Source organism: Carettochelys insculpta, chromosome 24, assembly GCF_033958435.1.
Source record: "Carettochelys insculpta isolate YL-2023 chromosome 24, ASM3395843v1, whole genome shotgun sequence".
Taxonomy (NCBI): Eukaryota; Metazoa; Chordata; order Testudines; family Carettochelyidae; genus Carettochelys; species Carettochelys insculpta.
The window spans coordinates 5428544-5567592 of NC_134160.1; the positions used below are offsets into that span (position 1 = coordinate 5428544).

General features: G+C 59.3%; 2 protein-coding genes across 10 annotated transcripts; both read right to left on the reverse strand.

Annotated features, from left to right (window-relative positions):
• Window positions 1–3345: 3345 nt before the first annotated feature.
• On the reverse strand, window positions 3346–96650 carry COL16A1 (collagen type XVI alpha 1 chain). 9 transcript variants are annotated; one of them, XM_074976115.1, is made up of 72 exons: window positions 96291–96636; window positions 91138–91259; window positions 84887–84961; window positions 84629–84746; window positions 74950–75073; window positions 73616–73891; window positions 72911–72991; window positions 71546–71671; window positions 61372–61425; window positions 60532–60567; window positions 58128–58163; window positions 56491–56517; window positions 56174–56236; window positions 55755–55796; window positions 55594–55638; window positions 54752–54787; window positions 54110–54172; window positions 52296–52340; window positions 52106–52201; window positions 51817–51855; window positions 50455–50499; window positions 49671–49706; window positions 48996–49112; window positions 47887–47922; window positions 46797–46832; window positions 46485–46613; window positions 45860–45904; window positions 45410–45445; window positions 44876–44929; window positions 44639–44770; window positions 44242–44277; window positions 43627–43734; window positions 42877–42999; window positions 42733–42786; window positions 42615–42656; window positions 42058–42093; window positions 40809–40862; window positions 37993–38052; window positions 36622–36675; window positions 32593–32619; window positions 32067–32132; window positions 31812–31865; window positions 31648–31701; window positions 29838–29891; window positions 29551–29595; window positions 29051–29167; window positions 28428–28463; window positions 27998–28084; window positions 27308–27352; window positions 26654–26698; window positions 24396–24449; window positions 23887–23940; window positions 20401–20454; window positions 20083–20127; window positions 19498–19551; window positions 19047–19082; window positions 17890–17952; window positions 16580–16651; window positions 15395–15448; window positions 15055–15099; window positions 14522–14566; window positions 13297–13350; window positions 12777–12830; window positions 12176–12226; window positions 11506–11595; window positions 10912–10947; window positions 9450–9494; window positions 9139–9327; window positions 8640–8706; window positions 6619–6795; window positions 6244–6321; window positions 3346–4866 (listed from the first exon to the last, which is right to left on the reverse strand). In XM_074976115.1, the coding sequence occupies exons 2-72, from the start codon at window positions 91220–91222 to the stop codon at window positions 4664–4666; spliced, it is 4950 nt and encodes a 1649-aa protein (XP_074832216.1). In that variant the 5' UTR covers window positions 91223–91259; window positions 96291–96636; the 3' UTR covers window positions 3346–4663. The 9 variants fall into 9 exon arrangements, with proteins under 9 accessions (XP_074832216.1, XP_074832218.1, XP_074832219.1 ...); XM_074976117.1 differs by lacking the exon at window positions 61372–61425; XM_074976118.1 differs by lacking the exon at window positions 31812–31865.
• On the reverse strand, window positions 61454–67782 carry LOC142001386 (uncharacterized). The gene is made up of 3 exons (XM_074976537.1): window positions 67668–67782; window positions 66937–67446; window positions 61454–61491 (listed from the first exon to the last, which is right to left on the reverse strand). The coding sequence occupies exons 1-3, from the start codon at window positions 67759–67761 to the stop codon at window positions 61454–61456; spliced, it is 642 nt and encodes a 213-aa protein (XP_074832638.1). The 5' UTR covers window positions 67762–67782.
• Window positions 96651–139049: the final 42399 nt, after the last annotated feature.

Here is a 139049-nt window from a genome sequence, read left to right on the forward strand (position 1 = left end):
ACTAACAAATGACACCAGGGATCAGCTGTAACCATGCATGCTCTGTAGGGTAATCATATTTCTGTGCAGAGTATGGGACACCTGGTGAAATTACTTGCATCAAGCAAACACAACGACAATCAAAACCATGCAGTACGAACATTCAGATTAATGTCCAGTTGACTGAGCCTCTGTTAAAAAACAATATTGAGCAGCTGGAGTCTTTTTGTTTATCTTCATGTGGTTCAGATGTGCATGGGGAGAGGTGACCCACACAAACACACACTCCCACGTGCCTCTCTCACACAGGGCTGGGGTAACTGACTGACCTGACTCAGCCCTCCCTGCCCAGTGCTCGCCACTGTCTACTCCAGGGGTGGCCAACCCACAGCTCTCTGAGCCTTTCGGTGCGGCTCCTCAGAGCCGTGTGCCGGGGGTGCCGTACCTGCTCGGCGCATGCACCTCACCGCTTGGCGGGAGACGCACGGGGTGGCTCCAGTGGTGGCCGGCCTTTATGGAGACCAGCCGGAGCTGGGGGATCCTGACTCTGGGAAAGGGGCAGGGCATTTGTTTATAGTGGGGGCGGGGGGAGCCTGGAAACCAGCCCCTGGGAGCTGCACTGATTGCGCTGGGGGTGGGGGCAGTGTGAAAAGTCCTCCACGTTGGCGCCTGGCCCAGAGAGGCCTATGGCCTTAAGAGCTGGACACTCCGCACCGTGAACAGGGGCAGGGCAGGCTGGAAGCCTCCCTGGGGGTCCCACTGGGCTGTGGCTAAAGCCTGCATCTGACACCCCAACCCCCTCCTGCCTGCCATGTTCCTGCCCTAGGTCACCTCCCAAACCCTTAGGTCATAACCCAAGCTCTCTGCACCCCTCCCCCCAGGCCAAAATCCTCTCCTGCACCCAGAACCGCCCCCCCCAACCCTGCACCCCAGTCCCCTGCCCCAGGTCACCACCCCTCCTTCACCCAAACTCCCCCTCAGACCCCAGCCCCTCTCCTGCACTGCACTTCCCTCCCTTCTGCACCCAGCCTCCACCCCAGCCCCTGCACCCCTCCACAGAAAAGGGCGTTTGCCAAACCCTGGGAGTTCCCCCACACAGAATTATCGCCCACCCCTGAGCTGGGGGTGGATCGTGCTTGTGAGGAGACTCCCTAGACAACACTTTACCTTCGTGTCGGCAATCGTATAGCGTGGGAGGGACTGTGGCAAATCTCTACTGAGCGAGAATAAATGCAGGCCCAGTTCAAACTCTAATGCTAAATCGATAGGCTTAATGGAGGAGGCAGGGCTGGTTTGCTTTCTAGAATGGGTTGCCTGGTCCAAAGGCATAAAAAGGGATCGTAGGTCAGGCCAGGTTTTTGCAGTGCAGCAGAAGTGTCCCGCATCTCATGGCACCGCTTTTTGGTACCAGCTGCGAGGGGGCTCAGAGTTAGTGTTCGGTGGAGCAAGTTGAGCTTTCTATAAGGGACGGCTTGCATGAACATCCCTCCCTTCGGAGCAATACTTCTACCGACCTGTCCATCCAGCCAGCCCCATCCACCCCTTCTATCCATCCATCTATCCAGCACCATCCACTCTATCCATCCAGCCAGCCAGCCAGCCAGCCAGCCAGCCCCATCCACCCCATCCGTCCATCCATCCAGCACCATCCACTCTATCCATCCAGCCAGCCAGCCCCATCCACCCCTATCTGTCCATCCATCCAGCACCATCCATCCCTTCTATCTACCCATCCAGCCAGCCCCATCCACCCCTTCTATCCATCCAGCCAGCCAGCCCCATCCACTCTATCCATCCATCCATCCAGCCCCATCCACTCTATCCATCCATCCATCCAGCCCCATCCACTCTATCCATCCATCCAGCCAGCCCCATTCACCCCTTCTATCCATCCATCCAGCCAGCCCCATCCACCCCTTCTATCCATCCAGCCAGACAGCCCCATCCACTCTATCCATCCATCCAGCCCCATCCATCCCTTCTATCTATCCATCCATCCAGCACCAACCACTCTATCCAGCCAGCCAGCCAGCCAGCCCCATCCACCCCTTCTGTCTGTCTATCCAGCTAGCCCATCCACCCTTTGTATCTATCTAATCGAGTGCACAGCAACCGTTATCACCTCGTGGCACACCGTACTCATTAGAATTTCACAGCACACCCAATATATATAACCCCGTCCCTTCCCCTTTTCCAGAACCACCCGCCCTGTTCTGCTCTCACTCAAAGCTGGCGACTCACCAGAGCTGCCGCCGCCGCCATGTGCTTCTCACCAAGCCGTGGGGCGTGCGCGCAGACAGCACTCCCAGCTCCGAGGCACAGGAAACGTCGCTCCATGGCACGCCGGTTGCAGAGCACTGAGCTAATCTATGGCTGTGCTTAGACCGGGGTTGCTACTTTGGGCTACAAATGGATCCCGCAATAACAACGCCACGGCTTTTCCCCGTGCTAGAAACAGCAGCCCTACTCCGAGTGCAGTACTGTGGTTCTGTTACCCTTCCGCATGAGAAGGGTCACAGACCCTTCGAAATAGGCCCTTATTTCCAACTTTGGTGCTGTTTGGAGGACATCAAGCTGGAAATAAAGTATCTCAAAATAATTTATGCAATCTGCATTGCGTGAATTGCATAGATTATTCCAAGTTATCACTGCCAGTCTGAACACAGCCCATCCCTCCACCCATCCATCCCTGTGCACTCTTGTCCTTTGTATCTATTGAGCTGGAGGTGAAACAAGCTCAATGGTTACCTAGAAAGGCTGGTCTCACAGGATCTCTGGTACCACAGAACTAAGATGCATCAGCTGGCTCCCCAAGAGAGGTCAGCCTTGTGGTTAAGGCACTTGACTAGCACTCACAAGGTCTAGGTTGAATTTCTGACTCCACCAGGGCTTCTCTGCATCTGCTTGGTCAGGTCACAGTCTCTCTGTGCTTCCAACCCACGTCATAAGAGAAGGATAAGTGAATTCATTATGAAGCACGCAAATCTATGGCCATAAGGGCCTGTAAGCATCTGGCACTCATCTGATGAAGCGGGTCTTTGCCCATGAAAGCTTAGGCTCCAAAATATGTTAGTCTATAAGGTGCCACAGGACTTCTTGTTTCTGGTATTCAAAAGATTTTCAGACGTTTCATAGACATCAGATCGTCCGCTGAGAATACAAATGATGATGGATCTCCCAGCTGTGAGCTCCATCCACTTTTAGTGCCTCCTCTGCCATCCTAGCGAGGGGCTAGTTTTATCTATGCTGAGGGGAGGACATAGTAAAGAATTTCAGCTGTTATAGTCTCAAAGATGATGTCCAAAAATGCTCAAGATATATATAATTTTTTTTCCTTAAAAAACGCAGACAAAGCTTGGGCAGGAATGTTTTATTATCTGTTTGTTCACCAGATTCAACCTGCTTCAAAGAGGAAACAACTCTTCCTCTTGCGTACAGCCTGAAAAGTGGTAATGGACGATGCAGACGTAGTTTAATGTTTGGAAATGGCTCTGACACTTGGCACGCCCGTCCTGGCGTTTGAGTTAGACACTTGTTTTCCCACCAAACGAAAACGCTGGGCTTTGAGTTCAAGGCCAGCAGGACTGTAAAGTGCTCTGCTTTCTGGCTAAGGGAAGATGTAAGGGGCTGCTGCAGATCTTATAAAGTGTCTTGTTGATCCAACTTGATTGGTCTTATTTTTCCCCATAATGACTCTGTGCGGAGTCATTTGTACAACTTTCCCATGCAAGAGAAGCATTGGTACTGTGCATCTGATGAAGTCTTTCACCACGAAAGCTCATGCTCCAATAGATCTGTTAGCCTATAAGATGCCACAGGACTTCTCGTTGTTTTTGGGGATACAGACTAACCCAGCTACCCTTCTGATAATTGGTAACTTTGGACAAGAAGAGGGGAGACAGCATGTGTTCCCTGTAAGCTGAGCGCTAGGGCAGCCACCCAGCTGATTAGCAGAGCCCCCACAGCCAGCTGTGCGTGTTTCTACTGGTGGTGCACATCCACACATGCCTTGGTACCCATAAAATTTATTCCACACAGAGATGGAAACATTAGAGGGAACATGGCTGACAGCACGTGTGACGCTGACATGTTACAAATGAAAGGAGCAGCAGCGCGTGCAGTGAGACACAAATGAAAGGACCGGGGCAGGCAGAGGAAGAGTTGGCTCAAGCATGTCTATGGGGCTATGTCATTTCACACATGATATGGAGTCGTGCCTGAAGTTTCCACCACATAACAGCTGAGTCTGCTCCAAGGTGTGACTGATGGCAAAGTACCGAACAGCTAATAATTAATTCAAAAGGCAGACGGAGTGAGAGAAGACACAGAGGTGCAGAGCTGGTCAGGGTGATGCGCACCAAAGGCACCGTCATGAAATGTATTTTGGCTGATCGCAGCTGGCAGTGTCCAGTTCCCTTTGCAAATGCAGGAAGAGACACACACACACACACACTCTTGCGCGCGCGCACGCACACGCACGCACACGCACACACACACTCGCGCGCGCGCACGCGCACGCACACGCACACGCACACGCACACACGCTGTCACAAAAGACGGAACTCCACTGGAAACCGAAAGGAAAAAATATTAACAGCAATACAAAAAATTCACGACCAGTTGCAAGGCCCGAGCGTTGGTCATTCCCAATGGAGTCCGTTCTGAAAACGCCCTACAGGTCTGCTCAGCCTAGAGGTCCTTTCATGTTTTTGGGCTGATACATGGGATCTTCCATGGGCATCATGCCGAAGCAGTCGGAAGGGTTACAATGTCCAGTCTTGCCCGGCTGCCCTGTAGCTCCTGGTGGTCCAGGCACGCCGGGGATGCCTTGCTGTCCCACAGGCCCAGGTGGACCCAGCTTGCCATAACCGGGCGGCCCCTGGGGTCCTGAAGAGGAGGAACAAGAGGAAGGGAAAAGAGGAGCTAAGAAGGCTGATTTTGCAAAGCCAAACCCAGATGCTTGGCTGGCTGGCTCTTGCTCTGTGCTCAGGGTCTGGGGGTCAGCAACCCCACAGGGGTGCCAAGAGCAGCATGTGAACTGATTTTCAATGGCACACGAGGCGGGAGCTCAGCCCTGCCCTGCCTCTCCCATGCAGCCGGGGACTTGCTCAAAGCCAGGCTGCCTGTGGAGTAATGAAAGACCAGCTAACGCTGCCAACCACCACCCAACCGGTAAAGCTCTGCACCTTCATTCATTTATGAATGAAGCCGTTGTCAGGAGGACTATTAGTGACTTGAAAAAGTATCACTGGCCCTTGGACGATCCATAGGAGGTCAAAAGGTCAAATTTCAGCATGCTGCCTCAGAAAGTTCACTAACCCCCAGTCTAACAGGTTGGCAGGTCAGACTGGCAGTGAGCTTGTGGGGACGGTGGGTTTTGCCTTCCTCTGCAGCACGGGAGTGCAGGTCACTGGCCTTCACACTCAATCATTTCCCTGACATTGTAGCGGCCTCAGGCACTGGACACTCGGCCCCTCCCATTCTCAGCCTGTGGCACATAACAGATGTGGGTTGCGACAGGTTGGACTAGGGGATCTGGTGATCCCTTCCTGACTGAAACTCCACGATGTAGTTGTGATGAAATGGGGTGAGGATTTTATTTCCTGGTGGTGCCTCAGTTTTCTTGGGCACAGCATCAGTGCATAGTGGTGAGGGAAGTTTCAGCGTGAGGACTTCTCACAGGTAGGTAATGGCCCTCCCTGCACTTTGTAACCTGGGCAACCAGGTGACATCTTTCTTCCCCAGGAAACAGGACAGAGGAAGGATGAGGGGCCTGGCTGGTGTGAATTGGAACTGGGCTGTGGAGTGGGGCAGTCTGGGCTGGCTAGAGAGGGAGGAAGGGGGCCAGGGCCTGGCTCAGGGACCCCTCTGGGCCCCTCTCCCCAGGATGGATGGTACTGACGGCTCCTGGTTCCTGTGCTGACAAGTCTGTTCTACGCTGTGTCCCTGTTGACCAATAACCCGTCTGCTCTCCCTGCCGAATGAGAGTCATCCCTGCCTGCAGATGGGGCGCAGGGCCTGGGAAGCCCCCACTCCATGACAGTGGTTAAATCCGGCCCACCCCAGTTCAGAGGGTTTGGATGGAAAAGCTTCTGTTAGAGAATCTCCCTCTGTCGTTGGGGAAGCTGAAGCAGGAGGTGATTTCTCCCTGAAGCTCTATGTGGCTACTACACCCCTCACCCCCAGCCCCCGACCTTCAGCCCTGCAGCAACAAGCTAATGAGCTGAACCCCATTGTGTTACGTGCAAGGTGAAGGGCTCTTACCGGGTGCCCCCGGTGGGCCGGTTTCTCCCATGAGGCCAATGCCGTGCTCTCCCTTCTCTCCCTTGGCGCCCGGCTCCCCTGGAACGTGAGAAAGCTGTGAGACTCCAGCCGCAGAGAGGGAGGAAAGGACAATTGCACAGGGCTGAGCATGAAAGCGAGCATGTGCCAGGCCAGCTGCTAGGCCTAACCACACGCCTTGGCTGACAGGAGCCCCCTGAGGCCAGCGGCTTGGGGGTAACCTGAATCTGCTTTGCCATCATGCCTGTTGCCACCAGGCCATTAAAAATCTCTCACCCGTGGAGGCTGCTGCCAGAAGGCAGCACAGATGTCAGGGACTGGGGAAGCCAATGGTGGGATTCCAGGAGAACAACTTACCTCTCATTCCTGGCACACCTTGCTGCCCTTCTCTGCCGATCTGCCCGGGTAACCCTGGGGATCCAGGAGCCCCTGGCCGCCCCGGCAATCCGTCTTTACCAGGGGGACCTGGCCGTCCGGGGGAGGCAGCCATCTCCACTGGGAACTGCATCCTGGAGGCGTAGTACACCATCCTCTCTGCGGGGGCAGACAAAGGGAGATAGACAGGAGTTATCAACCCCAAACTCTGCCTTTGGGGGTGTCGCATCCTCTCAACTATTGGGCCTGGGATACAGTCAGGCCAGAGGGCTACTGGAGAGTAGCTGAAGGGAACTATAGAAGACACAGATTAAATAGGTCCCTGTCAGAGGTGGAAAAAATACCCCAAAAGTTACTTGAGTAAATGTGCAGCTGCTGGCAGGGGATGGGACACGACGTGCTTAAGTACAACTTAGTGGTGTCCCTCCAGAAAACTACTTGAGTAAAAGTAAACACACGTGTCACATCTAGATTGTACTTAAGAATCCAGAAGTTAAAGCAGGTGCATTTTTACTCAAGTAACTTTTTGGATCCTTTCCCACCTCTGGTCCCTGTTGCCAGGGTAAACTAACAGAGACTAACCCAGAACTAGAAGGAACTTGCTGGAATCAATCAGGGCAATCAAGCCAATTAAAGCAGCTGGAGTCAATTCAGATGTTTCCAGAGTCAAGTGAATCAGATTAATCAGAACAAAGTGGAGTCAAAGTGGAGACTGATTCAAAGGGGTTCCTATTCTGTTGGCTCAGTGGGTGAAAGGAGATGAGGAGCAGAGGGGCTGTGGAGGATCTGGGAGGCGCAAACACAAGCAGATGCCAGGAAGAAGAACCGGCGGTTAAGGAAGTTGCTGGGGGGGTCTGTGTGGAAGTGGCCCCAGGAATCGTAGCTGTCACACAGTGGTTATTGGAGACAATGGCAGGCAGCTGCTTTCATGAGGTCTGTGGGCTGGAGCCCAAACAAGAGGTTGGGTTGTGGTGGAGTGGGGGATACCTGTGTGCATGTGAGTCGCTCACAGAGGGTGTGAGTCTCCTGCTGAGGGTAACCTTGACGACCAGGTAACACCTTTGTACTGGAGACAAAGGAGGAGGTGGAGCCTGAGGAGTCTGAATTGGAACTGGGAGTTGGAAGCAGTTAGTCTGGGCTGAGAGAGAGCAAGACCAAGGAGGGGGCAAGACCCCGGCTTTGGGGGCCCCTTGGGGCCTCCTCTCCCCAGCATGGATTTGACCGGCTGTCTCTGCCTGCTGTGCTGACCCCTCTGTACGACGCTGTGTCCTGTTGGCTAATAAACCCGCTGTTCTCCTGCTGAGTGAGAGTCACTCCTGCCTGCAGATGGGGTGCAGAGCTTGGGGGACCCCGAACCCCATCACGTGGATCTTGGTCCCCGCCACCCACTTCCCATTTCAGCACAGGAACAGGACTGGTTGTGGGTAAAGGGGTTTGTCCTGCCCTGTATTACTTGGAGGAGGCCACAAAGACTATGGAATTTGGGTCCCCTACTTTCCCCTTGCTGGCCAATCATGACAGCAGCTCACCAAACAGCGAGCTGGTGCCCTAGAGGAAGTGCCAAAACTGAAGCCTGCAGTGAGCTTCTAAGGCACGGAGGAGCGTGGGACGCCCCCAGGCTGAGGTGGAGCTGTGTCACAGGGCTCATCTGAAAACCCTTCAGGGTCTTGAAGCGAACGGGAGACGGCAGCTCAGGAAGTGACAGCTGGCTCAAGGAAGGCAGCAGATCATTGGCGGGAAGTGGGACCCTGGGCCATGCCCCCAAGGGCTCTGGGCAGGAATGCTCATCCAGAGCCTCAGCTCCTAACTCGGCATGCTGTACCCACGGGCATGCTAAGCTGATCTCCATGGGAAGGAGGAAGGGCCACGGGGACCCCGCTGGGATTTGAACACAGGTGTCCAGAGTCGGCCACGTCTCTTTCAGCCAGACTGCACCAAGGACTAAGCCGCTGGCGGCAGCTCCACCCAGCCCCTCAGCCCGCCGCTCCCTGCGCACCGCTCACCGTCAAACATCTTGCTCAGCTCTTGCCGGATGAACCGCTTGATTTCATCGTAATTCACCAAGTCTCCCTAGAGAGAGGGGAAGGGAAAAACCACAAAGCAAAGCTCAGCCTGGGACAAGGCACCAGGGTGACCTGCCTCCCCCAGGACCCCACAGGGAGTCAGTAGCAGAGCTAGGAATGGAACACAAGAGTCCAGACATGCAGGGCCAGAGTGTGGATCCTCGTTCAGGCTGTTTTATTCTGTGGCTTCCCTCCCCCACCAGGGCTGCCTCCATTTCCTTCCATCCGGGGCAGAATAAATTTTGTTCTGTGCACCAAAGCATGGGTGGATGTGCACCACCCATAGAGACACATGGTGCCAGCTGTGGGTAGTGCTGGGCGCTCTGCTAATCAGCTGGATGGCACCTGAATCTCACCAGGGAGACTGCCCAAGTGCTCAGCTTACAGGGAATCCTGCCCCTGCCCCAACAGCAGGCACTTACCCCTTCTCCCTCCTTACCATGGTGCCTGGGAGTCCTGGAGTCCCGGGGCTGCCAGCAGGTCCTGGGGAACCTGGCTGGCCTCTCTCCCCTGGAGGGCCTCGTGGTCCCACGGGGCCCATGGTGCCACTTTTCCCTGGCCCTCCAGGCATGCCAGCTCTGCCTCTCTCTCCAGGGTTCCCTCTCTCCCCTGGAGTGCCAGGTTCACCCTGGAACACAGGAAGAAGCCAGACACACTCAGAGGCAGAAATCTCTTCCTTTTCCCACCCAGACAGCAGACGGGCGTCTCCCAGCAGCACAGCATCAAGAAGCAAAGCCAACCTGTTCTTACCTTCTGGCCAGCTGGCCCCGAGGGTCCCGGCTTCCCCAGCGGGCCCTAGGAGGAAGCAGAAGGGAGCAGTGATCACCAGAAGAAGTGACAATCTGCTTTGAAATGGCATCTAGACCTAGGGCCGGTTGCCCCTGCCCATCTTGGTGTGAACGGGATTTGCCGGACAGGCAGCTGTGGCTGGGGAGGGCTGTCCTGGGCTCTGAGGATCAGGAAGCTTAAAGTGAAACAAAAAAGAGGTGTCTGAAGAGCTGCAGCCGATCTGGCCCAGCCACTTGTGTTGGGGACTTTGCCTCCCCTTGGGCAGCTGGAGGCCACACCTGCGTCCAAGACAGCAGGGCCAGAAGCGATCATTTCTGACCTCCAGGGCCTGAGTAGCACAAGCCAGAGACTCACCCCCACTGCCCTTCCACAGTCACTCCAGCGTCCCTGTCTTGTGCTTTTACTCATGATCTGTTTGCAGCTCCCTCCTCCTCTCACGCCCAAGAGCCTGAAGCTGCTGACTGAGGCCCTGACTGGATCCCAGCCTCCTTAGACCAGCCCTGCCTGGGGGCGGGAAGCAGAGCTGCAGAACAGGGAGGTTGGCTGTGGCCAACACCTGGTAGACTAGGAACCATTATGCTTGCTGGGATGTTGACTTTTATCTTCCACGGACCGGCCTCTAGCTCCTATCTGAAGAGTCAGGCACGCTAAGGCCCTGCCTCTCCACATCACTGGTACAGGTTGCACCTCCCTGGACTGACACCCTCAGGACCTCAGTGGTCCTGAACAAGGCATTTGGCTGGACCAGGAGAGGTTAACGCCCTCAATCCCTGGCTGCCCCACACTGGCCCTCCAGCTGTGGATCCCCAGTCCTCTGGCTCCAGCCCCAGCGCTCCAGCCCTGCTCTTGCTGTCCCCAGGGGACTTCCAGGTGGTTACTCTCCTGTCCCGACTCTCTGGTCCAGGAGCATCCCTGGTCCTGCCAGAGGAGGGATGTTGCTGGACTAGAGTGCCAGTTTTAGGAGGAGCAACCTGACCACCCTTCCCAAGATGCTGTGGGGTGACACCAGGGAATTGTCACTTCCTCCACTCTGATGGCAAAGCAGGAAGTCCCGCCTTCCAGGAATCCTGGGAGGGGACACTGTCCTTACAAGAGGGTGGGTCTTGGTCCCCACCACCCACTTCCCACTGCTCCGTGAGAGTGGGCAGTGCAGGAACCTTTGCGGCGAGGGGTTCAGCTCTACATCACCAAAGTGTGCCAGGTTGGTGCAGCTGAGGGAAAGCCAGGCCCCAGCATTGGCCCCTAGGCTGTAGTTATTTATCCTCAGCTGGGCATCTATGGCGTGTCAGCCTCAGTGGGCTGCCGATGCTCAGTGATGTGCTGGGAGAAGTGGGGGAGGCAGCAGGGAATACAGTGGGGACCTGCGGAACTCACTGCTGCAGGACCGAGAGCGCATGAGGGGAAGAGCCACCCATCACAATACCTCTTTCCCAGCTGCTCCGTCCGCACCCATCTCGCCCTGCAAAATCAAAGCAGGAAGTGTGAAATAGCCCTGAGCCCTCCTTGCTCCATCACACGCAACCCCCACGCTCCCAAGGAAAGGGACCTGGAACCCAAACCCGCCAGGGATGCAGTGGCTGAGAACGCGTCTTGGGCCCAGGCCCCGTCAGCACTCTGCGAGGGCTGGCACTGTGCACCACGAGTAAAGGATTCACCATGCATGACGGGGAGGTCCCCAGGGCAGCTCCGGCAGAGCCTCCACCAGGAGGGCTCATGGTCCATGTGCTGTTGTACGGATGGAGGGATAGTGCCAAATCCACACTGCACCCAGCACGCACAGGCCAGGCAGAACGGGCTAAACCTGGTGGAGTGGCTACCAGCTTGCCACAACTGGCAAATCTGGCGCCGGCTAGAGGAACTCGGCCACCTCTGAGCAGGGCAGTGCCCACCAGGCAGGTCCAACAGGGGCTTATTGTCCAGTGTCTAAGCCCCTCTGCACCTCCCCCCAATACTGTGTGCTCCAGGCTCCAGCATCTCTCTTTTGTGTGTGCCAGCTGCACTGCCATGCAGTACTCACGGGTGGTCCAGGGTGGCCCGGTGGCCCAGGCTGTCCAGGCATCCCTGCGAGACCTCTGTCCCCCGGAGAGCCCCTCTCGCCCTTCAGTCCCTGGAGAACGGGGGAAAGGAGAGACAGCCAGTTTCAGCATTCAAGAGCAAGAACAAAGCCACCAGCAGAGGGTTAAAGCGCCCAGGTGTGGACCCAGACACTTGAACTTGCGCTCGTGGTAAGACTGGGAGCTCGACTGTTGATCTGAGCACCCAAATGGATGCCCTAATTGGAAACACTATCCCCTCGCCCGTCCCCGGAGCCAGCCCAGGCTGGAGAATTGGATCCTGCATCGGATCCCAGCCCGCCTTCCAAGTCCCACTGGCCACGCTGGCTCCTGCACGTGGCCCTGGCTCGGCCTGGCACAGCTTGGCGTGTCGCCTTCTGCCCAGTGCTGCTTGGCAAAAGCCAGCTCAGCTGGTGCTGCAAGGCTGGGCGTGCACGGCCTCTGCCTGGGTGATGCCGGCCGAACAAGGCTAGTCACAAGAGCCAGGCAAGACCCCATGTGGGGGGGGGTGTCACGTGTCCCGTCTGACCTGCGCTGGACCCCACTTTGGGTAGTATGGGGCTGTCTGACACTAAACATGCCCCTTGGGATCTGTGCCAGCAGAGGCGCCCCTGGGGTTGGGGCAGTGCTTACCATTCCTGTGAGTCCGGCTGGGCCTGGCTGGCCGGGGCTTCCTGGAGGACCCTAACGAGCGAGAAGAAATTGGGACATTTTAATACAGGAGCAACCTGGATGCAGCGGCTGTAGCCAGCCCCAGGAAAAGGCCGATTAGGTCCTGCCCGCTCAGGCAGTGCTACCATGGCCGAGCACAAGGCAGACTGTGGACTGCCCACGAAACCCATCACAGGACAGAGTAAAAGAGCCGTGGCCAGACTAGCCCAAGCATCCTCCCGGCCCTCACCAGCCTTCTGGGCACTCTGCCCTGTCGGCCAGTGTTGCTTGCTTGCCCAGGGCAAGTCAGTTTATGTAGGGGCAAGCAAAATACCAGCCCCTACAGTGCCTCCTGCTGGGTGAGGCTGGGGCTGCAGTGGCTGAGAGCTTCCCCCAAGCAAGCCCTTGAAGTGCAGGCTGCTGGAATTGGCACTGGGGAGGGCTCCCCTCCAGTGCCTCCTGCTGGGGGAGGCTGGTGCTGGCACGAGCTCCTGTCTCTGGGGTCCCCCCCATCGGTGTTGGCTTAAACTGCACTGTTAGGCCATTGTTGCCTCTTCTCAACAAAAGCAAAAGTTCAACTTACTACATGGCCTGGAGGCCCCTGTCGGCCTTGGGGTCCCATCGGACCAGGATCCCCCTGCAAAAGATGGCAATAATGCACCAAGCGAGCTCGGTGGTAGCCACTCCCAGTTGCTCTGTGTGCAAGAGCATGAGAAGTGCTGGTGGGGCGCAAGGCCCCTTCCCTGAGAGCCTGGCGGGGGGTTGCACTGCTGGAGTTCCGTGCTCCAGGCCAGACCGTCAGCTGCTGTGACCCAGCGCCTTTGCCCACAGACAGCCCGGCTCTGTGGTGATGGCTGCCGAGAGAGGCTCCCAGGATGAGCCTCCGTTGCAGCTAAACGCCCGTGACCGGCTCACGTCAGCGCACTTGGACTACGGGCCGTTGAACTGGGCTAGGGCTGGTGCCTGAGCCCTGGGGCCCTGCGAGGGAAAGGGGCTTGCGACCAGCGGACAGAACCAGAAGCCGGGCTGGGCCTCACATACAGGTTGGCTGGTGCCGCATTGTGCTTTGAACACCCACGGCCGTCGGTGCTGGACTGACTCACCTCTGCCCCCGGCCGGCCCGCACTTCCGGGAGGCCCAGGTTTGCCACAGTCACCCTAGAAGGAAGAATGCACAACCAGGAGCATCAGGCAGATGGAGAGGTTGGGATTGGTGGGGGTGTGTGTGTCTGGGCTGCAGGGGATTGTTAGCCCAGATCCAGTCCCTCGGCCAGCCCCGCTGGCATCCTGCCCCTCTCAGTGCTGGGGAAGGCAATAGCTCCTGTTACATGTGCCAGCCTCATGGCCAACAACCATCACGTCCTCAGCTTGTGCTGCTGCCAACAAGCTAGCTCCCCAGCTGCTGACATCAAGAGACCTGTGCCAGCTTATTCCAGCTGGGGGTGAGGCCCTCTGGGGGCACTAAAGATCAGAAAATTATCCAGCTCACTATTTTTTCCCCTTCTTGGTGGAGGCAGAGCTCAGAGGTTTGAGCATTGGCCTGCTAAACCCAGGGTTGTGAGCTCAATCCTTGAGGGGGCCATTTAGGGATTGGGGCAAATAGATGTCAGGGATGGTGCTTGGTCCTGCTGAGAGGGCAGGGAACTGGACGTGATGACCTCCTGAGGCCCCTTCCAGCTCCAGCAGATGTGTATCTCCAATTATAAAAATCCCAGCCAGGAAGCACCCAGCTTCTCCTGCCATCTGGCCACACAGCCCAGCAATGAAAACGGGGGCAATGGCCCGGCTGGGCCCACTGGGGGATCCCCCACTGGGGCCGTGCATCACAGCCCAGTCGTGGTCCAGCTACAAGGCGGGCAAGTGACACTCCATCCCTGACAGCCGCCTGGCTCCTGCACTGGGAGGGGGCTTGCGTGGATGAATGCTGAGTGCTGCTGGAGGCTGTACCTGCTTCTCTGTCCCAGGAGGGGGTGGGGAGACTTCTGGGGTGTACTAGCGTCGAACAAGGCTCCCGGAGAATGATGAGCCAAACGGCCCAGGCAGCAAACACACTGCACGACCCTCCCACAGCTCCTCAAGTACCCCCTGCGGCAGCCCTGGGCAGGGGGACAAGCCCTCTGGTGCCACACAGGTGACATTCGCCCCAGTGGCACCCCTGCAAGGGGGGGAAGTCGGCCCTGCTGCACTCCACGAAAGCCGGCAACTGGCTCCACCGGGGCCAGAACGTCCCCTAAGGGCTTAGACAGGCGCCAGCTGTCTCCAATCCCAAAGTGGAGGGGTCCCCCGCAGCGGCGGCTCGACGGATCCCGGAGGCAGCAAACCCACTTACCTTCTGGCCTGGGAGACCTGGGTGGCCTGGTTTCCCCTTGAAGCCCTGGCAGGGAGAAGGAGTGAAGAATTATCTCTAGCTTCCAGCGAGCAGGGTCTTCCCGGCAGGCTCTGGGCGCTCCCCAGGCCACGCTTGGGCACCCCCCACACCAGAGGCCACGGCCAAGGCGCTCGCCTGGTCGTAACTGGGGATTCCCTGGAAGGGGACAAGGGCAGGCAGAGCTCCAGGTCCTGACCACTGACCTCGAGCTGCCGGCTGAGATGGCAACACTTTCACCAGCTCTGCAGTCCAGCACATTCCCCCCCAGACCCCGCTCGCAAGCCCTGGCTCCCTCCTCAGCAGCAGGGGTGCTGCCTGCTGGGGGGAATTCGAGGAAAGTCCAGCTACCGGTTAAGCTCCCACCATCTGAATCTTTATCGGGACTCCGGCAGGCCCGTTGCCTGGGGAGTCAGCTGCACGAGAGGGGCTGGGGGTCAGGGTGAGAGTCTGGGAGGGGGACCAGAGGACTGTTCAGGAATCCAGGCACCACTTACCGGAAGCCCCATCATTCCCGGGGGCCCCGCAGGACCCGAGTCACCCTATGGAAAGAGGCAAAGCACACAGAATTAGGGGGGTGACGGCAAGAGGCTTCCAGTCCGGTTAGCATCCTCCTGGGAGAGAAGCCAGATCCCCGCTTTCTGAGGAGCAGGAGAGCCTCTTCCTCGGCTCCCCCTCCCAGATGGCCAACCACTCAGGGCAAAGGCCAAGTTCACCCTGTTCGGGATTCTGTCCCAGCCCCGGACCAGGCAGAGCAGCCGGTCAGTGAGTCCTTGGGGCCCAGTTCTGAGCAGAACTGTGAGAACAGAGGTAGGAAACCCCGTCCTGTTTTCTTACCCGCATCCCCGGCTTCCCGTCCTTGCCGTCCAGGCCTTCCAAGCCGGGTGGGCCCTGTGACACCCCAGAAAGCAAGACCAAGAATGAGAGAGGGTGTCGGAGGCCTGTGCAGTCACACCAGCCTGCTCACGGCCCTGACTGGCTGAGCTCAGCCATGGCACGCTCATACTAAGACAATGACGCTCTAAGGGAACACCAGAGCTCCAGGCAGATGTATCCCTCACCTGCCATCTGGACTGTAACCCTGGAGCACCTGAGTCACAACTGTTCATCTGTAACAGTGTCCAGACATCAACCAGTAGCTGCTCCACCCACCATGCCCACCGGGGCAGGGATGGAACACATGCCCATCTGAGCTCTAACCGGGCTGTCCTTGCAGGAGGTAATGGAGAACTTCTGCCTTAGTGCTTATATCCAGGGAGGAGAGGTTGGCACAGCCAGATCTGGAGCAGGCTGGACATCCCAGCCAGCAACGGGCAGCAGGACAGGAGTGCATTACAACAGCAAGTGCGGGTGCAGGGTGGCCAGTAAACAAGGGACCCATTGGGTGGATAGACATGATCCACCCCCATCCCAGTACTTATCTCCCTGGTTCCAACCAAGGCCAATCCGTCCTCGGAGTCTCAGATTTTAAGGCTAGAAGAGACCATTACGCCCATCGAATCTGATCGCCTGCACTGCCCGAGCTGAGAATCTCCCCGCCCCCACCCCTGGCCTTACATCCAACCCACCAGCTCCTGCCTGGGCGAGACCATAGCCCTGTGTTGGAAGAACAGGCTCCGTTTCAGAACCAGACCCGAGATTCTGGTCCCAGGCGTCTGGGTTCAACAGAAAGCTGCTGGGGCCTCCCCCCGTCTGTGCCCCAGGACAGGGTGCGGGACAGCTGTGCAATGAAACGGGCTGATGAGACCTTCTCCAATGACCGCTCATGACGAGACAGTCATGGAGCAGCACATGGGTGATACCAGCAAGTGCTCAAGAGAGCAGCTGGCAAGAGCCCCGACTCCGGATCCCAGCTCTATCCTGGCTCCGACTGGATAGCTCATGCAGCCCCCAGATTTGCTTTGGGCCTCAGGGGACATGTCCCCCTCCCCGTGCTTTCCCTCTCCCCATGGCGTGGAACCCCCAAGACCTGCTCCCAGCACAGCGCCCCGCCCTCTCCATGCAGCCGGGGGTTGTACTCGCCTGTATGCCAGGAGGCCCTGGGGGCCCCATGGGCCCTGGCATCCCCGTGGGGCCGCGCATCCCTTCACTGCCCTGCAAGAGTCAGAGAGAGAGAGCAATGAACCTGCCACCCTCTGCCACGCAGCGGCACTGGGACAGAGAGCCAAGGAGTGGGCGCCCGCAGCCACGGCTAGAGGCTCCTCAGAGACTCCCCTAGCTCCTGGCTTCTCCATGCACCAGGAGCCAGGTGGGGAAGGAAGCTGAATCTCCTGGGAGCAGCCAGGGCAGGGCCCGTTCACACTAGGAGCGACACCTGCCTCTTGCTAAGGAGCTGGTGCCTGGGTGCCCCAGCCTTGCGCCCGGCATGCTGCTGATGAGCCCAGCCATGTGCCCAGCACACTCCACACCTTGCATTTCCCCTGCAATTCCTCCTTCCTCCTCTCCTGCAGGGGAAGTAGCAGCGCTGCTGGGCAGGTACAGGTAGCTGGGACCTGTCAGCACTCCCAGGACACTCCTGTTCTCTCCCGGCCCTGTTAGCGCCTCACGTAGCTTTAGCCTCTGCAGGGCAGAGCGCCCGGGGGCCCTTTGGCATGAGTTCGTGGCCCAGAACCCACAGGGCCGGCCCCTGTGTCCTCCCAGCACGTGCCTGGCTGTGGCACAGGGCTCGGCTCACACGCCGTTTGTGCCAGGTACCGTCCTAACCTCTTCCGAATCCCCCAGGCCCTGGGGTGGGGGTTGCAACTCAGGAGCTTCTCCCAGAGAGGTCCCCGAGGCTGTGACCTCTGCTGTCGGGATGTCTGCAACCTGGGTGCAAACTGTCTCTGAACAGCTGCTATGCCCCTCTCCTTCCACCTGTCTTCCGCAGAGTGCCAACAGAGCCCCGAGCATGCCCCAGCGCCTCTCCCCCCACCCCAGGCAGCAGGGAGGAGCTGGGGGCTTGCCCGAGCTCACAGAACTGCGGGTGCCTTGTTGAACAGGGGGGATCATTAGGGATGCGCTGGCTGGAGAAGCATCTCTGAGGAGCAGGCCCCTGGATCAGATCCTCTCGGGATAGGCCCAGCCAGACCAGCCCTCCCTGGCCTCCTACCTTCGAAAGCTCCCGCGCTGAGCTAACAAAGTGGGTAAAACTCAGCTGGTTTCACAAGGACACAGACACATGCCGGCCTGAGTGGAGCCAGATCCCAGCACCTCACCAGCCGCAGGCACCTCTTTCCAGGGCTGCCGTGTTCTGAGACCTCCCTGGGCAAGGACCCCTGGCAAGCCCTGGGGGGAGAGAACCCCCCTGCCCCTTGGGATGTCCAGCATGGCAGCTCCCTCCTTGCAGCACTCACCTTCTCTGCTGCAGGGCCTGGTGGCCCGGCCGGTCCGGCCTTCCCCGGGAAACCAGGAGGGCCCTAAAACAAGAAGAGCTTTGCAATCTTTGCGGGGCGAATCAAGTTGCTCGGCATGGGGGTCCGGAATGAGAGGCACCAGGCTGGACGCTGACGCAGGAAGAGCCTCCAGCCCCCGCTGACTATTCCAGCCCCCTCTGGTGCGCTCAGGTGCCCTGGAAGTGTGTTAGCAACAAGCTGAATCTACAGCTCCCCTAGCCCCAGTGGCGGGTGACAAGGGGCTGTTTCAGTCAGGCCCAGACAACGCAACGCGCTTTTTGCAAGCGCAGCCCACTTACAAGAGCCACAGCCACGCTCCGTGGGCACGGCCCCTGCGAACTCTGCATGGCAGCTGCCACGGAACACATCTGCAGCTAGCACAGTGCTGCTCCTAATACGGACGGGGCTAGTGACAACTGAAGTACAAGCCAGAAGAAAACACTTCCGGCCCAGGAGCTTTTCTGCCTATGCTTCTGCCCTGCTTCCTGCCTGTGCCTGTCCTGGCTCCAGCGAGGAGGCTCTGTCCCATAATGAATGTACAGACAAAGCACCTTTCCCCAGCACCCGCCTTAATTCCTGGCTGTAAATCCTCACACCCGGTAGCTCCCCTGATAAGCAGCCAAGGAGGGTTTGGTGCCTCTATTGTCTCATGAAATGCGCCCAGGAAATAACGTCCATATCCCCCTCACCCCCCGGCTCGCCCTGCCTCTGCAAAGCCAGCACCAGTCAGCACACAGTGCTTTCGTACTTCCCCACAATGCTCCACTCTGGCTCCCTGAGCTCATTATGACCTACACGAGCACCTCCGCCCATGTGAGTGGCGAACAGGGTTCCCTCTATTTTTTTTTTCCATCCGTGGGTGGAATAAATTTTGTTATGTACACCAAGGTAGGTGCAGACGTGAACCACCAATAGAAACCCTCGCTCCTGGCTGTGGGTGCTCTGCTAATCAGTTGGGTAGAGCCTGAATCTCTCCTGGGGGGCTGCCCAGGTGCTCAGTTTACAGGGAACACCGGGGACGAGCACACCCCTCCTGAGGCGGCGCTTCTTCTCTGCCAGGTGAAACGTGTCTGAACTGAGCCCCTTGGTGCTGGAAACGACCCTGGGGATGTACTTACGGGTGGCCCTGGGAAGCCTGGCTGCCCCTGAAATCCCTGTGAATGGAAGAAGAGATCAAGTCATTGGTTTAAAGTGCACCCTTGCTCCAGGGGCAGCTGAAGTCAGCGTCCCCTAGCACAGGCGGCTCTTTAGGCCCCGTATGAGACCGTCCAGGGTGGTTCCCTGCAGGAGCTGGGGTCTCCAGGCAGTGTCCACAGCCTCTCCCAGACTCCCTCTTGGAACGGAGCCAGCACCCGCTTCACAGCGGGAGGCCTGAGCACCGGGCAGGCTGTTGGAACAGCAGGCAGGCAGCCAAGCCGCTGCACAGCTGCCTTCCCTACGGCAGAGCCCTGCTGGCACCGGGCAGCCAGGCCACAAAGCAGGGGCAGCCAGGCCACCCTCTCCCTGCCACACTGCCAACAAATCCTCCTCCCGCGAGGGGATGGGGCAAAGAAAGCCAGAGGACCTCACCTGATCGCCCTTCTCCCCCGAGCTGCCCTGGGCGCCGCGCTCTCCTCTTGGACCCTGCCGGGGAGACAGATCAGAAGAGCTGTACAGGCTGAACCTCCCTCATCTGGCAACATCCGTAATCCAGCCAGATTTGAGCGAGCTGGACAACCATCTACCACGGGGGCGGCCAAGTTCCCCAGAGTCCCATAACGTTTGCTACACCCACCAGTCCTGGCGCTCAGTGGTCTGTGCTGTTACTGAGCTGTAATCTACCCCTCGATGCCTTCTAAGAGCCAGCCAGCCGTGGCAGTGCTGGAAAGGTGCCAGACAACATTGACCTCCCGTGGTCCAGCAAATTCTCTCCTTTGGCTCCGGGCAGGTCCCGGGGCTGCTGGATTAGTTTCCGTGCAGCTCCTGGGACACACAGCCAAGGTGGGGCCAAGCCAGCCAGTCATCCAGCGCCTCCCCCTCTGCAATGCACCCAAGAACCCTCTTCCCGCCACACCCGTCAGCCAAGGACAGACCCGACCAGCCAGCGGCACCAGTGGGAGCGGGACTGGGCCCTTCAAAGCAGCTTTAACAGAGAGATCTTAGCTGGGAACTTACTGCAGGCCCCGCAGGGCCTGGGACGCCATCGGAGCCGGGCGGGCCCTGGGGAGACAGCAAGGGAACGAGCATGAGCTGTGGAGGGGAGAGACGCACGACAAGCGAGCCCTGGCTGGCGCTAGGCGCCCGGAGGGTGGCTCGGCACAGTGCTGGCACTGTTGGCGGATGCCAGGGACCCAGGAGGCTGCAGGCCGCTCACCCTCCCCAGGGCCTGACGATGAGCGGGGTTAGATGCCCACACACCCAGGCCCAGCCGCCAGGCTCCTGTCCTAGCGGGAGCCCTGCCCCCCAGGGGTGCGGAGCAGGTGGTGCACTCACCGATTCCCCTTTCTCTCCGGGGGGTCCCACGTAGCCACGCTCTCCTTTGCTGCCCTGGGTGAGAAGCGGGGTGCGGGGGGAGGGAAATGAGCTTTGCCAGCAGCTGCAGGGGCTGGGGAACCCCCTGCGCTCAGCCGGGGCTGGTACCCGTTGGAGGTGGCTGATGGCGGAAGAGGGGAGCTGGTGGCTGCTGTTAATCAGCACCTCTCCCATGTCTCCTCCTTGGCGGGGGCATGAGGAAATCCAGCGACCCCCAGCGACCGTGACCCCAGGCTCACCCTATAGATCAGCACAGCCCTGCCGGATTGTACCCCCGCAGCCCAGCTTGCCCCGGCAGGCTGTGCTCTGCTGTGGCCCTACTCTGCCTGGGCTCCCCACCCTCAGCGGCATGTACCGCCCCGACCCCCTGCTCTCACATCCTTGGCATAACTGGGCCCACGGGGTGGACTCCATGGGTGTCTCGGGGCTGGAGCACCCACAGGGAAAAGTCAATGGGTGCTCAGCACCCGATGGCAGCCAAGCTCCACCTTGGCCTCCCAGCCCTCGGGCGGCCCCACTCACCAACTCTTCCCAAGCACCGCGAACAGCTGATTGGCGGCATTCAGGAAGCTCAGAGCGGGGGGGCGGGGAGAGGCTCACTCAGTGGGGCAGGGGTGGGGAACAGAATGGAGCAGAGGAAGGGGTCAAGCGTCCCCTGGCTAGAGGGGAAGTCGCTGCCTACGATCGGGTCTGTAAACGGACCCTACTGGTGAGCTCGGCTGACCAAAGCGAGGAAACGTTCATCAGATGTTCCAACCCTCCCCGCCACCACGTGGTGACGGGAAAAGGTGGAGAAATGAGCGCGAGGGCCCTGACCCAAACAAGAAGGCCTCCCGAGGGGACCTACTGACTGTGCCAGGGCAAACACCCAGCAGGGCCAGAGACCTAGAGACCCAGATTGGTGTCTGAGCTGGGGTGGGCACACGTCACCTCAGGGGAGGCTCTCATGATGGGCCGTACAAGTCCGACCTCAGAGCAGGGCAAAGGGGGGAAGCTCAGATCGTTCTGGGCTGGATGCTGGAGGGAAGGAGGCAGACAGGACAGGCACCATTCTCGCTGAGAACAGGATACGGACCCTGCCTACGGAGATCCGAGGCCCCTGTGCTGGCTGAGACCCCCTGTGACTGACGCAGCCCCAGGAACCAACCTGTGCTGGGGAGCCTGCGACCCCAAAGCCTCCTGGTGGAGTTGGGAGGGTCCAGGCACCCTTACCTGGGTCACCAGCCCCCCCCTCACTGGAGGCCCCCGGGATATAGGCCAGTGTTTCCTAAACTATGTACCATGCAACACTGGCGTTCCACGGACAACTCGCAGGTGCCACGGCGGCGTAGCACCCAGCAGTGCCCTGCAGCGCAGGGAGATGCCTTGTGGCATTAAAACCCGCTGGGTGTTGGGGGCAGTTGTTGCTGGTTTTGATTTTTTTTATTTTGTCTGACAATTTTTTTTCTTTGAGAACGTTTTCAGAGGTGTTTCGGAAAAAGTATTATCGTTTGGTGTTCCAGGGTCTCCAAAAGTTTAACGCACACTGGTATCGGCGACAAGGCCACATTGGCCTATAGCCAAGGGCCACGCTATGGACTCTGGATACTGGGCCACGCTGCCCCAGGGCTATTACCTCAGCCTGGGGCCTTTGATCCTGGGGTTTGAGACAGACACACAGACTTAGCAGTGGAGTCCACCCCCGTGTGAACCCCCTGTTTTGGGATGGGGAGGCCATACCCTGCCAGGGGGCCCAAAGCAAGGCCCGACGGTTGGAGAGAAGGACAGGCTATTCCAGCAATCCCTTAAGGGAGACACTTTGGGAATTAAAATTGGCTCTTGGAGCAAACGTCACATCTCCTGGGACCCCGGAGCTTCTACACGCCAATCCTGAGAGATGCCCTGACTGGGCTGGGCTAGCGAGGAACCCTGATGGTATCACCCCTGGCACTGGCTGACTCCTGACCCCCTCCTGCGGTGAGAGACTTTGGACTTGCTACAGCAGAAAGGTGTGGCTGGGCCGCTCTGGGGGGAACAGGCCAAGCTCTCTGCACCTGCAGTCAGGTGCGAGTAACCACGTTGCTCAGGGATGCGGGTTATTCACATGGCTGAGTGAGTTCTACCCAAGTAATGCTGTTGTGTACATCAGGGCTGAGTCACCCACGGCCTGCACGTCCCTTTCCTTCCCCACCTGAGTCCTTCCTTCTCTCTCTCTTTCCTCGCCTTGTGCCTGCTGCTGTCTAATCTGAATCTGGCTTTTGCTTTGCACCACCGCAGAAAGCCTGAAGGAGGAACAAGGCAGCTCAAACCAATGCCCTACAGCAGCGGTTCTCTCCCGCTCAGGGGTACTCGGAGGTCTTCCAGCCGTGGGTCCCCAACTCAGCTGGGTCAGTGTTCCTTTACCTGGGGGTGGTCACAGGAGGGATTATGGGGGTCTCAAGTGCAAGGCTGGCATTAAGGGAGGCAGGCAGGGCAAAGGCCGGGGGCTCCATGCCACAGGGGGGCCCAGGAAACTAAGTTACATCCTTCAGCCCCACCACCTGGGGCTTGGGCTTCTGACAAGTGAAAAACAGGCTCAACCATCCCACTGAAATGCAAGTACAATAGTTATATTCCAAGTGATGGTCTGAGGGTTACACAGTAAAACGAGAAAGGCAGCAGCTTGCCAGTAATTGTGCAGTTGAGGTGGGAAGCAAGTGCTTTAAACCTGGGGTATAAAAGACAAGCCCTGGCTTTGGCTACCTCTACACTTACCAGGAATGTCGTCGGCTGCTATGCAATTTTAGCTATGCCAACTGCGTACCTAAAATCGATTTTGCAGCCGTCGACATTGGTCCCCGGCCTCTCTGCAGAATGACGACAGGAGCTGTCCTCCCGCCGATGTTCCTTCAGCCTCGCGGCTCGCAAGGAGTTCCGGGTTCCACATTGATCCCGGAACGTGCCATTTGGCGCCCCAGAAGATCAAACCTAAGTGTTTGATCTTCCGCACATAGCGTAGACCTAGCAAGGCGCCCTGCAGTCTGGAAAGGTTGAGAATGACGGGTTTAAACAAGTGTGTTGCAATGGTAGAAATATTTTGTGTGTCTAAAAGTTGTAGGTACTGGGGGTATTTATAATAAAAAGGGGAACTTTTTTTTTTTTTTTATAAAGGCTGAGACACACTGCCGTATCCAGCCCGATGCTGGGGCGAGCTTGCCAGGGACTGTCACCTGCCTTTAGTTTTCCTGCAGAGTTGCACTTGAGAGTCGACCCGGACATGTAAACTGGATTTTCTATCAGTATTTTTCTCTCTGCACTTGTGTTTTGCTGCAGTATGAAGGCAAGGTTCAGCAGCTGTTTAATGGGGTACTCGCAGGCTCAGGTCTGTGGCTGCTGAGCCCTGAGCCTTGCTTAGCTCTGGTGGGCAGCGACTGGGCTACCTTAACCCCCATGTCCAAAAATATTCCAACTCAGCTCAACAATACTCACAGGCAGGCCAGGGGGGCCCACTGCACCAGGGTATCCGGGCTGACCAGGAGGGCCCTGAAGGCAAGAACATTGGTGAGCGGACATGCCAGGCTCCAGGGTTAAGCAGTCCTGTGCTGATGGCTCCTGGGTGGTCCTGCACCCGGGCCCCACTTTCTGCCAGGCCAGCGTGATGCGCATGCATGCAAACCGCTGGCTAGTGGGTTGGTCTGGCCCACCCCCTGCTGCAGAGGGGCAACTCACCCCTGGACCTGGGTGCCGCCAGCCCAGGCAGGTCCCTCTGGGGCAGAGCTGGGATCGCTGGCCAGACAGCCTGGCAGCAGCGTGCTGAGAACCTGCGGCGCAGGAGCTCCGCTTCCAGCTCTGCCCCTCTGGACTGAGGGGTCGTCTCCTGCTGCTATAGCAACAGGGGGGCTTCTCCAGCAGGAAGCCAGCGTCCTGCTCATCCCTTGCCCCCACAGGCAGCTAAGCCCACGGGTGCTCGGGGACCCAGCACCAGCTCCATCACTCACCAGCTCCCCTTTCGCACCAGTGGGCCCAGGCAGTCCTCGCTCGCCCTGGAGGCCCTGGGGAGAGAAAACAGCCACGGTCGGCTATAAGCACAGCTCTCGCGCTGAGCCGGGGCTTCATCCCCTCCATTGCACCGGAGGCTCGATGGACTGCGGGTGATGTAAAACTCATCCTGCCACCTCGCCGCAGGGCTGGCCTTGCCCCAGCTTGCCCTCTGCGCGGGCGCCTTGGAACACTGTCCCAGGGCAGCCCACGACCTGGCGCCAGCACCCACAGGCCAAGGGGTAGCACCTGCGTGTGAGCAGAGGGCACAGAGGGCCGAGGGCGCCTCAGGAGAACTGGGTGGGAGATGAGGGCCCCCCCCCCACGCCCCTCCAGCTAGATCCCCCACTGGAATGAATCAGCCTAGCGCTGCCGCCTTCAGGAGGGCCCTGGTGGTTTGCAGCGCTGAGGATCTGGCCCAAGCAACGGCAGCGTGCCTGGCAGTGTCGACACACGCTCACGCCCCGGCTGGGAGAGAGGGGCTTACCTGGCCCATCGCCAAAGGAACAGAGAGCAGTGCCTGGCATGCTGCAATTCCTGGATGCTGCCCCTCACCCTGACCCCCCAAATGCTCCTCCTCAACCTGACCTCACAGCGCAGGCCGGCACCAACCAGCCCGCGCGCCAGAAGGCGGATCTGCTTTCTCGAGCGGGAGCTTTAGAGCGTGGGGGATGAATGTGGCACATCCTGCAGTAGGCAGGTCCCTGTGGCTAGCAGGGGGCACTCAACCGGGAAGGCACAGTCCTGCCCCACAGATGGTTCCTCGTGGTGCGTAGCTCATGCGCGGAAGCTACAGCTGCACCCTCCCCGGGACCCCGTCCGCCCCCAAAGACTCCTGGTGGGTTTTCCCCTCCCGCCACATCTCCACAGGAAACATAGGAACGTGCGCACAGGATGGGGCGCGCCAGCCCCAGGGTGCGGGAGAGAACCCCAGGTGAGCATCTCGCAGGGCCTTCCGAGGCATGACTGACAGGTGATGCTCCCCCAGGTGGGCAGGGCTCCGGCAGTAACACTAGCCCCTCCACCCCCGGTGAACCGGGCAGGGATTGGCGTAACAACAAGGCGCGACTAAGATTGGGGTTAGTTTTGGTTACATGGCACCTGCCCGGTGCACAGTGACGCCGATGGCGAGAAGACATCGGTGAGGACGTGAACGCTGCGTAGCCATCACACACACAGACCGTGGTGTTACGGTGACATTAGCGGAAGATGCCAGGTAGGAGATTAGGAAATGAACGACGTGGTGATGATGGGAAACCTGCCACAATTCAGGCGCCAGCTGTCCCGCCGGGCGACTGACACCCAGCAGGGAGTTGGGGGGTTTGTTCTGAGGGCAGGAGTGGGGCTGGGCTGGCAGAGGTCCTGTGTGCTCAGCCAGGAGCGGAGGCAGGAGGAAGAGGAGACGAGAGAGAGAATGAGGAGAAAGGGGATCTGATCTGAGCACAGTGGGGCCCTGGACCATCACATCTGGTGGAGGGCAGGAGGGCAGCAGGCCCCCCACAGCGACTGAGCACACAGCAGACTGCAGGCTCATGCCCTGGCCCATTGCACAGCATCTCTGGGCGGACCAGTCCTGTGCGCCTGTCAGTGCAGCTCTGCTGGAGTGACACCAGGTTTGCAACTCCCAGCCTCAGCAGGGATCAAAGGCCCCATTGTCCCAGATACAGCGGGAGACAGTCCTGGCCCCAAATTGCTCGCAGTCAAAGCGGCCAAAGTGGGGAGAGAAAGGAAGAACTGTGCCCATTTTACAGATGGGGAGCTGAGGCCCAGAGAGATTCCGAGGTCAGCCCGGGGGGCCTGGGGCAGAGACAGGAAATAAACACAGAGCTACTGAGTTCTAAGGCAGCTGCCTTAGCCTCTGGGCCAGATTTACGCCCTCTGAGAAGCTGGCTCCACTGAGTTCAACGGAGTCACTCCTGATTCACTCCATGTAAATGGAAGGAGAATCAGGCCCACCAAGAGGCAGATGAGCTGCAAGGAAAGGAGAGATGGTGCCGAGGGGATAATGACCCCTGGGGCAGGGCAGGGGATAAACCCGCATGGGGCTCTTCCTCCTGGGGCCTGGAGAAGTCTCCGTCCAGCTCAGGGAGTCGGCGTGCGTGGGGCCTGGCCGGGTGATCAGGCCCAGAGCCCAGAAGACAGGAACGGAGAGGGACAAAGACAAACAAGCATCAGCGACAAAGGACCGCACAGAGCACGTGCAGTGCTGGATTCTTACGGGCAATCCGGGTGCGCCAGGCGTTCCAGGAAAACCTGGAGGGCCCTAAGGGAAGAAACAGTGAGATCACACCTTGGCAGTCACAGACAGGAGGTGGACAGGGTGGGCCTGGGGCTGGCAGGGCCGGGGCTCTCGGCAGGGCCGCCAAGGGGCTGGGTTTGTCAGCACACCAGCTGGATTCAGTCTCTTGCTCCGCGTGGTACGTCTCCTCGTCTGGTCTCCGGAACGGCTCTGCGGACTCCCCGGCCTTCACCGTCCATGGCACCTTCCCGAGAACCCTCTCTAGAGAACGCAGCTCTGTCCTCCTCCACCCCTCACCGTGGCCTTTGGGCTGCCCTCAGCCATTCCCAGCCCCCCGCTCTGGCTTGGGGGGAATCCAGGCTCCCTGAATGCAATGGGAACCTGGCCTCTGAGTGTGACCGTGCCAGGATTTCAGCCTGGGATTTTTGGAAGGGCTGCAGAGCAGGAATGAGCTGCCATAGCATCGTGTCCTGTCACCCCAGGGCTTCCCATCCCAGCACTGGCCATGCGCGACAGACAAAGCTCCTGCAGAGGGTGTGTTCAGAGCACAGCTGCCCCATACTGAGTAGGGCAGGCCTGCGCAGCCGCAGGACCCCTGGGCTACAGAGGATGCTCTTTGCAAGGGTTACTTACAGTCGGGCCTGGCAGGCCTGGAGATCCCCTCGACCCTGGAGGGCCCTGCAAAGAGATCAGCACAGGGTTAGATGCTCGAGACAGGAGCCGAGCAGCAGCGCTTCGTGCCCGGCCATTGCTAAGGGCGGTGAGATCTAGAGGTGCCCCATTGGGGTCTGTGTATTACAGCTCCTCCCTGTGCCTGATCCACAGAGACCGAGAGCCTGCGATAGCTGCCAGTGCAGGGGCCTGGCTCATCAGCACCAGCACTAAGGACTCACGCTTGTAGCTCTGGAGCCTCCCCAGGCCAGTCCCCAGGGCTGTCACAAATTCACCTGACGAGCGGTGGGCCGCCCCAGTGATTGCAGTCAGGAGAGAAGGGAACAGCGCGCAGGTCGCAGGAAGACTGAGCGGACCCAGCCCCGGGGGTCCAGGGCAGACCGGTTCAGTGGGCAGGGCTGGCACTGACCACAGGGTTTTTCAGGCCACAATGAGACTTGCCCTGTGCCCCACGCCCTCCCCTGGGGGCCTGCGGCAATGGCCCGGAGGCAGGGATGCTGGCAGAGGGTGGTCATTAGGGGCCATGCTGCAGGGATGGAGCCCTCCATCCATTGCCAGAAATGTCACCCATGAGCTGCAGCTCTCAGGGAGCCAAAGCCAGGGAGCTGGAAACCTGCCATCGGGTGGGAGCTGCCCAAACACAAGACACACCTGCTCCCCCCTCTCTCCGGGTAAGCCTGGGATCCCCGGCAGCCCTGGCCCTCCAGCACAGTCGCGGTCGTTCTCTGCTTGGTCGCCCTGCGGGGGAAGAGGAGACCCCTTTCGGATCAGCGTCCCCGCTTGCCAGGCTGCGGCGCTCAGCACGCCGCCACCCCCTCCTGGCCGTCGCAGGCGGAGAGGGGAGGGTGGAAAGCCCCGTCTGCCCTCCTGGGGTGTAACGCTGCCTTAGAGCCCTCTCTGAGTCACAGAGCAAATGAGGAACGTGGCTGCCCTTTAGCGGGCAGGCGACTCCCCCATGCAGGACTGCGAGGCGTGGGTTCATCTGGTGGGTTCTGGGACACGGGGGAGCAGAGCAGAGTCTTGGCCCCTGGTCCCTTCACCCCTCCCACGACCTCCCCAGAATCCGGGGGGTTCTACTTACCCGGGGCTCCTCCGCTCTCGGGAACTGAGTGAAGCACTGGACGGGGAAGAGACACAGAGGAGTTATCCCTGCGGGGCTTTGCACCACATTCCTGCCTTCCTGGGGGAGGTGCTGTGGTGACCCCACTGGAGGCGTGAAGGGACCCAGCCTCTTCTAACCTCCCATATGGAGACCTTGGCAGGTGTTAGAGATCCCCCATCCAACCAAAAGCCAGACACGTGAGCCTGCATTGTCCTGCCCCTTGTGCTACCACTGCCCGAGCGCCAAGCCATCAGCGCTTGGACGGTGCACCCACAGCGCAATGGTCTTGAAGATGGCACAATGGGCAGTGCAAGGGAGACCCGAACCCAGGGCTTGAAAGGGGCATGAGCCAGGAACTGCACAGGGCCAAGGGAGGGCGAAGGAGTCAGGCTGCAGCCTGGGAACATGGGCCCAGGCATGGCCCTGCAGGCGGAGGTGAAGAACCTGTGGAGACAGGACATGTGGGCGTGCGGCACTGTGTGTGCACTGGGGGGTGGGGAGAGTGTGCACGGGCAGGGGTGTGGTGCGCTCTGGGACATGCTGCAGTGGCTGCCATTGAGAGGCCCCTGCAGGGCAGCAGGAGGCGGTGGCTGGGTACTCACCCGCGCGCAGTTGTCTATGCCAGGGGCACCGGGCATGCCCTGGTCGCCTTTCTCCCCTTTGACAGCGCTGGGCGTGCGGGAGCCAGTCTGCACCTGGGCACAGTCCCCGCAGATGTTCTAGCGAGAGAGGACAGCAGGCGGTCGCACGAGGTGGGATCTGCCCAGCATCCCACTGGCACAGCCCGGCTCAGCCCACTGCCTATGGACTGGGTCAGAATGCGGCCGACGGAGCCCAGCCAGAGATCGGGGCTCCATGGGGCTAGGTACTGCACAGGCCAAGCACTACAACAGCACCGTTCCTTGGAGCTTCTGAGGACATTGCCCACTTGTGCCCAGCCCACGTGACTGCAACAGCCGTCTGTTCTTGGTGGGTGCAGTCCCTGGACCCAACTGGCAGGAGGTGGGACAGTCCGTCAAGGGGCCAAGGGTGGGGTAACCTGCTGCCTAGCCCCGTTGGACAGGAAAGACACCATCCGCGGCCTCTGCTCTAGCGCTTTTACCTTGAGCACCTCGATGTTCCTCTCGGCGACGAGAGCAAGCGGTCCCTGCAAGAGACACACAGAGAGAGAGGGCAGCCCCCTGTCTTTATCACCGCAGGCTCGTCGCGCTCAGGGCGATGGCCAAAGCGGTGAAAAGCACGATGGTTAAGAGGCTATATGCTAATATGTGCTTTGCTCGGGAGGACTTAGACGCTTGGGAAACAGCTCGGCAAGAGCTGATGGCGGAAGAGCGCTAAGCACACACCTGGGGCGGACGGAGACGCGGACACAGCAGCTCCTGTACCTACCACATCTCCTGCCGGCCCAGGCAGTCCTGGCAAACCATTGTGTCCTGGGATGCCCTAAAGCCAAGGAGAGAGCTTGAATATTCGAATCCTGCACCGCCTCCTCCGTGCCTTCTGCCCTCGGTTCTCGCTGCTCTTTCCCCTCTGCCCGGCACTGCTCTGGCAAGGCCTTAGCCCTGCTTCCAAACTCCAGTGCGGGCGGGGGGGCACACTTGGTTCTGCCTTAGAGCCTCTATGAGCTGATAACACGAACACTCAGCTCTTCTGTAGGGCGGGTGTCATTCTCCCTCTTTTACAGAAGGGGAAACCGAGGCACCGCAAAAGGACAGGGCTGTGGCCAAGGTCATGCAGCTGGCCAGCAGCGGGGCTGGGGAGAAAACCTAAATCTCCTAGTTCCCTGCCCAGGACTCTAAGTCCCAGCCAGGCAGGGTGTTGGGAGGAGGAAGAATAGAACCCAGCAGTCCTGTCTCCCAGCCTCTCTCCACTCTAACTACTAGCATAGAACCCAAGAGTCCAGGATCCCAGCTCCCTGTTCTAACCACTAGGCTCCCCACCCCTGCTCCCTAGGCGGGGAATAGAAACCAAGAGTCCCGGCTTCCAGCCTCCCTCCACTCTAACCAGTAGACCCCACTCCCGGTGCTGGTATAGACATCCACCCGCCTCCCTTGCGGGGAACAAAGCCCAAGAGTCCTGGCTCCCAGCCCCCCAACAACTAGACTAGACTGAGGCACACTACGTGCGGTTTTGCGGCACACCAGCGTGCCACAGCACACCAATGGCAGAGCACGGCTCTAACCTCCCTGCTGAGGGGTTAGTTTTTCAGAAGTGACGCATTCCGGCACCAATACAGCCGGGCTTCGTTATTATTAACCCCAGTCCTCACGTGCCCATCGCTGCAGCCTTGCGGCCCTGCTGGGGCAAAGCCCCTCACTATCTGAAACGAGACAGGAAAGCTGCAGGGTGCAGCGAGACTTTAATGGGCCATTTCACCATCAAGAAATCAGTTTTTGTATCGATGGGACTGGTAAGATTGTTTTGTGCTCCCCCCGTGCTGGCTGAGCTGCAGCATTGCACTAAGAGCCTGTTCCCAGAGCTGGGCTCCAGCCCGTAGCACCAAGAAACATTTGGACAGGACGATGGTGCTACGCCAACGGCTGGGATCCCTCGTCGAAGGCGGCGCCGGCCCCAGGGAGAGGGAAAGCGGAAGGCGCGGAGGGAAGAGGGCAGGGCCCCCCTTCGGCTGGAAGGCTGTGAAATACCAGGCGCTGGGTGGTTACACAGACTCAGCTCCCCTCTGAGTTGGGCAGAGGTTACCTTGCACCTGTGCCAGTGACCAGCCGCACGGCCGAGCCCTCCGGCCCAGCCCCCAGGCATTGCTTTGATCCACTGACAACGAAAAGACAGGATGAGCCGCTCTAGCTAGTGGGTGCAAGGCCAGACTGGCTAACGAGCTTTGGTGTGAGCAGGGGAGACGTCAGTGGTCTCTGGCGCCCACAAAGCGGGGATCCTGGAGCGACCAGGGCTTAGCAATAGCCCAGTGGGGCTGGCGGCAGGGCTACAGGACACCTTGCTGGCTGCTCGTGCCTTGCTCAGAGCAGTTGCTGGTGGGGTGAGGAGCTGAAGCCTGAACTTTCATGCCCTGAGCTGAGCTCTCCGAGAGTCAGGGGGCGTGTGGAGATCATGCACACGCTTGTGCAGGCCTGCGCCTGCTGCAGGCAACTGAAGCATCTCCCTCCACCGCCAGGGGAGCAGGATTGGGGCCTCGGCGTGTGTCCTGCAATAGAGAGCCCCCCCCAACTGCCCCCTCACTCACCTGTCTCCCCGGGGCTCCTGGGGGGCCTGGTGGTCCTGGGGCACCTGGCGGACCCTGCAACACCCCAAAGAAAGAGAGGGGCCATTAGGGTGGGGCTGAGTGAGCGGCACGGCAGGTGCAGGGGAGCCAGGCTGCTGCGCAGATGGAGAGGGGAGCGCACACACCTGCGGGCCAGGCTGGGGCTGCCAGGAAGTCCCAATCCACAGTCCTGGGGCTCCCTATGGGTCCAAGAGAAGGGGAGAGCATTTAGCGAAGGCAAAGCAGAGCCCAGGCATCACGGATCCAGCTGCCCAGCCACCGAGGCAGGAAAGCAGCTGGGCAGCAGCACAGGACATGGTGGTGAGAGGTGAGCTGCCCAAGACCATCACCCAGCTGGGGAAGGAGCCCTCATAGCCCGGAACAGGAGGCTTGGGGCTTACCGGCATCCCTGAGTAGTTGGGGTCCACACGGGGGCCAGGCTGGCAGGTGCATTCGCCGGGGTCCCCCTGAAAATACAAGAACAGTGAGCACTGGGGGCTCCCTGGCAAGGGGCCAACAGAGGCCAGGTTGGCGGGTGCTGGGAGCCAGCGGGTGGAGGGGGGCAGAGCGGTGGGTGCTGGGAGCCAGAGGGGGAGGGGCAGCGGGTGCTGGGAGTCCCCTGGCTAGGGCCGGCATGAGGCTGAATTCCAAGCAGCTGGGCTGAGGGCACTGCTGTACAGGGACACCTCCCTCCTTGGTCTCTCCACAGTCGGCACAGTGGGAGGGGACGTCCATCCCCCAAGGGGACCAGTGCTGGGGCAGGATGAACCCCTCGCTCCTGCCTTAGCTGCACGAACCAGGGCCCAGCAGCAAGGGGGGGGGGGGTCGCGGGAGCCAATTGGCTGCAGCCTCTGCCACGGGCTGTCTGCACAGGCTCGGCCGCAAGAGAGCTGTGGGCAAGCAGGGGTGGGGAGGAAAGGAGCTCACCTTCTCGCCCCGGGCTCCCTTCTCACCCTGCAGGGAAAAAGCAAGAGAAATGCGTTAGCATCAAGGGCAAGAGACTGCACTGCCGGTTCCACCTGGGCTCGGAACCGGACCCAGCTAAGAGCTAGGCAAGATCTGCCCCCACCCATTCAGCCTGAACAGCTGTTCACGTCTGCCGTGCTTGTGCCCCTGCAGCACTGTTCACCAACAGTTGTGCAAACAAGTCTGTGTTGGCAACGAAGGGTCCTGCGGCACCTTATGGACTAACAGAGAAGTTTTGCGCATGAGCTTTCGTGAGCACAGACTCACTTCATCAGATGCTGGTCTCGGAAATCTGCAGGGCTGGGTATAAATAAGCCAGAGCAGGGGTGGGGGTAACGAGGTTAGCTCAGTCAGCAAGGGTGAGGCTTACTACCAGCAGTTGATCTGGAGGTGTGAACACCAAGGGAGGGGAAGCTGCTTCTGAATTTAGCCAGCCATTCGCAGTCTTTGTTTAAGCCAGAGCTGAGGGCGTCGAATTTGCAGATGAATTGTAGCTCAGAAATTTCTCTTTGGAGTCTGGTCCTGAAATTTCTTTGCTGTAGGATAGCTACTTGTAAGTCTGCTATTGTGTGGCCTGGGAGATTGAAGTGCTCTCCTATGGGTTTTTGTATATTGCCATTTCTGACGTCTGATTTGTGTGCGTTTATTCTTTTACATCGAGACTGTCCAGTTTGTCCGATGTATATAGCAGAGGGGCATTGCTGGCACATGATGGCATAAATTATATTGGTAGATGTGCAGCTGAATGAACCCACGGTGGTGCGGCTGATCTGGTTAGGTCCTGTAATGGTGTTGCTGGTGTAGATATGTGGGCAGAGCTGGCAACGAGGTTTGTTGCATGGATGGGTCCCTGAGTTAGAGTGACTGTGGTGCGGTGTATAGTTGCTGGTTAGGATAAGTCTGGTTAGGTAAGTCTGTGTTGGTGAGAGTGGCTGGGAAACACCTGCTCTTCGCACAGATACCCACATTCGCAAAGTCATCCGCTATTGGCCTGTCTCCTGCTCCAACACTCCCAGTCCTCCAATCAGAAACAATCACATATGGTGGAGGTGGCCATTCACACACCAGCAAGAGCTCACCATGATCAGCTGCCATGCACCAGGTGACTACTGGGAGGGGCACAAAGGGGGTGCCGGCTCAAGTGGGGGTGGCCTTTACCCATGAGTCCTGCACACTGAGGAGAGCTGCAGCATTCACTTGTGCGTCATGGATGATCGGAGAGCGTCTGAAAGTCTTCTAATGCTCGAGAAGAGCACAGGAGGGTTCAGGCTCAGGCAGAAGGATTGTTATGCAAATTACTGCAAGATCTCTTTCTTGGTGGGGAGTGGCTTACTCAGGCCCCACCTTCTGTGCGCAGAGTTGGGATTCCATTTTGCCACATGAATCCCTTTGACTTTCATCTGCCGTTGTCTGGACAAGTCCCCCACGGTCTGGGAGATCTCGGCAACTCTTTGCAGTCGGTTTTGTATCACGTGCCAGCTTTGCCACATCGCTGGTCACCCTCTTTGCAAATTGTTTATGAATATGCTGAGCAGCACTGGCTGCAGACCAGTGCAGATCCAGGGAAAACTCTTTACTTCTCTCCATTCCTACCTTTCCATATTGACTAACTGGCAATTGAACTGCCTGGCAATGCTTTCAGGATCATCTAACCACCCTTTGCTTACTTTAACGACAAGCCTTTCCTTATCTCCATCACCCTGCCTCTGATTAGAAGCAGAGAGGGAGCCCTGTTAGTCTGTATCCTAACCAAACAAACCAGCAGTCACGTCGCACTTCAAAAGACTAACAAAATGATTTGTTAGGTGATGCGCTCGTCTGACAAAGCAGGTCTTTGACCACAAAAGCTTCTGCTCCAAAATCTCTGAGAGTCTATAAGGTGCCACAGGACTTCTCGTTGTTTTTGAAAATACAGACTAACTCAGCTGCCCCCTGATACGAGGTGATGTGCTTTCGTGGGACATGACTGCTGGTTTGTTCCGTTTTGAAACAAACTTCCCACCCTCTGGGTGCGCTGTTAGCAGCACAGAACGCATCACCTTCCACATTCAAGTTGAGCCTTTGACTTGCCCCCAAACTAGGGGGTGTTGCATGCATCTCCCCTCCACCTGTGGGCAGGAGAAAGGGCTCCATTCATTGCCTAGATTACTCCCACTCGATAGCTCCCCCGGCTGTGAGCAGAAGCCAGAGAGCACAGCCAAGGGAGGGAAATTCCACCATGCCCAAGAGGGCTCAGAGGGAAAGCCTCGAACTCTCTCCTTGCTACTCTCTGGGCTACCAACTTTCTAGGGCTCCTGCCAGCCAAGTATCGTAAACCACTTTGCAGGGGACAGAGATCACACGTCAAGACCTGATTCGAAGCTCACCCACATCATGGATGGAAAGGTTTCCATAGGAGAGTAAACACAGCCCCAGTCCCCCTGCCTCTCATGCCCCTGCATCCCCTCAATGGGTCACTGCTAATGCCGGGCAGCAAGGCCAGAGCAGTCTGCTTGGCTTACTCCTGGTCAGTTTCTCCTCCTGGTTCCGTCACCTTGTGGGGGATCCCAGCACCATGGAGTGGAGCAGGAGTGTGCCAAGTGGGGGGCAGGTTCCCATGGAGGGGGGGTGTGTGTGAAATTTCATAAGTGGGGTGGAGCACGATCAGCTGCTGGGTCTCAGGCTCATCCATCCCATCACAAATGCTGAAATGTGTGACTGGTTTTATGCCTGTGTAGTCACATTCGTGGACTGAGCAATACAGTTTTGACGTTCCACAAACTGATTTCTTACAGGTGCTGAAAGGGTTTTCTTTGTTTTTTTTTTTTTTCATATGAGCATAACTGACATTGCCGTCGGCGTGGATGACGTTAGACAGGCGGGGGCTGTCCCTGCAAAAGCAGGGCCTGATGCAAAAAGTTTGCTCACCCCTGGTGAAGAGGATAAAACAAGAGGGAAATCTCCTGGTTTCACTGAAGTGATGAATGTTTCTCTTACCATCCAAAGGTTACTTTTCTCCCCCTTCTTAACTCTAGATTTGGCGGGGGGGTGTCACATGAAAATAAATTGATGGCGTCTCTTTCCCAACCCCCCCGGCAAGGACAGAGCAGATGGCAGTGAAATCCAGAGACGCATGGCAAAGGGCTGAGCTTTCCTAGGGACTCCCCCTTTATAACTTCCCCAGGGTGCCAAAGGCTGGTTCTCTAGCTCAATCTTCTGTCTAGCTGAGGTCTTCTTCTGGCCCCCAGCACTGCAGTCTCTCAGTGCCTCACTCTCTTCCCCCTGCCAGCAGCCCCAGGAGGGAGAGAACGCCGTTCTCCCATGTGCACAGATGGGAAACTGAGGCACAGAGTCTGTACCCGAGCAGGGCTGATCAGTTTTTGGAGAGGAGAGCTGGTCCAGCAGAAAGATGCTGGGGTGGTGGGCCCATCCCTCCCCCCGTCACAAATTCTTCCCGCTTGGCCAATGGAGCCCCTGTGGGCTGCGGGCAAAGTGATGGGTGAGGGTGATGGACCCCAAGGTGATGGAGGTGACATGGAGAGAGAATTACCTCGTTTAACAAGGTATCCGTCCACTTCTCTGTCACCAGGGTCGAATCAGAGGCAGGGAGCCCTCGGGGCGAGGGGAGGAGCTTGCTCCCGCCTCTCCCGACATGGAGGCCGCCTGCATCAAAGCGCAAAACACGGTCAAAGGCCCAGAGCCTGGGCCGGCGTGAATCGGCACATCTGCCTCACGGAGGGCGGAGCCTGGCCCCTTCGCACCGGACCTGGGTCTGACCCATCAATGTCTCTGGCAGCGTCACCGGGCCCGACGTTCCGAGGCGCCACCGTTGCGCCACCTTCTCCCTGGTGCACCGTGACGCCCCGGAAGGTTGGGGGGGGTGAGGCAGGGGGAGCACAGCCCGTCTGCAGGTGTCTGATCTCAGGGGGGACGAACGCCCGGCACAGCCCCATTCTGTTTTCAGAGACTCTCCCGGGGTGAGAACTGCCTCCAGGGAGGCATCTTACGTACCGTCAGCCCGTTGGCTCCTGGCACCCCCGGAAGCCCCTGCTGCCCTTCGCGGCCCTGCGGGGAGAGCAGAAGAGCGGAGGCGTGAGGAAGGCAGATCATCACTCCTGCTTTACAGATGGGGAAACCAAGGCAGCCAGCTCCCTAGCAGGGCCGGGCAGAGCAGAGACCAGAACCCAGGAGTCCCGCTGCCCCATTTGCACTAGCGGATCACGTCCTGGTTAAGGAAAGTCCTGAATACAAAGCACCTAGCGAGGTGCAGAGCTACAGGCATCTAGGCTCTGCAGCCTTGCACTGCGCTCACTCTGCACGTAATTGGGCTGCGGTACAGGTCATCCAGTGACCCAACTGTGGCCCTTTCACCTGGTGAGGCCTCAGAGAGGCCCCAGAGTGACACCAGCCAGCTCGGGCTGGGCCCTGGAGAGCCAGGGGGAACCCCAGCAGCTGTCTGAATCCAGCAGCCCTCCCCCAGCCCTGTTATAATCCCTTCAGCCAGGTCGGGTCTCTGCTGGTCCGGCACTGGAAGGCGAAGGTGGTACAGGTTCCGCCCCCCAACACCAGCACGCTCTGGTCCAGCAGCATCCACAGGCCAGCAGGGCTTCGGACCTTACAGGACCACGGAGCCCCGGGCCCTGAGGCTGTAAGGAGGGGAGCCTGGCAGGGCTTCTTTGCTGGGGCCAATACTCACAGGGTCAGGGCTGGTGCTCGCCTGCAGCCTGGCCAGAGCTGCATCTGGTGCCCAGGGGCTGGAGCCATGACAGGAAGCCTGGCCGAGGCTGGAACTGGCCTCTGCAGGGCTGGGGGAGCAGCTGGCTCCTCCGCAGGGCTGGGGCTCAACTCAGCCTCCACAGGGCTGGCAGCTGGGGACGTGGTCAACAGCCCAGCTGCATCTGGGACTGGGACCAGTGCAAGCCGGGCTGCAGGTGGGGCAGCGGGGACTCACGGTGGGGGGTGTTAGAGGCAGGAGGCCAGTGGGGCATGAAGCTGCCTGCAGGGAGAGGCGGCAGGCTGGGGGAGACCTCCCTTCTTCCAACAAATTCCCTTGTCCGGGACCAGTCAGGCCCCAGGGTGCCGCATGAGGGAGGTGCAACCTGCAGCCTGATCCAGATGCAGGATCGAAGCCCACCCCTGAATTAGGGGCCTGGAGCAGATTCTGACGGGCTGCTCCTGGGCCTCTCCCACCCTCCGCCCGAGCAGGCAGGTGGTGTGTAGGAGCCAGGTGGGGCGAGGCAGGGAGAGGTGCGCAGGGCAGTGACTGCACTGGATTTCACACTGATGTGGGGGAGGTCCCGGCACCCCCAGGATGTGATGGTCACGTCCCTGCCTCCACAGAGCTCATGGGGCCCAGTGTTGGACCAGGAACCGGGTACTTACGGGTGGCCCAGTGATGCTCCTCCCCGGTGGTCCAGGGGCACCCTCAGGCCCTGGGGATCCCTGCCAGAGGAAAACAGAGTCACATCCAGGCCAGCAGCAGGGTGGGGGCAGTGAGCAGGTCCCTGGTCTCTGGATCGATACTAGCAGGAGTGTTCTGACCACGGGACCGAGTGCCTTCCAGTGACTGGGGAGCAACCAGAGACTCCAGGGAGCCATTCCTCCCATCCCTGCTTCCAGCCTGGTCTCACCTAAAGCTCACACCTCTGCTAAGAAACTGACCTCAGAACTGTCTGCTCTAGTCCAGCGCTTCTAGAGTCAGCGCCAGACAGATCTGCCTGTCCAGTGATCATTTCACCAATCGTCTCTCTTGGCGCGGGTAGCAAGAACTGGGTAAGATCTGAATTATTCATTACACTGGGCATAGAATCCTGGGGCTGGAAGGGGCCTCAGGAGGTCACCCAGTCCAGCCCCCTGCGCAAAGCAGGATCAATCCCAACTAAGTCCTCCCAGCCAGGGCTTTGTCAAGCTGGGACTTAAAAAAACCTCCAGGGATGGAGATTCTACCACCTCCCTCACTAACGCATTCCAGTGCTTCACCATGCGCCTGGGGAAATAGTTCTTCCTAATACCCAGCCTACACATCTGCCTCTCTAACTTCAGACCACTTCTCCTCATTCTGCCATCTGTCACCACTGAGAACAGCCTCTCTCCATCCTCTTTAGAGCCCTCCTTCAGGAAGCTGAAGGCTGCTATTAAATCTCCCCTCAGTCTTCTCTTCTGCAAACTAAATAAGCCCAAATCCCTCAGCTTCTCCTCACAGGTCATGTGCTCCAGCCCTCAATCATTTTGGTTGCCCTCCTCTGGACCTTCTCCAATGCATCCACGTCCTTTCTATGCTGGGGGCCTCTGGAACTCGACACAATATTACAGATGTGGCCTCACCAGTGCCCAATAGAGGGGACTCATAAGGATCCTTTGGGACTGGTTAAATAAATAAGATTTTCAGTAATCCTCATCATACTTGACTGGCTTAGCTGGGGGGGAGCCCAAGGCTGGGTTGCATTAAGGCAGTGTGCCGTGAACCACTCACAGGTGTGCCATGGCAGTGAAGCCCACGGATAAATGTTCTGTTATTAAAACCCGATACGATGTTGTCGCTTCATTGCTGCAGCACCTGAGTAAACTACTGGGTTTTGTTTTTCGCTGGCTATGCTGCTGTTCGTTTGGGCATTTCAGGGCTGACAACAATTCTTTTGAAGAAAAGTTTCCCTGGTGTTCTGCATAAAAATGATTCCTGTTTGGCGCTCCGCCGTCTCCGAGAATTGAAGAAACATCGCTCTGGGGGCTGGGGTTTGGCTTTGGGATAACCAGTTATAGAAGCTGTTTTGAAGCTAGTTCGATGGCTCCAAGGATTGGAATAACCACCAGCTTTGGGGACCGTCTGCCCCACTCTTTGCAGTGAATTAGGTAACCCCTGTGCAGCCCCCTGGCACTCTGGTCACAGGGGAATCTGCTCTTACCGCAGGGACAGCTCGGAGCCCTCGTGGGATGGTGGCACAAGCTGATGTGGCTCAAGACCAGAGAGCAAATGTGTTTCTAGGCTGCCAGGGGTCTCCTGCATTGTCCACTGAGCCCCACAGCCCCACAGGAAACTCACTGCAGCAGGAGCACCAGCTCCCAACAGGTGACTCAGCACCTGGTGTGGCCCTACTAGAGAAGCTTCCCACCCACGGTGAGATGGGGTCGTTCCTGCAGCAGAGCGTGGGCTGTAAAAGAGCAGGCTGGCCCGGAGAGCCACCGGCAACAACCCTCCCCGTGAGAAGAGGTGTCGCACAAGAAACCGAGCGCCCGGCTTCGGGGACTGAGCGTGCCATGCACAGAGCTCTGGGGGCCACACGGTGCCAGGAGCTCCCTGGGGGGAAGGTCCCCTCCCCTTAGGAGTTAGATTGTCCCCTTGCTTCTGTGTGACCGCTGCCTGCCCACTTCCAGCCAGAGACCACTGGGAAGCAGCCTCACCCCCTCGCTCTGAGATCACGGTGTTCCCGAGTGTCCCCCCCCCAGTGCCTGCAGCCCCAGGAGAGCGCCAGGCAACAGGCCAGGCACCGCAGGGCAACGAGCGGCCAGGGCAAGGCACGACATCCCAGGTCCCACGCAGGCCCAGTGCTAGCCCAGCAGCGTGGTGCATCAGGGCTGCACCGCCCAGCCTCGGCAGAGCTGCTGGGGGTGGCAAGGCCTTGAGGAGCAGGAGCAGGAGCAGCTGCTGGTCAGACCTGAGGGGCGCTGGCAGAGCTGAGGGGCGGGGCTGCGGATCAGGAGTGAGTGGCATCGATACAGCAGTGGGAGCCCAATGCCCAGCACAGCCAGGGGCTCCTTGGCCTCAGGGCCCGGCGTGTGCCACCCCCCGATGCGTACACAAACTCCCTCGCCAGGCAGCAGAGTTGCTGCAGCCCCAGGGCACCAGGGGCAAATGGCTCTGGAGGTGAACAATAAGGCCTGAACATCCCCAACTCCAGCTGCACTCCAGCAGCCAGCCGGCAGGATCCCTGGCCAAGGCCTGGCTTATCCTGCAACTAAGCCCTGGCCACACCACTGTGCCTGGCTACGCTGCCATCCCCCGGAGTCCCCTGCCCTTCAGCTTCGCCCAGCACCAGTCAGTCGCTGGCTGGGGCCGAGTCACCAGCGGGTGGGGCTGGCTCCACAGGCGGGAGCCCCTGGCCGCAGCCCCAGCGCCCAGCCCAAGAGAGCCCCGGTTCTTTCACTGCCAGACTGTAGTACAAACCCAGGAGCACTGCTCAATGCCAGGCTGTGGTGCTCACCTTGGCCCCCTTCTCTCCCACGGCGCCAACTGGCCCTCGAGGTCCAGGGTGTCCCTGTGGGGCGAGAGACGACAATCAGCCACTTCCTCTGCTTCCCCAGCTGGCACCAAGCTCCAGAGCGCCAGACCCCCTGCTGTCCGACTTGTGGCCTTTGGCTCCCCCTCGTGGCCGGCCCTTGTCACAGGTTAAGGAGTCTACTACTGCTGCCGGCTAAGCCGGCTGCGCAAAGACAACACAGGAAGCTCGGCCGCCAACTCCCCCTGGTGTCTGCTGCGACGGGAGCACCCAAGTGCCTTGTCGCAGGCGCGCCCGGCAGCTGTAGCAGATGGTTCTCGTCTCCGCGGGAGTGGGATGGGAAGCAGCCGCGTTCGCACCTTGCAGAAGGGCCCTCCACCCCCCGCGTGAATGAACCGCTTTCCCCGGCAGAAGTCAGTTGGGGCAGAGGTTGAGTGAAGGGCTTAGAACGTGGCCCAGCAGATGGGCTCCCGGGTCCCCTTCCCCTCTCGACAGGCAGCACGTGTCTGGGCTAGCTAGGCCCCAGCTCAGGGTGTCTCCAGCTACCCAACGTGTCTCCAAGCAAGCACGGCTCGGAGACTGTCGCACAGCGGAACCACCGTGCAGCACAGTGCTGGCTGCCACGGTGCTGGGGGCACTATTGTGCGTCGCACGGAGGGATCCACACCCGCTCTGTGCGGTGCCGTGGGGTGGAGAGTAACAACACCGTGCCACACTTCCACACCGCAGGCGGCTGTTTTCCCATCAGGCGGCGCGGGCCGGTGCGACGCTTGGCAATGCAGGGCTGCGTCCGGCCTGGTGGAGCCTGGCGCAGCATCGGGCCGCGAACCAACGTCGTGCGACGCTGCCCCATCTCTCCGCTCGCTCGTGGCAGGGAGGAGGGTCTCTAACATACGGGTCACACCGCGAAACTGGCCCCTTTTCGGGACGTATAAATGCTCGGCAGCGCCGAAGCGCATCTCGATTATACCGCACGCCAGGCAGGATAGATGGGGCCGCTCCAGAGACGCAAAATGCAGCAAAGCTCTCGCCCTTGGCCATGTTTTTAAGTATCTGCACGACAGGGTTTATGCTGCATGTATCAAATCCTCTTCCAGCCACCCGAGCGGCCCTGGACTCCTCTGCCTTTGGAGGAGGGAGTCTGTTTCCCTGCCCCCCACCCACTGAGGCACTGGCCCAAGTCTGTTTATCTGCCATCAGGACATGGGATGTGGAGGAAGGGAGCCATACTCACTGGAGCCCCCGGCTGGCCTCTCTCTCCAGGCTCACCCTGAAAGACAGGGAGGATTGGTGTCAGCCAGCCGTCCCTCTAAGCAGAGCGCTCGGGCGGCCGCCCAGGAGAGATTCAGAGGGTGCCCGGCTGATTAGCAGAGCGCCCACAGCCAGCTGCCTGTGTTTCTATGGGTGGTGCACATCCACACATGGCTCAGTGCACAGAACAAAAAACTTATCCCACATTCGACACCCCAGAACCGTGTTGTTGACTTCTGAGTATCATGGAGGCTGTTCTGTGCTGGCTCGGTAACGCTACAGACTGGAATAACCCCCAGCCTCGGGGAGCGGCTGCCCTTTTCTCTGCAGGAGGGCAGACCTCGGCTGGCTCCCCGCAATGGAGCTGCAGCTGCCGAGGTTCTCTGGGCCGCAGGAGGTGGAGCGCCATGCTCGCTCAGGGTGAGCTGGAGGCCCGAGGTGCGGGGACTCTGCAGGAGCTGGGGGGGACAGGGCGGGAGGCGGAGACAGGGGCTACCGATGGAGCAGATCCTGAGCTACTGGCTCGGCACTGAGACTCACCTGCGGACCCTGGCTGCTGATCCCGGGGGGGCCTGGCTCGCCCTAGGGAGATGACAGATACCGGACGTTGGAGCAGCCTCATCCTCCAGCAAGCTCCCCCTGCCCTGCCCTTACTCACCTGCAGCCCCTTCAGACCAGGTGGGCCCTGAATCCCAGGGAGTCCAGGGTTACCCTGAAAAACACCCCCCATGGAGCCGTTAGCCCAGGCCGCTCAGCAAGCAGCGGGTGTCTCCGCTCCGTGCGCAGGGCGAGGGGCACTCACGGGTTTCCCTGGCTGGCCAATGCCTGGCAGACCACGGTCCCCTTTGGCTCCAGGTTTTCCTGGGATCCCAACCACGTCCAAGAACTCCCCCTGGAGAGTGGGGCAGGCGTCACAGGCATCTCCCTGCAGGCAGGGCCGGAAAAACGGGGGGCGGGGGGTGTCAATACACAGGGCACAGAGACAGGCGGCGACCCACCACCTCCCCTCGCCCAGGGGCCTCGCACCTGCGACAGTCCCTGCAACGCTAGGGCCCAGGGAAATGGAACTCGCAACCCTGCACTTTAGACAGCGCCGCCTGGGATAGAGGCGCCAACGACAGGGGCAGATCCCGCAGGGCTGCTTGCTGCATGCCGGCGATGGCCCAGGACAGCCACCAGGCGAAGGAGGCGCATGGCTGCAGGGAGCAGCGCCTGGCTGATTGCTCCGCACAGTGGACAGCTTGTGGCGTGAACATGCCCCTTGTACGCAAAGGGCCCGGGCTGGTGGGGGGGGCGCTGCGATAAAGGGGGCAGGGAAGATGGGGAGCGGGTAAGCTGCTCCCCGCGTGGGAGGCTCTCTCCGCTTTGCAGTGCCCCGGCACAGAGAGCTCCCTGAGCAGAGACTCCGGCTCCGCGTAGCAGCGCCAGCTCTCGGGGGGCACAAATGGGGCAGAGGCACAGGGCGTGGGCACGGTCCCCTAGTAGTACGGGCCACGCCTGCCCCTTAGAGACCTGGGCCCTGGCTGCACTGACCCAGGAGGGGAGCGCTCACCTTTTCCCCTTTGGGCCCTGCCGGCCCCCTGACGCCGGGGTCACCCGACAGCCCTGGCAGCCCTGCTGGGCCTGGGGTGCCAGGGTCGCCGGGGTTTCCTGCATCGCCCTGGGAAGGAGAGCAGAAGAGGGGGACGTGACCCAGGGGATCGCATGAATCCCAGCCCCCTATTTCCCACCGGTCGGGCTCTGCCCCACTCTGCCGGGACAGCTGGGCACCAGCAACATCAGAGCAGAGGCTAACAGCCTCCTCCCTGCCACACAGTGCACGGCCAGCTGTGCCATCCATGTGATGAGTTGGGCCACGGCAACAGTGCTCAGCAGCACATTCCCAGCACGCAGGACTAAGCCAGCCCCAGTGACTGACCCCCAAGGTATGGCCTGCTCCGGCCAGCCTATGCCAAAGGACACCCCATGGAAGCAGCTCTGCTGCTCTGAGAGCCCCACACATGCCCCCCCAGACTCTGCTGGCAGAAGGGGGACTTCCACAAGGCAAGCCCAGCTCAGCCCGCTTGGAGCTCGGCCTGCCGGAGGTGTCCCCTCACCGAGCCCAGATCTGCCCTGTAATGCCCCGATCCCATCCCAGCAGCCTGCCCGGCCACCCCCCTCAGCTCACCTTCTGTCCTTTCAGGCCCAGCTCGCCTGGTTTGCCCTGGGGGAACGAAGCACAAGCCAATCAGACCAGGAGGAATGGAGCCGGCTTTCCCCGGACCCCCCACTGCCAGGGCCATGACAGCCCCCACTCAGAGAGGCCCCAGGGGTGCACACCAGGAGGGAGTGGAGGGTGGGAACCTGCCCTTCCCACAGCGCCCAGCCCCACAGCCAACCCATGCGGGCGCTCAGAGGGGCCCCCAACCCCACTGGATTAACCATTTCCTTGCTGGTTCATTCAGCAGCTCCACTGCTCATGCCACGCCACGCCAGGCCTTCCCCTTCCCATCCCTCCTCATCTCTCCAACCTTCACGCCTTCCCCAGCCCACTGCACTCTGTCTGGCCCCATCCCTGGACTCACCGCTCTGCCGGGCACCCCAATCCCGGGTGGGCCTGGCTCACCCTTCTCCCCCGGCACACCAGGCACAGACACCACGACCGGTTCCCCTTCAAGAGCCTCTGGAGGAGGAAGGCACTGGGCACAGGGCTCTCCCTGCCAGCGACAGGCACCAGGGTCAGAGCGGGGCAAGGGCTGGGCCCAGCACCACCAGGTCCCCCACCTCTTCTCCCTCTGGAAGGAGGGTGCCCAGGTGCTCACCTTCTCTCCTTTCAGTCCGGCCGGCCCAGTGTCCCCTCTGTCACCGCGAATTCCCTGCACAGAGACACAACAGTGCAGGTGAGACAGGCTTTGCTCATCCACCCCCCTAAAAGCACACGCCATGGGCCCTTCCCGTCCCACCCCCATGCACATGCCTCTGAGCGTACACAACAGGCCCCTGCACACCCATGCATCTCCACATGTGTACACACGGCAGGCTCGTGCAAACCCACGCGTGTACACACAGCAGGCTCATGCAAACCCACGCCTGTACACACAGGCCAACACGTGACATGCCTTCGATAGGCTCTGGCAACCTCGGGTGTCTCCACTTGCTCTGTGCATGCACACGGCACCTCCCTGTGCCCCGATGCAGGGCTGTGGCCTCTCGCCCGGAGCTGAGTCGCTCCATTCACCCCACATGACGGTCACTGTGCTCATGCGTGTCAGGAGCCTCCACTGCTCTGGCCCGGTGACAATTAATTCCCCCAGGAGCCACCCCCCAGCCCCAGGGCACCCAGCTCCCGTACTCACAGGTTTTCCAGCTGGTCCCGTCTTTCCGATCTCTCCCTAGTGAGCCAAGCAGAGAGCCGGGGGTCAGGCCCAGAGGGCGGGAGTGACAGGGCCTGCAGGGACCCAGCTCTGCCAGTGAGAGCCAGGCTGGGAGGTCCACAGGGGCCATGCGTGCGGGTTTGGTGCATTCTCAGCCTGGCTGAGGGCTGTCCTGAGAAAGCCACAGCCGGGAGGGAGGCGTGGCCTGCAGATATGGCCCAGGGTGCCGCCAGTGGGGCAAAGGGAGCTGGGCAGGGGCCAGGCTCAGGGCCAAGACTCTTGGGAGCATTGAGAGCAAGGAGCCTTGATAGCCCAGCACCGAGAGGCTCTGGTGGGGGCCAGGCAACGCCCTCCAATCTTCCGCCTCCTGGCTGAGGTTTAACCCTTCGCATGCGGAACCCTCAGCCCCCCAGTGGAGCTGCAGGGACTCACCTGCTCCCCCTTGGCTCCGGCTGGCCCAGGGGACCCGGCTTTGCCCTGCAAGAGAAGCAAACAGCCCAACTTGCCCATTCGGCAGAGCTGGGCCAGGCGCGGGGGCCTGTGGGAAAGAATTGGGCCCAGCCACGCCAGGGCAATGGGAGGGGAGAAAAGGGGGACGCGGGTGCCGAGGGGAGACCAGGGAAGGGCAAGAGAGGCTAACACCCCGGAGGGAAGCGGGGCTCAGGCCTAAGGGAGCTGCAGCAGAGCTGGGGCTTTGGGGACTCTGGGGTTGGACGGACACGACCTGAGCACTGGCAGCGAAGGAAGAGAATGAGCTCAGCCCCTGCCCATGGGCCTGGCCAGCCCTCCTCCTGCTCTAGGGCTGTTCCCTCCCTCGGCTCACGCAGGCAGAGCCCTGAGGTGGGAGGGGTCTGAGCCCTCCCTCCCCTCTTCTCCCCTCCCTCGCAACACACCCGGACCTGCATCCTCCTCCGCCCCCCACAGGGTGGGGAGCCAGGTCCCCCGTCCATGTCCCATCAAAGCTGTCCCCCATGCAGCCCCTCTGCCCTCCTTGGCTGCATCCACACAGCCCCAAGCCTGCCCCTCCTCGTGTCCACAGAGCAGGGTGCGTACTCACCGGCAGCCCCGGCAGCCCAATCCCTGGGGCACCCGGCTCCCCTTTGGGCCCCTCCTTCCCCGGCAGCTGGTGGGAGCTCTGCAGCATGGAGGAGAGAGCGACAGGGCTGCACGACACACAGGGGGCACCCTAGGGAAGGAACCAAACAGTACAGGCTCGGACAGGCCTTTGTGAGACATCACAGGGCACTGGCCGCAGGCCAGACTCGGGGCTCCTCTCCCAGACAGCGCCCATCAATGGGCCTGCGATCGGAGGGAAGGGGGATAGGGACGAGAAGAACGGGCGGGAGATTGGAGGCATCCAGGCACTCACCTTCTCTCCTTTTATCCCATTGATGCCGGGGTCTCCCTGCAAGAAACAGACACATGGGGAGTCAGGCGGGATGAAAACCTCAGGCTTGTAGCCTGCAGAGCGCTCCTCAGCCACCGGCCTCAGTGGGCCACTGTGCGAGGGAGGAGAGGACACGACAGCAAAGGGGAGATGGAATGCAATGCAAAGTGTTCAGCTGTGTGCGTCATAGGTCCTATAGCGCTAATAGAGATGGGTGATTCTCCTGTAGCTCACATGGCAGGGAAGCAGGAGGACCTGCCTCAGTCAGTGACAGCAGGGCAGCAGCTGCTAACTTGGCTGTGGTCCTGAAGCTGGTGATGGGCACCTGTGTCCTTCCCCCAGACCAGCATGACTGTGGTCTGAGGTTAGGACGAGGTTGAGGTACCTCAGCAAGGACTGTTACAGAGAACCTGAAGGCTGCCCCCGCCTGGGGAAATTTGCCCAGGTTTGCCACAGTGGCATGGCTGTGCAGGTCTGGTGCAAGAAGGGGGTTGGGGTCAGAATGAGAGCCGTGGTATGGCTGCTGGGGGGGGCACTGGGGTGTGGGGGTACTTACATGGACTGGCAAAATTCTCCAGTACAGACGGTGCCTTAGATTTGGACTCTCCCCTTTGCTGCGAGTAGCGTGGAGAAAGAGCGCCCCCCCACCCACTGTCCTGCTGTGGGGAACCCGGCAGCTCCCCTGCAGCCTTTCCAAGAAGCTCAGGGCCGGGGGTCCAACTGGCAGAGACCCTGGCCGGTGGGGGGATGGGGGAGGGTGTTCGCCTTCCCCTGCAGCATGGAGCAGGTTTAAATTAGCACGACCAGGGAATTCTCTACGACCTGGACCCTGAATCCCTCCGTAACGCCGCCAGAGGGCCTGGGGCTGTTACAGGAGCCAGTGGTGAGGTCCTGCCACCTGCAGTGTGCGGGAGGGTCCTGCTGTGGGGGGCAGCAGCTGCCCTGGGGCTCCCAGCTCAGCCGGACCAGCCAGGCTCTCAGCAATGCCCCAGCGGTTGCCCCCCTTGAAGCAGGTAACGCACCAACAGCAACAGCGCAGCTCGACTCAAGGCAGCAAGCCTGGTGCACTCACCCTGTCGCCTTTGGGCCCAGGCGGCCCTGCCTTGTCCTGGAGGGGGACAAACAAACAGGTGAGGAACAGCAACACCCTGCGGCTGCACCTTGGCCAGGACTCCCAGCTCAGGTCCCCCCTCAGACACTGGGACACACGCACTGTGCTCCACCTGGGGTGGTGTTTCCTGCTCAAGGCCATGTGAACGACCCTCCCAATCAACACCCTCTGCCCCCCGTAATGTCCCACCGGCCCCTGGTGCCCAGTGCTTCTGCTGGCCTCTGCGCTGGAGAGGAGCTGAGGACACAGTGCGGGGGCCAATCACCGGGGTCATGAGCAGGATCAGGAAGGACTCTAGGGGTGGGGAGGGAACCTGGGGTGGGAAGAACTGGGATCCTGCCCCGCCCCCGGGTCTGAATCTGCCTCTGTGGTATCTGCACCAGGCTGGGTCCCACACTAGCAGGGCAGATCCCCTGGGCCCTGCTGACCTGGGGACCAACACGCTGAAAACGGTCAGGCTCGGCTGGGCACTATTCTGCCTCTCACCCAGACCCGCTGCCGGGGAGAGCAAGGAGGGGGCAGGCTGGGCACAAGGCCCACCCGCAGCACTAGGGGCAGGAGGGGGCTGCACGTTCACGGGAGGGAAATGGGGTGCAGGGGCAGGAGGGGGCCGTGCATTAGGCTGTGCTCTAGTTAGGCAGCCAGATGGGGAGGGTAACGGCCCTGCCGCTTAGCGCAGGAGCAAACACGGCCTCCTTCAAACACCCTTCTCCCCACCTCGCCTTTCAACCATCTGCTCCCCGCACAGGAGCCAGATGCCCGGCTCCCCGCGCAGGGTCGAGGGACGCAGAGATCCAGGGATGGACGCCCGGCTCCCCGCGCAGGGTCGAGGGACGCAGAGATCCAGGGATGGACGCCCGGCTCCCCGCGCAGAGTCGAGGGACGCAGAGATCCAGGGATGGACGCCCGGCTCCCCGCGCAGGGTCGAGGGACGCAGAGATCCAGGGATGGACGCCCGGCTCCCCGCGCAGAGTCGAGGGACGCAGACATCCAGGGATGGACGCCCGGCTCCCCGCAGGGTGCGGGGCTGGGTTCCCCTCTCAGGGGCACGGCCGTGCAGTCGTACTCACCGAGAGCCCCGCTTTCCCCGGTGCTCCAGGCTCTCCTTTGGGTCCCGGCTTCCCGGGGAAGCCGATAGCGTTGGTCATCCCCTGGGGGATGGCAGGGCAGACTTCGCATGGATCGCCCTGCGGGAGAGAGGAGACGCTGCGATGTGGCCCCCGCCCTGGGAGCGGCCAGTGCTCCTCTTGGGGAGCCCCGCCTGGATCCATGGGAGCAGGGGTTCTGCCCTGCGAGCCCACAGTGTAACTGACGTAACAAGGGGCCTGGCCCATGCCGCCTTGAGCTTTGGGCCCTGATCCCAGCCTGGGACCAGCACCAGGCGAGTCATTGAGGAGCCCACAATAGCCCTGGGCCAGGCCATGGAAGGGTCCGAGGATGTGGCAGCTTCTGGCCAGAGGCTCGGGCTCTGAGGGGTCTTCTGAGGGCAGCCCCCAGCCTGGATGGGATGGAGACCCCAGGCCAGTCTCAGAGAAGCTGGCTCTGCAGTTCGAAGTCTGTGGTACTGTCTGGATCTACTTCATCTCCTTTCCTCCGGCTTCTCCGCTTCCCCGCGCAGGCAGCAGCAGGGCGGCCCCATCCGGAGACCACACCCTGCTCCTCCACAAGCCCCATGGTGCACTGAAGGGAAGCCACCCGCCAGCCGGACAGAGCACACCCAGTGCCAGGCCCCGAGCAGCACCCACCTTGTCTCCCTTCAGGCCGGGCACCCCTGGCTTGCCCTGCGTGGGAGGAAGATGCTGGTTACATTAGGCCAAGCTGCCGAGCCAGTCTCAAGGCCCAGGCTGCTAATGGACAAGGCAGCAGCCAGACGCCGTCCCTACCCAGATCAGCTCAGCAGAGCTGCGGGGTGAGCGTCACCCCAGACAGCTGTGACTAGCAGGGCTGAGTGGGCAGACTCAGCCAGGCAACGTGGTACAGAGAGCGCAGAAGCCCCCTGAGCCGGTCTGCCAGTGCCTCTTAGTCCTGACCCATAGCCCCTGCTAGCCCAGCCTGGCTCTCCCCACCCAACCCCAGCGAGTTCCCCTCAGTCCTGACCCACAGCCCCTGCTCGCCCAGCCCACCTCTGCCTCTGTTGTTCCAGCTCCAGGCCTCCATCACCCCCTAACACTTCCCTCTTGTAGGGAGGGCCTGAGTCCTCTCCACATGGCCGGGAGCAGAGACCCCCCCAGGGATGCATGAGGACCAGTGACCCCGGCTGGCAGCCAGCTGAGGCCAAGCACTGGCCCTCCCGGGAGAACAGCTAACTTTGAACCCAGCTCTCTGGAGGGTGGGAGCACCACAGCTCCCGCCAGGGGATCACCAGCCACGTGTCTCCTGTGAGGCCTCTGCAGGGAGACAGGCCCTCCCCAGCCCTGCCGCAGGGCTGGGCTCCCAGCCCACTTCTGTTCTCCCCACCCGGCCTGGGCACAAAGCCAGGCCTCCCCCGGCCAGCACCACCCTCCTCCACCGAGAGGAGCTGCTACTCACAGGCTTCCCGGCTGAACCTCCCGGGCCAGGAGATCCGGAGTTACCCTAGGAACAGGCCAGAGAAAAACACACACGCTGAGCCTGAGATGGGTCTGACACCAGCGAGCAGGGCAGAAAGGGGCTCCGTCCCCCAGCCTGGCTGGCAGGAGCGGGGCCATGGTCCGGGGCTCTGCCCAGTAGAGGTGTCCACGTCTGGGAGCCTAGCTTGTCCCCTGCTAGTCCTGCCTGGGGCACCCATCTGCAGCCCTGCCAACGCCCCTCAGCCCTGCCCCAGACTCCTTCCCACCGCCCTGCCAATGCCCCTCAGTCATTTATGGCATAAATGACATGCAGTGGGAGCTCAGCCCATTGCTCCTCCCCTCATGCAGCACAGGAGGGGGTCAGAGGATGGGGCTGGGGCTGGAGCCCTGCCATACAGGCCCCTGCCATGGGGCTGGTGCTGAACCCCCCCCGATTCCCCTCTGCAGCACGGGGCCAGGGCCAGAGCTCCCACCAGCGCCCCTAGCCAGAGCACAGGCACTGGGAGGTTTGTGTTGAAAGGCAAATTATTTTCTCTCTGTTGTTGCTGGTATTTTAATTCGACAACAGGCAGTTTACAAAGGGACGGAGTACGTGTGTTTGGGTAAAGGCATTCGTGGCCCAAGACAGCCGAGAGACCAGGGAAAGACGCCCTCCTGCTCTCTCTCCCCCCGGCACAAATCGGCAGCACCACTCATGAAACTGAACTAATCTGACCTCACTGTTATGCAGCCCGTTATAACTGGGTCTTTTTACAGCCTCATCCCTAAGAATTACGGAGCGAACTGACAGGCGTGCTGCCCAGGGGCTTTACTGAGGTGCAAACGAAGCCGTTGTCACTAGGACTATTAGTGACTTGAAAAAGTAGCACTGGCCCTCGGGCCATACACAGAGGTCAAAGGGCCACTTTTCGGCGCACCGTCTCAGAAAGGCTATTGAGTGCTGTGCCGCGGGGTTGGCAAGAGCGTGATTTTGGGGAAAGGTGGGAGGCAGATCTATTGACCTGGGAATGTGGCTGGTCCTTGGGGATGAGAAGAACCTCTAGCTGGGGATGCTGATTTCCCTACCTACCGCTCCCCGTAAGGAAGGCTGCTGGCGGAGGTGGAGGGGAACTGGAGTGTCGGAGGAAACGGCTTTCATGACTTGTTAGCTGGTGTGGCGAAACAGACATGATCCTTTGACTAGTTGGAGGGACCTTGTACGTGTAGGGCCCCCCTTTGGGGCTGGAACTCGCCCTGAACTGGTACTCTCTGGCACATCCCACTAGAGCACGTCTGTTCACAGTCCATCTCAGAGCCACCCCTACGGGCTGACTGTGTCACTAGATGCAACGGCTGTACTTACCTTTTCTCCTTTTGGTCCTGGGGGGCCACCGGGGTCACCCTGAAATTAATGAGCAAGTTGTCAGCACGCTCCCTCCCAGCCCCGCTGAGCAGCGCACCCACAAGGCACGAGACCACCCGCACAGTGACGGAAAGGCCTGAAATTCCACGCCGGCCACTGTCCGTCAGGCATGCTCAGGCCCCATGGACTCCTCCAGCGGCCAGCAGTGTGAATGGTGGACTTGTATGCCCACGCAGGGAGACGGCTGCAGATGGGGTAGCAAGGAGGAGCAACGGAACCACACTCTCACCTTTTTCCCTGGAAGTCCGATCCCTGGAGGTCCTGGCGACCCTGGGGGGCCTGGTTCTCCAGCCAGCCCCTCAGGTCCAACAAGCCCTGGATCGCCCTAAAACACAGACATGGCTGTGAGCCCGGCCTCTCCAGCCGCACGGCTGCCAACCTCCGCTCCCCTCTCCCCCACTCAGCCTGCAGCCCGGTACCTTCTGTCCCTTCGGTCCAATGACACAGATCTCTCCAGGCCGGCCCTAGCGGGAGAAGGAAAGCAGGGTTAGAACACTGCAAGCTCCCGCGGGACCGTCTGTCTGGGCTGGATTTGTACAGTGCCTTGCACTCTGGTGCTGTGATGGGGACTCCTAGGTGCTCCCATGATACACATCAGCAGTCACAGGAGCACGCGCCCAAAAGTTTTCCCGCAGGCACTGAGCAGTGCACAGCCCCGGCGCAGACCACAGCCTGCAGCTTTCTTTGTCCGGGGCCGCTAGAGAACACGGGCGGATCTATTTTCCTGGGCCCCTGCGGATCCCAGCGAAATGCAGCCAACTGACCCTGAAGGGGAGGAGATGCTGTACGCTCTCCCTTTCCACCGCACGCTCTACCCTGAGGGAGCGCGGACCTCGCTGCCATGGAGAGTAAACGGAGCCCTTCCCTCCACAGGATGGTTGCGACAGCTGCCCCAGACCCTGCTCTTTGGAGGGCCAGCTGCAGCCGCCCCAGCTGTCCTAGGGGCGGGGGTCTCCACACTGAGCACTGCTCAAACCTTGTGGGTGGGGCACAGGGTGGCCTGGGGGATTACCTGGAGGGCCTGGGCCTGGCACCTAGGGTTGTTCCTCCCCAGGCCTGCTGACAGGTGAGGGCAAAGGCGGCAGTGCCGGTCCACTGGTCCCCACGGCTCTGAGGCGGGGCCAGCATCACGGTCTGAGCAGTGCTAAGGGCTGACTGCCACAGGCCCCGCCCCTTCTACCATAGGCCCCGCCCCTCCTTCCCTCGATCCTGCCCCTTCTGCCACAGGCCCCGCCCCTTCTGCCACAGGCCCCGCCCCTTCTGCCACAGGCCCCGCCCCTTCCAGAGGCACAGAGCTGGGTCCTCCTCCCATCTCGCCCCAGGGCCCCGGTGGCTGTCAGTCCTGCTGCCTCCACCTCCCCGCACGGCAGCAGGAAGTACAGCAATCGGTTCCTCCCACCCGCTTGTTCCCCTGCGTGACACGGGAGTGGGGAGCGGAGCGGAAGGGGCTGGGGCTGGCTGGGGAGAAGTGGCGCGACCCAGCTCGGAGATGGGCGGTGAAGAGGAGCAGGCTGCTGCGTCCCTCTGCTCCCTGCAGCTCCCCCCACGTTGGGAAGCACAAGGGGACCCCTGCAGCTGCCCTGCAGCAAACTCCCCTGGGTTGTGCTGCTTGGGGGACACAGGGAAGGGGTGCAAAGGGGCAGGGCCTGGGGCAGAGAGAGGGAGAGTTCCGGCCCCTGTGCCTAAGGCTCCCTGGGCCCCTTGTGGAACACAGCCACCTCTGGGGCAGACCCTGGCCACTGTCTGGCGGCACCCGATGTGGCCATGCGTCGCAGGACGTGAAGACTCCCTGCGGGAACTTAGGGCGGTGGACCACGAGCAGGCAGCCGGGGATTTGTCCACAACGCCGCACCCCAAAACACCTCCAGGGGAGGATCCTGACTGCAGACAGGCCCTCAGGACGGTGGAGGCACCGCTCCTCTGTGGAGCGCACAGCGCCCGCTAGAGCCAGGACTCAGGCTTGTCCAGGGGAGCCGTCTGAGTGGCCGGGTGTGCTTAGCGCACTGCGGCGCGGCTGGGGTGGCAGGTCGTGGCCTGGCCAGCTAAAACAGTGGGCCCTCCACCAGCAGCGCCGCTGTGCCGAGGGAGGGACGCAGCGGAGACGCCGGGAATCCGAGCGTCTCTCCAAGGCTAACAAGGAAGCAGGAAACCACAAGGATATTCCTGGGAAAGCGCCAGCCTGCACTGGATCCCGCAGCCCCAGGGACGAGGAGAGAAATGATGAACAACTTACGTCGCGCCCTGGGATCCCAGGATTCCCCTGGACTCCTCCATCGCCCTTCTCACCTTTCTGCCCCTTTAGAAGCAAGCCGGAAAGCCACCCATCAGGAGCAGGGCTCCCTCCACTTGTTTTCCATCCATGGGCGGAACAAATTTTGTTACACGCAGCAAGGTATGGGCAGATGTGCACCACAAAAGACACACATGCGGGGGGCTGTGGGGGCTCTGCTAATCAGCCGGGCAATGCCCGGCTCTCTCCTGGGCAGCCACCCAAACGCTCAGCTTACAGGGAACACTGCTCCGGGGGAAATACAGTGCCCTTCTGCCCCATCCTCACTCCCGCCTGGCAGATGCCTCTGCCCCACAACTGCCAGGAATGCCTCCAGCCTCGTCTCTCCCCCACTGGAGAAGGCAACCTCCACGCCGCAGCTCACGAAAGCACCCCCAAGGCAGCCAACATCCAACCGGCCAGCCTGGTCCATGCCTCCGGCTGCCCTCTGCCCCAGTTCCGGACCTCATTTCCCGACGCGGCTCTCTCCCATCCTCTGGGGGGCTCTTCCCCTGGCATCTCTCCCAACAGAACTCCCCACAGCGAAGCAGGGAGAACCCCTCACCCGCCTCCCCTGGGCCCGCCACACGGAGTGGGGAGAGTTACCTTCTGCCCATCCACACCGGTTGCTCCTGCTGGGCCCTGCTTGCAATAGAAACAAGGTGGTTAACAGAGCTCTGCCTCTGCCTGGCCACTCACGCCCAGCTCCAGGCAAGAGGCAGTTCGCAGCCGCAAACTCCCTGCCGCGTCCCCTGGCTGCATAGGGAGTTTCACTCCCACCCTCCACAGGCTCTGGCTCCCAAATTTTTCCCCCCCGGAGAGAAACTTGGCCATCGCAGAGTGCAGCAGCTGAGTGGCCACCGGCAGGTGAGGAGCACACACTGAGCCGTGGTGGGGCTGGGAGTCGCAGGGTGGGAAGGGGGATCTCTCCAGCTGCAAAGAGAGGGAGAGGCAGAAGGAACCGGGCATGGGAGCTGTGCCCCTGGCGGAGGTGAAGGAGGCGCCAAGCGATGCAGCTGGTTGCGACGTTCAGGGCAGGTCTGGGGTCAGATCCTGAGCTGAGGCCTGGGGCAGACTGGCTGTTACGCCCTGGCTGCAGGCGGCACTGTGAAGTCTTTAGCCCAGTCCACTCCAGTGCCGCTTCTAGGAGCAGGGCCAGGTCTTTGGCTGGTGTAAACTGGTGTCCCTCCATTGGCGCTTCCCCCATTCACACCCCACTGGGTCTACCACCAGCAAGGCCTCTCAGCCAGGCCAAGGTGGCCCCAGTTGAGCCAGGCTCCCCAACGGGTGGCCAAACTGGGGCGCTGCGTCCCTGGAAGGGGCGAGTGGTGCACGCGGCATTGGGGCACCGTGGGCACCCCCCAGGCAGCACGGCACAGAGAGCCCGACACGGACAGCGCTGATCCTATCGCCAAGACTGGGGGGAGATGCCAGGGGGGTGAACTCACCTGGCTGCCGCGCTCCCCCTTCTCGCCCTTCGGCCCCTCAGCGCACTGGGGAGGGAAAAGGAAGAGGGCGGGTGAGAGGCGGACGGCACACGGCAGCCAGAGGGGCTGGGGTGGCCACGCCACACAGGCGACGCCTCCACCGGGGGCCTGGCAGTGCTCACCTGCAAGGGGGCGTCGGGGGCGCTCCGGATGCAGTCTGCGCCCTGCGGGAGGAAGGGGGATGCTCAGAGGGGCCATCTCGGGAGCAGGGCAGGAGGCCACGACGGGCCCTGCATCACCAGGAAGCCCCTTTGCCATCGGCCAAGCTCCCAGGCTGAGGCACCTGAGGGGTTCGTGGCCTAGGACCAGCCCAGCTGCCGCCACCTTCGTCGGTCAAACAGGTGGTGGGAGGCTGGGGTGTCCCTCCCCGGTGCAGGGACAGGCCCTGATTGCGGGCAGGCCCTTCGGAGGAGTCAGCTGCAGAGCGGCTTCGTGCTGCTCGTGTGCGGGCTAACCAGCGGAGAGACGGGACTGGGGGGCCCTGGAGCGTGGGCTGGGCAGGGCAGGGCACGGGTGGGGCCGCGGCATCGAAATCACTCACGCGCTCGCCTTTCTCCCCCTTCAAACCGGCGGTCCCGGGGAGTCCTCGTTCTCCTTTGCCCCCCTGTGGGAGAGAGCCAGGGGGACCGTGAGAGGCACAGGGAACCAGAGGGCTCCTGCAAGCGCAGGCGGGCCTGGCGCTCCCGGATACGCGCTCTCCACTGCGTGCACAGACACGCAAGCACATGCACAGAGATGCGTGTGGACACCCACTGACACACACAGGTGAGCACTGCCGCAGCTCGTGTGCTCACTACTGACCGTGAGCAGGATGGAGCCGGGCTCCCTCTGTCCTGGGGGAGCGGGGGGGACACTTACCTTGGGGCCAGGGGGGCCGAAAGTCACCTGCACAAGCCAAAATGAGATTGTCAGTGCAACCTAGTTGTGTCTGCACCTGCTCCACCCCTGCAGGAGAGGCAGAGGCAGGGAACAAAGGGTGCGTGGAAGGACAGGAAAGCAGCAGATAAAGGAGATGAAGGAAAGAAGCAAAGCGCCTCCATTTTATCATCATCCCCCGTGTCCTCCCGGAATCTCTCCGGCCAGTTCACAGTGGCCCCGGCTTGGCAGGCCCCCTGAACACAGGCATGGAGAGCTGGGAGCTCTGAGCCCTTTTTCCATCCCGCCCTGTGCTCACGCAGCGGCTAGAGAAACTTTGCAGACATCTGGAAGCCATCGGGGCCACCCCCAGCCAGCCAGCTGTTGCAAGAGCTGCCGGCCAGAGAGAACAGGAGGCGGGTGGGTTCTTTGGGGAGCAGGGGCGGAGCGAGCGGAAGCTCCAGCCACCTGAGCAAGGTGAGCTCCCAGGGGAGCTGTGGGGTACGGGGCAGGCTGGGCTCCAAAGGAAACACACTGCTGGCAGGTTCTGGGGCTGCACCTTCCAAAGCAGAGCTGTGACTCCACAGGGGCTAGAGCCAAACAGGAGGGAGGAGACAGCCCTGCCCCTGCAGAGCCCCAATGACAGCAGATGGGCCAGTACCAGGATCAGTGACCGTCCCAGCCTGGGGCCTCCATTCCACCCATGCTCCTCCCGCAGGCTGGCCTGCAGCACTATGAACCGACCCAGGCCTGCTCCAAGCTCCGGCAAACCTCAGATCGCTGCTGGAGGGTCCCTGCAGGGGACCTTTCCTCCTGCCACAGTGCTAGAGACATAAACCTCGCAGACGAAAACACTAGCGGCCTGGGCCTCGACGGTCCCCGGCGCTGACCCAACCCACCCTGTGCTGAGGGTGAGTGGAGGAGCAGCTCTGAACCAGCTGCGATGCACAGGCTGCTTTTCTCTGCCGCGGAGACTCGGCAAGCTGGGGTGTCCGGTGGAAGGAGGGGCCACGAGGGCTTTGCACACACGCTAATTCTGCTGGGCGCTGGGCATGTGGCCCCAGGGCTGCTGCACTGAGGAGCAGAGCTCAGCTCAGCTTCCCACAGGCTCGGTGCAGCCTAGAGCAGCGCTCTAGTGGGTGTCTGGCCTGTTGGTTCCCAGCAATCAGGGCAGCTCCGCCTGAGCTCCAGCAGATTTTCTGTGGTGCCTGGGGAGTTACAGAGGCACCAGCCAGTGGGGTCACCCTGCCAGCCCCAAGCGCAGCAAAGCAGCACCAGCATTGGCTCTGTGCTGTCTCCACCACCCAGTGCACATGAGATTCCCCCTACCCTTGAGGTCAACTCCCCTCGGGAGAGCTCTTGTGGCTTCCGCAGGGCAGGGCAGCCGCATTGCAAAGGGTGGCTAAGTGACTCCCCCAAGGCCACACGGAGAGTCTGTAGCAGAGCAGGAAACTGACCCAGGGTCTCTGAAGTCCGAGGCTAGTCCCCCACACACTGGGCCAGGCTTCCTCTCTCCCATACAGTAGCATGGATGAAAGCAGGGGAGAAAGAGCCCTCCTTTTGCCACGAGACAGCTGCCCCCCGCACCTGAGCCCAAAGCCTGTCTGAAAGCTCTCATGGGGCTGGTGCTTCTCACTTACGTTTGAGTGTGGGGCTGTCCGGGGGCAGGGCGGGCACTGCAAGAGAAGGAGACAACAACAGCCGTCAGGAAGCAGGGGAAACGAGGCCTTGTCATGACAGGGATTTTTACAAGGCGGGTGTTGGAGCGGGGGCCCTTCTAGCAACTTGGGAAGATGTCCTGCAAATATCGCGGCTCACCTCCCGCCGCCTGTTCTGCCCTTGCAACAATTCACACACGGCGTGTGCCAAGTGAGGGGTCTGCAAAGAGCTAACGATTTGCAGGCTGTGGTGATGCTCGCTGTGGGATGTGTCGTTTCTGAGTATCAGCTCTAGCCCTGATTGCAAAGGTTTGCTGCCGGGAAACACCAACAGGTTTGGCCAATATATTGCGACAGGGCTGGTCACAAGGGTTGATTACAAGGACTTGATGGACAATGGACCCTAGGAGGTGCTAATCCACATCTGATGAGCCTTTCTGGGAACACAAAAAAACCTTCAAGCAGCCCTGGAGCACTTTAAGGACTAACGATTGTACTCATTAGGTAATGACCTTGTGTGGGTAAGACCCACTTTGTTAGATTTTAAGTGGGTCTTGCCCAAGGAAGCTCATTACCTAGTAAATAAAATTGTTCGTCTTTAAGGTGACACAGGTCTGCTTGGATGGTTGGTTGTTTTGAAGCTACAGACTAACCCAGCTCCCCCCGCCCCCCCCCGGGATTTCCTGGCAAAGTTCAGACCAGCCGATGAGCAGAGGGATCCACCTGCAAAGAACCGAGTCCTGCGTTGATGGGGGACTTGCCCACGCGACTGGACACCAGCTCGTTAATGTACTTTTCCACAGCCAGAGTCCTTCAACATGGGAGAAGCTATAAAAGGTCCCGGGAACTCCACCATTTCCTCTCTTCCCTGCCCCAGCCTCTGGGCTATGGACTCACAACAACAGGAGCAGTCTAACCAAGGGACCAACATCCTTCCAAGGGTTTGGAAGCAGCCAGAGACTTGACTTAAACCAGCAGTTCATTCCGCCCCTGCTACCAGACTGAACCCAGCACGTTGCCCAGTCCTGTGCACAGGGAACTTTTTTTATATCCGGTGTTCTATCCTCCCGAACTCTCCAATAACCAGCATTTTAACCAGAAGTCAATTTTAGTTACATTTTCCATAAGAAAAGCGCTGTCAGAGCAAATACAAACAAATACAGCAAATACGGTATAAGCTGACAGCGTACAATCCCACTGTGGCTGGTGAGGTGCTCTGCATACATCTGTGTGTGTTTCTTCATATTGAATCTTGGTTTTCTGTGTGTTCTGCCCTGCAAGGCGTAACTCTCTATTATCCAGAATATCTGAATATCCTTCAACCTCCCAAACCCCAGGGCTGCCGGCTGCGAAAGAGTTTACTGTGTTTGATTCCTATAACAATTCTAACTCTCACCTTCCTTTCTTGTATGAATAAACGCCTGGATTTAAAGGATTAGCAACCATGTGATTTTGGGGTAAGACCTGCAGGATAGACCTGGGAATGTGGCTGGTTCTACGGGAACAAATGACCTTTAAATTGGGGATTCTGATTTCCACACCCCTCAGCCCCAGAAGGAGGGCTACTGGCGGTGATACAGGGGAACTGGCGTGTCCAAGGGAACAGCTTGGATGACCTCTTAGCCAGGGTGGTGAAATGGACATGATCTTTTGATGAGTTTGGGTCTCCTCGTAAACAAGGGGTCCCCCAGTTTGGGCTGTGGCTGCCCAGTTTCTAAGCGATTTGCCCCGAATCAGTGAGCTCAGTGTTACCACCCAGCACCCGCCTGTTTACACCCAGGCACACTCCTCCACCTTGGCAAAGATGTCTAGCTGTCTCACTTCCTGAGCCGCCATCCCCGGCCCTGCCGCTGGAGCTGAGAAGAGGGAGAAATGCTGGAGCAGCCTCTCCGCTTCCCTGGTAAAAGCAACATTGGCAACTCCCCGCTGGCCCCAGGAAAACACAAATGCTCCCTCTGACCTGGAGCTGGGACCCTGCCCCCGGCGGCCGGCCGTGGGGACTCAGGAAACGCAGCACCGCCGAGGAGAACTCGGCCCTTTCTACAACAGCTTCCACCTCCTCTGTCCTCTCCTGGCTGGTGAGGGGCCAGGCACTGCCAGCCCAGGCCTGACCCCAGAACTGTATGTGTGGGTTTGTGGCTGCCCACACGTTCCTTCAGCCAAACCAGTGACAGTGAAATGCTCCCTCGGGACTGGCCAGCTCCTGCCGGGAAGCAGCTGGTTCTGCGCCAGGCAGACAAGGGAACTGGAGGGACCTGGTTCCAGCTCAGAGCCCCCCTTGCTCTCAGAAGGCTGGTTCCAGGCAGGGGCAGGCAGAGGCCAGTGGGTCAGACACGCCCGCCCCTGTGTCCCGCATCCAGCTGGAACCTGAAAAGCCTCGACCTACCTCACTGGCTGGCCGGCCGCGGGGATCTCTGGAGCCCTGCAAGGGAGCAACCCAGAGGGGAAAGAGGCGTGAAAATACGGCTGGCAGCCTGTCGCCCTTCTCCCCAGCGGGGAGCGCTATCGCCAGGCGAAATGCACATCAGTTCTAGTGGCGGTGGCTGTGTGGCTCCTGCGCCCCAAACCCTGCTCCGCAGAGGTGGGTACAGGGCAGGGGAACACCCCGACTTCAGCACCACCCTCAGCGGGCAGGAGAATCCTCGGAGCAGCTGGGCTGCAGACAGAGCCAGGCTGGGGCTCCCAGACACCGGCCCCAGCAGCAGGACGGGCAGGACAAGAAGCTGTGCTGGGCCACCGGGGCAGGGTGCGCCAGGCCCTGGGAGGTCCCTGTCCTTTCGGACGCACTGGCTAGTTCCAGGCAATGCTCAGCGGTTGCTGGCATCCGCCTGGAACGAGGAGGCACCGCTGGGCCACAGTGAGCGCAATAGGTCCGGACACTCTGGCTCTGGTTCACCGGCAGCCTGGGCAGGGAGGGATGAGGCCCTGGGGCAGCAGGACAACAGAGCAAGATGCCTCCTTCCACCGTCCCCCTTCCTTCCAGAGCGCACAGGCCAGCTGAGGACTCCAGTACAAAGAGCCCTTGGGTGCAGGGCCAGGCCCGGATGCAGAGCAGAGCCAGCCAGGGGCTGGCAAGTGCCTGGCAAGCCTTGGCCACCCAGGGGCTGGGTGCGCACGAGAAGAGCCCGTCTCGCGGCTACAGGAAGGGGAGATCAGGCTGCCAGAGGGCGATCGGTCTGCGAGCAGGACCTGCCCAGCCCCTGGCTGGCCCCAGCCACCACCTCACCTTTACTCCAGGCTTGCCCTCTGTGCTGACCTGCCCAGATGCCGTGGCCTCCTCCTGGGGAGAGAGCAAAGCACAGGCTGCATTACAGAGCCTCCTTCCTCCCACACTCGCTGCCTCCCACTGGCGGGAAACCAGCATCAGGCCCCTTTCAAGCCCCCCCAGCTGCTGTGACCCTGTCTGCCTGGCACAAGAGCAAGGCCCCAGCGGTCCTGGCCCAAGCCTGCTGGCTGGGGACAAACCCTGGGCCAAGAGACCAGCCGTGGGGATGGAGGCGCGGAGATGCCGCAAGGGAGATGCCGCGGCCACGTCCGTTCACTGCTGTGGTCCAAAGCCCTGTTTTGACACTGCTGAGCCCTGACCCTGCACTGGCTGCCCCAAACCCCAGTTCCCAGCCACCCCCAGGATCAGGCACTGACAAGGAACTTCCCTGCCCAGGGCTTCCGTGGGCTGATGGGGGGGCAGAGATCCCCAGCCCTGCACGCCAGCCCTCCGGCCTCTGCACTGTAACACCATCGCCCCCAGCCAGTCCAGCTCTCTCCAGCGGCTCTGCAGGAAACAGTCAAGGCCCAGGACACGTTGCTCGGCAGGAAAACCCTCCCCTCATCCCCATTGCGCTCACCCTGGCTCCAACCCCCACTCACCCTGCCACCCCTTATGCTGCTCTGCCAGGGGGAAGCCACACCAGCCCCCCCTCCTCCCCGGGCCCAAGCCCCCTCCCCAAACCCAGCAGCTGCTCGCTGTTCAGGCTGCTGGAGAGCGGCAAAGGTGATGCAGGAGCCGTGGGGGGGAACCGATGCGGCTGCGTTCTGCTCAGCGGGAGTGTGGGCACCCCTGGGCCATGTCAGAGTCCCCTGCCTGCAGAGGAGGACGAATGCAATTGGGACACTTGTGGAGGGGGGGTGGGATTTACTGCTCACAGTTTGTATTTTGGAGCTGTGATGGGGTTCAGGGGTCCCCCTGCACTGCACCCCGTCCGCTGGCAGGAGAGACTCTCACTCAGCAGGTACAACAGCAGGTTTATTAGGCAACAGATGTCCAGTTTCTCACAGAAGCAACAGCATAGCAGCCAGAGACAGTCCTTCCAACCTGTCCTGGGGGGAAGACCCCGAGGGGGGCCCCTCTGGGGTGTAGCTTTCCCCTCCTCAGGCTGGCTGCCTTCCAGCTCTCCCTTCTCCTCGCCTCTAACTGCCGCCCCCGATTCAAAAACCCAGCTCAGCTCCTCCCTGCTCTTTGTTCAGGCAGAGGTGTTACCTGCCAGTTGTAGCCCCAGGGTCATCCTTAGCCACTGGGAGCTGCTGCTTGCCTCAGACATCCAGCCTGACTCACACATGCACCCCCCCCCACTCCATCACATCTCTCCCCCCTTCCAGACCGCACTGAGCGGGGTCACTTAGCCAGTGACCTGGGGAAGTTCGGGGCCCTCCCTGCGTGACAGGGCATCGGCTATGGTGTTGTTGCTCCCCTTGACGTGGACCACCTCCATGTCGTAGTCCTGCAGGAGCAGACTCCACCGCAGGAGCTTGGCGTTGGCCCCTTTCATGTGATGCAGCCAGGTCAGGGGTGAGTGATCGGTGTACACGGTGAAACGCCGTCCAAACAGGTACGGCTGCAGCTTCCCCAGCGCCCACACCATGGCCAGACATTCCTTCTCTATGGCCGCGTAGCTCTGCTCCCGGGGCAGCAGCTTCTTACTCAGGTACACAATGGGGTGTTTCTCCCCTTTGTCAGTCACCTGCATTAGCACCGCCCCCAGCCCCACGTCCGAGGCATCGGTGAACACCAGGAAGGGCTTGTTGAAGTCTGGATTTGCCAGCACTGGGGCCCTGACCAGAGCCTCCTTCAGCGCGCAGAGGGCCTCTTGGCACTGCTCGGTCCAAACCACCTTGTCAGGCTTTCCCTTTTTACACAGCTCCGTGAGGGGGGCTGCGATGGAGCTAAAGTGGGGCACAAACCTCCGGTAGTACCCCGCCATCCCAATGAAGGCCTGGACCTGCTTCTTAGTCTGGGGTGTTGGCCAATCTCTGACAGCCTCCACTTTAGCTGGCTCTGGCTTTAAGCAGCCGCTGCCCACCTTGTGGCCCAGGTAGGTCACCTCAGCCATTCCCACATTGCACTTCCCTGCCTTGATAGTCAGACCAGCCTTCTGGAGTCGGTCCAGCACCTGCTTGACCTGGGACACATGGTCCTCCCACGTCTGGCTGAAGATGCAAATGTCGTCCATGTAAGCCAGGGCAAAGCTCTCCATCCCCTTCAGTAGCTGGTCCACCAGACGCTGGAAGGTAGCGGGTGCCCCCTTGAGGCCGAAGGGCAGGACCAAGAACTCGTAGAGCCCCACAGGAGTGATGAAAGCCGACTTCAGCCGGGCATCTTGGTCTAATGGCACTTGCCAGTACCCCTTGGTGAGGTCTATGGTGGTGAGGTAACGGGCTCCCCCCAGCTTGTCTAAAAGGTCATCAGGCCTGGGCATGGGGTAGGCGTCCGAGACAGTGATGGCGTTAAGCTTGCGATAGTCCACACAAAACCGAACAGACCCATCTTTTTTAGGGACTAACACCACGGGAGAGGCCCAGGGGCTGGACGAGGGTTGGATCACCCCCAGAGCCAGCATGTCTTCAACCTCCCGCTCTATGTCCTGAGCCGTCCTCCCTGTGGCTCTGAATGGCACACACTTGATAGGGGCGTGGGTGCCTGTCTCTATTCGGTGGACAGCCAGGTCAGTGCGTCCGGGTCTGTCCGAGAACAGCTGTTGATGCGAATGCAGCACCTCCTTGATCTCCGTCTGCTGGGCAGGGGTCAGCTGGTCTGAGAGGGGAATAGACTCCAGCAAGGAGCCGGCTCCAGTCCTTGTGAGTAAATCCACCAAGGGATCTTCCCCCTGCCCCTCCCAGTGTCTGCACACGGCCAGCACCAAGTTCTCTCTGTCCCAGTAAGGTTTCATCATGTTCACATGATAGACCCGGTGGCGGTGGGCCCGGTTCGACAGTTCCACCACATAATTCACGTCATTTAGCTGTTTGACGACCTTGAAGGGCCCATCCCAGGCCGCTTGCAGCTTGTTCCGCCGCACAGGTATAAGGACCATCACTTGATCCCCGGTGGCATAGGCTCGGGCCCTGGCGTTACGGTCATACCAGACCTTTTGCTTCCTTTGGGCCATGGAGAGGTTCTCCCTGGCCAGGCCCATGAGCTCGGTGAGTTTTTCCCGGAAGGTCAGTACATACTGTACCACTGACTCCCCTTCAGGGGAGGCCGTCCCCTCCCACTCTTCTCTGAGCAAGTCCAAGGGTCCCCGTACCCTCCTTCCATACAGCAGCTCAAACGGGGAGAACCCCGTGGATTCCTGGGGCACCTCCCTGTATGCAAACAGCAGGTGGGGTAAGTACTTGTCCCAGTCATGGGGGTATTGATTCATGAAGGTTCTCAGCATCTGCTTCAGAGTCCCATTGAACCTCTCCACCAGCCCATTGGTCTGCGGGTGGTAGGCTGTGGCCCAGGTGTGCCGGACCCCACACTTGTCCCACAAGCTTTGCAGTAGGGCCGACATGAAGTTGGACCCCTGATCTGTGAGGACCTCCTTGGGGAACCCCACTCTGCTGAAAATGGACAGCAGTGCATCTGCCACGGTGTCAGCGTCGATAGAGGTCAAGGCCACTGCTTCTGGGTATCGCGTGGCAAAATCTACCACTACCAAAATATATTTCTTCCCCGAACGCGTTGCCTTGCTGAAGGGGCCCACTATGTCTATAGCCACTTTCTGGAAAGGCTCCTCTATGATGGGCAGTGGCCTCAGGGCAGCTTTCCCCTTGTCCCGGCTCTTCCCCACCCTCTGGCAGGGATCGCAGGACAGGCAATACAGACGGACAGCTGCAAAGATCCCTGGCCAGAAAAAGTTCTGTAACAACCTTCTCCTGGTGCGGTGGATCCCCTGGTGTCCTGCGAGCGGGACATCATGAGCTAGGTACAGCAGCCTGCGCCGGTACTTTTGGGGAACCACCAGTTGCCTCTGGACCTTCCATGGCTCCGCTTTGCATCTGGGAGCCCATTCCCAGTACAGGAATCCCTTTTCCCACAGGAATCTCTCCCTGCAGCCCTCCCCCAGCTGTGGAGCTGGGCTGAGACTGGCCAGTTCCCTCAGCTTCTGCAAGGAGGGGTCTCTCTGCTGCTCTGCCTGGAATTCTTCCGCTTGGGCAGGAGCGGAGGCTACTTCCCCATCCCTGCCTGACTCCAGCATCCCTGGCCTGTGAGATCTGGTTTTTGGGAGCCCCCTTTCTCTCAGGGTTGGCCCCTGTGGCTTTGGCTGGGCCTGTACCCCTGAATCTGGGGAGCGCACCCCTCGTTTTCTTTGGCTACGGGTCAGGACCAGGGCACGAGGGCGTTCACCTTGCCAGTTCTCCAGGTCAGCCCCCATCAGTACATCCGCCGGCAAATGGCTGTGCACGCCCACTTCCTTGGGGCCTTCCTTCTTCCCCCATTTCAGGTGCACCCTCGCCATGGGCACCTTGAAAGGGGTCCCATCAATTCCTGTTATCGTCAGGTGGGAATCGGGTATCATGCAGCCCGGTGCCACCACCCCGGGTCGGGCCAGCGTCACGTCAGCGCCTGTGTCCCAGAACCCCGTGACCTTTTTCCCGTCTACCTCGAGGTGTTTGAGACACTTGCTCCACAGAGGTAGCGCTGCCCCCACTCTGTAAACTGGCCTCTGAGCATTTGGTCCCCCTGAGGAGCTGGTCTGTGGGGCGGATTCGGCCCAATCCGAGTGCCCATTGTCAGCACCACCCGCCTTGGCCGCCAGCCCCTCTGACTTCTGGGACCCCACCCAGTTGACTCCATGACCCCCCGGCCTGCTCAACCTGTCTGGGAGCCTGGGGCACTGGGCTGCTCTATGCCCCTTTCGCCCACAGCGGTAACAGCCTGGGTCTGGTTGTGTCCCTCGGGCCGGCTGCTCTGTCCGGGCTCTGTTTGGCTCTCTGGGGGGTGGGTGGCTGGCCCCTCTTTCCTGGGCTTGCCCAAGAGGTGGTCCCCTCTGTCGTACAGTTAGGGACCGGTCTCTCTGAGATTCTCGGTTTCTCCAGGACTCCCTCTCCCTCCGGGACTCCCTCTCTCTCCGAGACTCCCTCTCCTTGTGGGGCTCACTTTCAAACCTGGCCCGGCTGTTGGTGAAGTCATCTGCCAGTTTCCCTGCATCATGTGAGTCCCCCGGCTTCCGGTCCACGAGCCACACCCTCAGGTCAGGTGCGCACATCTCGTAGAATCGCTCCACAACCGCCAGCTCGATCAGGTCCTCTACGGACTGGACTCCCATTCCGAATGCCCACTTCTGGTAGTATTGCTTCAGGCGGGCGGTTGTATCTACGTGGGTTTCCTCTGGCCTCTTCTGCGCCTCCTGGAACTTCTTCTTGTACATCTCCGGAGTCAGCCCGAACTTATGCAGCAGGGCCTGTTTGAACCGTTCATAGTCCCCAGGCTGCAGCCCCACCAGCTGGCTGAGCACCGCTTCGCCCTTCCGGCCCAGCAAGGGGGTGAGGTACCGGAGCCACTCATCTGGGGGAACCTCATGCAACTCACAGGCTCGCTCGAAGGCGGTAAGGAACTCGTCCATGTCCCCTGGGTCCTGACACTGGGCCAGCACACGCGTCTCCAAGTGACTGGCCACCCCGAGCCGTCTGGCCCTCTCCCCGCTTACCGCAGCTGGGGCCTCTTGGCGTCTCGCCTCTGCCATGGTTCGCTCATGCTCCCGCTCTCGCTCTCTCTCCTCCCGCTGTCTCTCTTGTAGCTGGCACTCGTGCTCACGCTCTCTTTCTCGTTCCTGGCGCTCGTGCTCACGCTCTCTTTCCCGTTCCTGGAGCTCACGCTCACGCTCTCTTTCCCGTTCCTGGCGCTCACGCTCTCTTTCTCGTTCCTGTCGCTCATGCTCACGCTCTCTTTCCCGTTCCTGGTGCTCCAGTTCCTTTAATTTCACCTCGAGTTCCAGCCGTCTCAGCTCTGCGGCGGGGGACTCTGCCCGCGATGGACCACCGCTAGCTGAGCGCGACCTGGTGGGCACCGCGTCTGTCGGACGGCGTCGAGCCCCTGCTCCTGTCGGAGAATCCGAAATGCTTCCCGAGGCGGACCGGCCACTTTCTGCCGGGACAGGCTCTGCCCCCCCGGATCGGTCATTCTCTTCCAGCTGTGCAATGAGCTGGGCCTTGGTCGCCTTCCCCACGGTCAGGCCCCTCTCTCTGCACAGCCCCGCTAGCTCTGCCTTCAGGAGTCGGGTATAATCCATCTCCCCGCTATTTCCCAGGGTATCCACTCACCAGCAGCAGCTGCAGGAATGGCTCTGTTCCCCCTCTGACTCTTGTGAGACTCCTTCCTTCTCTGGTGCTCAGTCAGCCACTGCTGGGAGCTCATCCGTGGGTGCAGTGCATCCCACTTCTGACACCAGTGTGATGGGGTTCAGGGGTCCCCCTGCACTGCACCCCGTCCGCTGGCAGGAGTGACTCTCACTCAGCAGGTACAACAGCAGGTTTATTAGGCAACAGATGTCCAGTTTCTCACAGAAGCAACAGCATAGCAGCCAGAGACAGTCCTTCCAACCTGTCCTGGGGGGAAGACCCTGAGGGGGGCCCCTCTGGGGTGTAGCTTTCCCCTCCTCAGGCTGGCTGCCTTCCAGCTCTCCCTTCTCCTCGCCTCTAACTGCCGCCCCCGATTCAAAAACCCAGCTCAGCTCCTCCCTGCTCTTTGTTCAGGCAGAGGTGTTATCTGCCAGTTGTAGCCCCAGGGTCATCCTTAGCCACTGGGAGCTGCTGCTTGCCTCGGACATCCAGCCTGACTCACACATGCACCCCCCCCCACTCCATCACAGGAGCCCCCAAAAGGACACAAGGGGATTGCACAGCTGAGCCACCCTGGGGGTCCCAGAGCTCCCCCAGGCCAGGTCACCCTCTCCCTGAGGCTGGGGGGAATTTGGCTCCATGTCAGGGGACGTTTGTCAGGGTGTTAATTGCTGCAATAAGACCCTGATCAGAAGGTGCCAGTCACCCGCCAGCCAACGCTCCCTCTAAATCTTTTCCAGATATATGCAGCCACACTTCCAGTCTCCCACTGCTGGGACAGCCTGGGACCCCCCAGCCCTCCCAGCCACGCTTCCAGCCTCCCGCTGCTGGGGCAGCCTGGGACCCCGCAGCCTTCCCGGCCACGCTTCCACCTCCCGCTGCTGGGACAGCCTGGGACCCCGCAGCCCTCCCGGCCACGCTTCCAGCCTCCCGCTGCTGGGACAGCCTGGGACCCCGCAGCCCTCCCGGCCATGCTTCCAGCCTCCCGCTGCTGGGACAGCCTGGGACCCCGCAGCCCTCCCAGCCACGCTTCCACCTCCTGCAGCTGGGACAGCCTGGGACCCCGCAGCCCTCCCGGCCACGCTTCCAGCCTCCCGCTGCTGGGACAGCCTGGGACCCCGCAGCCCTCCCGGCCACGCTTCCAGCCTCCCGCTGCTGGGACAGCCTGGGACCCCGCAGCCCACCCAGCCACGCTTCCAGCCTCCCGCTGCTGGGACAGCCTGGGACCCCGCAGCCCTCCCGGCCACGCTTCCACCTCCTGCAGCTGGGACAGCCTGGGACCCCGCAGCCCTCCCGGCCACGCTTCCAGCCTCCCGCAGCTGGGACAGCCTGGGACCCCGCAGCCCTCCCGGCCACGCTTCCAGCCTCCCGCTGCTGGGACAGCCTGGGACCCCTCAGCCCTCCCAGCCAAGCTTCCAGCCTCCCGCTGCTGGGACAGCCTGGGACCCCTCAGCCCCTCCCGGCCACGCTTCCAGCCTCCCGCTGCTGGGACAGCCTGGGACCCCGCAGCCCTCCCAGCCACGCTTCCAGCCTCCCACTGCTGGGACAGCCTGGGACCCCGCAGCCCTCCCGGCCACGCTTCCAGCCTCCCGCTGCTGGGACAGCCTGGGACCCCTCAGCCCCTCCCGGCCACGCTTCCAGCCTCCCGCTGCTGGGACAGCCTGGGACCCCTCAGCCCTCCCAGCCACGCTTCCAGCCTCCCGCTGCTGGGACAGCCTGGGACCCCGCAGCCCTCCCGGCCACGCTTCCAGCCTCCCGCTGCTGGGAGAAGCTGAGATGATGACAGCTCCACTGCCAAGGTCGGATTTCACAATTTGCCCCGGGGCTGCAGCTCCGTACATGGGGCAGGAGGCCAGCCCGGCGAGAGCCAAGGACACACCCTCCACCTTCCCAACACATTTGCTCTCAATGTAAGCACTGTTTTTGCCAGCTGCTCCTACTGAGAAGGAGCGTACGTGGAAAGGCCCCTAATCTGAGCCAGAGCCCAAGGTGGGGCCCAGCCTCCACAAGACATGGGCGTGGCCTGGCTCACCGCAGTAGGGGATGGATGTGAAGGAGATGCCTCCCACGGCCAGGCCACAGAAATTTAGCACCTGCTCTCAGCTCAGCTTCCATCTTCAAGCCAGGATTTAAAAACCTCCAGGGATGGAGATTCCACCACCTCTCTCAGTAACACATCCCAGTGCCTCACCGCCCTCCTGGGGAAAGAGTTTGTCCTAATATCCAACCTACACCTCCCTCTGTAACCTGAGCCCATTGCTCCTTGTTCTGCCATCCCTCACCACTGAACAGCCCCTCTCCGTCCTCTTTGGATCCCCCTTCAGGAAGTTGAAGGCTGCTATCAAGTCGCCCCTCACTCTTCTCTTCTGCAAACTAAATAAGCCCAAATCCTTCAGTGCTCCAGCCCCTGAATCATTCTGGTTGCCTTCAGCTGGCCCCTCTCAAAGCACCTGCACCCCTTCTGTACTGGGGGGCCCAGAACTGGATGCAGTACTCCACATATGGCCTCACCTGTGCCGAGCAGAGGGGAATAACAACTTCTCTAGGTCTGCTGGAAATGCCCCTCCTAATGCTCCCCACTAGCGTTACCCTGATTGGCTACAAGGGCATGCAAGGTGACTAAGGAAGGGGAAAAATAAATGGCTGGGTGCAATCTGAGGCTCCGGTGCGCAGAGCTTTCCAGCAGGGAGCAGAGAGTCACCACCGGTCAGGTTCAGCGGGGCGGGGAGCAGCCAGAGAGTGAGACAAGAGGCAGATCAGGAACGAGAGGGAGGAAAAGGAACAGAGGAACCGGCCCCTTTCTTGGATCCTGGGCAGTTGCCACTGGTGGGTGGTGAGCTCAGCCTCACGCCCTGCTGGGATCGTGGCAGGGCCGGGCCGCACAGTGTCTCAGGGCGGAGTAAGCGGTGGCAGCCAGCAGGGCTGCATTGTTTCACGAGTCTTTTTCTTGGCACCCGCTGAGCAGCTGCGGCTGTACCTGCTTCGTGAGCGCGCTGGCAGCTCTGCTCTGGGGACGAGCAGGAGGGCAGAGAGCGGTGGTGGTGGGGGGGAGGAAATGGACCAGCAGCATGATGGGCTGCAATCGAGTTAAGAGCGTTAGGGCCCTGGGCTGGGCGGAGCGGGAAGGAAGGAGGGAGAGAAAAATCAAGAGATTCAAAGAGAGAAAAAGAAATCAAGGCTCCGTTGCAGGGGGAACTGGCCCTGCCCCTCGTGCAGCCCCAGTCAGCCAACTCTGCTTGCTCCCCACAACCTCTGCCTCCGCCCCACGGCCCCAGCTCCTCCCTGCCTGGGATGCCCTCGTTTCCTGAAGGCACACACAGGACCTGGCCACGCCCCCCAGTAAGAGAAACCAAAGACGCAAGAGTCTTCACTCCTCTCACCTGCTCTGGCTCAACTCTCTCCCGCACGCTTGCAGCGCCCTGAGCCTGGCTTCGCCTGCTTCATGCAGCTAGTTCAACCTGCCCGCACCAGGAGGGGAATAAATCCATCCGGGGTGAAATAAATTTTGCTATGTGCACCGAGGCATGTGCGGATGTGCACCACCCGTAGAAACACAGGCTGCCGGCTGTGAGCGCTCTGCTAATCAGTGGAGCCGCACCTGAACCTCTCCTGGGCAGCCTCCCAAATTCTCAGCTTCCAGGGAACACTTACCTCCCAGCATCCCTTCAGCACCCTGATCCTTCACCTGGTGCCTCTCCAGACTCCTTCCAGTTGGCCAAGTCCAGTGCCCGGAAATTAATGCAATATACCAGAGAGAGAGAGAGAGCCTGGATGCCACTGCCCAGCTCCCCTGCTTTCCAGCTTCCTCCTCGGCCGAGGATCCAGCATTCTGGGCCCCGAGCGATGCCCCGGACTCTCACCTGCGTTTCCTCGAGGCAGAAGCAGCGGGTGTACACCTTGCCCTCTGGCCGTGGGTGGATCTCAATCAGGTCATTGCTTTGTGTGCCCTCTGCCTGCCGCCGGGTCTTGGAGGCTTCAGGAAGGCACTGCTCGAAGGGAAGCACAGGCTGATTACACCCCAGGGCCAGGACAGACCCCCTACCCTCTGCAGCCGGGAGCTGAGGACAGTCACAGCTGCCAAGCCTGCCCGCCGAGCTCTGCCCCGGGAAGAGCGGGGTGCCTGCCAGAGAGCTTGGTGCCCTTCCAGCAGCACAGTCGACTCCGAGAACCTGCCAACTGTGCCCCTCTCCGGACACTGGTGCCAGGGGCAGATCAAACCCATGTTCCACCTCGCCTGGGAGCTAATCTCTGGCCAACAGATGCTTCAAGGAAGAGTAACAGCCCGCCTGTGCTGCATCTTTTCTGGCAGTTCCCCCACTCCATGGGCACATGGAGGGTCGTGGGCCCCGGACGGCCGACTCGGGCCCTGTCCCTGCAGCACAGGGGTTCACAGCCCTGCTGGGTTTCACCCTTGCGGCGACGTCTGATCCTTGACACTCACCAGGGTATTTGTAGCATTTGTAAACGTCTCTGGTGCTGTGACCAGCTCCCCAGTCCGCTCCCAAATACTGCTCTCCCCAGGGGCAGGGATCCCTCAATTTTTTCCCACCCATGTGCAGAATAAATTTATTATGTGCACTGAAGCAAGTGCGGATGTGCACCACCTTTGCATCACATGCTGCCGGCTGTGGGCGTTCCGGCAATCAGGACAGCAGCTGAATGGCTCCTGGGCGGTCACCCACATGCTCAGCTCACAGGGGAACGCAGCCCGGGGATGCCCAGAGCGCAGGCGGAGAACACAGCCTGGTTGCGGGGTGGGGATCCTGTCTATACACCCTGGGGACTGCTCCTCCAACTCTCTCCCTAGCAGCCGGCAGCAGTGGTGGGGAGAAAAGGCGAGGAAGGTGACGCTGTCGCTGCCCCATGGACCAGCTGGGTGGAGCTGTCTGGTGGGCACCCAAGGAGCCAGCTTCAGGAGCAGCCTCAGCAGGTCTAGGGGAGGACGGGCTCGGGCAGCGAGTGCCGGGCCAGGTGTGGGGTCTGTCTGCGTCTTGGCTCCCAGCGGTACAGTGGGGAGAAGCCCCCAGACACAGGGGGGTGGGAAGAGGGAGCCCAGCTAGGGCTGAGCAATGCCCAGACACGGTGCCAGGGGGCCAGCACTGTACATGGACAGACAGCGCTTGGGATCCATGAACCCCGGGGACGGGACGGGGGGAGACAGAGACCCAGTGGCTCCCAGAGCTGCTGGCCAGGACAGGGCGATGCAGAGGGCCAGCGTGACTCACCCCGCCGGCCGAGACCTCGCAGCAGCCTTCGTGCATGGCCATCTCCGGGTCGCAGTAGATGTGGGCCTGCTGGATGTCAAACTGCGGCAGGGGGAGGCAGACAGCCAGAGGCAGAATCAGAACCCCACATGCACCACAACCCTCCAGAGGGGGCAGCCAGGCAGCACAGCCCCCCGGAATGATCGCCAAGGGCCATGAATCTGGCCCTGGGCCCACGCAGAGATCAGGCTCGGGTAGGACAGGCTCCGAGTGCCAATTCTTGGCCAGTACGGCCCAGCCCCCATCCCCGGCAGGGCTCCCGGCACCAGGGAGGGAGGAGCTGGCATTTCCCAGGGCGCCGGCCTGGTGGGGGGCAGCAGAGCAAGGGAGGGGCAGGGCGGCTGACCCCACGTCCTGCCCTCTCTGCAGCCGGCCCCATCTAAAGCTCTGCTTCTCCGGCCAGCTCCTCGAGAGGACCCATTATAACACCCCCCAGGCCATCCGTCCCATCTGGGCCTCCACGCTGCTCCTCACCTGACCGGGGACGCCGCAGCTGAGCAGCATCCGGGTGCAGCTGCACCCGCTTGCCAGGGGCCCGTGACCCAGAACCCCTCCCCTTTCGGCCGCTGGGCCAGGCATCACCCCTGCCTCCCACCCCTGGCTGAAGGAGGCAGCCGCCCCCGCTGGGAGCCAGGAACCGCTGGCAGGCGTGTGGGGGCGGCTCACCGGCACAGGGGCCCCGCGCACAGCGTCCAGGCCGATGAAGACGTTGCCTTCCCTCGTCACGCCCCGCCAGGGCTCCAGCGGCTTGGAGGAGATGTAGCGGCAGTCGATGTGGACGGAGACCCGCCGGCGCTGCACACTCAGGGCCACCTTGTGCCACTTCTGGTCGAAGAGGGAGGAGACGCCCTTCCCGGTGAAGACGCTGCTCACAAACTCCTTGGCCTGGGCCTGGGCCTGGAACTCCAGGCTGCGCTCCTGCCCGTGCACCGCCAGGGAGAGCTGGGCACGAAGGAGACACACGCGCCTCGCTCAGGATGGGCCCGGGGGCTGGGCCAAGCTAACGCCAGCACCTGCGGCCTCCAGGCAGAGCTGGCTCCCAGCCGGAGGGGGGCGTCTGTGGAGAGACCCCACCCTGGCAATGAGGGGTCTGGGCAGCCCTCACGCCCACTGCTCATCCCACCCCTGCTGGAGGCAAGAGGGCAGGGCCATCCCTCCTGTCTGGGACCAGGGGGCACCAGCAGGGCGGCCACACCTTCCAAGGGTCCATCGGAGGCCCCCGGCGCAGCAGGCTGGACGGGGCAGGCGGAGTCTGAACCAACCTCCGTGGGCAAAGTGCCTGGTGGGGTCGGAGAAGGCAGCAACGCAAAGGCCTCCAGCACCCCGCGAGAGCTCTCAGGGTGCCGTCCCCCTTGGTGCTTTCCTATGCTTGTGGCGGGCGGCTCTTCCCCCGGGGGCACGGCCCCTGGGCACACCGCAGCAGGAGCGGGGCTGTGGGGGCTGGTGCAGGGAGGCACAGGTACAGGAGCAGGCCGCTGCAGCACCCCGTATTTTATATGGGATCCTGGAGGTCCCTCTAATTTTTCCATCCACGGCCAGAATAAATGTTATTATGGGCACCAAGGCACACGCGGATGCGCACCACCAATAGAAACACAGGCTGCTGCCTGCGGGTGCCCCGCTGGGCGGCACCTGGCTCCTTGAGGGCCGCCCAAGCACTCAGCTCGCAGGGAACACGGCTCCTGGCTGTTATCTGGTGCTTCACTCCCAGCCCTGCACCCACCATGGGCCTGCCCCCGCCTCCCAGCCCTGTCCAGGTCCCCACTCCCAGAGACAAGGCCCTGACCCCGGCCCCAGCGAGGCGGTGGGGGGCTGGACAGGACCGGACCGGCCCGGCACCGCTCACCTTACCTGCTGGATGCGCTCCAAGTGGTGACCCTAGGCACAAGCAGCTTATGGCACCGCTAAATTCAGGGCACCCCCCGGGCCCCTGAGGAGGTGCGTGTGCCTAACGCCGGCCCCGAGCCGGACAGAGAGGGGAGCAGGCCCGGCAGAGGTACCTGGGGGTAGCCCTGGCGGTCGGTGACCTGGAGAAGGTACCAGTTCTCCTTGCTGCTCTGCTTCTTCAGGAGCACCGTGATCACCAGGGTGAACTCCTCAGGCAAACCGAGGGGGAAGACCCGTCTGGGGGCAGAGAGGAGGCGGGCGTCAGAGAAGGGAGCTCTGCGGAGCTGGGCCCCTGGGACGCACCAGGGTGCTGGCTGCTCCTTTAGCACTGACACAGCACGGAACCGCAGCGGCACACGCGTGCGTGTGCGTGTGCGTGTGCGTGCGCGTGCGCGTGCGCGTGTGCGTGGGGCGCTCTGGCTGTGAGAGGCTAACGGATTGTTTGGGTTTGAGGGTGAGACCCTGACACGGGCATACGCCTGCGTGACGAGGCACGAGGCTCTGTGCAAGTCCTTCCCCCGGTGGTGCTCCCTGGGGTGCTCAGGGTTGCGAAGCAGGTCGCTGGCCCCTGCTCATGCTGAGGGCACCTTGTTGGTACCTGCCAGGGAGCAGCACAAGTACCTCCCTTCCCAGTCCCCGCAGCTCTGCTGTCCCGCTGCAGGCAACCAAGAGGAACCCGCCGCCCAACTCCGCCAGCCTGAACCCACTGGCCACTGCCCGGTTCTCCTTCCCAAAGGAGCCGTGCACCCAGCTCCCTGGTGGTGCCCATCACCCGCCTTAATTCACAGACCCCGTGAACAGAACTGGCACCACTCCGCACACCTCTCGCACGGGGCAAAGTGGACCGTGCGACGCCGGCTGTCAGCACCGTCCTCCTGGGGCAAATGGACATGGGGATCCCAAACTCCAGGGTTCCTGCTGAGACTGGTTCCCGCCCCCGCAGCCTCGGCCTCTCCAGAAGGGAACAGGGCTTGGACTCTCCCCATCTCTCCGTCTTCAAGTGACAGCCCCGCAGGAGTCCCGATGATTTTCTTCCATCCGGGGCAGAATAAATTTCATTATGTGCACCAAGGATGTGCACCTGTCCCAGAGTGGGGGGTCCCCAGGCCCTGACCCCATCCACAGGCAGATGTGACTCTCACTCAGCAGGGAGAACAGACGGGTTATTGGCCAACAGGGACACAGCGTAGAACAGACTCGTCAGCACAGGAACCAGGAGCCCTCAGTATCATCCATCCTGGGAAGAGGGACCCAGAGGAGGTCCCTGAGCTGGGCCCTGGTCCCCTTCCTCCCTCTCCAGCCAGCCCAGACTGCCCCACTCCCCAGCCCAGTTCCAATTCACACCAGGCAGGCCCCTCCTCTCGCCTTTGCCCTGTTTCCAAGGGAAGAAAGGTGGCACCTGGTTGCCCAGGTTACAAAGCGCAGGGAGGGCCTGGCCTACGGGTGAGAAGTCGTCACACCGAAACTCCCCTCACCACTAGGCACTGATGCTGTGCCCAGGGAAACTGAGGCGCTCACCTCAGGTTGCCACAGGACAGTAGGAAACACATGCAACCTAAAGAGAGGAATAAAATCCTCACCCCCCCCCACCCCACTGCATCACAGCACCACCAGCAGAAACACAGGGTGCCCACAATGGGGGGCTGGGCGTGCTGCTAACCTGCTGGGCACCAGCTGAATCCCTCCTGGGCAGCTGCCCATGCGCTTGGCAAACAGGGGACGCTGCAGCCATGCAAGGCCAGCCAGGATGGGATAAAGGTTCCTGTGTATCCTCTCCCCGACTGCAACCCCCTGAACCCTGCAGCCATGGAAGCAGGGCTGGGCCCTCCAAGCCCAGCTCCGTGCAGTGCCCCCACGCCAGCCCCTGCAGTGCGAAGGTTTGTGGCAGGGGGGGACCTCAACTCTCCCGGAGCCAGCAGTTGGACGGCTGCTGTTTCCATCTGTGCTGGCAGACACCCTCTCCCGTCAGCACACAGCAGGCTGGGGCGACGATGCGCAAACAGAAGCGCTCAGACCAAAACAGGAACTCTCCACGCGCCGGGGGAGCAGGGGCTGTTTGTGTCTCCCATGGAGAGACACCAGGGCTCCGGGCTGCACAGAAGGTGCCAGGGCTGAGGAAATAAGGGAGGCCAGCAGAAGGGCTGGCTCACCAGCTTCCCTCCCGGCCTGGGAGAGGGTCGGCCCGCCCGCCGAGCCCGAGCCAGCACTGGCTAATGCGTGCCAAAGCCCCAGAACTCCAATCGTACCCATCCAAAACCACCCAGCCAGCTCACCCGTCCTCCCAGACACCCTGACGCTCACCCCCACACCACACACCCCTAAACACGCCCCCCCCCCGCCAGCCACAGGTGGGGAGAACACCCCAAAAGTGACTTGAGTAAAAGAACAGCTACTTTCACTTCTGAGTGCAATAAAGATGTGCTGTGCATGTACTTTTACTCAAGTAGTTTTTGGGGGGGGGTTTGTACTTAAATACAGCAGTTGTACTTAAGTACACCCCCCGCAACTGCACTTTTACTCAAGTAACTTTTTGGGTACTTTTCCCACCTCTACCTCCAGCACATACACAATCCTCCCCAACACCAAAACACCCTCAGCATCAGCTCCCTCCAACCTTAGGGCACAACCCCCCCCAGAGCCACTAGCCAAATTCTAAAGCCCTTTGTGGCCAGCCCTGCCCCGGCCGGTTAGTAAATGAACTCTCACTCCTTCCTATGGAGTCTTCCCTGCGCACAAGGCCGCTCTCTTCCTACTTCCATGCCCCTGGCCCCAGCAGCAGGAAAAACAACTGCAGAAGGCCCCCAGAAGTTGCCTTTTTTCCCCCCGCAGTCAAGACAATGAAGAGAGCAGAGGCTCCAACTGCCAAATCTCCTCCTCTTTCCCGGAAGCAGCTGCCAACATCTGCTGCTCGGCACCAGAGCCGACAGCGTTCATGTGTGGGACACCCCCCGCCCCCCAGCCGGATTAACTGGAGCGCTGGTCAGCTCCAGGGGCCAGATTGTTCCAGCTGTCGCAGGAACATTGCCCGTCAGTGAGTCACACAATTACAAAGGCGCTCGCCGGGGTGATTCGCGTTGGAAGAGGAAATTGTTTCCATACTGCCAGGAGCTCAGGAGAAGGGAAGGGCCTGGTTTTTATCGAGGGGAAGGCCTAGCAATCTAGATCCCGTTGTGTCAGGCGCTGTACGTACAAATGGGCAGAGCTGGCCCTCAACCCCATGTCACAGGCCGGGAAGTGGGCCACAGAAAGACAGAGGGACTTGCCCAGGTCATAGTGGCTATGCAGAGATAACGTCCATCTCCAGAATCCCCTCTAACACCTTCACCTTGGGGTCCTCCCTCAGAACCCCCCACGGCCCTGCTTCTGCAACTGGCGTCTCAGCGCGGCCCGACATTTCCCCTTTACTCCTCCTCTGACCCCCACCACAAAGATGCAGCCACCTCTGTGGGCAGCTGGGAAAGGCGGATGCTCATCACGCCTCTGGTCTCACTTCCTTCAGGAGAACAGCACCCAGGGCAGAGCAACCCCAGAGCCCCCAACGCACACGCCGTTGGTGCCCAGGTAGGCAAGGCACAGGGAGGCCAGAGAAACCGTGCCCTCAATGCAGCCCATTCTGGGGAGGAGCCCGCCTCATCCAGCCACCACAGGGGCATGTTACAGAAGGGCACAAGGCTTGGCTGCCTGCCTCAGATGCTGCCTTGGGAGAATAAGGCACCTTCTGCCACCCAGTCTTCTGCAGGGGCTGGGTGCAGGGCAGCGAGCCAACCCCCAGACCCCTGCCCCACTCCTGCAGGAGGGGAGAGTACAAAGGTCACTGAGCGCTGGGCATGGAGCCAGCCTGCGGAGAACCCCTTCCTGGGCTGAATTCCTGTCCTAATACTAATCATGGGAGGCCGAGAAATGCACCTCATGGTACTTCTCCTGGCAGGGTCTGGTGTTTATTTATAACCATCAGGAGACCCCCATGCCCCACGCCCACCCAGCTGCACTGCAGGGGCTGGTGAGGGGACACTGGGGAATGAGGAGCAGCGTTCCCTCTAATTGTTCCCACCCATGGGTGGAATAAATGTTGTTGGGTGCACCAAGGCACGTACAGATGTGCACCACCCATGGAGAAACATGCTGCCCACATGGGGCAGCTGTGGATGCTCTGTTAGGTGGCACAGGAATCTCTCCTGGGGAGCTGCCCAAGAGCTCAGCTGACAGGGAACACTGGTGAGGAGGGATAGCCTGGAGCTGACCCATGCGGCACTCCTGGAGGTGCCAACTGTTGCAATGAAAAAAACCAAAGCCAGAGAAGTTGTGGTCACTAAAGAGTTCACAACACCTGACAAGGGGGTGGTGGAGTTAGCCCCACAGTCCCGGCCAGTCCCTTCCGCCCTCTGAAGTTCCCCTGCAGTTTCAGTTTAGGTCACAGGATTCTTCACTGGCTGTTCTGAGCTGCTGCTCTGTTCCACCCCAGAGCAGGCTGCATTCTGACAATGACCGACATGAGTCCTATCTGCATATTACAGCAGGCGCAACAGCCATGCCAGGGGTTGCAGAGAGGAGCCCAGGCAGATGCCAGCCCTGTGCAGACGGTTCCCTTGGCAACCCCTGGTACAAAACCCTGAGGCGAAGGGAGCCGGTTGCTGCTGAAGGAGACAGACAGGCGAACAGGCATCGCTAACCAGCCTGCTCCCGTCCTGGTGGCAGATACAAGCTCCAGGTTGCCTGTCTGCCCTGGCTCCTCCTTGGCTTTCCCCTGCATACCTGGTGCATGACTCAGCCCAGCAAGCGAGCACAGCAGGAGGGGGCTGGCAATGGTGTGTGGAGATCCGGACGAACCCAACACCCCTGGCCCAAACTGGCACTGGCCCAGGCCCAGCCGGCAGCTGGGATCGCGGCGTGAATGGAGAGAGCGGGGAAAACCAACAGGACTGGAAGCAGCCACTGACAGAGGCGATGGGCAGTGCTTTATGAGCCGCTCACCCTCCAGCTGGTCGGGTGGGGGGGGCTCAGCACCTCGGCCCCCCACACAGCTCCCACTGCACCACTGATAGGCCACTAAGGAGCTCATCATCCTGGCGGGGGGAGCCCCAGGGTGCTGGCCGGTTCCTGCTGAAGTTCCCCTGCAGTTTCTTTTCAGGTCACAGGCCAAACCAAGAGAGTCACCTACCCACTTTGCAGGGCTTGGCTTCACTAACACAGCACCATCCCTTTCAGCTTAACTACTGCTCCTCCCTGGGGACAGCCCAGCCCAGCCCAGCCCACCCCTAGATCCTCTCTCTGCAGACAACCCCTCCTCCATCCATTCCAGCAAAGCAACAACGCGTTTAACACCTGCGCAGCAGGGCTGACACCTACTAACAGCCAGAGGAGGTCCAAGCAAAACCTCACCAGCCTACTAAGCAGCTTAGGCCAGGTCCCATCCAGCTCCACATGGCTCTGGAGACAGACTAAGGCCCTGGAACATTTTGACAATGCCACAATATTTGGGGGAGGGCGTCAAATTTTGTTTAAAGGGGAGATTCACGCGACCCCCACCTTTCCTGCCAGCTGTTTCAGAGGCAACAAATCAGCGTCCCCCATGAAACAGGTGGGCAGACATTGCCGAGCAGCACTCCAGGGAAGGAGGGAGCGATGGAACAGACAGGGGAGCGGATTTTAGAGTTGTAAATTCCCAGGGACCACTGTGACCCTCCAGTCAGCTCTCCTGCCCAGCACGGCCCAGAGAATTCCCCTGCAAATCCCTAGAGCCAGCTCACTGCTGGTATGAACAGGGCCAGTGGTGGAAAATGCTCCCTGGCCCTTGGTAAGAACAGAAAAACAAAGGTCCGTCGAGCCCAGTGTCCTGTTTTCTGACAGCGGCCATGCCAGGTGCCCAGAGGGAATGACCATGTAACCCCGGAGGCACTGAGACCCCTGACAGCTCTGCTCCTAGGGCGACGCTGGAAGGAGACAGGTTTGCTGCCGACTCCGCACACGTACCTGGGGGCAGCTTGCAGGGCAGCTTCCGGGTTGCATGCAGCATGGGCAGGCTGGGAGGAAGCAGGCTGCTAAGCCAGGATGGCTATAGCTCCCACCTGGTCAGCTGATGCTGCAGCCCCTCCTCAGTGCTCATGCCTGGCCCTCTCCCAGCTCTGGGCATGTTTCCACAGGCTGCGGGGGAGCTGCTGCCCACAGGCAAGCTGGGCCCAGGCTGCACATGATGGAGGGAGAGGGCCCTGTTGAAAAGAACGGCCTGGCCTGGCCAGTCACTGCTAAGCATTGCAATCCGCCTGGCTAGAGCCTTCCCACGGCGTGCCGAGCCAGGGATACAAGCCCCATGCACACAGCCGTGATTTCACAACCTGGCCAGCGTCCCGGTCAAACTGCGCTGCCCAGTTTACTTTCGAGGATTCAGCCAGTCCTGGCCAGGCTCAGCCTGCAGCGGGTACCCAGCGCACCCTGGCCCGGAGAGCTCCCAGCTCCCCGCCCTGGGCAGTGCCCCACCTGAGCTCTGCCACCCCAGCCCGCTGATCAGCAGGTCCCACGTGGAGAAGGGTCCTATGGCCGGATCACACGCATCACCCCCAGCCCTGGCTCTGTGGTCACAACCTTGCCCTCCCACCCCGCCCCGGCTCTCTGCCGCCGCAGCCCAGAGCCAGGCCTTACAACACCCCGGGTGTACCCACTGCCAGGGCGGCTCCTTAAGAGGTCGGACCCAGGCAGGATCCCTGTAGGTTGGTGACACAGTCTGCCCCCTCTGGGTTGGGCTCAGGGCTCCTGTCCCAAGCGGTGGGTGACGGGAGGAGCTGCGGGAGCCATGGTGCAGGGGGCTCTGTGGTCAGCCCTTGGGGAGGGCAGCCAGAGATGTGCAAAGCCCATCTGACAGGAAGGCCAGCAAGGAACGGATTTGGCCTCCGGGCTGAATGAGGCCCAACTGCTCCAACAAGACACATGGAGACGGGCCTGGCCTGGGCTGAGCAGCAGCATCCCATGGACTGGAGTGATGGGGTCCTCCCAGCGCATCCGGCTGCGCAAGGCTCCCCATGCATGCCCCAAGGAGGAGATTGCCTCTCCCCTCTCAGCCTCACCCTGGTGTTGCAGCAGCTACATAGCTCAAGTTTGCAATCATCACAGAAGCAGAGGCTCCCTGCCCGGAAGGATCTCTCCCCACCAATTTTTTCCACCAGTGTGCAGAATAAATTTTGTAATATGCACGACACTTGAGTGGATGTGCACCACCAGGAGAAACATGCTGCCCCCTGAGGGCGCTCTGCCAACCAGCTGGAAGGCATTTGAATTTCTCCAGGGCTCCTCTTATAGGGAACTTAAGTCCCGTCCCTGCTCTGTGTGTCCTGAAAGAACCCAGGATGTTTTTCATAAGAGCAGAGGTTTCCCTGGAGCTACTGGGGAGAACGTCACCCTTGCTCCCACCCGGGGCTACGCTCCTCCCCAGAGGCAGCTGCAAGATCTGTAACCTGTGAAGTGCCAGGCAATGCTTCTGGGTAGCACCTTGCCATGAGAATGGCTCTGATCGCAGAGTAAGCAGCTCTCTGCTCATTATGGAGGAGGAGGAGGAGGAGGAGGAGGAGGAGGAGGAAGGTTTCTGAGAGGGGCCAGCAAAGGTCCAGGCCCAGTGTCACTTGCTGACAGCCGAGCACAGAGAGTACCTGCTCAGAGCAGCTGCTGCTGAGACAAGGGCTGTGTGGGGTTTAAGGAGCCTGACCTAATGCCACGCCTTGTCACGGACCCCGACCCTGTTTTCTCCTCTGAGTCCTGGGCCTTAGCAAGAGCAGCAGCAAGCGGGGAACCCAGCGAAAAAACCACCGGCAATGCTCTGGAGTCACAGACGCTGCTGTGCATGGGAGCGACACCCTCCCCACAGAACCGTCCTGCAGCGGTGCCAAGGCCCCAGCAGACTTCTCACAATCAGACAACACTGGAACTGGAAGGGACCTCGAGAAGTCACCGAGTCCAGTCCCTGCCCTCACAGCAGGACCAAGCACCATCCGGACCATCCCTGACAGATGTTTATCTAACCCGCTCTTTAACATCTCCAGTGATGGAGATTCCACAACCTCCCCAGGCAATTTATTCCACTGTTTAACCACCCTGAGAGTGGGGAAGTGTTTCCTGATGTCCAGCCTAAACCTCCCTTGCCGTAATTTAAGACCAATTGCATCCTGTTCTTGTGTCTTGTCCATCATCAGAGATTAAGGACAATAATTTTCCTTCCTCCTCCTTGTAAACAGCCTTTTAGGTACTTGAAAGTTGTTACCATGTCCCTTCCCGGTCTTCTCTTTTCCAAACTAAACAAACCCAGTTCGTTCTGTCCTCCCCCATGGGTCATGTTTTCCAGACCTTTCATCATTCTTGCTACAGGATTCTGCAGTAATGGACCCACCACACCAGCTAACACCTTGGCCCTACAATGATACAGCCACGTCCTATATAAATGGCTTAAATGCAAGGGGGTTCCATCTTGTAACCCCCAAATGCACACAGCAGCACGTTGGAGGGGTGACGCTCAGGCCGCAGGGAGAATGCAGCCCTTGGCAATGTCGTGCAGTGACACTCAGCGGCAGGTCCTGAGCCGCTGCCTTGTAGGAGTCACTTTTACAGTGAGGCTGGGACAAAGGAGACCAGAAACACAGACCTGTGGCAGATCGGCACCAAACCCACCTCCTGAGCCCACTGTCATGCAGTGGGAGAGGTCCTCAGGCCCTGCTGGCCGGGGTGACTCTCACTCAGCAGGAGAACAGCGGGTTTGTTAGCCAACAAAGGGACAGTGTCATACAGAGGGGTCAGTACAGTAGAGACAGCCAGTCCAATCCATGCTGGGGAGAGGAGGCCCGACGGGTGCCCCCCGAGCCGGGGCCTTGCGCCCTCCTTTGTGTCTCTCTGCCAGACTCACTGCTTTCCAACTCCCCCTTCCAATTCAAAACCTCAGCAGGAGCCCCCCAACCTGCTGTGAGGCCCACACATTACACACGTATCCCCCACTCCATCACACTCACCTCCCAAGTGGGGCGAGAGGTGTGAAGTCAGGTGACTTCCCTGGACTCTGCCCTCCTGCCCCTGCTCACGCCAGCCAGCAGCGACCTCAAGCATCGCTTCCCACTGGACAGGTGCATCTCTCCCCACTCAGCTAGCCCAGGGAGACCTGGAGCACCCTTCCGCTACCAGCGGCAACTCTGAGCTTCCCGGCCTGGCTCCCTGCCCGCCAGGAGCTGGGCTGTGAGAGGAGGCAAGCCCCCGCCCATCAGCACCAGAAAGAGCTGTGCTGGAGCATTCTGCCCACCAAACAAGTGGAGTCCACAAGACAGCGCCAGCTGGTGTCCAGACCAAGGGGTCACAGCTGCCACGGCCCCCAGCAATGTACTGGCTAATCTTTTCCATCCATGCGTGGAATAAATTTTTTAGCACGCCGAGGCGTGTGGATGGGCACCACCAGGAGAAACACACACCTAACCATGGCACTCTGCAAATCAGCTGGGCCGCATTGGAATCTCGCCTGAGCAGCCACCCATGGACTCAGCTCTCAGGGATCCCGGCACGTGGCCCAGAGAAGCCATCCCTTAGTCCACACTGCACGGCCGCTCACGGCCAGGCTCAGCGGCACAGGGCGGAAGGTTCTGCCTCGTCTCTCCAAGCCAAAGCTGCTGTGGCTATGTCTGTACAGCGCCTAGCGCCAAGAGGCCACATTCCGCCCATCAGTGGATTCCAATCTAGGAGTCTGGCAGCTGAGAGCAAAGAAATCCCCTGTGCTTTCTTGGCGAACCCACGTGGACCCAGTTCCCCCAGGCAGAGCAGCTGGGCACTTACTGCGTGGGCTGGACAAGGGGCGTGCTGCCCAGCCGGAGGATCAGAGGCCCCTTGGGATTGCGGATTTTCTTTATGGACGAGGTCTTCAAAAGCCCAAACCGTTTAATCAGATTAAAACCTGCAGGAGAGAGGGGAGGAGAGGTGAGACCCAGGCTGGAAAGCTCCCTGCCTGCTGCAGGACTTGGGTGGCCCTGCTGAGCAGCAGAGCCACCAGAAAACCCAGGCTGGAAGATGGGGCCCCTTGGCGTGCAAGCTCACCTGTTACATTTACGTGTTTGTCACTGGCCTGCTCCAACATCAGCCCCTCTTGCTGCAACCCTGGACAGCGCTCGCCTGCAAGAGAGACCGACGTCAGCGGCAATGCCCAGGTCGTGGTCAGAACACCACTGAGGTCCAGGGGAACCAGGGGGGCGGAAGGGGTACATGCCCCTTCGCCCTAGAGCATGCTCGCACGGGGACCCATCAGCAAGCACTGAACTCTAGGGCGAGTGCCCCCTGGGCTCACGTCCCAGGAAGGACCAATGAAAATAAATCACACGCCACATAAGGGCGGCTTGGGCTGGGCGTCAGGGTGACCCGGGGTGGGAGGGGTTGGTGGCAGGTTACGAAGCCCCGTCTGCTGCTAGATCACATTGGTACCAAGGGACCCAACACTGTCCCCACCCGGCAGCTGCTGTGTAAAGCCTGTTCGGCAGGTCCCAGTGCAGCTCAGGGCGGACACGCTCCCTTGGTGACAGCCACAACCTACAGGCAGCTAACCCTCCCCTGTCCCAGCAGGGGCCCGAATGCGCAGGTGGAGGTGCACTGGCAGGCCAGTGAAGGGGTGGCTCTGCACCCCACCTGCCTGTGCTGACCCTCTTCCGGAGGCAGCGAATAAAATCTCCAATCTCCAGGGCTGCCCAGCTGGCGCTTGTTGCTGGCGTGCTCTGACTGGGCTCTCCACACCCGCTCACTGGCTCGGATTTTCCCCTCCTCTGCCAGGCGGGGAAGGTGATGAATTTGCTCCAACCTCAGCCGAGCCAGAGGAGACTTCCACACACCCCCCCACGGAAAAAAGAATTACACAATTGCCTTGCAGGCTCCTCCTGCATCTTCCCTGGCCAGCAGGGCCACTTGCCTCTGGGGACTGATCGCGTTTCCCTCCAGGAAGGGGATCGTTTCCCTCTCCCACAAACGATTCCGAGGACCCTGGCCAAAGGGCCACCTTGGGTTTCACGCGGTCTGCCTGCCACGCAGATCCTGGCTCCGCAGGAAATCCTTTTCCCCTGGGGTCCTACTCTCCAAGTTGACACCACGCAGGGACTGCCCACACTGGGGCAGCTGGAGAAAGCCAGGAGCTGTGGGCCTGCAAAGGGCAGATCCCCACTTCCAGGGCTGGTCACTGAGCAGGGAAGGGCCTGGAGAGGGGAGCCCCCCCCGCAAGCTGGAGAATCGCAGAGGGGCTGGCTCAGGGCAGTCAGAGTAACAGACTTTGCAAAGTGCTTTTAAACCAGCTCCTGGAAATCAGGCCCTGGGCTCCATGCTTGGAGGGGTGAGGATTTTATTCCCCTTTGGTGCCCCAGTTTTCCTAGGCACAGCATCGGTGCATAGCGCTGAGGGGAGTTTGTGTGTGGCCACTTCCCACAGGTAGATAATGGGGCTCCAGACTCTTTGTAACCTGGGCAAACAGGTGACACTTTTCTTCGCTGGGAAACAGGACAGAGGAAGGAGGAGGGGCCTGGCTGGTGTGAATTGGAACTGGGCTGTGGAGTGGGGCAGTCTGGGCTGGCTGGAGAGGGAGGAAGGGGGCCAGGGCCCGGCTCAGGGACCTCCTCCGGGCCCCTCTCCCCAGGAGGGATGGTGCTGACAGCGTCTGGCTCCTGTGCTGACAAGTCTGTTCTACTCTGTGTCCCTGTCGACCAATAGCCCGTCTGTTCTCCCTGCCCAGTGAGAATCACGTCTGCCTGTGGGTGGGGTACAGGGCCTGGGGACCCCCACTCTGTGACCCCCTTACCACCGCCCCCCTTCCCCTGATTTCCCTTCCAAGCATATGTCTGTCCCCAACCCCTCACCCCCTTTCTGCTACCTGGCCAAGTCCTCAAGCGGGAGGACAGAGCAGAAGGCAGCTGTGAAATGCGAGTCACCAGCTGTTTACGCCGCCCTAGGCCAAGTCTGGGGAAACACAAGCTCCAAGTCCAGGCGCTCGAATGTGACCCCGGCGTGGCGGCCGGCGGGATCAGAGGCTGGGCGCACGGCCAGACACAGGGCAGCACACGCGGGCGTTCCACCATCCCCAGGGGTCAGCGGTCAGCCCCTGTCGCGCCTGGGGCCAGCGGTGATGCGCTCCCTTGTCTGGGCATCCACTCGGATGGAGAGGTGATCGTCTCTCCCCTCTCTGACGCTCCACCAGCACCAGACCCACGGGGAGGTGCCTGGGGCTGAGCAGAGCTGGGGGCAAGGCAGCTGTAGCGAACCAGGAGCTCTTCCAGAGAAAGGGGAAGTACCCAACTGCTGCCCAGGGCAGCAACCAGGGAGTGCTGCAGGGGAGAGGTGGCAAGAGCCACAGTGCTACAGCTAGCAGAGGGGGAAGGAGAGAGAAATCCAGATTCCCCAAGTCTCGGTTACATGAGGGCCCCTCGGTGCTGGGCAAGAGCAGGCACAGGGGCTCAAAGGCAGCACTCAGCATAGGCAGCCAGGCACACATTTACCAGATGGACATTAGAATTGTGTCCTTCCCAGGCCCTGTAGGGAACCCAGGGGAAGCAGAGTGTATGTCAGAGCCACCCCAAGGCTGCTCTAATGCTCGCTGGGGATTAAGCAGATCCAGGAGTACAGGGAGCAGAAAGGCAGCTCCGATCACTTTTCTACCCAGCTCCTGAAGTACAGGGACAGAGTAACTGTAAACTGGGGCCAGGAGAGACAGGGAAAGGGACCTAGCGATCAAACAGAATCCAGCCAAGACAAACAGATGGCAGAACACTTTGGGAATTAAAACCAAAGGTACGGATATAGATGGGGGGCGCCTGGCTTGGCAGCGGTACTGATGTGAAGGACCCGGCTGTCAGGGCACATCACACCTTGCATGAAAATCTGCTGTTGCAATGTAATTTTCAACAGAGGCAGGGCATGGAAGCGATGGGAGAGGACAGAGCAGCTCTGCTCGGGCGCCAGTTAGGCCTCAGCTGGAGGCTAAGGTATAGAAAGGATGCAGTCTGCAGAGCTGTTGGGAAGGATCCAGAGGTGAGAGAAGGCAGCTCAAAGGGATGGAGCACAAGCCGTACAGGCAAAGGCTGAAGGGGCCGTGTCTGTTTAGTTTGGAAGCAAGATGAAGGGGAACGTGACCCTGGTCTTCTCACGCTCAAAAGGCTGCCCTAGAACGACGGAGAAAAGTCGTTCTCTCTTGCCGCAGAGGCAGGATGAGAGGCGATGGGCTCAAACTACAGCTGAGCAGCTGCAGGTTAAATCTCAGGGAAAGCTGCCGCACTGAGAACAGCAGGACAGTGGAACAGCCGCCTGGGGAGGTCCTTGACGCTCTTTCCCTGTCCCGGATGGTTTAGGCGAGGTGGTCCTTGGCGTCCCTTACCACCCTCTGGCTCTGTGAAAGGGGAGTCCTGGGGAAGAGACACCTGCAGCAAGCAGCCCAAAGCCCAGAGGTGAGGGGCACTGCAGGGCATCCCACGAGCGACATCTCCACCCCGCCACCTCCACGGCTTTCCAATGCCTGGTTCTGCTGGAAGCACGTCCCAGAGCTGCAGCCCACGTCAGGTGCTTTCTGCTAACCAACCCAGGTGGCCCGGCCATAGTCCCATCTGAGCCCGCACAGAGCTCGCTGTGTGACCGGGACGTGGGGAGAAGGCAGCGGAGGAGCGGAGTGCAGGGCAGAAGAAGAGGAAAACTCTGCACGAGCTGACGCTAAACTGGGCTTTGTCTGAAGCCTCAACGGAGAACACTGGCTTTTCTGCTGCCCCCTCAGCTCCTCCAGTGCTGCGGGAGGAAACCCACACACACACAACAGTCATGGCATGGGGGCTCCCCAGGTCCTGCCCCACACCCACAGGCAGATTGGACTCATTCAGGAGGGTTATTAGGCAAGAGGGACACACCATAGACACTGCCCATTACCCCGCTGTCCTGGCCAGAGCAGGTGCCTTGCCATCTCAGCCATGGGCACAGACATCTACTCACTGCCCTGACCCCCGGGGCTCTTGCTTTTCTCCCGGGGGGGGGAGGGGTGCGACAAAGTGGGGCACGTGGGGATTTGATTCCCCGTGTTAGGTTGCGCGTATTTCCTGATGCCCTGGAGTAACGCCAGGTGGGTGCCTCAGTTTCCCTAGGCACAGCGGTGAGGGGAGTTTTGACGTGATGACTTCTCCCAGTTAAGCGATGGCCCTTCGTGGCCATTTGCAACCCAAACAACCAGGTGGCACCTTTCTTCCCTGGGAAAGAGGATGAAGGAGGAGGAGGAGGGGCCTGGCTGGTGTGAACTGGAACTGGGCGGTGGAGTGGGGCAGTCTGGGGTGGCTGGAGAGGGAGGAAGGGGGCCAGGGCCCAGCTCAGGGACCCCCTCTGGGCCCCTCTCCCCAGGATGGATGATACTGACGGCTCCTGGTCCCTGTGCTGACAAGTCTGTTCTACACTGTGTCCCTGTCGACCAATAACCCATCTGCTCTCCCTGCCCAGTGAGCGTCACGTCTGTCTGCAGTGGGGGCAGGGCCTGGGGACCCCCACTCGGAGACAGGTTCCCATCGCACATGCTCTCCCCCTACCTTCTATTTCCCAGCGAGTGTGGGTTGCTCTGGGATCGCCGGGTACCTTTGTTCCTGGGTCCCTGCTATTGAGCAGCGGCAGGTGTCGGGGCCCCTGCGGTTGGCTCCCCTTGGGTGGGGACGTGCAGCAGGGTAGTCTAAGGGGCCTGCCACTGAAAGCGTCTCCCACGCCAGCTGCCTCTCACCAAGCCAGCTCCTGGCCTGCCTGGTCTGAGCTCCCAGCTCATCGGACAATTCTCACCACGTGGCCTTTGGCTAGCACCTGAGTTCTCTCCTGCAAGCCCTGCTTGGCTGGTGTGGGGTGGGGGGGCATTCTTGTGCAAAGCACACACCCTGCTCGGCACTGGTGCAAGCGATTCAGCCACTGCAGCGTGTGGGGGACGGCTCCCTCGTGCGAAGCACACACCCAGCTCAGCACGTGCCCGCTGCAAGCCAGCAGCTGATGGAGAGGCCCAAAGGAGCCTGGCAAGTCCAGGGCTCAGATCCCCGGGGAACAAACGCTCTCCCTGGCCTGGGCTGAGCCCCCTCTCTGCATTAGCCTCCCCATCTGCAAGTGGATGGCATCGGCCCCCAGGCGCGTGCCGAGCAGAATCGGTTAATATCCGCTGAGCGCTCAGCTGAGGTAAGCGCCGGGCTCTTTCCTAGGGTCCCCCACAACATTTCGCCTTTAGATCCCCAACTTGCAGCAAGAGAGAACCCAGCCGAGCCCAGCCAGCGCCCAGTCCTCACGCACAGCCCCAGGAAGCAGCCTGGCTTGGCCTGCGGCCGGCGGAGGACGACCTCATGAGCGTAGGAGCCAAGCTAACGCGTGCTCCTGGGCAAAGGCAGCTGCCGGCGTCCTGTCCAGCTGGCAGGGAGATCCCCACTTAGAGCCTGAGGGGAGGGGAGCGGAGCCAAGCCGGAGCCCCGTTTGTGACCTCCCAGCAGGCTGCACCCCACCCTTGCTGCCTGCACTGATTCAAGCAGTCCCCACCCCAAGGGCGCTCTGGGAAAGGAGGGCCCTGGATGCAGTGGGGGGCTCTGTGCTTCACTGGCGGCAGGCCTGCAGAGCGCGTGCAGTCCGGGGCTCAGCCTGGCAGCCTGCCCACCTCCAGCTCCTCAGGGCACCTGACCTCAGCCGGCAGGGTCCGGGCTAGGACAGCGGGCAGAGCAGTGAGGACAGTGGTGTGAGCCGTACCAAGGAGCGGCGGCTGCCTCCTCTGCCTGTCCACGCTAGCAGGGACACGGGGCTGGCTCAGCAGCTTAGGGGCTGTGCGACTGAGCCAGCCCCACCTCTAGGAACTGGAGGAGAGGGGAATCCATCCCCCTCGGCAGGCACCACACTTCTAGGGCTCAACCCAGTGCCCAGAGCTGCAGAGACCAAAGGCCTGAATCTCCACCACCCTCCGCCGGGGCAGTGCTCCACGCTCCCTTGGCACCGGGGCAAGAGGCAGCGCTGCGCAGGCCAGAGCAAATCCGGCCTGGGGATGGAGTGAAGCTAGCGGGGAAGCCAGGTAACTCGGCTTGGACATGGGTTCTCGCTGTGAACCTGACCGAGCCGCTTCCCATGTTCCATGCCTCAGTTTCCCCACTTGGAACTCGAGCCTTCAAACCCACCTCCCCTCCTGCCAGTGCACCTCCAGCCTGCCCCACCTCACCTGCTAGCCAGGGGCCACCAAGCCACAGCCCCCGCCACTAGCCCAGCCCTGGATCCCACAGCCCGTCCCCCCAGCCCAGCCACAGCTCTGCCAGAGCCCTGCAGCCCCATTCTGAGCACCCTCTTACCTGGTGCGGGTGCCCGGAGCTTCCCTCCTGCACAGGTGCCAAGGAAGCCGGCGAGACAGAGCACGGAGGCCCAAAAGCCCCACATGGTTTCCCGGGCGGGTCAGAGACCTACGCGGCTGCCTCTAGAAGTGGGAGAAACCAGTTGGAAGTCACATGCTCAATGCAGGTGGGCACAACCCCCTCCTTAGCGCCCGGGGGCCTGGCCCAGCTCGGAGCCATTCAGGTCAGAGCAGTGGGCATGGGGCCTCCGGGGCCGTTACACAGCAGATGTCTACACGGTGGCCCAGGGATCTTCATCACTCGCTAGCAATAGAGCCCCACGTTCCCTCGAGAAGGGCCCCAACCAAACCCCAGATCTCTGGGGCGGCCAGATCCAGCCCACCCCATTGGGAAGGGAATGGGCAGAGAGGTGTGTGCCCCAGCACACAGGCCACGATCCTGCTTACACCCTCCCCTCATTGGCAGGCCGACCCTGCCTGTGCCAAGCACACAGATGCATAGGGCACCACAAGATCTGGGGCATCAAGTTACCCCAGATTCCTAGCCAGCTGCACATGGGCTGGTGTGAATTGGAACTGGGCTGTGGAGCGGGGCAGTCGGGGCCGGCTGGAGAGGGAGGAAGGGGACCAGGGCCCGGCTCGGGGACCCCCTCTGGGCCCCACTCCCCCGGCTGGATGGTACTGACGGCTTCTGGTTCCTGTGCTGACAAGTCTGTTCTACACTGTGTCCCAGTTGCCTTGTAACCTGTCTGTTCTCCCAGCCGAGTGAGTCACGTCTGCCTGTGGATCCCACTCTCTGTGCCAAGCACGGGCCCAAGTTTTGTGTAACTTTTGGTGGTGCCCTGAGCAGGTCCAAGCAGAGCTGTCCCCTGCATGGGCTGGGCCAGGACAGGCCCTGCACTTTGGGGAGACCTGGGGTCCCAGTGGCGGAGGTTAGCCACGAGAGGGGGCCCTGGCACTGGCAGCAGCCAGCGAGCCGCCCCAGCCTGCCCCGCACTGCTCTTCCCATCCCACCCACTCCCAGCATCGCTGGGGCAGAAGTGGGAAAGAGGCGGTGCCTAAGGGGGAGCTTGTGGCAGAGGAGGAGGGGGCAGGGTGGGCTGTGGCTGAGTCACTTGCCGCTGCTGGCACAAGGCTCCCCACTAACTTACGAGGCTGGCCGGCACCCCACAGCCCCAAAGCACAGGCCCCAGGGCAGTTGCCCCAGTCTCTCCTAAGCACATCGCAGCTCTGACAATAGAAATCCCAACAGCGGTGGAGCAGGGCCTGCATTGCTGAATACTCATGGAGCCACGTAACCACTCTTACAACCTCCCCCAGCTGCCACTCGCCCAGGGTGCTGCGAATGGCTGCCCAGAGAGCAAGCCAGGCGGCAAATGGATAGCTAGAGAGAGACAGAGGAGTCAGCGGGGATATGGGGAAACCATGAGGCCCTGCGCTCCAACTGGACAAGACCAGCACGGGGTGGAACACATCCGCGGAGTGATCAGCACAACGGCTGCAAACGTCACACCCATACCACAACAGTGGGGAGGTCAGTGTGGTTTGGGGTGGGGCAGGGCAGGGTTCCCTGTAAGTTGAACACTTGGGCAGCCACTCAGGAGAGATTCAGGGGCCGCCCAGCTGATCAGAGCAGCCACAGCTGGCAGCGTGTTTATATTGGTGGTGCACATCTCCTCACGCCTGGGTGCATATAATAAAAATATTCCACACATGGATAGAAAAATTGGCTGGAACGCTGTGGGGTGGGATCAGCTAAATGGGAAGGGAAGAGAAGTAGGGCTGATGGGGGCAGGGGAACGGGCAGGCGTGGTGTGAAGGGAATGGGACGAGACGAAGCGGCCATGAAGAAATCTGCCTTGTTGCAGTACTGCAGGCAAAGCCAGCGTGCAAGAGAGGAGAATTCCGTCCCTTGCTGCTGCAGCTCCTGCACCAAAGCAGCCCGAAGGAGCTTTCCTCATCCACCTGTGTCCTGAACAGGACCTGCCAGAGCCCCGGGGCTGTCCCTTCGCCACCGCTCCCGCAGCAAGATCAGGGAGGGAGAAATTGCAGAAGCTCCTGCTTGGGGAAAGCTTTGGTGAGATGCTTGTGGGAGTCCCTCCATCAGGAAGCCATGTTCCACTTGGCTAAACCCAGCAGGGACAGATTTTGACCAGCTGATCCCAGGGGGAATTTAAGGTTAATTTTCATAGCAAGCCCTCAGTAAGCCCACCTAGTGTTTTTGCATTCCCCCAGCGAAACAGAGCCCAAAAAGCACCCTCTGAACAGATAGGCCCTTGCAGGGGGGCCTCTTGCTGGAGTTTTCTGGGGCCGTTTTTAACACCTCTTTAGAAAGTCTCTTGCTTTGAACACGAGGCCCCAGCGAGGCAAAACACTTGGTTCGAATACGAAACGGATGGGCGGGAAAGGGTTTGTTGTTGCTCAACCCCTCGGAGAAGAAAGGGAGATGCACTTGGGCTGATCGTATTCCGGCAGCAAGCGCAGTAAGAGAGCGCGGCGGAAACCTACCAACAATTTGCAAAATAAAAAAAAAAAAAAGGGGGAGGGGACGGGAGTGGGGGGAGACATCACTGCCAGGCTTTGCCTTAGTCTCCGAGTCATCTCCCAAGCACCTCCCAGCCAGAGTCTCGCCTCTGAAGTCATGTAAGAGTCCCCGCTGCAGCTGCACGTGGAGAATTTCAATCTGCTGGCCCCTGCATTAAACTTCACTGCAGCTGGAATTTTCCCCCCATCCATCACCGTGGCTGATGTGCTGTGAAAACCACCCAGCTTTGCACCCCAGGCAGGCTAGGAGGTGCCAGTAGGCGACAGAGCAATGATAAAACCGGCCGTTAACCTGAAAAAAGACTGTGTGTTAACATCCACCCTGACCCAAATGGCCTTGTGAACACCAGCCCTGACGCTTGAGCAGTAACTCCCTTCTTTCCATACACTAGTCCATCTATATATCCCTACCTCCAATTCCCAGCCCGTGCCTCTGACAAAGCACAAAAGCTTGTGCCTAAATAAACCTGTTAGTCTATAAGCAGGGGAGGCCAACCAGTTGGGGACTAAAAGCCAAAATAGCCGTGGATAGAGTGCAAAGAGCCAGTATTAGATATTTTTATCTATCTGTAAATATATAATACATGGCTCAGTGCCCTCCCCCAGAGCTGGGTACTCTCCACCCCCTCCCCGCTCTTACTCAAGGCCAGCGACTCACAGAAGCCACGGCCATGCGTTTCTCCCCCCGCTTGCTGGGGCACATGCTCAGAGCGGCGGAAAACACTCCTGCCGCACGTATCTGAGGAGGAGCCACATTTAATTGCTCAAAGAGCCACCTGCAGCTCGCGAGCCATGGGCTGGCCAGCCCTGGTCTAGAAGGTGCCATAGGACTCCTCGTTGGTTTAATGGTGGCAGTGAGAAGGAAGGTAAAGAGACAGGTAAGGAAGTCGTCTCTAGCCTCCAAACCCGGCATCAAAGAACTGTCCCCCCATGTCATAACGTCCTTTACTCACTGCAGGCAGGGGTGGGATGGTGGGGCAGCAGTTTGTCACTCTAGTCCCTTGTGCAGCTGCAGCCACTAATCCTCCCCAACACTCCCGGCTCAATTTTAAAAATCTACCTGTTTCCAGAGCTATTTTGTTTGGCAAAACCGGAACATCCGCATCTTCTGAAACAGAGGGGAGCAAACTTTTTACACTGGGCCCCACTTTTTGTCCCGGCGATTAGCAGGGCCCTCTGAACCCGTCGAATGTAATCCAAACTGGTGGAAATTTTGCTTATGTTTCTATGAGAAAAGCCCTTTCAGCACACGTAAGAAAATAAATCAAAGTTTTTACATTCTACGTAAGCGGTACAAACCTGGGAATACACATATAAAAACAAGTGTCAGAGAGGTGGCCGTGTTAGTCTGTGTCTTCAAAAACAAGAAGGCCTGTGGCACCTTATAGACTAACAGATATTTTGGAGCATCAGCTTTTGGGGACAAAGACCCACTTCGTCTACCCTGCCACTCATGCATCTGATGAAGCGGGTCTTTGCCCACGAAAGCTTATGCTCCAAAATACCTATTAGCCTATAAGACGCCACAGAACTTCTTGTTGCTTTTGATACATAAAAACAGTGCCAGAGTTCATCCAATTGTGCTGTGCCCCCTTAGAAAATTTAACACCCCCAAGGGGGTCCACCCACCACTTTGCACACCCCTGTTCCAGCTCCCTTAAGACAGGGTGCACAAAGTGGGGGGACAGAGGAATGAAATTTCATGGGGCGGGGTGCACCACGATCGGCTGCTGGGGTTCATCCATCTCCTTAAAAATTCTGATCTCTGGTACTGTTTTTATGTTCATGTATTCACACTGCTATACCAATTAATGACGTTTTTAACCTTCTACAGACTTAATTTTCTTACACATGCAAAACGTTTTGCATTTTTCCCTTCATATGAATATAACCCACACCCCCATCGGTCTGGAGGACATTCTGCAGGTTAGGGGTGGTTGCGGTGGGGTTTGTTAATTGCAGGGATGACAAAGCAGGGCCAACATAAAAAGTTTGCTCCCCGCTGCCAAAAGCCGCCCCCCCCCAACCCCGCCAGGTTTCATGGAGTATAAACATGGAGACTAAAACTCATTTATTAGGTGCTGAGCTTTCATGACACAGACCCACTTTTGCAGCTCTGGAGAGGTGGGTCTGTCCCAGGAAAGCTCATTGCCTAATAAATGAGTTTGTTAGTCTGTAAGGTGGTACAGGACTGCTGGTTTGCTTTGCTCCAACACAGACCACCACAGCTGCCTCTGTTACTAGGAACATGTAGGTGCACGTTGGGAATTGAGAGCAAAGAGCCTGAACAGTGAGATCTTTGTTCCCAACAACGTTTCCTGTCTCCCTGCTGGAGCGGTGGGATCAGAGTGATTTGAGGGCTTGGACTGATCAGTGTCCAGGCCCAACTGTGTGGACTGGGGATCACAGTCACAGCTGGAGGCTGCAGTAGGTAAGGAAGAAAGCCCCAGTTACACACTGCCCTCTGCCCACCAGGGAAGGAGATCCCTCCCCATACCCCCAAGACGGACTCTCCTGCAGGAGGAGGACTCACACCAGATAAGAAGTCCCAGGGTTTCCAAGCAGCGGTTGCCAGGCCCTATCCCAAGCGAGGGGCTTGTACCAGCTTACCTGCCAAAGCACCCACACGCTTGGGGGCTAATCGCAGTTCAGACGGGGGCCCGGCTTCGAGACCATGTCTGCAACCCGGGGAGCACAGATGGAGCCACGTCCCCCGGCGGGAAAAGCGGTGAAAAGCGTCAGCGGGACACCGCCGAGCCGCTCGACTCCAAGCCCGTCTTCTCAGAGCACCAGTGACATCTCCTGGCCCTGCTGGCGGGGCCCTGGCCTCCTCTGAGCCCTCTCCCCCACTCGTCCTTTCCCTCCCAAGAGCTGACTGCGCGCAGAGAACTTACAGCGCTGCCAGGCCCCGGAGCTGGAAAGACGAGTCATTAAACGTGCTGGAATGTCGGAGCGGCTTAATCAAGCCCAGCTGGGCCAGGCGCAGCGCCCCCAAGGCGGGGGGAAGCCTCGGCCAGCTCTGCGGGGACGCGCTTGGCCTGTCCCCCGGCGGGCGGGAGTGGAACACGCCCCTTCTTCCCATTTGTCCCCGAGAACAGCTCCCCCCACCCCCCCCGAACTCCCTCACACCCACCGCCAGGCGCCCCAGACGCAGTCCTGCCTTCTGGTGTCGAAGGGAAACCCGCAGGCTCCTTGCGGGGGGTGGGGACAAGACACCAGGGCCTTTCGAGATGCAGGGGGGGAGTGATGGTCCGGCCTTCTCGCCCCTTCGCCCCTTGGCCCTCCCCCCGCAATTCCCCCCCAGAAATCAGCACACGAGTCCCTGTTCCACAGAGGGGGAAACTGAGGCAGAGCGAGGGCCGCAGCTCAGATGCAAGATGGCCAAATGGGCAGGGCCCTCGCCGGGGACTCAGAGCGGAGTTAAACCCCTGCGTGGCGACAAACTGGCTGAGACTTGGCCAAGTCGCTTCGTGCGCCTCACTTTCCTGTCCGTACAATGGAGATAAAGGGTCAGCCCTGCCTCCCAGGGGCATATCCAGGACAGAGACATTAAAGACTGTGAGGTCCTCAGTGTCATGGAGCGTGAGGTTCCCCAGGCCCTGTCCCCCATCTGCCGTCAGACGTGACGCTTATTGATCAGAGAGAACAGAAAGGTTATTAGGAGACAGGGACACAGCATAGAAAAGGAACCAGGAGCCGTCAGCACCATCCATCTTGGGGAGATGGGGCCCAGAGGGGGTCCCTGAGCCAGGCTCTGGCCCCTTCTACCTCCCTTTCCAGCCAGCTCAGACTGCCCCACTCCACAGCCCAGTTCCAGTTCACACCAGGCAGGCCCCTCCTCCTTCTTCCCCTGTCCTGTTTCCCAGGAAAGAAAGGTGTCACCTGGCTGCCCAGGTTACAAAGCACAGGGAGGGCCTGGCCTGCATAAGAGGAGTCGTCAGACCGGAACTCCCCTCATCACTGTGCACTGATGCTGTGCCCAGGGAAACTGAGGCGCCCACCTGGTGCTACTGCAGGACAGCAGGAAACACATGCAACCCACCCAGGGGGATGCAATCCTCACACCCCCCACTTGGGGACACACAGATACGACAGCAAAGGGGCAGGGGCTGGATAAGTACAAGCAATCTAGACTGTCAGCAATGACCCGCTCTGTCTCTTTTACATGAGGAACTGTTTCCTTTGGATGTTTGCCCCGCACAGGGCCCTCCCTGCCAGCTTGCAGCCCCCCCGCCAGAATGGCTGCAGCTTGGGATCTGAACGTCACTGTGTCGCTGCCTTCCTTTGGGCACCCAAGCAAAGGAACGTCGCGTTTGCTCCCTTGCAGCCAGCCCATCCGGGGGCAGAGGGACACCTTGCTTGGCTACGAGGACAAGGGGGGGGGGGTGTGAATCCATGTTGCTCATCAGAGCATGGGGTGGCTGTATGGCAGGGGGCTTTTCGCCCCAGTTACCGAGGGGGTAGGGGAGTGAGCCTGTCCAAACTTGGCGTTCACTTTCCCACGCACCGAGGGGGGGCGGGGCAGAGCTGCCGGCTTTCCAGAGTAAACGTACTGTTCTAAAACTCCTGGGGTGCAGCCAGCCCCAAGAAGCCAGCTCAGCCTCAGGAGGGGGGAGAGTGGTTTGATTGCGGCTCCCGCATCAGCAAAAGGACAACCATAGGCAGCCTTTAATGCTGGTGACTTGTGGGGATGGGCAAACACATAAGCCAAGATCACAGCCCGTTTCTCAGGGTTCAGACGCAGTTTGCAGGGCTGAAACGAAGAGGATCTCAGGGCTTTGAGGTCTGAGCTGGGACTGGAACGAACACAGAACCTCCTGCTCCCATTGCCAGGGTAAAACAATGCTTGCCAGTGCATTTCTAATCAGCACAGCTGCATCTGCTGGGCCTGACTCTCAGTCACACTACACCCTCTTCAGGAAACAGCCCCTTGCACATTGCTCTAGATTAGGTTTATTACTGCTGCAGGATCTACATCTGCCCTACATACAGCCCCTGGGGCACGGAGCTGACAGGCAGCTCAGCTGGAGCATCCTGGATTTTTCTCTGCCCCCACCATGCGATGACAGTTCCCTTGAGATCAGCGCAAGAGGTAGAACAGCCTTGAGGCTGCTCTTAATGACACCAGATTCCAAGCAGACCCCCTGCAAAGCCCGATTGTACAAAGATGGGCTGATTCAGCCTTTTCCTGCAGAATTTGGGGCAGCTGCCAACAAGCAGAAAGCAGCGGTGGGGAGAAGGGTAAATACGGCAAAGTACAAGCAACTTGCAAACTGCAGTGGGGTGGCGCTGAGACCAGCAAGGCTAAACCTCCATCTGCCCTCCGGACCAGGTAGATGGCCTCTCAGAGCCCATTGCCATCAGCTGCTTTTGCCATCTGGAGCCAGCCCCCCCGCCCAGGGAGCCTGATGAGTACCCCTGGCTGATGGAGCCAGTTCTCTCTGCCACTCGTCCTCCACCTCCTGCAGGGCTGCCTGCCAGGGATGGAAGAGCCGAGCTTAGCCAGCCCCCGCCATGTTCTACAAGAGCCGCTGAGTCAGGCAAAAAAAAAAACAAACCACAGCCTCCGTCCCACCACAAGGATTCCCATCTGCAGCAAAGGCCACCACTCAGAACTGGCAGGGAGTCATTTTTCCACCACCACCAGCATCAATAGCAGCTCTCACCCCCGGCTGGGCTGAATGGGAAATCAATCTGCCAAGAGGAGGAGGGAGGAGTGGCGGAGGTCCCATCTCAGAGCTAACGCTGCTGTAACAGAGCGGCTAGGTCCTGCTAGGCCTTTTCCATGTGCCAAACAGGCAACGTGCGCCCCAAGTGCCCCTTGGGTGCTCCACGCAGAGTTCACAGGTGTTATAGAGCTGGCGCCCCTGGGCAGCGGAAACCAGTTGAAAGAAATAACCCGATTTGGATCAAAACTTAAAGGGGAAATTCCCAGGCCCGGGAGCTGGGGAACGGGCCCAACGTATAAATCCCGCCGCTCCTTTAAGACATGGGGCTGGGGAGTCCACAGAGTAGCCCACACCACCTGCGTCTGGTCATCTGCAGTTCTTCTGCACCTTCCCATGGTCAGCGGGCACGAACCGGCCATGCTCCATTGGGAATCCAGCCCACGTGACACATCCGATCGGAGCCTTGACAGAGCCGTTCCTCCCTCCTGCAACAGCCAAGAGCCGAAGGGACCGAAACCCCTGTAATTGCCAAGTGCGCGATAATGCACCAGGCTGGCAAAAACAATCCTTCCTGACCCCTGCAGTGATCAGCCCCGAAGCATGAAGGTTCACGACACCTGCAAGGATAAGTAGTCCTACTCTTACCTCTCAAAATCCCGCTGCAGCACTTAACCTTTTGGTCTCCTGTGACGGTGAGTCCTACCAGGCAAAGTTTGGTCTGTGAGGAAGGACAGTCGCAGAAGCACAGAATCATAGGGCTGGAAGGGACCTCAGGAGGTCATCTAGTCCAGCCCCCTGCTTCAAGCAGGATCAACCCCTACTAAGTCTGCTGTGGGATTCTGGAAACCTGTCTTCAGTTCCCTGTGGGACCAGATATATTACAATAAAAAGCCTCAGTTTTCCCTATCAGTGAAATGGGGGTAATACGTCTTCCTTTTCTCCCACCTCTGGTCTATTTGGGTGGTCAGTTTTTTAAGGCAGGGGCTGACTCTCGCCTTGTCTGTACAGCGCCTGATGCAATGGGACCCTGCTCTCTAAGCATGGACAAAATACAAACAATAATTTCCTTGCATTTGTTCTACATCGACCAATAAGTCCAGATGGGCACGACTCCCATGCCCCCAAACTCTGGGGGCTGAGAAATTCAGCTCCTAGATGAGCTCATCCCTCACTTTGCCCTTCTCCTCGCTGGCTGACTCCCCTGGCTCCATCCCCTTCCCCAGCAGCACATGGCAAGGACTGACTGCATTCAACTGGTTTCTTCTCTAACGATGACAAATCTATTTACATCGAGGCTTTACAAACGAGCATTAGAGATGCATGTATCTCAATAAACATGCTCCTCATTAACAACGGGTATTTACAAAGGCCCCAGTAAATAAGCCCTCGTGAATGAGACAAACCGTGCATCAGGCACTCTGTTCAAATCCTCTCCATCTATCCTGGTGACAGTCCTCACGACAGGATATTTATTCCTCAGCTAGTTACATCCAATGACAATTAGGGGGTAATTAAAGCAACTGGGTATGAAACATAACCAAACTTCTATAATTTCTTTTTATTGGGCAATTATTTTTCCGGAGCTGCTCTTTGTTTAAACCAACCTAAGGCTATTAAATAGCCCTGTTTAGCAATACAACGTGTAAAATGATGGTGATTTGTGCATCTAGCGGAATGGCTTGTATCACAGCAGTGGGGAAATAACAGCCACAGCCATCAAACGTGGTCTCATGCTGAAGCGAGAGATAAGGCATGAATGGATTACATAATAAACTGTGGTAATTAGCTCGCCCCGTTTGCTATGCTTTCAGAAAAGGAGCCCCATGGCACCTGTCTGCAGTGGGAGATCTGGCTGTGGCAGGTGCTCACAGGTGGCGCTGTTGCACTCAATCTTACAAGCTCTTTCTCTCAGTAGGCGAGCACTGTTCACTCTTGGACGCCTTCCCGTGTTGCCAGCTTGAGGAGACCACGTCTTGCTGGGGGAGCTGTTGCAAGCAGCACGACGCTGCCCCCATCTGCCTAGCTGGAGTCGGTTCTCGGGCCAAGCACGGTTGCTCTCGGTCCTGAAAAAGGAGTGTGCTTGCATGCTGTTTGTGACCACCTCTGTCCCCGGGCTGGCACACGGATGGAGAAATAAACCTGCTACACTAAGTACCCGGACCTCACTGCTCTCCCCTCCCAGCAGACACCTCCCAACACTTGCCCCAGGGCAGAGGCTGTTATAGCCTTGAAGGATGATGGAATGGAAGCACAGACGGGGGGAAGTCATTCGCTCAGAGTCCCACAGGAAGGCTACGGCACCATCTGGAATAGAACCCGGAAGTCATTTGTAACCTAAGCAACCAGGTGGTACCTTTTCCCCGGGAAAACAGGACAGAGGAAGGAGGAGGGACCTGGCTGGTGTGAATTGGAACTGGGCTGGGGAGTGGGGCAGACTGGTCTGGCTGGAGAGGAAGGAAGGGGGCCAGGGCCCAGCTCAGGGCCCCTCTCCCCATTATGGATGGTACTGACGGCTTCTGGTTTCTGTGCTGACAAATCTGTTTCATGCTGTGTCCCTGTTGCCTGTTCTCTCTGCTGCGTGACAGTCGCGTCCAATTGCTGATGGGGTGCAGGACGTGGGGACTCCCCACTCCATGATATCATCAATTTCCATTTCAGTGGGGGCCTCAGGTCGGCTTGTCCTCTTGTGTGTCTCACTCAGTGAGTTTCTGATCTCTCTCATCAATCACGTCCATGGTTGGCACTGGGGAGAGGGGTGCCTGTGGAGTGGAGGGGGTCCATTTAGCAAAATGTTGGTGGGTGGCACAGAGCGCGTCCTGAGTCCTGCCATGCATCACCTCTGTGTGCCATGGTACGAAGCAGAGATCTCCGTATACCAACCCCTGAGCCTGGTTACCACAGCTGAAGATTGGTCGCTGACGGAGTTACATCCCCTCCCCCCGCACTACCTCTTCAGGATCATACATGCCATCTAAATTAACTCAACGTTTTTATCCCCCCACAGCTCTGCCACTGCTTGCTGTGAGGGAGGAGGCAGACCATTTGAGCCCCTGCCTACCTTGGCTCTCCCCCCAGGAAACCAGCCACATCATACACTTCTGTTACTGGGGTTGTCAAGCTGTAATTAATGAGCCTGGCACCCACTTTATTTAATGACCTGCCAAACATGATCTCCAGGCGGCTCACGTACAGCCTGCTTGGCTCCCAGAGATGGGGACTTCCAAACGACTGAAAAGAACCGTCGGCGACAGCTGCCACCAGTAACGATGGCAAGAAATGGAGATTTCAACCAAAAATGTCAAAACCCAGTTCCAGCTGCTTCCAGTTACCCCATGCTCAGCTGCCCAACCTGAGCATCACATCACTTGGAACGGTCAGCAGCCAGGCTCCTGCTAACTTTTTCCATCCATGTGTATAATAAGTTTTGTTATGTGCACCACAGCATGTGCAGATGTTTACCACCAATAGAAACGTGTTGCCAACCGTAGGCACTCTGCTAATCAGCTGCGCGGCACCTGAATCTCTCCTGGGCAGCTGCCCAAGCTCTCAGCTCCAGTGAACGCTGATCAGCAGCCTGCACGTGATCCAAAGCCAGGGTAGCCACGTGCACATTCGCTCAACAATACCGTCTCGCTAAAGCAGCTCAGAAGATCGGGGCAGAAACCGTCTCATAAACAAACTGGGCAGGGTACAACCAGGAGAGCCAATGCATAAACACCATCTCGTTCAGGGCTGGCTTCCTGCTACTCATGTCACAAACATGATGCCCCAGTTTGGTTATCCACTGTCCACGCTAGACTAGTAGACACACATCTTAATCCAACCAGGGGAATCGTCACAAGCACACAAAAGTCAGCAAAACATGCGTGGCTTCTAGTCCTTGCCGATACTCTACCAACTAACAGCTGGTGTCAGGAAGCTGCTAACAAATGAATCACCAAGATGCAGTGAATTCCACACTTTCCGCTGTTTAGGGACATTGGGGTGTACCCTGACACCAACTGCACAGCAGAAGTCCTGTCTGGACAGCACTGCAGGCTGTCTGTCCATCCAACATCACCCCCAAAGTGGCCAGAAGGGCAGAGACCCTCTGTCATTACCAGCAGTGCCCTCCCTGAAGTGTGCCTACCTGGCCGTGGGCAGAAATGCCAGCTGGACTGGTCCAGGTGTATTTGGTTCACAGCCCCCCATCCACCAAGCCTAGAGTGATGAAGTGGCATGTGTGAGGATGTTATTCCCCTGCTTGGGTTGCGTGTTTTTCCTGATGGCCTGTAATAACCCAAGGCGAGTGCCTCAGTTTCCCCAGGCACAGCCTCAGTGCATCATGGGAATGGGAGTTTCACTGTAATGGACTTCCCACATACAGACAATGGCCCTCTATGCGATTTGTAACCTAGGCAACCAGGTGCCACCTTTCTTCCCTGGCAACAGGGCAAAGGCAGGAAGAGGGGCCTGGCTGGTGTGAATTGGAACTGAGCTGCAGAGTGGGGCAGCCTGGTCTGGCTGGAGAGGGAGGAAGGGGGCCAGGGCCCAGCTCAGGGACCCCCTCTGGGTCCCTCTCCCCAGGATGGATGATACTGACAGTTTCCATGCTGACAAGTCTGTTCTACGCAGTGTCCGTGTTGCCTCATAACCCGTCTGTTCTCCCTGCCCAGTGAGAGTCGCATCCAACTGCGGATGTGGGGTGCAAGGCCTGGGAACCCCCCACTCCATAACACCAGGATATCCAGGACAGCCCCTGGCATACCTGAGATGCTGCACAGGATGCTGTGTGCCTGCTGGATGGCTGGCTCAGGCCTGTTTCACTGGGCTTGTGTTTGTTTTCCAAACTCAGGCTTGTCTTGCTGACGCAGGATTACTAGATACAGAACCCCCCAGAGTTCGCAAAGCCCATGGCAGGTCCCGGAAGGACGCTGCTCTGTGTCCGCACGGGATCAGTAACCAAAGCACCGCATGCGAGTGGCAAGGCCTGGCACACACGAGCAGCGTGCAGGGAGGCAGCTGCTACCCTGCTCCAGCAAAAACAACAGGGAGGCTGGTGGCACCATAAAGAGGAACGCACTTCTTAGGACACAAGCTTTAATGAGGTGCAGCCTCCTTAAAAGGGAAGGAAAGGTGGGGTACAGAGATGGGAGTGGAACATCCCTGCCAATTGAATCAGTGGATGTGGCTCACCTCCAGCGGCGAGGAGAAGGCGAAAGAGGAAATTACCAACTGCAATGAATTCCAAGATTTCCCCTCCAGGTAGTGGGAGAGGAGCCACACCCGCCCTGATCCAACTAGTCCTGATGTTACACACAGCTGTGGATCCTGGTCCCTTCAAGCATCTAAAGACGTGAGCTGCATCTCAGGAAAGTTGCGCCCTAACACATTTACAAAAAGCACCTGACAGACTAAATCATATTTATTTGGTGATGAGCATTTGTGGGTTTTAAAGCTCACTAGCTAATAAATAAAACTGTTAGCCTGTCAGGTGCTACAAGACCACTTGTGTGTGAGCACGTGCGAGAGAGAGAGAGAGAGAGAAGCTACAGCTTAACACAACGATCCCTCTCAGCCTAACTAACATGTTAGTGGCTGAGGTACCAACAGACTCCGTATTGTTTTCGTATGTTTTCATTTCCAGGCCCAAAGCACAGCTGATCTGCCAGTTAAGGTGACTCCTGGAAGAGCTTGTGCTCAGGACGAGCAAAGGGACAAGGCGGATAAGCCTCCATTTCTCCAAGCACAGCAAATAATGTGTGGTCTCTGCAGGTGGCAGCTATTTGCATTTAGGGAAACCAGGAGCTCGGCTTCCCCACTTGGAAATTCACCCCTTGTCAGTCCTGAGGACATTTCCCTGGCTCAGCCACCAGCAGAGCTACCCCAGTGTCACCCCCACTGTGGATGGGCCCCCCCAGAGTGTCCTCTCCTGCCCGAAAGCAAGCGGCTACCCCCAGTGAAAGCCAAGACCTGTCTGTCACAGCTCTGCCGGTTGATTCAATACACCTGGCAGCGGGGCAGTAGTGTTGATGAGGAGTCACCCCAAGATTTAGGTAAGTGGACAAAGGTCACACTCTTCTGTGGAGGGGCACAGGGACTGGGATGGAGGTTGGGTGCAGAAGGGAGCTCAGGGGAGGGGGTTGAGGTGCAGGCAAGAGATGGGAAAGCTGAAGGGGCATCTGAGTGAAGCAGGGTTGTGACCAGGGGCTTGGGCAGGGGTATAGGCGCAGGTAGGATTCTGGCCTGAGTCATGCAGGGGAGGTTGGGTGCTGACCTGGCAGAGTGAGGGTCTGACCAGGAGGTGCTTACCTAGGGGGTTCCTGGCTGGCAGCAGGCACAACAGGCTCCCTGCCTGTGGCAGCCCCAGACCAATCAAACCTGCTCCACCTGGCTTTCTGCAGCAGATGAGAAGGAGAAACTTCCCAGGCTGCTCTTGTACCCGGCTCCCCCAAAATCTGAGCTCCCATTGGCCAGAAACCGGCCAATGAGAGCTGAGAGATTTTTGCTGGGGGTGGGGTGCAGTATTTGACGTCCTCGGTCCCCCCCCCCAACCCCACACCTATTGGCTCCAAAGCAGATTGCTACCTGGAGCAGGAAGCTGTTTAAAGCAGTGTGGGGCGGCCCTATGCTGTGTGCCTGAGGGTCCCGGCCCTACCCACTAGGACACCTTTCCAAGGACGTTTACTCTCATGCAATTACCACAGACCCGGCCACCCAGGGATGAAATCCGCACCGATCCCTAGTGCAGCTTGCAAACAGATTCGCTGTGGGCCCTGGAAATGCTTCACTCCAAGAGACCGAGTCTCTCCTGCCTCACTCCTTGGGCTGCCCCATGCACCAGTGCAAAGGTTTTGCACAAAGGGGGGCAAAAATGCCACTGCTGGGGCCATGGAGAATCCAGGTTCCAGCCCATCAGTCAGACAGCAAGGGGCTGACATCAGAACAGCCAGAGATGCATAAAGAAAGTGGCTTATGCTCCTCACACGCCTGGTAGGGTGAAGGCAGGAGTGAATGTCCTGCATTGGCAGGGTTGGGGGTGGGGGGTTGCAGTCCTCTTTATTCCCTCAAAATAATCCCCCTGGTTTTCTTTCCTGTCTTTTCACCAGTCACCAATCCTTCCCTCTGATCCCATGACAGTTTACTTTGCTTAAGAGCCTTTAATGAGGGACCCCATCAAAGGCTGTCAGTACCCTCTATCCCCTGGGTCCCCCTTGTCCACATGCTTGTTGATCCCTGCCAGGAACTCTAGTAGATTGGCAAGGCGTGCTTTTCCTTTCCAAAAACCATGTTGACTCTTCCCCCTCAAATTGTGTTAATCTAGGAGTCTGTGACAATTTACGTTCTTCATGATAGTTTCAACCAATTTGCCCGAAGCTGAAGTCAGACTTACCAACCTTTAACTGCTGGAATCATCTCTAGGGCCCTTTTTTAATAATTGGCATCACATTAGCTATCCTCTGGTCAGTGGGCGCAGAAACAGTTCTGAATGGTAGCTACAAACCACAGTTAGTTCTGCATGGTGATCAGACCTCAAACATCCATTGCTCGCACTTGGCTGAGCCGAGCCAGATGTGATTCTCCAGAGCATTACAGCTGAGGGAGGAATTAACAAGAGTCAGTTAAAATGCAAATAGAACTGCAGGATTCTGCACCACTGACCTGGCACACGAGCCCTCACACGAGGCTGCTTCTGCTGAATCTCGGAGCATTTCCTTGTGCAAGATGCGCAAAAGGTGATCTTCATCCAGCTCTGCTGATTCACTGAACACCAACAAGAGGTGGGGGAGGGAAATAACTTGCACCCTTTCTAATTTTAACATCCTCCCACATTGGCTCACCATTGCGCATACAAACACGCTCATCACTGCTGCAGCCACACGCTCTCCTTCCAGCCACCAGCACTTCCACTGAGAGCCGGAGGAAGCTGCATGGTTATTTGTACGATTCAGCATGAACACGGTGGCAGTCCCTCTGTCCGCTTGCAATCTACAGAGACCTGTGGATCAGGCCTGCAGACAAGCAAGGACACGCCCAAGTTAATCCGGTAGCAGAAATAGAACCCAAGCCTCCAGAATCCCTGTCGAAAGTGTTTTTACCACTAGGCCTCACTGCTCACTATAAACTCCTGCACACGAATGCCTCCAGAGCCCTTCTAAGCTCCCTGGGGTACAGTCAAGTCCTTTAGGGAATCTGGTACATTAGGAGTTTGTGGCAGTGCTTCTCCTGGCCGGCATGGAGACAGCAGCCTTCTGCAGCTTTCTGAATGCTTACCAATATTAGCTTAGCACCTCCTCAGCAGTGCTGCTCCAGCCCCGTGATCAGGGTGTGCTGCTGCAATTAACGTGTGGGACACAAGCAAGATCCTGGCCCCCCCGAAAGGGTAACACTTCCCCAGGGCCAGGATTCTGCACCCTGGGAGATGGTTAAGTGCTGGATGCAGCAGGAGGCATTCAAATCTCGACAGTCATCCCCTGCCACTGCAGCGACTCCAATCTGGCATTTGCAGCTCCCCCCCCCCACCCAGCCCATGAGGTCGATGCAGAACCTGGGACAAAGGTAAAAACAGCAGGTCAGCAAGATTTTTATTGGCTTGCACTGCCCATGCACATTATTAGCTTGTATCACGTGGCTCTGGTGTATGTCTCCAACACTAGGACACTGCTGTTCACCCGACAGCCGGACACCCTCCGCACTAAGCTGCTGCACTGGAGCATGTGACACATGCAGTGAGCTGTGTCGTAGGAGCTGATCGACTCTCCCTGCTGGATCTGGGCTTTGAACTCGCCTGTCTCCAATGCTGGGATTGAAACTAGTCTCTTACAGTGTGGGCAGCAGACCTAACGGTGCTGGCTCTGTGATGTTGGCTGGGCTTCGTACCCTCTCCTCCAGTGTTCCCTACAAATGGAGCACTTGGGTGGCAACCCAGCAGAGATTCAGGTGCCACCCGACTGATTAGCAGCCAGCACCCTGTGTTTCTATTGGTGGTGCACATCCACCATGCCTCAGTGCATGCAACAAAATTTATTCTGCCCTGATGGAAAAATTAGAGGCAGTCCTGTTCGCGATGCAGACAACGGTCACACCAATGAGGATTTCCCAAACTCTTGGAGCATTGGGTTCTACGAACAAGCCCAGCCTCGTGGTTAAAGCACCCCAGGAGACCTGCATTCTGACCCTTGCTTGGATCCCCTCGAGGCAGCCATCTCCTCCCTCCATGCCTGCCCCCCCACAGCAGCGGCTTACCCAGCCAGGGAGTGGGGGTGGGGGCAGGGGGCACATCAGAGATCTCTGGAAGGCTCTGGGACATACTCAGTGGAAGCTGCTGCTCAGCTGCACAGTGAATGAACATCAGCATGGGAGGCAGTACGGGGGAATGGGAGCAGGAGTGGGTGGGCAAGAGATGTGGGTCCTTCAAAACGCAGTGTGACAGGAGCCCCTGGGCTCAGAGAGCCAGAGATAGACAGAGCCACCAGACAGCAACTGTGAAAGACAAATTGGGGGGGGGGGGTGTAATAGGCTGCAACACAGTGGGGCGTGAGAGGGTTTTATCTCCCTGGGTGGGTTGCATGTGTTTCCTACTGTCCTGTAGTAATGCCAGGTGTGTGCCTCAGTTTCCCTAGGCACAGCATCAGTGCTTAGCAGTGAGGGGAGTTTCAGTGTGATGATGTCTCAGAGGTAGGCAAGGGCCCTCCCCCCACATGCTTTGTAGCCTGGGCAACCGGGTGATACCTTTCTTCCCTTGGAAATTTTGATGAAGGAGGAGAAGGGGCCTGGCTGGTGTGAACTGGAACTGGGCTGGGGCGTGGGGCAGTCTGGGCTGGCTGGAGAGGGAGGAAGGGGGCCAGGGCCTGGCTCAGGGACCCCCTCTGGGCCCCTCTCCCCAGGATGGATGGTACTGATGACTCCTGGTTCCTGTGCTGACAAGTCTGTTCTACACTGCGTCCTGTCGACCAATAACCCCTCTGCTCTCCCTCCTGAGTGAGAGTCACACCTACCTGCGGATAGAGGCTGAGGCTGGGGCCAGGGCCAGGGCCGGGGCCGGGGCCGGGGCCGGGACCTGGGGACCCCCCACTCTGGGACTGAGGCCCCTGTTGAAGGCAAAGCCCCAGATAAAAGGATATAAAATCAGGCCATCTGGTCAGGCACCTTGGATAGCTCTAATCCCATGGGGTGGTGGAGTGGGACCCAGGTAACCTGAGTTTTGTTCCCAGCTCTGGCTTCTCATGTGACCTGTGGCAAATTGCCTCAGCTGTTTGGGGCTCAGTCCCTCCAGCTGTGAAATGGGCATCCTGGGTTATTGCTTCCCTCTGATTGCCCTGACTGAGCATCAAAGCTTTCTGGGGCAGGCGCTGTTTCTGGCTTTGTTCTGCACATTTGCGCTGCCTTACAAATAATTGGGAACAGAACAGGAAAGGGATGAGCCAATCGCTCCCCCAGCCCCACGCTGCACAATTTAGCCCCTCTCAGGTGAGCTCGTCTTTCATGAAGCCAAAGCTCCTGCAGCCAAGAGACACAAATCACAGCCAAGCGGCTCAGTTGCTGGGCTTGCAACACTCAGATTCTGAGACACCGTGTCATTGAAAGGCAGTTTGTGGTGGGATGTTTCCCTTTCTGCTGCCACAGCAGGAGCTCAGTGCAAAGGAGGAGATTCCTGTCCCTGAGATGCTGCAGAGGCCTGGCTTGGGGGTTAATGTCCCATCTGGGGCCTGCTGGAAGGGCTCCCAACAGCCTGCCTTGGCTTGCCCGCAATCCGATGCTGACAGAGAGACGTCGTCAGGAGAGCTAGAGACTTAGGATGTCTTGGAGAGCAGCGACAGCAAGGCACAGACCGAAGGGCCCATGCCAGGGTAGAGGCCGAAAGCCCTGGTGCTGCTGTCTACCTGCTTTTATACACACACACACACACACACACACACACACACACACACACACACACACACACACACCCTTATCCCAGTGCTACATACAGCCCCTTGTTCCCTGCTCCCCTCCGCACACATTGTGATCTCTCTCTCTCTCTCTCTCTCTCTCTCTCTCTCTCGCGCACGCACACACACACACACACACACACACACACACACACACCCTTATCCCAGTGCTACATACAGCCCCTTGTTCCCTGCTCCCCTCCGCACACATTGTGATCTCTCTCTCTCTCTCTCTCTCTCTCTCTCTCGCGCACGCACACACACACAATCATTCATTCACATGAAAACCAGGATCACTGTCCCTCGGCTGGACAGCCCAACAAACACACAAACACACACACACACACACACACACACACACACACACACACACACACACACACACACACACCCTTATCCCAGTGCTACATACAGCCCCTTGTTCCCTGCTCCCCTCCGCACACATTGTGATCTCTCTCTCTCTCTCTCTCTCTCTCTCGCGCACGCACACACACACAATCATTCATTCACATGAAAACCAGGATCACTGTCCCTCGGCTGGACAGCCCAACACACACACACACACACACACACACACACACACACACTCCCCTCCTCTCTCTGCCTCTCCCTCCCCCACCCAACTGGCACACAACCATGAATGGATTTCGAATGAATTCAGAGGCGCACACAGGAGCTGTCGGGAGGACAGAAATTCCACCTCCTGAACGATGATGAGATTTTTCAGCACTTGTCTCTGGGCCAGGTTGGAACCAGACTTGAGTTTTGCAAAGTTCTCCACCTACGGCAAGTCCACAAAAAGGAAAATCACTGTGGGCTGATCACAAGGCTTTGGTGTCGACAAACGCTCCTCCGTCCACCCTCCAGCTCGGAGACCCGGGTCTGCTGTGGGAGGTGCTGATCAGACATCCGCACCGCAGCACCAGCCCAGCGACGTTGCTGGTGAACGATCATGGCTTCAGTGCTGGTCATGTGTGACTCTTCCAGGACGCGAGTGTTCATGTGCTTTGTCTTGGCACAGACATCCTGGTTCTTGAAGACCCTTTGTCTCAGGTGGGATGGTGACTGCCGGAGAAAGAGCTGCAGGAGGCTGCAGCCACAGGCGAAGCTCAGGGACAGTGAGGGGCTTGCGGAAGACGGCTGGAGTGAGCCGAGGTTCGCTGGCAGAGACCCTGCCTGGGAGAAGGGCTTGGGGGCTGGAAGCCAGAGAGCTGATCTCCAGCCTGTCAGGCCTCAGGTCTGGTCTGCACCACAGATTAGATTGGCATAAGTGCGTTGCTGGGTGGGTGGAACATGGTGCCCTGGAGCCCACCTGTCTCCATGTCAACACCCCAAGAGCAGCAGACTTCGTCCACCAAGCCAGCTTCCGCCTCGTGGGAGCTGGCCTGTCTGAACCCATCCCGCCGGCGTGGGGTGTCCGCACTGAGCCGCACACGCTGCAGTGCGAAGTGGGGACCCAGCTGGGGGCTCCCTCCCTCCCCCCCTCCGGGGAGCAAGCGAATGAGCCAGCGCCGGGAGCCAGCGGAGAGAGGCCTCCATATGTGGGACACCAGGAAGGAAAGTTGTAAGGAGGGTGGAGTGAGAGCAGGGACGGAAGTAACTTACATTTCTTAGCGGTACTGTCCTATCACCCACATACCCGTGGGGGGGCAGCTCGGGGCCTGGTGTCAGGGGTTGCAATAGGCCGGTACCTGTAAAAAATTTAAGTGTGGGGTGGAATGCAGGGGGTCAGGCCAGGGGGACCAATGGGGGAGTCAGGGCAGGGGGTGGGGAGGACGCTGGGGCCAGGTTACCTGTGCCGCCGAAGGGCTGTGTCATCAGGAGAGTTACTGAGCCGGCTCAGGGCACCCTCCGGCGAGCACTCGGCAAACACCCCACGGGCTCCCAGCAGCGCGCCTGGGCCGGATCTCGCTGCAGCGGTGCACCGGGGGGCGCCCCGACTTTCACCTCAGAGTCACCACGAGGCCCTGAAGAGGTGAGCCCTTGGTAGCAGAGCGCCAGAGTGGCCTCTGGCCATCAGGGGGTGCTCAGCCAGCTGCCCCCTTCCAGTGCAATGATCCCTCGCACCCAGGCCCTTCACGCGTGTGCTAACACACTGCGACGCCACCACCCCATGCTCCCGTTCTCAGCAGCAGCCGGCCCCACACACCCAGCTCATCAGGACCCTCCACCACGAGGGGTCACCACCAACCTCAGTGCACATAACACAGTTTATTCTGCTCGTGGATGGAAAACAGTAAAGGGAGTCGCTCCATTTCAGCTGTGGCAGCCAAAGGCCCCATACCAGGCTTTACAACCCATCCTCAGACCCAGAGCTGGTCAGACGCCTGTGGCCAGAGGGTGCTGGATGGGCCAAGCAAAACAGCACAGATGGGGCCTGGAGGGGCTTGCGGAAGAACCAGAGTAGCTGGGCTAAGCTCTGCCTATCACCCCCACCCTGGGGCATCGTTATCTCGCCCACACCCCCTGTCCAAGCACAGCCGCCATCTCTCCTCTCTGGCCTGGCTGGATGAGAACAGGAGTCACCAAGCCCAGCCCTCCCTGGCTGCCCCCAACCAGGCGCCTGCCGGCTGTGGTGTGCCAAACTTGCCCCCCGAGTTTCCATCCCCTCTGCAGTCCTGAGGAAACGGCTGTAAATCCCTGGGCCCTGCCTCCCCACGGGCTCCAGTCCCTCACCACATTCGGAGTCTTTGGGAGGTAACGAAGGCTGTTAATTACCAACAGATGCCCTGGGAAATCTTCCAGCCGCCTCTTGTGGCAGATTCCTTTTCTACTGAGCCTGCAGCGAGGGGACCAGGCATGCACGGAGGCCCAGGGACGGCCAACCCCAGCCCGAGAATGGCCTTCAGCCCCCACCAGGCTGCAGGACCCTGAGGGCTCTCTTGTACACAGATGGAGGGGTGCTCTTGGGTGGTGCAAGCCCCCCCTGACCCCTGCAGTACCCACCTGCCTCAGAGCAGTGGGGGGGTGCAACACACAGCTGAACTCCCAGCCCCCGCAGCAGCCTGGGGGGATGGCGAGGAATGTTGCCAACTCTCCAGGATTGTCCAGGAATTACGGGCTGATCTTTCATTACTGATGATGATTTGCAATGAAACTACCAGGAAAATTGGCCACTCTCGTGGGGTTGCAGCCCTGGAGGCTAGACAGAGAGGCACAGCTACAGCCAGCCACGCAGGACAGCAAAGCGAGGGCCACACAGAGGAGACACCAACTGGAGCAAGACAAGGAAGAGGTTATTATTAGAAAAATTGGCAACAAACCCAGCACAGCCAGTGGGGCCAGCCAAGGCTGCTTCCCACTGGGCTGGGGCCTGAGCCATCAGACAAGTGCAACTCTTGTCAGCAGCCAGCCTTCTACTTCCTGAAGTGGGGGGTCTAAAACGGGTGGAGAGAGGCTGTTCTCAGTAGGGACAGGCGGAGAACATGAAGCAATGGGCTCAGGGTACAGTGCCGGAGGTGTAGGTTGGATATTAAGAACGACTCTTTCCTCAGGAGGGCAGTGAAGCGCTGGAATGTGTTACCTAGGGAGGTGGTGGAATCTCCATCCCTAGAGGTTTTTAAGTCCTGGCTTGCCAAAGGCCTGGCTGGGACAATTTAGTTGGGGTTGGTCCTGCTTTGGGCAGGGGGCTGGACTCGACCTCCTGAGGTCCCCTCCAGCCTAGGATTCCATGATCAGCTGTGACGGTGCCACATTCTCAACCGAGCACTAGCTGGGGCTGGGAGGTGAGCAGTTTCCAGGCTCTCTGGGAACTGTTGCACAATGCATCCTGGCTGTGTCCAGCCCACAGCAGCCTGTACACCCCCAGCTCTCAAGCTGGACTTGAACCCACGTCCTTCAGGTCCCACCTCAGAGCCCCCAGGACCAGAGCCAGGGGAGCAACAGAGTAGCAGGTTGTTATCTGCAGGACCAGCCACTAGAAAGAGACAATCATGCACTAAGCCAACAAATGCACTTGGCCGGCTTGTGGGGCTGCCCCCCAGCAGGGCTCCTCCTGCTGGCAGACGCCAGCACGCAGCAATCTCCTCTGACCCCAGGGAAGGCTGCTGGGGGTCACGCCCCCTTTTGCAAACAGTGGGGCTTTCTGAGAGGGGAGCACAAGGCGACAGCCCCCCCAGCGAGCTGCGGACAAGCAAAGTAAGTGACAACACAGCTTGGGAGGAGCTGGGGCAGGGATGGCACAACCCTGCCAAACATCAGGCCAAATGCCTCACGAAGGCGACTGCCTCCATCAAAGCCAGCCCAGGGCCAGGGGGCACCCGCTGAGCACGTCTCCCCAGACCAAGCACGACAGCCCCTCGTGCACAGCAGAGCTGCTCGCCCGGAGAGGAGCTGAGAAACAAGAGAGCCAGGAGGCCTGGGTTACACTCCAGGCCCTGCCGCTGGCTTAGCTGGACAAATGCCACCTGCCTCAGTTTACCCAGCTGAATGGCGGAGATAGTAAACCCTTGCTGGCCTCAGGCAGAGGGGCAGTTCATTCAGTAGGGTCTGATCCCCTCCCATGGAAGCTGCTTGCAAGCAGAGCTCCAGTGACGTAGCTGTGGGGGGCTGGGACGGCATCTCATGAGGCAGCCACCTGGAGGGCCCATCTTATGGCAGACGTGACAACTGGAGGCAGCCCGGCCTCCTCCCCAGCAAGGGAGCCAGCCCAGGCCAGAGGCACGTGGGTGCAGGCCCTGGCCGGGGTCACAGGGCGTCAAGGAAGACAGGACATTGCCCGCAGCAGCGCAGTGGGAGCAAATTCAACCTGCTCCCGGGATGGTCGCCTCCAAGTCACTGCATCAGCCTCCCTGGGCTGCTAGCCTGCGCCCAGCACCCTGCGCCCAACACTGTTCAGTTCAGAAGACCCCAGACAGACCCACCCAGGGGCTTTGGGGTTCGGTTAATGCAGCCAGCTCTTGCATCGCCACCTCGTGGTGATCTGCTACCCACGCCCCAGGGCAAGCAGGACAGAGGGGCCTGAATACAGCCCTGGCCGCCAGCAGCTACTGCTTGCTGATATTGGCCGTGTGCCAGCTGCCTGCCCCAGGGATGCATTTGGCTGGTGCCGCGTGACCCCAGGAGTTCAGCCAGAGGATGGGCTGCGCCTGCCCGGCTCACTGCACACGGTGCGGATCGGCACAGTATGAGCCACTGCTGTCTGGCCTCAGGTCAACGGGCAATGGCAGGGGTCTGCTGTGCACGGAAAAGGGGCCACGTGGCTGCCTGGGTTGCAGGGAGGAACACACGGGCTTCTGCCCCCCGCCCCAAGTCCCTATTGCATAAGCCGCAGGAACCCCATCACAGCTGGGACCTCGATGACAGGCTACACCTGGGAGCTCCCCCCTGCATCCAGCCTCCTTTGCTCCCCTCTTTAGTAGGAAAAAAATCAGATGCTGCAGGAGGCAGTGGCAAAGCCAGGCCATGCAACCTGCTTCCAGGCCACTGATCAGCCGCAAAGGGGCTGTGCATGGCCACCCTGCTGCTGAGCTGCTTCACACTGGGCAGAGCCCCTGCCTCCTCGGCGCTGGCTGAGGGCAGAGTGTAGCGCCCACAGGAAAGGCCTGGCTGCCCTTTCTCATGTCCCCTCTGGCAACACACGCCTGGTCCCGCTGCTCCAGCCAGTCAGCTCCCCTTCTCCTCCTGGGTGTTTCAATACCCTGCCCTATCTCGTGGCTACTGCAGGCCAGCCTGGAGGCAGGGGCAACCACGTCCAGGGGGTGGGGATATCCCTCGGGTGAGGGTCACTCTGCAAGCCGCCTGCGGGCTGGATGACTTCCTTGCCCCATGCAGGGACCTGTGCACGGTACCCAACCCTGCACATATGCCCAACCGCTGAGCTAGGATCTGAGCCTTTGCGGGACGATCTCCAAGCCAGCGGCAGAGAGGGCTAGTTCCCCGCTGTGCCCAGCTGACACTCTGCCTCACCCGCCTCCTGCTCCTGGGCCCGTGCGGTAGCGCATCCCACCCTGGAAGAGACGGGGCTTTGCACCCCGTGGGCACTGTGGGTGGAGCTGCTACTGACCCACGGCAGCCGGGGTCGGCGTGTGCAGCGTGTCCCCAGGCCTGCCTCTGGGTGCAGGAGGCAGCCCAGGCTGGGCCAGCCAGTGTGGAGCCGAGAGAACCACAGCCTGTGTGTTTACCCCGCAGCTCCGCCGCACATGCACCACAGCCAGGCCTCGTGCCCCGGGGTGGGTGACCTATGGCCTTGCCGCTGGACCTTGGCCCACCGGGGACCTGTGTGACCTCGCAGCAAACTGCCCGATGCTGGAGCCCGTGGGTGCCCGCTCTGAGCCTGCTCTTTGCTGATGCACCCACATGGCAGCCACCTGCGCCCAGGGAAGTAAGTCACAACCCTTGTGGAAATTGCAGTTTTCATCAGCTCCTCCGGATTAGCCCGTTTCCCACACAGTGACACGAGGGGGCGCCAGCTGCTCGCTGAAGCTGCGCTGGGGGGAGCGGGGAGCCAGGCCCCACTGCTAGAGACAAGACAGCAGGGGGTAGGGAAGAGATGCCCCCAGACTCCGCACACTTGCGCCCCCCTGTCCTGCTCCCAGGGGCAGCGGGTTGGGAGGCTGGGGGGCGCCACGTGGCTCATCCTGGGGGTGGGGGAGAGATCTGGCCTCCCAGCATCAGCAAGTCCCGGTTTGCAGGAGCGGCTGGCGGGGCGTGGGATGGAGACAGCAAGGCCGCTCTCGCGCTGGGGAGGTGGCACCGGAGCGCTGCCCCGGCTCAGCGGGCGGGAGAGGACGGAGGGTCCAACAGGCCTGGGGCTGGGCTGGGGCTCAGCCGACTCGCGGCCCAGTTCGCCCAGCGGTCGCACCCCGTGCCCAGGGGAACCGAGGCACATGGGGAGCCCAGTCATCCCCTTCTGCCCCCGCCTCGCCTGCTTCCGCCCGCAGCCCCCCGGCAGAGGGCCCGACTCCCGATGGCACGGGCAGGCTTTACAGCTGAGTGAATGGGGCAGGTCAGTCAGATCGGGAGGCTGCCTTGGGACCCCTCGCGGGAAGGTTGTGACCGTGGCAAGGAGCGACACCCCAGCAGGAAGCGGCACCAGCGTTCCTGGACTTGATCTCGCCCTGCGGCTGGGGCCTGTTCCCCAGCCCCCACGCTGAACCAAGGAACGAAGGCCCACGAGATGTTTTGCTCCCATTGCCCATGTGCAGCGGGGCCAGAGTCCTGGTTTCTGTGTAGGTCTTCTCCGAGTGGCATTCAAGTGACACGCATGGAAAGCCAGCTCACGAGGGGCCAGGCTGCTTGCAGAATGACCCTCACCCTAGGGGGTGTCCCCACACCCTGGACATGGCTGGGTCCCCCAGGCCAGCCTGCACTGGCCGCGAGATAGGGCAGGGTATTGGAAACCCCCGGGAGCAGAGAGGGGCTGACTGGCCAGAGCAACAGGACCAGGCGTGTGTTGCCACTGGGGGCATGAAAAAGGGCAGCCGGACCTTTCGCCCGGTCCTGTGGGCGCCGCACTCTGCCCTCAGCCAGTGCCAAGGAGGCAGGGGCTCTGCCCTGTGGGAGGCAGCTCGGCAGCAGCGTGGCCACGCACGGCCCCCGTGCCGATCTGCGCTCCCTCTGCAGCCAAGCCAAGCGCTGCGACGCTTCCGTCAGCACCCCCGCAAATCCGAGGTACGCCGGCGCGATGAGCAAAACTACCCTCGCCCGGGAGATTGTCTCGTCGTGTCCTGGCCCAGCCGCCAGCCAAGGTTTCCCGTCGCTGGCTTGCGCCTCGTCAACACTGCTCCCAGCTCTGCCGCGGAGCAGCTGCGCAAGTCGCTGCCCTGCTCCCTGCCTCCGTTTACCCCATCCAACAGGGGGTACAAGCCGGCTCAACGCTTCGCACAGCCCCTTGAGAGCCTCAGAGGGAGGGGACGACAGGTGCCCAGGGCTAATGGGAAGGCGCATGGCCTGGGGTAGCCGGGCAGAGCAGATGGCTGGCATGGGGGACTCGGGGTCTCCAGCCGGAAGCAGCATCAGGCAGGCAGGTGCTGCACAGGCGCGCCCAGAGCTCGAGATGCGCAGGTAGACGTCCCCTCCCCAGTCACAGGACGCCCTGGTCCCTGGAAGTGGGGATAAGCCTCCAAGAGGTCCCGGCTGCTTCTGCGCAGGGCTTTGCACGCAGCGAGTGCTTTGCTTCATCCTCATCTCATTACACGCAAGCGAATTTCACGCTCAGGCAGTGGCTGGGGAGAGCGGCAGCTTAGGGAGGTGGCTAACGTCTCTGCAAGCCTCTGCCCAGCACTGCTCCTGCTCCACTCATAACCTGGGGCCCATGGCACAGCTCTGTCAGGGCACCTTGGTCCTGACCCAGAGCAGCTTCTGCTGAGCTACCCATGCCCCACCTTCCCCCCAAGCTCTGCCCAGGCACCTCAGTCACTCTCATCTTTTCCATCCACCTGCGGCCTTTTTCCATCCAGGTGCAGAATAAATTTTCATGAGCCCTGTGCAAATGTGCACCACCAACAGAAACAAGACCTGGCTGTGGGCACCCTGATCAGCTGGGTGGTGTTGGAATCTCTCCTGAGCAGCTGCCCAGGCATTCAGCTCTCCAGGAACACTGGTCCTGACCCACAGCTCCAGCCTGGGGCTCCCCACGGCCTCTGCCAATGCACCTCCACCTGCTCCCCCTTAACTACCCATTTGTCATTTCCAGCTTGACGCTCTCCTAAGCGGCAAAACTGAGCACCCACGAAGGGGTCAGAGGGAGGTCACCGAGCCCTGCCTGCGCTTCTGACCTGCTAGGGCTCTTTAATAACCAGCAGCCGTAGCCTGGCCAACCCAGGCCCTGTGCTCCCTCCCTCTGTCTGTGCCGCCTGGGGCAAGGTCGGCTGCCACCGCGTGTCAGAACTCAATGTCCCTCTCCGCACACGTGCCCCATAAATTGTTAACACGGTGTCAATGGCTGATTATATGCTTTGTAATCGCCTGCCAAGGCCTCATCAGTAAATAATGTACAGCCAGGGCCGTTTCTACGATAGGCTGTAATGAGTTATCAGGAAAAGTGGCTGCATGTCATAATTATTCCTTAAATCTGAACAAAGCATTCATCAGCAGAGTTGCCATTTCAGCAGGGCCTCCGAGTCCTTGTCCCCCCCCCCGGTCTCTACCCCACACGGGCTGCTGCCAAAGGGGTCCGTAAACATCAGCCCACGGACACCAGATCCAGCCTCTGTTCTAGTTGCAGCCAGCGAGCTTCGGCTCCGCTCCTGCTCAGCGCCAGGGCACGGCCAACAGAGACCGCGTCACCCAGAATGCCCGCTGACGGAGCTGCCACAATGCATGCTGGGAGGAAGCGTATCGTCTGCATGGGCCGCAGCCCATATAAAAGAGAAGGGTCGGCAGGACTGGAGGTGCTACTTAGAACCCCTGGCTGCAGCTAGCACAGGGCTCTGCGAGGTTCAGAGAGCCGGGGCCCAGCTGCGCCGGCTTCCCTCCTCCGGTTGCTGTTAGTCGGCCCATTATGTCCTACATCCTGATCCCAGCTGCTGGCTCAGTTCTCGGCCTGTTAATGCTGTTTGCGCCTGGGTTGAGTGTTCATGAAAGTCAGGGATTAATTACACTGGGCCAGAGCCAAAAGCAAGACATGCAAGTGCTGGGCACCGTTTCCTGCACTCAGCTCTGCCAGCGCACCTCACGCCAGCCCCACGGCCCCCTCCGGCTCCAGCCGCTGCACATGCAGCCCCCCCCCCACCGCATCTCACTCCAGCCCCACGGCCCCCTCCAGCTCCAGCCGCTGCACATGCAGCCCCCCCCCCACCGCATCTCACTCCAGCCCCACGGCCCCCTCCGGCTCCAGCCGCTGCACACGCAGCCCGCCCCCCACCGCATCTCACTCCAGCCCCACGGCCCCCTCCGGCTCCAGCCGCTGCACACGCAGCCCGCCCCCCACCGCATCTCACTCCAGCCCCACGGCCCCCTCCGGCTCCAGCCGCTGCACACGCAGCACCCCCCCACCGCATCTGTCTCCAGCCCCACGGCCTCCTCCGGCTCCAGCCGCTGCACACGCAGCCCCCCACCGCATCTCACGCCAGCCCCACGGCCCCCTCCAGCTCCAGCCGCTGCACACGCAGCCCCCCCCCACCGCATCTCACTTCAGCCCCACGGCCCCCTCTGGCTCCAGCCGCTGCACACGCAGCCCGCCCCCCACCGCATCTCACTCCAGCCCCACGGCCCCCTCCGGCTCCAGCCGCTGCACACGCAGCCCCCCCCACACCACCGCATCTCACTTCAGCCCCACGGCCCCCTCCGGCTCCAGCCGCTGCACACGCAGCCCCCCCCCACCGCACCTCACGCCAGCCCCACGGCCCCCTCCGGCTCCAGCCGCTGCACACGCAGCCCCCCCCCACCGCACCTCACGCCAGCCCCACGGCCCCCTCCGGCTCCAGCCGCTGCACACGCAGCCCCCCCCCCCACCGCACCTCACGCCAGCCCCATGGCCCCCTCCGGCTCCAGCCGCTGCACACGCAGCCCCCCCCCCACCGCACCTCACGCCAGCCCCACGGCCCCCTCCGGCTCCAGCCGCTGCACACGCAGCCCCCCCCCACCGCATCTCACGCCAGCCCCACGGCCCCCTCCGGCTCCAGCCGCTGCACACGCAGCCCCCCCCCCACCGCATCTCACTCCAGCCCCACGGCCCCCTCCGGCTCCAGCCGCTGCACACGCAGCCCCCCCCCCACCGCATCTCACTCCAGCCCCACGGCCCCCTCCGGCTCCAGCCGCTGCACACGCAGCCCCCCCCCCACCGCACCTCACGCCAGCCCCACGGCCCCCTCCGGCTCCAGCCGCTGCACACGCAGCCCCCACCACTGCATCCCTCTCCAGCCCCACAGCCCCCTCCAGCTCCAGTTGCTGCACACACAGCCCCCCCACTGCATCTCGCTCCAGCCCCATGGCCCCCTCCGGCTCCAGCCGCTGCACACGCAGCCCCCACACCACATCTCGCTCCAGCCCCACGGCCCCCTCCGGCTCCAGCCCTAGATGCTGCATATACAGCTCTGCCAACACACCACATGCCAGCCCCAGAGCCTCCCGCTGTCTCCAGCCCTAGACACACCACACTCCAGCCCCATAACCCCCTCCAGCTCCAGCTCCAGCCCCAGACACTCCACATGCAGCTCTGCCAGTGCCCTGTCTCAAACATATTCGAAGTCCTGCCCCCAGGTGGAGCTCGCCCAAGGCCCCTGCTCCTAACTCCCAGCCTGACCCTCACGACTGCTCCAGGCCGTGTCCTATCAGGCACCCCACATCTCCCACTGTCCGTTGCTCTTGCCAGGACAGAGGTTGAGAGAAGGGACAAATCCCCATCCCCATCGCTCCCTCTTTGCCAGCGGTGCTCCCCACCAGCTGAGCACATAGGCAGCCACCCAGGAGACATTCGATTGCAGCTCAGCTGATCAGCAGAGCACCCACAGCTAGCAGCCCATGCTGCTATCAGTGGTGCACATGTGCCCCTGCCTGGGTGCACATAAAATGTATTCCACACAGGGATGGAAAACATTAGAAGGCTTGCTGCTTGCGATCTCCACAGACAGCCATGTTCTCTGGACCTTTGATCATTCTTGTTGCTCTTTTCTGGGCCCTTTCCAATTTCTCCACATCTTTCTTGAAATGCGGCACCCAGAACTGGACACAATACTCTAACTGAGGCCTAACCAGTGCAGAGGAGAGCGGAAGAATGACTTCCTGTGTCTTGTTCACAGCGCACCTGTTAATGCATCCTAGAATCACGTTTGCTCTTTTTGCAACAGCACCACACTCGACTTATTTTTAACCTGTGGTCCACTATAACCCCTAGATCCCTTTCTGCCGTACTCCTTCCTAGACAGTCACTTCCCATTCTGTATGTGTGAAACTGATTGTTCCTTCCTAAGTGGAGCACTTTGCATTTGTCTTTATTAAACTTCATCCTGTTTACTTCAGACCATTTCTCCAATTTGTCCAGATCATTTTGAATTTTGACCCTGTCCTCCAAAGCAGTTGCAACCCCTCCCAGCTTGGTATCATCTGCAAACTTAATAAGTGTACTTTCTATGCCGATATAAAAAAAATGGCCTCCACAATGATTGAGCTGGTGTGATGGAGTGGGGGATACCTGTGTGTGTGTGTGTGGCTCACAGAGGGTGTGGGGCTCCTGCTGAGGGTAACCATGACAACCAGGTAACACCTTTGTACTGCAGACAAAGGAGGAGGTGGAGCCTGAGGGGTTTGAATTGGAACTGGGAGCTGGGAAGCAGTAAGTCTGGGCTGAGAGAGAGAGAGACAAAGGAGGGGGCCAGGCCCCAGCTCTGGGGGCCCCTCGGGGCCTCCTCTCCCCAACATGGATTGGACTGGCTGTCTCTGCCTGCTGTACTAACTCCTCTGTGGGATGCTGTGTCCTGTCGGCTAATAAACCTGCTGTTCTCCTGCTGAGTGAGAGTCTCTCCTGCCTGCGGACAGGGTGCAGAGCCTGGGGAACCCCAAAACCCCATCACAGCTGGCACCCTGGGGTTTAGCAGGCCAATGTTCAAACCACTGAGCTATCCCTCCCGCCCATGAATTGAGTTAGCCAGACAGTCACTTACCATGAGCATGGCCAAGTTTCCTGTGGTCCCATCAAGTTTGTTTGCAGGCACCAGTCCTGGCGGTCAGTGTTCTGTGCTGTTATTTAGCTGTAATTTACCCCTAAATGTCTTCTCAGAGCCCAGTCAGCAGTGGCAGTGTTGGTAAGGTGCAAAGAATACCGACATCACGTGGTTCAGCTAATTCTCTCATTCGGCAGCAGTCAGCCCCAAGGGGTTCAACCTGTGCAAGCTTTAGTTAATTTCCTTCCGTTATTCCTGAAACCCTTGAGGAAGAGGCGAACAGCACACCTCCGAAGGGGGTTTCTTACATCCTGGGCCATAGGGGGAAGTCACTCGTAGCCCATTCAAGTCTCTGATCTAGTCAGCTTCACTCAGCTGGAATAGGAGCAGACCTGGTTGCCTAGGTTGCAGGTCTAGCTTGCAGCCTGAGGGATTCCATACTCAGCATCCTGTCGCGCCCCCCTCACTTCACCACCACATGGCACCATGGTGTCACAATGCAGTAGGGATGCCCCCAGGCTCCTCGACCCCACACCCTCTCCACCCTTCCCAAGCCTCTGCCCCGCACCACCTTTCTGACTTCCATTTCCTCCCACGAGTGATGCCAGAAGCTGGCACCATCCCCTCCCCCAATGTTAACCCCTTAGGCCACCCTGGACCCTGACCCCGCTGCAGTACAAAGGCCTGGGCAGTTGCCCCAGGGCAGCCTAGGGATGGGGCAGCTTTGCAATGCAGCTCGCAACCCAGCATGAATTTCGCAGCTCTCGGAGGAGCTGCTTTTCATGGGAGAGGCCTATGAGTAAAGGTGCATCATGGGACCCTAGAGCAGCACAGAGCCACCCTGAGGCCTTTGCCCAGCTGTGGATCAGCTCCCATGACCCTATGGCTGCTAATGGAACCAGCTCCACAGAACTGAAGTGCCTTGCGATGTACCAGCTCCATCCCAGGTCAGACGTGCAGGGAAGAACCTGTCCAGACGAAACTCTCCATCCCTTAGGAGGAAGCTGACTGGTGAGAAGACAAGCTCCTCATCCTAGTCTAGGGGGCAGGGGGCTGCCCAGAAGCAGGGAGACTCCCAAGGGATCCATTTGAAGAGGACGGGAGATGGAAGTGCCAAGTTTTTCTTTGCCTGGTGCTCAAGCCAACAGGCCTGGGTCTGATGCTGCTGGAGGTCCCACCACAGCAATGATCTAATCCTCCCCGCACAGCCCATGGAAACCCAACTGGAAGGGTCTCCAGCCAAAGGCGCTCGGAACATAGTCACATGGGCAGCCTCTCTGAGCACTTGGCCATCCTTGGACCCTCCTGAGATCCAGCTGCTGGCAACCAACCAGCCCTGGGGTGCCAGCATGGCTGCACCATGGAGTCATCCTTTCCGCTCCACCAGTCGCACCAGGGAAGAACAGCCAGCAGCCAAATGAGGGTTTATCAGATTTGATACCCCACCTTCCTGATGCATATCAAACTGGGATGGGAGAACCCCACAGCTTTTTACTACAGCTGACAGGAGCCTAATTAAGGTAGGAAACAGCTGAGAATCCCTGGATGGAAACGGCCCCGGTTGGGTCCTGGTTGCCCAGCTCCAGTCAGCACAACGGCGGGAGAGGCGGTTTCTCATGGCCACAGAGCGGATGTTCATTTGGCCGATGGGGCAGGATCTGGCGGAGGCGGAGGGCTCCACTAGACAAGCTTGGTGTGCTGGGAAGCTTTAAGAATTAAACTGAGCAGTAATATAGCCAGCGACAGCTGGAAAATGCCACCCAGACTTGTCTAATCGCAGCGTATTAGTGGCCCAGTTGAAGGAGAACCCAGGAATTTAGAGGGGTCCCTTCTGCCTGGGCACCAGACCCTAATTAAGCACAGCTGATAACAGACCACTGGGCGAGCCAAAGGTACATTTGCACAGCAGCTGGGCGTGAGCTCCCAGCCCCACAGACTTGCTTCAGCAGGGCTCAAGCTAGCAGGTGATAAATGAAGCAGCACATTCTGCAGCGTGGCCACCTCGGCTCTTTCCTCAGGGCTGCTCCAGCTGCAATGCGCCCAACGTACTGCTCTGGCATCGGAGAGGGTCAGCAGTATTCTCTCTAATCCTTCCCAGCCGTGTGCAGCACACGTTATGTGCCCGAGATGCATGGCTGTGAACCACCCGTAGAAACCAACCAACCAACCCTGGCTGGGGGCTCTCTGCTAGTCAGCTGGGCGGCACCTGACTCTCCACTGAGTTCTGCACATCACCTAGCTTGCAGGGAACACCGACCGTCAGTACCCATCTCTGAGCACCCCAAACCCAGACCTCACCTCACTTATCCGAGCACAGGTCCAATCCAAAGCCTGGGGAGGCCAATGGAAAAATCTCCGCTTGATGGGAAAGGGCTGGAGATCAGGCCCTGGGTCCCACGTAGTGGTACGTAGACCACGTCACGTGCGTGGCAATCCCTGGAAGATTTGAAAGCAGAGACCATGTAGCCACTAAGATCTCTGTGGCATTCTCCCATCCCTTCAGCGACTGGGACAGAGTCAGAACCATAACAGGCCTGCGGCCAGGCTTCCCTGCAAGCTGAGCCCAGGAGAGATTCAGGTACCACCCAGCTGATTAACAGAGCGCTCACAGTCTGCAACATGTGTCTGCTGGTGGTGCACATCCGCACATACCTTGGCGCACATAACAAAATTCATTCTGCCCCGATGAAAAAAATTAGCAGGAACACGAGCTAGGGCCTGTCTCTGTATTGGACCCTGTCACCAGCCGCTGCATACGGAAGGTCCATAAGACGAGCCAACCTTCCCAGAGAGCCCTGATCTGCAGCCATGCTAAGAATTCCTCAGTATCTGTAGTGTGTGCACCTATAGCACAAGGTGCAACCGGGGTAGCTGCTGGGAAGAGCCGGGGCTCCAGCTAGCACTGGGGAATTTCAGCCGTCCATTCTCATTTGCTACCAAATAAATCTTCATTCATTTGTATTTGGACAACGCTCGCCTGGCTCGCAGGAGAAAACCCCCTTCACAAAGGCAGCGGAATCCCAGCTGCCTTTCCCTCCCAGCACCAGGAGCGGTGGGAGATCTCTGCATCCCCAGCAAAGCCAGCTGGGGGTGAGAGAAAGTGCGGCTGGACAGCGTGGGGGGAAATGAAACATTGCCCGGTTGCCCACTGGTGTTTTGGCACCTTCTGAAGGTGGAAAAAGACCTGAACCCAGCTGGAGGTGAGGAAATAGCACGGGGCTCCTGGTTGCCTGGGAACAGAGGAGGGGAGCTGTTGCCCATGGTGATGGCAGTGGTTTTGCGCTGTGGTCCTGTGGGGAGCACTAGGCCCTACACCCCATCTGTGGGCAGACGTGACGCACTTGGCAGGGAGAGCAGACGGGTTATTGGTCGACAGGGACACAGCGTAGAACAGATTTGTCAGCACAGAAACCAGGCACCGTCAGTACCATCCATCCTGGGGAGAGGGGCTCAGAGGGGGTCCCTGAGCCAGGGCCCTGGCCCCCTTCCTCCCTCTCCAGCCAGACCAGACTGTCCCCTTCTCAACTGTCCAGGTGAAACCTCAGCTGCCAAGCCCCTCCTCCAGCCCTGTTGACTGAAAACTGATCTCGCTACCAAATGAGAGTCCCCTCTGACTGTGGATATGGGGTGCAGGGCCTGGGGACACCCACAGTCCAGGACAGCATCTGGGGGGCAGTGTTCTCTAATGGAGAGAACACCTGGGCAGGAGTCAGGATGCTCTGTGTAGGTTCTATCCTTGGCTTTGTCATTGACTTGCTTTGTGACCTTGGGCAAGGCACCTTTCCGGCTCTGTGCCTCGGTTTCCCCATCTGGGATGGAGGGATGGGGAACTCACCCTGCCTTTGCAAAGTGCTTTGAGATGCATGGAGGAAACGCGCTGTCCTTCTATGTTTTCTTAATCCCGCTCACAAGCCCCAGGCAGGGTTCCCACCTCCGCACTCACAAGGGTTTGGGGAGAGCACTGCATACTGGCTTCTTCCCCCTCCCCCAGGCCCTGGGAACATGCTCCGGTGTCCCCATCCCACTGGGAGATTCCAGCGCTCCTTTCCCCAGGCCTGCTGCCAGGGCAGGGGGAGTAGCCTGAGCACTGGGGCCGACAGACGCTCCCCTAACTGCAACAGCCCATAAATCCAACCTGCCCCTTTAAGAAGGCAGCTACATCATTAGCTGCACAGATGTGACCAAAGAGCTTTGCAGCCAACTCTGCCCACGCAAGCTGCTTGCAGATCACACTGAGCTGGCTGGATTTCCAGTTCAGTTGCAGAGTTCCCTCTAGTTTTTCCCCATCTGGGGCAGAATAAATTTTGTTATGTGCACCAAGGCATGTGCACCATCAACACACACACATGCGGCTGGCTGTGGGCACTCTGCTAATCAGCTGGGTGGCACCTGACTCTGTCCTGGGCAGCCGCCCAAGGGCTCAGCATACAGGAAACACTGCTCATGATCTGCACAGATCCCCTCTTCTTTTGGCAGCATGCTGCACCTGCAGGTTAACCCTTTCATGCCTGGAACTTGCCTCTGCCAGAGGGGCACAGGGCACACTGGGAGCAAGAGCGCACAGCCTAGGGCCACCATGACTGCTTCCCACTGGGTTTCTAACTCCACCGTTGTGTCCTCTTCTTGTCATCCTTCACCAGCCCACGCCATGCCCCCTCCCGCTGTCAGAGCCCATGCCAGCTAGAGGCGAGCAGCCGGCCCGCCAGGATCGATGCTATTTCATATGCTGGCAGAAATTAAATATTGACTTGCTGTGTTGGGCTGGGGCTGCACTTGGCATTGATCTGCTGGGAGCTCTGCTTCCCTCGCTGGTGATGTCAGCGGGGAGTTGAGTACTGGGCAGGAACGGGTGGGGGGAGAGATGGACAGACACTGCACCCACACCCCTCTGCTCCTCTCTAGGGCAGGAAAATGCAGATAGCTCTGGCCTATGTCACCTCTACTTTTTTCCATCTGTCTGTGGCATAAGTTTTGTTGTGTGCGTGGAGGCAGGTGGAGAAGTGCACCACCACTCAAAACACACACTGCCGGCTGTTGGTGCCCTGTTTATCAGCTGGGTGGCACCTGAATGTCTCTTGGGTGGCCGCTCAAGTGCTCAGCTTACAGGGAATGTGGGCCTAGCCCTGCTTCCCTCCCCAACTTCCCCCACCCTAGTCCAGCCTTGCACCCCCATCCTGACTCTTTACAAACCCCTCAGCTGCCCCCAGCCCCAAAGGGGGCTATTAAGGTGTCATGGGGTGTGGGGTACCCCAGGCCCTGCACCCCCCCACCTACAGTAACAGGTGACTGTCATTGAGCAGGGAGAACAGGAGGGTTATTACAAGACACACAGAGTAGAACAGACTTGTCAGCACAGGAACCAGAAGCCATCAGTACCATTTGTCTTGGGGAAAGAGGCCCGGGGGGTCCCCAAGCCAGGCCCTGACCCCCTTTCCTCCCTCCCCAGCCAGCCCAGACTGCCCCACTCCACAGCTCAGTTCCAATTCACACCAGCCACGCCCCTCCTCCTCCTTTGTCCTGTTTCCTGGGGAAGAAAGGTGGCACCTGGTTGCCTAGGTTAAAAAGATGGAGGGCCATTGTCTGTATGTGAAAAGCCATCACGCTAAAACTCCCCTCACCACCACCGATGTGCCCAGGGAAACGGAGGCACCCAGCTGGGGTTACTGCAGGACAGTAGGAAACGCATGTAACCTAACCAGGGAGATATAATCCTGACTGTGCACATAAGGAAAAGGGATTGGACCATAATAATGGGGTAATCGGCAAAAGAGCTCAGGATATGCAACAACCCAAACTGTGGGTCTCTCTGCTGAGTTATGACACCCAGCCACAGTACTGCCTCCCTCAGCACATGGGCGCCTTGGTGGTCTCCCTTGCAATTACCAAACAAGACTAAGCCTGTTCAGCTTTGGAGAGCAATAATGGGATCAGCAAGGAGACTCTAGACAGGTTGCTTTCTCTCTGGTGTGTGGGGGGGGGGGGCGGGGTCAGGGTCAGGGTCGGACCCTCTTGCAACCGCACCAGCACCCAGCTGAAAGGGCCTGAACCAGAACTTCATCGGGAACAAGACTCAGGCTCAGCTCTCAGAGGTGGGTCCCAGCCTGGCACAGGGTCACTCAGGTGACAATGGGCCCAACCCAGACTGCCGAGCTGGGCTATGGGGTGTTTGCCATCTAGGTCCCCTTTCTCAGGGCTGCTCAGGGCTTGCTGCACTCAGGCCTTTTGAGCTGCAAGTCCAGCCCGCTGCCTATGCTCTAATTTTTTTCCCATCCATGGGCAGAAATAATTTTTTTTATGTGCACTAAGTCATGGGTAATGTGCACCACTGGTAGAAACACAGGCTGCCGGCTGTGGGGGTTCTGCTAATCAGCTGGGCGGTGCCTGAATCTTTCTGGGGTTGCTGCCCAGGTGCTCAGTGGACAGGGAACCCTGCCGGCCTGTGCGCAGTCAGGAGAGTCACCCAAACCACAGTGAGATGGGGGAGCAGCTTCCCAGCTGTTTTGTGACCCGACAGGGAGAGGGGGGAATCTCCAGCACATTTTCCAGCTTTTCTTGACGCCCGTGAGAGCAGGAAACTTACCTAAAAACACAACTAACCAGAAGGCTGAGGGTCTCCTGCACCCCCTGACTGCAGGAGCTGGGCCTTACAATAACCCCAAATGTCACAAGAAGGGAGGCAGGTGGGTGGAGAAGGCATGACCAGAGTGGAGTCCAGCTCAGCCCAGGGCAGGTGGGATGAACACCAAGCGGGCAGGGTCAGGGCAGAGCCATTCTCCACCCCCACAAACCCCTCCAGCCCCCAGGAACCCTCAGCTCTCTGGCTCTGGGCCCCGCTTCGCCTCCCAAGGCGGGCAGCTAGCGCAGCCCTGCGCTGACATGATTGGAAGTGGCAGGGCTGCTAAAAAGCAGCTGTTACCCATTGGAAGGGACAAGTGTTACGGGCCTGGCCTGCTGCCCCCTTCCCCAAGCGCAACTGATGAGTCTGTTACACACCCGCCAGCAGAGCGCCCGCGGAAGGTGACCATTGTGGGGGAGCTTCTCTAAGCCCAGTGACCAGAGATTCAGGGCCGCATTCGATCCCCTCTCTGCAGGGGGCTGGGGAAGACTCCCTGGGGGGTAAGGGAGGCAGTCAATGTTCCCTGTAAGCTCAGAGCTCGGGCCGCTTCGCCAGGAGAGATTTAGATGCTGCACAGTTGATTAGCAGAGTGCCCACAACCAGCAGTGTGTGTTTCTAGGGGTGGTGCACATCCCCACATGCCTTGGTGCATACAACAAAATTTATTCCACTCATGGATGGAAAAAGTAGGAGGGGACTCTGGCGCAGAGGACATGGCAGCTGGGGTGAGAGGCAAGCACTTCTCGTCTCCAAAGGCCTGTCTGCACCACAGAGAGGGGGCTGACAAGCTGCAGCCCAGGCACAGCCACGGCCTGGTTATCTGCACTCAAGCGGCCCCTGCCTACACCATCTCCCACGGCTACATCACCCCTTGATCTCAGACCAGTGTTGTTTGCATGTGGCGCCGGGGCTCAGCTCTGATCTCCCATGTGCCGGTGCTTCGCCGTTCACCAGGAAGCCATTGCATGGGCAGTTAGCTCCCTGGCTTGTGCTTCCCACCTGGCCCCTGCAGTGGGGCTGGAGAGCAGGGCCCCACCTCCTCTGCATCAGGTCAGATGTGCCTGAGCCCATCTGCAATTCTCTGAGCCCACAGTGTTGGTACAAAGCAGCCACTGGGCTTGCACGATTCCATTCCAACAGCCTATGGCAGAGAACAAGCCACTGAGCACAACTCAGCAAGCAGGGCCAAGTCTCACCCCTCTGACCCTGGGCTTTGTGTCTGGGGCAGGGGAAGGAGCTGATGGGGGCAGATCCCCACAGCAACCCCTCCAGCCAGAGGGTCTAGGAGAGGGTAGATACCACGTGTGCACTTTGTAAGGACCAGAGCCAAGCAGCACATGGAATGAGGTGTAGAGTTCTGGTCCCTGGCCTGTGTCCCAGCCTCCCCCTCCCCATCCAGTGCTGGAGAAAGACTGAGGCCCTGGAAGGCAGCACCACTAGAGCTGGCTGCTACTACTGGAGAAGCAGGGCAGCGCCATCAGAATCCGTGTTCCCTGTAGGCAGAGCACTTGGGTGGTTGCCCAGGAGAGTCAGGTGCTGCCCAGCTGAGGAGCAGAGCACCTACAGCTGGCAGCCTGTGTTTCTACTGGGTGGTGGACATATGGGTGCATATAAGTTTATTCCATACGGGAGTGGAGAAACAGAGGGAACCCTGGTCAGGAGCTCTATCCCACACCTGCCTCCTTGTGTATGCTCAGGCAAGTCACCTGGTGTCTCAGGGCAGAATCCTGTCTCCCCTCGCTCTGTGTGGCTATCATCAGGCCTGGGGAAGTGGAAGCCTTGCCGTGTACTTGGGCTTTAGGCATGACTGCAGTACTCCCCGGCTGCAGCCAGCCAGGAGGGACCGGCACCAGCAGACACAGCAGAGATCTGCCAGGGGGCAGGTATGGAATGAAGCCAGCCAGAGCTCTGCTTAGGGGCAGCTCCTGGCAGCCTGTCGCAGGATCCACCCAGACACGTGTCCACCAGAGCAGCCCAGCCCATCCAGACAGCAGGCTACAGGAGCCAGGCCCAGACCCCAGTCATACCAGCTGGAGAGAGGCTGTTGCCAGGGGTGAGGGATGGCAGAACAAAGAGCAACGAGCTCAGGTTACAGTGCGGGAGGTGTAGGTTAGATACTAGGGAAAACTATTTCACCAGGCCGTAGGTGAAGCACTAGAACAAATTACCAAGAGAGGTGGTGGAATCTCCATCCCCAGAGGTTTTTAAGCCCTGGCTTGACAAAGCCCTGGCTGGGGTGATTTCATTGGGAATGGTCTTGCTTTGGGCAGGGGGCCGGACTCCGGGACCTCTTCAGGTCTCTGGCAGCCCTGGGATTCTATGACCCCTCATGCACCACTCTCTCTTGCCCCATAGCACACCCCACTCCACCCTGTCAGAGCTCAGCTCTCCAGCTTCCTTAGCAGCTGCTGCTCCCCTGCTTCCAGGGAAGTTTGAAGTTCAGCATGGCTCCCTTAGTATCTCTCAGTCCAAGCCTATTCTAATGCTTGTACTCATGCCAGGCCCAGTGCCAGCTCCCCATGCTGAGCAGGACTAATTAACACCAAGGCAGGAGATGCTGCTGCTGGCTGGGTCACCAGCCAGAGAAGTGGGCAAATAAACACTGACACTGCCAACCTATGCCCATTCCTAAAGCCAGCCCTGGCAGAGAAGGAATTGTCCCTGCAGCAGAGGGAACCCACCCTTTGCAGGAAGGGAGCGAGGGCCAGGCCCACAAGTAACTCTGGGGAATAGAAAGCTCCAGCAGAAAAGGCAGGGAGCAAATCCAGCCCCCAGGGCCCTCAATCTTGGGCTGTAAGTAGCCTCGTCTCTAAGCAATTCATCCCGATTTGACCCTCTCAGAGCCCACCCTGCATTACAGCTGCACCCACTTCTGAATCCACCAATCAAATGTACTGATGCAAGCAGTCCCCAAAACAACTCCACCCCCTGCATGCTAGTCACTTTCACATTTCTGCCCCTGCAGGGCAGTCTGGTCCTTGGTTCTGCCAAGACACTTGCTGTCCAAAGCAGAGAGATGCTTTGTGGGATGCTAGAAGTACACTGGAATCCAGGGGTGTTAGGTGATTTGACAATGCTATTGCCTATTAACACAAGCAGGGCTCTGCCTATTGGTTCCCAGCACTTGGGATCAGGCCTCAAGTGGCCACATGGGGGTGGGTTGGGGAGGGGGCAGTAAGAGTAAGGGAGAAAATTCCTTCCCTATTTAGTGAGTTTTTAAAAAGTACAAAATTAAGCTGTGGGTTGACCCTCTCTAACCCAGCAACACCGGTAATCCAAAAGGAGTTCAGGTAGCTGGACAGCCACTTCTCATGGGGGCGGCCCCGTTTCCCATGATCCCATAAAGTTTGTTTCCAGCCACCAGTCCTGGCTCTCCCTGTTCTGTGCTGTTATTTAGCTGCAATTTACCCTAAATGGCTTCTAAGAGCCCAGTCAGCAGTGGAAATGTTGGTCATGTGTTAGACAATATTGACCTCCCATCATCTGGCAAATTCTCTCATCCAGCACCGGTCAGGTCCCAAGGGTGCTGGACTAGAGAGGTTCAACCTGTAGTGCACGAAAAAGGACAACCAAGGAGCTGTCCCTAATACCTGATCAGCCAGAAGAGAGGAGATTTTAGCTTCAGCTCCTGGGAGATGGAAGATAGCTGGCCGAGAATTAGGTTTGTCTTTTCTTTTTTCTTCTTCTTTATTTTTTTGGCATGTTATCACTTGACTGCTGCAGATAAAGTTATCAGAGACAGGAAATCAGGAGAGCTCTCCCTCTACAGAGACACAGTATAAATATTTATACTGACATAAGGAGCAAGTGAGGTGCAGGGAACAGGAACAAGACTTTAATCAAAGCTATTAAGAGTCAGGCCTGTACAGCTTTAAGAAGGGGGGGGCGGGGATTTAAAATATTGTGCTTCCTACTGCCTGCTGCCTCAGGGAAGCTTGTCACTGGAGATCTCATGATGCCTCTTGTTCATAGATGACAAAGCACTTTGCCACAGTGGGTCAGTCTAATTATCCCCATTTTACAGATGAAGCTCGAGCCCAGTCACTCCCCATTCGATTTACTGTTTATATAACAGCCAGCTGTTCTGGGGCAGAGGGGGCGGGGTGGGGAGAGGCAAAATTACTGCCCCGATGGTTAGTTTTGGTTGAATGTTAAGGACAATCCTTTGTGGTTTTTCTCCCGTCAGTAAGTTTCAAGTCAGCTTTGATTCTGCCTAACTCAGAGCCAGGGGGCGGACTAAGAACACTGGGGGGCCTGGGGCAGTCACAAGACCCCACCCCACCGACATATTAAAATCTGTTCGTGCTTATTATTAGTCATGCTGCACAGTGAAATGACACAAATTACTTTTAAAGCAAGAATGACATGATATTAAAATGAATTGTTTAAACAAAATGGAGTTGGGAGCCTTGGGGCCCCACACGTCTGGGGGCCGTGGGGCAACTGCCCCTACATTAATCCACCAGCGCTCAGCATCCCATCTTTAAAAGCCATTCTGATTGCTGCCTACATACCACACCCAGGCCTCAAGCTTTCCCCACAGCTGCCCCGGCCTGGCTCACACACTCAGCCAGCTGCCCTGAAAGTCCCACACGGCCCTCAACCCAGACTTTGCTGGGGTCACCAGAGACCAGCACCTGAAGGTTAAAACGATTGATGGGTGCACCTTTGCTAGACACCAAGGAAACCATGGAAGGGGCTGCTTGGTGGACAGGCTTCTCAGTGCTGTTCTTCTAGACCGGGGTCTGCAGCCAAAATAGCAACAAGAGCCTTTTTTGCAAATTTAGTTACAAAAAACCAATACCTTAAGAGCCGCAGTGCACGTGACTACGAGGGAATCCTGAATACATACCATCAACCCCGACTAAGTTACGTTCACCCCTGGATTGGAGAGCAAAGGAGGACAAGGACAACGCTGCACCTGGGGACAGGCTCTCGAGCAGGAAGGAGCACTTTCCCCACCTGCAGCGTGGGTGGCTCCCTGCCCTGCTGCTGCTGAAATAATGGAGCTCAATTTAATTGGCTTAACAGCTGATCCCTCCTGCCGCCCTGCTGGCCATTAAGCCGATTAAATTGAGTTCCATTATTTCAGTGGGGCCAGGCAAGGTGCCACAATTTGAGTCAGTGACTCAAAGAGCCAAAGGCTGCCGACCCCAGTCTTAAACCCCGGTCTATAGTTGTACCCGGGACACTCATGCATAAGGACAGCCAGAGTGGGTCACAAAGATCTATCTAGCCCAGTATCCTGTCTTCCAATAGTGACCAATAGCAGGTGCCCCAGAAGGGATGGCCAGAACAGGTCGCCATCGAGTGGTTGCTCTTCTGTCACCTGTTCCTAGCTCCTGACAGAGTCAAGGGACGCCATCCCTGCCCATCCTGGCTAACAGCCTCTGATGGACCTAGCCACCAAGAACTTGTCTAGTGAACCCGGTCTTAGTCTTGGTCTTCGCAACATCCCCTGGCAAGGAGTTCCACAGGTTGGCTGTGTGGTGTAAAAAAACCCACTCTTTTTTTGTTTATTTTCAACCTATTAATGTCATTTAATGACCCTCCTAGTTCTCGTGTTCTGGGAAGGAGTGAATCACTCTTCTTTATTCACTGTCTCCACAGCCACCAGGATTTTAGAGATCTCTATCACACAGGTGATGTGTGGGGTGCACAAGGGGACACATGCAGCCTCTGCCCGCATCTTGGAGCCACCCCCGCCCCCACATTCACGGTCTGTGCTGTTCTGCTGCCGATGAGCATGGAGCAATTCAACCCCTCTCCTGCAGCAGCATAGGCTGGGAGTGCTGTTCCTAGGGCCACTTTGCTCCAGCGGAGAAGGGCGACTGCCCCTGTGCCCACCAAAAGAGGGATGCGAGGGCAGAGCAGGTGGGACATGGGCAGAGGCATTTGGCCAGTGCCCCAGCCCTGCAATCCCCACACTGGTTGCCTCTGCTCTATTATATCTCCCTTTCCTGGTCTCTTTCCCAAGCTGAAAAATCTGAGAGTCTGATCCATCTCTCCTCATTGGCATCAGCAGAAGATTGGAACCCTGCATTCCAGCTTCGCTGGGGCTGGACTTGCATGTTTACCACTCACCCTCTTCCCAGCTGAATGGCTGTTCCCGCCAGGCACTGCCAGACGGTCAGTTTGATTTCCAAGTGTTTGCAGATATGGGCCCTGCAGCAGCCATTGAATTCTACTTTCGGGTGGGGGGTTGTTTACAGGCACAGCTTGGTTAGATCTGTACTGCCTCAAGCCAAACCGTGCTGGAACCAGCAGCATGCGCTCCATATCAAGAACTACATGGACGCAGGGGAGGAGCAGGTGAGTTTACTGGAAGGATCTACCAGCTGCTGTCAACCCAACTTACTAGGCCAATGAATCATGACTGCAATTTTTTTCCCTTTAGTGCTCTGATAGTTTGGAGTTGCCAGGAGTAAATTAAATCTGCCAATCTGTTGTTGTTGCGAGTGACGTTAATTATAGGGAAGTCGAATTCTGTGCAGGCCACGTGGCCAGAGGGTACGGCTACATTTCTCTGCTGTCAGGCATACATTAGAGGATATTGACTGGCACAGAAACAAGCTGAGGCTGTCAGACGCGTATTAAAAGCTATTGAGCTGCACAGTGACTTCTCATCTCCCTCCCCATGAAACTGATGTTTGCTGCCATCCCGTTGTTCCCTCTGCTGGGGGTTTATACTCCTTACCCCGCTGTGTGCGTTTAGATTAGAACCTCACAGGGCAGCTCATCCGGGTTGGTTCAGCACCACTCCCCCTGGGGCCCTGTTCTGCAGCAGTCCCTGTGTAGCACTGAAATAATGACCAGTCACTATGATAATAATAATAATAATACAGGCTTGTGTTCAATGCATGTATTGAAGGATAGTGATCAGCATAGAGACATTGGTCAAGGTCCCTTGTGCTGGCATCATCATGAGGGTTTCCACTCCTGTGTGGCAGGGGAGCCGAGACCCTGAAGAGCATTTTCTGCCCTTGGCTGGATTTCGAACAAGAGCTGGAAAAATTTGCTGCAAGGGCCCCTCCCACACAGCAGGGAAGCCAGGCGTTCTCTTAGGCCTCAGATACTAAGGCAGCAGATAATTCCCTATCTTGGGGTGGTGAATCCTGAAGTCTAGCCCCACTGATAACCCCTCCAAACGTATGAAGCTCGTGTGGTCCCAGAAGATGCCACATGAAGGATAGCAGGACATGAGGTTTTTCCATGGGGGTGGGGGAGGGTATGAGGTCACCAATACTCAGTGTTGTGCCCAGGATAATAGGGGGCAAGGCAGGAAGAGGAAACCATTTCCAGAGGGGAAGGCACCTGCTTCAGTCTAGCCTTGATCAACAGCCCTGTTGCCTGTAAGCTGAGGGCTTGGGGTGGCCACCCAGGAGATAACAGAGATGCCGCTCCACTGATTAGGAGACCGACCCCAGCCACCCACATGGTTCTACTCAGCTCACAGGGAACACTGGCTCTAGGGTGCCGTGATTCTAGGCGGGGAAGGCAAAGCATCTCACCACCAGCCTGAGAACAGTCATGAGACACCAACAGGGCTCACAGCAAACGTTACAGCAGCAAGAGAGTAGCTAAGTGCTCTTAGAAATACTGACTTACTGGGAAAGTATTCAGAGAGCAGCGTTCAAGTAAGGACAGGTGTGAATAGATTCAGTTACCTAACGTTGGCTGATACCCAGCAACCTCTAAAGGCCTGGAGCCAGGAAAGGATGCATTTGGCTTAACCACTGCACTGAGTTAATTCAGCAAGGCACGTAAGCACCTGGCTGACTTTAAGCACAAGGATAATCCCAGCAAAGCCCATGCTGAGCCAAGGTTTCTTTTGGTTCTTTATGAGGGCCCTGGGCTTAACACATCTTCTGGGCTCTCATGAGTGGACGTGAACAAGAATGAAGGCTAAAACCAGCCCCGAGATTCTCTGCTAGAACGGGGGGTGCTGAGGCACTGTGAATGCTACCACCATGCAAAACAGTGGTTGGGGCACAGGTTGCCCATCAGGGTTCAATGGGTGGCCCACAAGGCATTTTGTTCACTGTTGCCCCCACATAAGGTCACCAGATTCTGCTAGTTTCCATCCACTTTGGTTTTTCCCTATTGGTGTTACTGAAGTGACACACGTACAGCCAGGGCATGTGAAAGGAGGTATGTGTTGATTGCACACAACACTGATTACAAGAGCCCTGTGCTCCCATTGCAGCCACTCATCACACCCCACAAATTCTAGGGACCCAGTGCCATCAGCAGAACTACCCCTAGCCTGAGAGACTGTCTTGGTTACAGCAATCTTGCAGCCTGCTGCGATGGAGGGACACACACATGGCCCACTCACTAGCCTAGGTTGCCAATCATTGAACTAGAGCAAAGAAAACCTTGCTCCTCCTCTGCTCCTCACACCCATCCTTCTGCCGCAGACTCCAGCGAGCCCCATCAGCCCCTGGAGACACATGCAGATTCTAGGGCTCAACAATATGCCCATTTCTCTACTGTTGACTCTGGCGGCTACACCAAACCCAAGGGGGCCAGATGCAGACATGAAGCTAAGAAGGTGGTGAGGCCTTTCCTAGGGCACAGCGCCACACACACAGGTGTGATTTCATCCCTGCATGAAACCCTTGGTGTTTAAGTCTGGAAAATATTAAGGCAGAGGGGAGGGGTGGAACGAGATTCCTTCCTCTCCTCTCCGCCTGTCCCCTCCCCTAGGTCTGGAAGAGTCCAGCAAAGAATAGTGTCTCAAGCGTGATTTGGATAAGTGATACCCCAGAAGCCTCTTTGAGGCTGCAGAGAACTGACTAAATGAAGTTCTCTGGATCTGCAGCTCTTGAATCCTTAGGGAACCTTTAGCAAGGACACAGTCTCTCAGACTTCGGCTTTTGTGCCTGTAACAGCAGGATTCATATGTTGTCAGAGTATGTGGGGGAGTCCCCAGGCTCTGCATCCCACCTGCAGTCAGCTAGGACTTTCATTCAGCAGGGAGAACAGAAGGTTTATTAGTCAATAGGGGCACAGCATAGTACAGACTTGTCAGCATAGAAACCAGAAGCTATTAGTACAATCAATCTTGGGGAGAGGGGCCCAGAGTGGTACCTGAGCTGGGACCTGACCCTCCTTCCTCCCTCCCCAGCCAGACCACCCCACAGAAGAGCTCAGTTCCAATTGAAACCAGCCAAGCCCCTCCTCTGTCCTGTTTCCCAGGGAAGAAAAGTGTCACCTGGTTGCCTAGGTTACAATGGCCTTGGAGGGCCATGTGTACATGCAAGAAGTCATCACACCAAACCTCCCACCACTATGCACTGATGCTGTGCCTAGGGAAACTGAGGCCCCCACCTTGGGTTGCCACAGGATGGTAGGAAACAAATGCAACCTAACCAGAGGGATGAAAGCCTTAGCACCCCTGACTGTTTGGGAACTTGGGGACAGGAGGCCCAGAGCCAGGACCCTGGCCCTCTCCCCTGCTTCCCCAGACTGTCTTCTCCCAGCTTCCTGGTTCAAATTCAAACTGCCAGCGCCTCCTCTAGCCTTTGTCCTGCTTCCCAGGCAAAAATACCACCTGGCAGCACTTATCCCCTTCCTTTACAGCACAGGCTACAAAGGGCTTGGCCATTATGTATAGGCAGAAATTATCC

Coding starts and splice junctions, on each gene's coding strand:
- COL16A1 (XM_074976115.1), bottom strand. CDS start 91,222: ATGTGGGGCTTTTGGGCCTCCGTGCTCTGTCTCGCCGGCTTCCTTGGC. Junction 56,518..58,127: donor GGACAGCCCCACACTCAAAC/GTAAGTGAGAAG, acceptor TGGCTTGTGCAG/GTGACTTTCGGCCCCCCTGG. Junction 6,796..8,639: donor GCTGAGCAAGATGTTTGACG/GTGAGCGGTGCG, acceptor CTGCCCCCGCAG/AGAGGATGGTGTACTACGCC.
- LOC142001386 (XM_074976537.1), bottom strand. CDS start 67,761: ATGAGCTCCCAGCAGTGGCTGACTGAGCACCAGAGAAGGAAGGAGTCT. Junction 67,447..67,667: donor CATTCCTGCAGCTGCTGCTG/GTGAGTGGATAC, acceptor ATTCTCCGACAG/GAGCAGGGGCTCGACGCCGT. Junction 61,492..66,936: donor TACCGCCTTCGAGCGAGCCT/GTGAGTTGCATG, acceptor GTTTCCCGCCAG/TGGGAGGCAGCGAGTGTGGG.